At 49.7% G+C, this 137,394-nt stretch overlaps 31 protein-coding genes across 31 annotated transcripts in view; 12 read left to right on the forward strand and 19 right to left on the reverse strand.

Annotated features, from left to right (window-relative positions):
* Positions 1 to 690, reverse strand: part of CDEST_15469 (uncharacterized protein) — a gene marked incomplete at its 5' end in the record, with an annotated part of 1,590 nt that extends 900 nt beyond the window's left edge. Inside the window, one exon of the mRNA XM_062931625.1 lies at positions 1 to 690. This exon is cut by the window's left edge and continues 900 nt beyond it. Within this exon, the coding sequence (XP_062787676.1) occupies positions 1 to 690 (690 nt within the window).
* Positions 691 to 1,219: 529 nt separating this feature from the next.
* Positions 1,220 to 2,023, reverse strand: CDEST_15470 (Putative zn(2)Cys(6) fungal-type DNA-binding domain-containing protein; the record flags this gene model as incomplete). Its single annotated transcript, XM_062931626.1, has 3 exons — positions 1,772 to 2,023; positions 1,290 to 1,577; positions 1,220 to 1,225 (listed from the first exon to the last, which is right to left on the reverse strand). The coding sequence occupies exons 1-3, from the start codon at positions 1,889 to 1,891 to the stop codon at positions 1,220 to 1,222; spliced, it is 414 nt and encodes a 137-aa protein (XP_062787677.1). The 5' UTR covers positions 1,892 to 2,023.
* Positions 2,024 to 5,030: 3,007 nt separating this feature from the next.
* CDEST_15471 (uncharacterized protein) lies at positions 5,031 to 7,097 on the reverse strand. The gene is made up of 2 exons (XM_062931627.1): positions 6,598 to 7,097; positions 5,031 to 6,520 (listed from the first exon to the last, which is right to left on the reverse strand). The coding sequence occupies exons 1-2, from the start codon at positions 6,812 to 6,814 to the stop codon at positions 6,312 to 6,314; spliced, it is 426 nt and encodes a 141-aa protein (XP_062787678.1). The 5' UTR covers positions 6,815 to 7,097; the 3' UTR covers positions 5,031 to 6,311.
* A 3,660-nt stretch (positions 7,098 to 10,757) lies between these two features.
* CDEST_15472 (uncharacterized protein) lies at positions 10,758 to 11,561 on the reverse strand. Its single transcript, XM_062931628.1, has 2 exons — positions 11,283 to 11,561; positions 10,758 to 11,214 (listed from the first exon to the last, which is right to left on the reverse strand). Exons 1-2 carry the CDS (start codon positions 11,439 to 11,441, stop codon positions 11,191 to 11,193), a joined length of 183 nt encoding a protein of 60 aa, XP_062787679.1. The 5' UTR covers positions 11,442 to 11,561; the 3' UTR covers positions 10,758 to 11,190.
* A 3,278-nt stretch (positions 11,562 to 14,839) lies between these two features.
* CDEST_15473 (uncharacterized protein) lies at positions 14,840 to 15,069 on the reverse strand. Its single transcript, XM_062931629.1, has one exon. The coding sequence runs from the start codon at positions 15,043 to 15,045 to the stop codon at positions 14,860 to 14,862; it is 186 nt and encodes a 61-aa protein (XP_062787680.1). The 5' UTR covers positions 15,046 to 15,069; the 3' UTR covers positions 14,840 to 14,859.
* Positions 15,070 to 21,570: 6,501 nt separating this feature from the next.
* On the forward strand, positions 21,571 to 22,876 carry CDEST_15474 (uncharacterized protein). The gene is made up of 2 exons (XM_062931630.1): positions 21,571 to 21,935; positions 21,988 to 22,876. The coding sequence occupies exons 1-2, from the start codon at positions 21,601 to 21,603 to the stop codon at positions 22,421 to 22,423; spliced, it is 771 nt and encodes a 256-aa protein (XP_062787681.1). The 5' UTR covers positions 21,571 to 21,600; the 3' UTR covers positions 22,424 to 22,876.
* A 4,478-nt stretch (positions 22,877 to 27,354) lies between these two features.
* CDEST_15475 (uncharacterized protein) lies at positions 27,355 to 29,096 on the forward strand. The gene is made up of 3 exons (XM_062931631.1): positions 27,355 to 27,842; positions 27,891 to 28,719; positions 28,780 to 29,096. The coding sequence occupies exon 1, from the start codon at positions 27,431 to 27,433 to the stop codon at positions 27,809 to 27,811; it is 381 nt and encodes a 126-aa protein (XP_062787682.1). The 5' UTR covers positions 27,355 to 27,430; the 3' UTR covers positions 27,812 to 27,842; positions 27,891 to 28,719; positions 28,780 to 29,096.
* A 12,639-nt stretch (positions 29,097 to 41,735) lies between these two features.
* Positions 41,736 to 42,137, reverse strand: CDEST_15476 (uncharacterized protein). Its single transcript, XM_062931632.1, has 2 exons — positions 42,111 to 42,137; positions 41,736 to 42,064 (listed from the first exon to the last, which is right to left on the reverse strand). The coding sequence occupies exon 2, from the start codon at positions 42,001 to 42,003 to the stop codon at positions 41,821 to 41,823; it is 183 nt and encodes a 60-aa protein (XP_062787683.1). The 5' UTR covers positions 42,004 to 42,064; positions 42,111 to 42,137; the 3' UTR covers positions 41,736 to 41,820.
* A 6,034-nt stretch (positions 42,138 to 48,171) lies between these two features.
* On the reverse strand, positions 48,172 to 49,239 carry CDEST_15477 (uncharacterized protein; the record flags this gene model as incomplete). The annotated part of the gene is made up of 1 exon (XM_062931633.1): positions 48,172 to 49,239. One exon carries the CDS (start codon positions 49,237 to 49,239, stop codon positions 48,421 to 48,423), a length of 819 nt encoding a protein of 272 aa, XP_062787684.1. The 3' UTR covers positions 48,172 to 48,420.
* A 5,230-nt stretch (positions 49,240 to 54,469) lies between these two features.
* Positions 54,470 to 55,381, reverse strand: CDEST_15478 (uncharacterized protein; the record flags this gene model as incomplete). Its single annotated transcript, XM_062931634.1, has 1 exon — positions 54,470 to 55,381. One exon carries the CDS (start codon positions 55,379 to 55,381, stop codon positions 54,470 to 54,472), a length of 912 nt encoding a protein of 303 aa, XP_062787685.1.
* A 1,860-nt stretch (positions 55,382 to 57,241) lies between these two features.
* Positions 57,242 to 57,547, reverse strand: CDEST_15479 (uncharacterized protein; the record flags this gene model as incomplete). Its single annotated transcript, XM_062931635.1, has 1 exon — positions 57,242 to 57,547. One exon carries the CDS (start codon positions 57,545 to 57,547, stop codon positions 57,242 to 57,244), a length of 306 nt encoding a protein of 101 aa, XP_062787686.1.
* A 62-nt stretch (positions 57,548 to 57,609) lies between these two features.
* Positions 57,610 to 59,814, reverse strand: CDEST_15480 (Putative patatin-like phospholipase domain, Acyl transferase/acyl hydrolase/lysophospholipase; the record flags this gene model as incomplete). The annotated part of the gene is made up of 4 exons (XM_062931636.1): positions 57,610 to 58,069; positions 58,125 to 58,151; positions 58,210 to 59,182; positions 59,235 to 59,814. 4 exons carry the CDS (start codon positions 59,812 to 59,814, stop codon positions 57,610 to 57,612), a joined length of 2,040 nt encoding a protein of 679 aa, XP_062787687.1.
* Positions 59,815 to 64,318: 4,504 nt separating this feature from the next.
* On the forward strand, positions 64,319 to 65,393 carry CDEST_15481 (Putative serine/threonine-protein kinase, active; the record flags this gene model as incomplete). The annotated part of the gene is made up of 4 exons (XM_062931637.1): positions 64,319 to 64,810; positions 64,868 to 65,082; positions 65,133 to 65,259; positions 65,313 to 65,393. 4 exons carry the CDS (start codon positions 64,319 to 64,321, stop codon positions 65,391 to 65,393), a joined length of 915 nt encoding a protein of 304 aa, XP_062787688.1.
* A 9,476-nt stretch (positions 65,394 to 74,869) lies between these two features.
* On the forward strand, positions 74,870 to 75,478 carry CDEST_15482 (uncharacterized protein; the record flags this gene model as incomplete). Its single annotated transcript, XM_062931638.1, has 1 exon — positions 74,870 to 75,478. The coding sequence occupies one exon, from the start codon at positions 74,870 to 74,872 to the stop codon at positions 75,476 to 75,478; it is 609 nt and encodes a 202-aa protein (XP_062787689.1).
* Positions 75,479 to 76,497: 1,019 nt separating this feature from the next.
* Positions 76,498 to 77,279, reverse strand: CDEST_15483 (Putative transcription factor E; the record flags this gene model as incomplete). Its single annotated transcript, XM_062931639.1, has 4 exons — positions 76,498 to 76,821; positions 76,864 to 76,921; positions 77,032 to 77,130; positions 77,185 to 77,279. The coding sequence occupies 4 exons, from the start codon at positions 77,277 to 77,279 to the stop codon at positions 76,498 to 76,500; spliced, it is 576 nt and encodes a 191-aa protein (XP_062787690.1).
* A 415-nt stretch (positions 77,280 to 77,694) lies between these two features.
* On the forward strand, positions 77,695 to 78,240 carry CDEST_15484 (uncharacterized protein; the record flags this gene model as incomplete). Its single annotated transcript, XM_062931640.1, has 1 exon — positions 77,695 to 78,240. The coding sequence occupies one exon, from the start codon at positions 77,695 to 77,697 to the stop codon at positions 78,238 to 78,240; it is 546 nt and encodes a 181-aa protein (XP_062787691.1).
* Positions 78,241 to 85,701: 7,461 nt separating this feature from the next.
* CDEST_15485 (uncharacterized protein) lies at positions 85,702 to 86,232 on the reverse strand (the record flags this gene model as incomplete). Its single annotated transcript, XM_062931641.1, has 2 exons — positions 85,702 to 86,156; positions 86,214 to 86,232. 2 exons carry the CDS (start codon positions 86,230 to 86,232, stop codon positions 85,702 to 85,704), a joined length of 474 nt encoding a protein of 157 aa, XP_062787692.1.
* Positions 86,233 to 88,220: 1,988 nt separating this feature from the next.
* On the reverse strand, positions 88,221 to 89,018 carry CDEST_15486 (uncharacterized protein; the record flags this gene model as incomplete). Its single annotated transcript, XM_062931642.1, has 1 exon — positions 88,221 to 89,018. The coding sequence occupies one exon, from the start codon at positions 89,016 to 89,018 to the stop codon at positions 88,221 to 88,223; it is 798 nt and encodes a 265-aa protein (XP_062787693.1).
* A 2,345-nt stretch (positions 89,019 to 91,363) lies between these two features.
* CDEST_15487 (uncharacterized protein) lies at positions 91,364 to 92,110 on the reverse strand. Its single transcript, XM_062931643.1, has one exon. The coding sequence runs from the start codon at positions 92,058 to 92,060 to the stop codon at positions 91,788 to 91,790; it is 273 nt and encodes a 90-aa protein (XP_062787694.1). The 5' UTR covers positions 92,061 to 92,110; the 3' UTR covers positions 91,364 to 91,787.
* Positions 92,111 to 92,113: 3 nt separating this feature from the next.
* CDEST_15488 (uncharacterized protein) lies at positions 92,114 to 92,342 on the reverse strand (the record flags this gene model as incomplete). Its single annotated transcript, XM_062931644.1, has 1 exon — positions 92,114 to 92,342. The coding sequence occupies one exon, from the start codon at positions 92,340 to 92,342 to the stop codon at positions 92,166 to 92,168; it is 177 nt and encodes a 58-aa protein (XP_062787695.1). The 3' UTR covers positions 92,114 to 92,165.
* A 1,737-nt stretch (positions 92,343 to 94,079) lies between these two features.
* CDEST_15489 (uncharacterized protein) lies at positions 94,080 to 95,267 on the forward strand (the record flags this gene model as incomplete). The annotated part of the gene is made up of 1 exon (XM_062931645.1): positions 94,080 to 95,267. One exon carries the CDS (start codon positions 94,080 to 94,082, stop codon positions 95,265 to 95,267), a length of 1,188 nt encoding a protein of 395 aa, XP_062787696.1.
* Positions 95,268 to 95,859: 592 nt separating this feature from the next.
* Positions 95,860 to 96,471, forward strand: CDEST_15490 (uncharacterized protein; the record flags this gene model as incomplete). The annotated part of the gene is made up of 1 exon (XM_062931646.1): positions 95,860 to 96,471. The coding sequence occupies one exon, from the start codon at positions 95,860 to 95,862 to the stop codon at positions 96,469 to 96,471; it is 612 nt and encodes a 203-aa protein (XP_062787697.1).
* A 1,792-nt stretch (positions 96,472 to 98,263) lies between these two features.
* Positions 98,264 to 99,226, forward strand: CDEST_15491 (Putative glycoside hydrolase superfamily, asl1-like, glycosyl hydrolase catalytic; the record flags this gene model as incomplete). The annotated part of the gene is made up of 1 exon (XM_062931647.1): positions 98,264 to 99,226. The coding sequence occupies one exon, from the start codon at positions 98,264 to 98,266 to the stop codon at positions 99,224 to 99,226; it is 963 nt and encodes a 320-aa protein (XP_062787698.1).
* Positions 99,227 to 99,791: 565 nt separating this feature from the next.
* Positions 99,792 to 100,346, reverse strand: CDEST_15492 (uncharacterized protein; the record flags this gene model as incomplete). Its single annotated transcript, XM_062931648.1, has 1 exon — positions 99,792 to 100,346. One exon carries the CDS (start codon positions 100,344 to 100,346, stop codon positions 99,792 to 99,794), a length of 555 nt encoding a protein of 184 aa, XP_062787699.1.
* A 1,240-nt stretch (positions 100,347 to 101,586) lies between these two features.
* Positions 101,587 to 102,948, forward strand: CDEST_15493 (Putative F-box domain, leucine-rich repeat domain superfamily, F-box-like domain superfamily; the record flags this gene model as incomplete). Its single annotated transcript, XM_062931649.1, has 2 exons — positions 101,587 to 102,621; positions 102,745 to 102,948. 2 exons carry the CDS (start codon positions 101,587 to 101,589, stop codon positions 102,946 to 102,948), a joined length of 1,239 nt encoding a protein of 412 aa, XP_062787700.1.
* A 622-nt stretch (positions 102,949 to 103,570) lies between these two features.
* Positions 103,571 to 104,909, forward strand: CDEST_15494 (uncharacterized protein). Its single transcript, XM_062931650.1, has one exon. The coding sequence runs from the start codon at positions 103,573 to 103,575 to the stop codon at positions 104,884 to 104,886; it is 1,314 nt and encodes a 437-aa protein (XP_062787701.1). The 5' UTR covers positions 103,571 to 103,572; the 3' UTR covers positions 104,887 to 104,909.
* Position 104,910: 1 nt separating this feature from the next.
* On the reverse strand, positions 104,911 to 106,687 carry CDEST_15495 (uncharacterized protein; the record flags this gene model as incomplete). Its single annotated transcript, XM_062931651.1, has 2 exons — positions 104,911 to 106,519; positions 106,577 to 106,687. The coding sequence occupies 2 exons, from the start codon at positions 106,685 to 106,687 to the stop codon at positions 105,725 to 105,727; spliced, it is 906 nt and encodes a 301-aa protein (XP_062787702.1). The 3' UTR covers positions 104,911 to 105,724.
* Positions 106,688 to 108,375: 1,688 nt separating this feature from the next.
* Positions 108,376 to 109,810, reverse strand: CDEST_15496 (Putative glycoside hydrolase family 18, catalytic domain, glycosyl hydrolase family 18 (GH18) active; the record flags this gene model as incomplete). The annotated part of the gene is made up of 5 exons (XM_062931652.1): positions 108,376 to 108,692; positions 108,753 to 109,373; positions 109,444 to 109,493; positions 109,552 to 109,650; positions 109,704 to 109,810. 5 exons carry the CDS (start codon positions 109,808 to 109,810, stop codon positions 108,376 to 108,378), a joined length of 1,194 nt encoding a protein of 397 aa, XP_062787703.1.
* Positions 109,811 to 122,378: 12,568 nt separating this feature from the next.
* CDEST_15497 (uncharacterized protein) lies at positions 122,379 to 123,263 on the reverse strand (the record flags this gene model as incomplete). Its single annotated transcript, XM_062931653.1, has 1 exon — positions 122,379 to 123,263. One exon carries the CDS (start codon positions 123,261 to 123,263, stop codon positions 122,379 to 122,381), a length of 885 nt encoding a protein of 294 aa, XP_062787704.1.
* A 2,336-nt stretch (positions 123,264 to 125,599) lies between these two features.
* Positions 125,600 to 126,621, forward strand: CDEST_15498 (Putative Chromo-like domain superfamily protein; the record flags this gene model as incomplete). Its single annotated transcript, XM_062931654.1, has 2 exons — positions 125,600 to 125,777; positions 125,834 to 126,621. The coding sequence occupies 2 exons, from the start codon at positions 125,600 to 125,602 to the stop codon at positions 126,619 to 126,621; spliced, it is 966 nt and encodes a 321-aa protein (XP_062787705.1).
* Positions 126,622 to 136,840: 10,219 nt separating this feature from the next.
* Positions 136,841 to 137,394, forward strand: part of CDEST_15499 (uncharacterized protein) — a gene marked incomplete at both ends in the record, with an annotated part of 879 nt that continues 325 nt past the window's right edge. Inside the window, one exon of the mRNA XM_062931655.1 lies at positions 136,841 to 137,394. This exon is cut by the window's right edge and continues 325 nt beyond it. Coding sequence (XP_062787706.1) covers positions 136,841 to 137,394 — 554 coding nt within the window.

Consider the following 137,394-nt stretch of genomic DNA (forward strand, 5'->3'; position numbering starts at 1 on the left):
CGACCTGTACGCATTGATGTTGTGTTCCGTGGTCATCACAGACCACTTGAAGAGATTGTCTTTCGGCGTCAAAATCTCTGTGCCCCATTCTGGCTGTTCCTGCGGAGGACAAGTGGACTCCTTAACCTTCTGAAGTACAAGGGACTTTAAGAGACCCGCAAACTCATGTACCGGGCCGGCAGAAGGGTCGGAGTTTTTCTCAATAACGCTGTTTAGTCGATGCTCGAGAGTCTTGATAAAGCCATTAATATGAGCCGATTGCATTTTGGTTCTTCTACCGGAACTCAGGGTACTCAGTTCGCTGTGGAGCATGAGGGACTCGAGGTCCTGTTGTTGATAGAGGCAGAAGCCAATCTGATAGACCAATAGTGGAATCACCATTTCGGTCGGGCCTTCGCGTTCTTGATATGGCTCCGTCGCACCGGTGTGGAGATCCGCGTCGTTCAAATTCTTGGGCAGTTTGCAGTCGCTCGGTCGAGGGAGCAGCGATTGGCTCAGGCCCGATATCATGGAGAATTTCGAGTCCAGCATGAATATTTGCCACCAAATTCGGCGCCGCATTTCGGTTTCGAAGTGTGGAAGACCAAGGAGCTCCCCGTCTCTATGAAGGCCCATTTTCTGCGCAATACGAACACAGATGCCATTGAGAATCCAAGCTCCATGGATATTGCACCTACCCTGGATTGACATCTTCCATAAAGTTAGCAGATAATACAATTGAACGGAGGTTTAGTGCGGTTCAGCCTCACAATATGCAGAACCAGGGCTTGAAGGGTGGTGAGATCGTGAGACTTGAGGAATTCTGCTCGGAACAGGCTGGTCCTCACGCCGGAGGAAAACCGCCGGAAGGCAGTCTTGCATGTAGAGCCCAGCATAGTCATGCATTCTTCCTCTGTCATTGTGATAACAGACAGGCTGTAGACCGCAAAGAGAAGGGCCTCGGCATTGTGTGGCAATGTTCCCCGGCTACTGGCGGCCTCGACCACAAGCGGTTGCAACGTTGGCGCGTGGATAATCTTGGTGAGGGAATTGACCCGATCAAGGAACGTTTGCCACAGGCGAAATATCTGACCAGCACGTGGATATAGGTCTCCGGGATCGTCGTATGCTGCATCTCCACCAACAAGCAGATACTCGCTGTAGTCGGGCATCGATGCTCCGGGGTCCCAATCGTGTGGCCCTGCTTCAACTACCTCGTCTTCTTGTTCAACGAGCTCTCTCATGCCTCGCAACTGTAGGGCTTTTGTCAGCAAGATGCCCCCAAGTCTGTTTGGTTCTAGAAAACGCACCTCCTCGTAAACTGTAGCCCAGAGGAAGTTGTCCATGAACCGCACAGCTCCACCTTCCACTACGAGTTTTCCGGCAGGTTTCCAATTGAATTCGTTGTTCTGATATTGCGGGATGCTCGAGGACTGTCGCGGAGCGTCCATATTGTCAAAATCCAGAGGCTCCTTGCTGGCTGCCACATACTTGGCCAAAAGCTTTTCGCATCGGGCGAGTCTGGCCTTTAGCTCTGCATTGGGTTGCCTTCGCTTCCGCGCCGGTGCTGGGATATTGGGACTGCATCTTTCTTTGGACTATCCCAATGCCATATTAGCGATAATCCGATGTAGATTTGAAAGTAACGCTAGCATATATCGGAGACGTGGATATGAACAGGCTGGTTGGGATGTTGGGACGCTCATCAGCGCCCGTCTCAGTGAGAAGAGGCAAAGCAGATGAAAGAAGGGATAGATGGCATCATGCCAAGTCTCATGGTGAGTTTTCGTACCTTGACGCAGTTTGCACACGGATATTTCCGATCGCACTTCACCTTCCGGCGCTGGCACAGCACGCAGGCTAGAGGCCGTGGCTGATTTGATGAGTGAACTTCCTTAGGAGAGGCTGACATGTTGTTGTTAGAGAGACAGGTCGCGTCAAATGTAGGATGGGAAGGTTGAAGCAGTCCGCTTAGTCGGCCGCGAGGAAGGGTATGTTAAATAGAGCGATCGGGTTCGGCCAGAGACAGACCGACTTGCGGTACTTGCCGTAGTGGATGCTCTTATTGCCTCCTAAGCTATGCTTGTAGTACCTCACCCCCCACCCACTGTTAACCAGGAGCAAGGTCTGTGATGAATCAGGGCCTGGACGTCGTTTGAGACATAAAAGGGGTGCCGAAGCTTAAAATGAAATCCGAGCCCACATGAAACTGCGGGCTTGGCTTCAACCCCTATATTGAGCACATGCCAATGAAGTGAAACTCTGGTCTGATGTGAATAAATGTTGAATAAGATGGTGCCCTACTGTCGTATTTTGTATTTCTGTGGCAAAGCACAAGGCTGTTGTCTGTGCATTCATCTAGGTTACACAGATGAATGAGCTGGTAAGGTGTGTTTCATGCCACCGCACTTATGCAGGTGCGAGATAATTTAAAGACCAGGGTATATTTGACCAAGCCGGAGGTCGACCGGATATACTGCCTTTCCGATGCCGGAACCAATCAGAACTTTTGAAAGAGTTTACAGAAATATGAAATCGGGATGATGAGGCTTGACAGAATCCTTGCATGCTTCTATGCGAGTCATGGACATAACCCATCCAGAATGGTCTGACTGTACTTAAACAGGCCAGCCTGTCATTTCCACCTGGCCCTAGCTCTGTAACACTTATTAGGATAGCATTAGGCCCACAAGCCTGTGGTAAGACCATCCACTCTTTAGTACGAATAGACACTCTTTTCTGCTCACTCATATATGCATATTCCGCTGGCCACCCTGACAAACCGTCAAGGCTCTGCGGGTAAAGGTGGATCTTCCGCCCTGTGGGTTGCCTCGGCTGAAGGAACGCGTTTTCGGCCTCTGACGCGCCTGTGCCAATATACAGCATTTAGCTAACATCAACCCATACTGCCCATACTACCCACAACGCCTTCCCGTCACTTACGACGTTAATGACGCTTGTTTCAATTTAATTGTACGCTTTTACATGTATGGAGAACTTCCTGCCAGCCCTCAGGCGCACGCGCACGGCGCCGACGCCTCGTTCGATCAATGCCCAGCTCCTTGCTGCGTCTGCTGCAAGTGACGCCTCGACCCTCGATCTCAACACCCGAGATACCTTCGACTCCCTTCCTGTTGCTGTATGGAGTGGCCGCCGCTTTGTCAACGCTGAGGCTGTGTCGAGGAAGGGGGCCAGGGGCCGCACAAGCTGGATCAAAGCTGAGGGCATCTTCGTCTTTGAAATCCTTACTAATAATACGTTGGGTAGGTCTCCTCTTGCCTACAACGTTGCCAACATGCTAACCAGCACCCAGGCGATGCTTACTGGATCTGCCGTCACTGTGACGAAAGTGGTATGCTGAAGAAGCTGTTTGTAGCCTCAGCGACTACTGGTGCCAGCACCCACCTCAGGCTTGTTCATCGTATTACGTCAAGTTCCGAAGCCGAATCCGAGACCCCCCAAGACTCCGAAGACTCCGAACCGCCGTAGAAGCGTCAACGATTTTGCTTAGTTGCCATACCCAAAACCAAGGTCTCCAATATCCAAGAACTGGCTATTGGATACCTCGTTGATGCCAGCAACCCCCTCACTACCTTTCAAAACCCATACCTACAGGCCCTGCTTCGTCAATTTGATTATGACCTTTTTCAGCAAGTCAACTGGTCAGATAAGAGCCAGGCGCGCGAACTCCATCAACTCTATGAAGCCAAAAGGGTTATAGTGAAGGAGGAGATGAGGCAGGCTCTCACTAAGGTCCATCTGTCCTTCGACCTATGGACCTCGCCCAATCGCTTGGCGATTATTGCAGTCTTTGGCCACTTTATCAGCCCTGCAGGCAATGACTCACGATACCTCCTCGCCTTGCGCCGCCAGCCTGGTGCTCATTCTGGTGAAAACATTGCTTCGACAATCTGTCAGGTAATTAGAGATTGGGATCTTGTTGACTCCGTGGGTGCTGTCGTCAGTGACAACGCCAGCAACAACGATAATTGCCTGCAGAACTTCTACCCACAACTCTCGCCTTCATACACCTCCGAGGACGCGATCCATCGAAGACTGCGTTGCTACGGGCATATCCTCAACCTCGTGGGCCGGGCCTTTTTACATGGCGTTGATCGAGAGGCTCTTGAACAAGAATCTGATGCCCTACTTGACGCCGGTAGGTTGAGTGATGACTTGGCACTCTGGAGGGCGAGGGGACCAGTCGGCAAGCTTCGCAACATTGTCAGATATGTCAGGTCATCGCCACAACGCTCTGAACGCTTCCTAGCCATCAGCAACGAGGCTGACGATACTATCGACGACGAAGAGGCTGGTGGCGACCCCTCTCATGGGTTTACCTTGTACCAGGAGTCCTCACAAGAGTTGAATCTTATCCTCAGTAATGATGCGAGGTGGAACTCCACGTATTTAATGCTGAGGCGAGCTCTACTCAAGCGGACCCAAATCGACGGCTTTATACTTAACGATAAGACTCTCGGTAACCCATCGCAACGCCTGCCCGACGACGATACCCTCACCAATGAAGACTGGAACATCCTTATTGAGTTTAAGGATATACTCGAGCCTCTATACCAACAAACTAAGCGCTGTGAGGGTTGGGGTAAGAAGGGTGCGCATGGTCGACTGTGGGAAGTCCTTTCTGGAATGGAATACCTTCTGGATCGTCTTGAGGAGTGGAAGAAGTTATTCGACTTGCCCACCGACAAAGAAATCGACCTCACCGCCTCACAACTATCGCAGAGTCAATCTAATCGTTCGATAAGGCGGTCAAGGACATCACAGCAAGCCTCACAGTCTTCACAGTCTTCAGTGAGACCTCCAGCCTCCATCACGAACATCCCTACCCATGCCCGCAACGACTACTTGCCTGCTCAACGTCTAGCCTTCCTTCGTCAACTTCATGGTGGTGACTTTGACTCTCGTGGATGCCTTCGTCTATCGATCACCAACGCTTGACAAGTCTTGGATAAATATTATACCAAACTTGCAGAATCACCCCTGTACGCCGCCTCGGTGATCCTTCACCCTGGCCTTGGCCTGCCTTGGCTGGAGAAGCGATGGAATACGCTACAGTCACGAACTTGGATCCTTGAAGCAAAAGAAGGTCTTTACGAGTACTGGCAGCGATGGTACGTCAACAGGACTATGCCTTCGCCTGCGGCGACGAGTTCCCAAGGCACGTTTACGTCAATCTCGACCACGCCAAGTGTCGAAGACTCTGGGTAGACTCAATGGCTCAATAATCGAGCCCATCAGGTTGCTGCTAACGAGGCCTCTGAGTTGGATCAATATTATCGTCAGACTATCGCCCAGCCAGTCGATAACCCAGTCCAATGGTGGATTTCACATCGCAAGACCTTTCCAACTCTTAGTCGACTTGCCCTCGATATATTCGCTATCCCTGCGATGGCAACAGACTGTGAGAGGGCATTTAGCCTCGCTAAGCTTACGTTGACGTCACAGAGGCTGTCGATGAAGTCACAAACGTTAGAGGAGGCACAGTGCCTTCAGAACTGGCTGCGTGGGGGCTCAATTACAATAGGGGGGCAGTTTTACGCCAGAAGGTAATGGAGGGCCAACTACATTCACTCAACTTCAGTATATGTAAGTATAGGCCATTAGGAAACATCGCGATAACTTCACTGATTTCCCGATTAGGTAATTAGATCAAATCAAGCAATCAGAAGCCAAACAGCCAAACCAAGCGCGTTAAGGCCGTCAAACAGTCAAGCGAGGGGACCGGATTTGATCTGCTTGAATTGATTCGAGCGCTGACCCATACTATTCGTCACCTATCTAGAAAAGTGCAAAAGGGGTTTGATAACCAGGCATTTCAATTGACTAACGTGGTTGATAAGCGAGTCGATCAGACAAGCGAGTCGATCACCCAACTGCGATCATACCATCTTCCCACTTTCAACACACGTCCATCGACCATAAAGAATGTCGTCATCAAACAAAGAAGCGCAATTGATCCTAGCGGTCCAAGCGATCAAAAACAGCCCAAATCTTAGTATTCGAGCTGCAGCACGGATCTATTCAAAACCCTTTACGACATTACGCGACCGACTTGATGGAAAACCTTCGCGACGCGACATCATACCAAAATCACGGAATTTAACGCTGCTTGAAGAGGAGAAGCTAGTTGAATACATTCTCGACCTGGAGTCCCGATCATTTCCTCCCCGGATCAGTGGTGTTGAAGAAATGGCCAATCGACTGCTTGCCGACCGCGATGCGTCTCCGGTTGGGAAGCGCTGGGCCCCAAACTTCGTGAAGCGACAACCACAGCTTCGGACGCGTTTTTTTCGTAAGTATGTGTCGGAACATTAGCTGTCCGGCCGCCGGCCGGATGACTCGTGTGCCCGGAAGGCTACATATCGGCCTCTAACGGCCGTGGCAATAACCTCCCTTTGCTGGATGAGCCTCTCCGAGACGAGTCGTTTGGAGCCATCAGCAGGGCGGCGGGTAAGTATGTCGACTGATTTTGTCGACGAGTAGTATTTCCATCCGGTTAGTTCATCCGAATCAAGATAGTCTACCGATGGTGAGCTATTGCGTAGGGAGGGAGTTGGACAAGGTGAAAACAGCGATAAGAATCGTGGGGTTCCGAACCTTGCGACCTTGGTACCCCTGCGATTGCCAAGTTCCTGATTTTAGTGTCGGCTTTGGGTGCTGTCTTGTTCCCGATCCTGGGTTTGGATTGAGCTGGTCCTTCCGGGTTGTTTAGGGTCTTCGTGGCTGTTGTTTGCCTCGAGGCCATTCTGGTGCTGACTCGACGCGGAGGGGCCGTCGTGATATTCCGCCGGCGTACGTACTTCACTGAAGCCATCTTTCCCACTTCGCTTGAAATAGGTCTCTGTGATGTATGTGATGCTCAACACGTTGACCGGGTCGCAGTTGTGGTGCTGACAGTCTTGACTTCTGGTGTTCATGGTACTTAATGTGACGCATGGATGACAGGACGCGACGCGACGACGAACCCCTGACACTGGAAATGACAGATCTTCAGTATGGTCAGCAGTGGCATGATGAATGGGGATAAGTGTGTTAGATGATCGATGTCGATTCGATGCAATACACCTGGGTTTATTGATCAAAGAGTGGTTGTTGTGCTTGATTGAGAGGGATTCTCCCCATCCCGGTCGAAGCGGGGTTCTGTCTTGTATCTACCCGTTTTCACCGGTTCTTGCATATTACATTATGCGAGTATTGTAGTTTTGACAGCCTTTAATCCGGACACAGGCGTCAATCTAACAAAGTGCGGTTGTATTGCTTAGAGTGATCTGCTGGGCCTGCAGGAGATCTATATAAACGAGTGGTATCTATCCCTTGTAGGGCAATCCTGGCCCGACTATGCCGTTTGGCGAGTAATGAATGTATCGGGTCGGTTTTACTAAAGCGAGGGTATCCCAGGTTCTGTCACCCCATTTGTTTTCGCCACATAATGCGTTGTGCAATTACAACGAGAGCCGAACCGCCCACCATGTGGGGACGTCGTCCAAAGATTTTTGCTAGGTCAGAGGATTATAACCATTACACGCAATGAACTCAACAAATGGTCCATTGTCTCATCGCTGCATATCCCAACGGCCAGCCAATCCAATGGGAACTTGAGCGGCACTACCCGGCGGACGGGGGAAAACAATATGAGCAGATGGATAAGCGGTCTGATTCTCGACTACGATTCCTTGAAACCAAAAGGGACGAATCAAAGGGGTTGTCATGCGAGCTAGGTGAGGCTGCTGACTCAGCCGCACGAGGGGCAACCACACTGACAGAACCTGGGATACCCTCGCTTTAGTAAAACCGACCCGATACATTCATTACTCGCCAAACGGCATAGTCGGGCCAGGATTGCCCTACAAGGGACAGATACCACTCGTTTATATAGATCTCCTGCAGGCCCAGCAGATCACTCTAAGCAATACAACCGCACTTATCCCCACTCATTATGCCACTGCTGACCATACTGAAGATCTGTCATCTGGTTAGTCTGGGGAGGACCCTCGGCATCCTCGGGCTCATCCTCACTCGTGCTGCTACTATCGGTGTCCCTGTCCCCGAGGCACATAATTGAGCTCTCGGAAGGTGTCCTTGTGCGTGGCCGCTTGGAGCCGGGCGGTTGGTCCTGGTCGGAGGGAGGGAGGTCCCCAGGCTGTTGGGTGCTGCTCCGAGAGGCGCTTAGACTGGCCTCATAGAGGGCGTCACAGGCCTTCTGTCCAACCTTGCGGATCCGGGCCCGCTCCTTCCGGTCTGGGAGGGCAGGGATGCCGTTCATCGTCATAGGCCTAGCTGGACAATTCTTGTGGCTAGCCTGGAACGGGCCGCAACAGTTCGCACACTGAGGTTTGGCTGTACAGGGCCCAGTCTCGTGCGAGTCTGAAGGTCTGCTGCAGTTGTTGCAGAGCGGCTGTCGGTTACAGTAGCTGTTTGAGTGGTAGCCCTGGCAGCCGGGGTCGTGTCTGATGAGCGTCTTCCTCTTTTGAATGAGTTGGGACCTGCTGCTTTGGTTGAACAGTCTGAAGGGCTGTACCTCTGTTAGGAATGAGATGACCCAAGAGACTTCGTTCGTAATGGGGTTCGGCCCAAGGCGGGATTGCCGGGCCCGGGTGGGCTTCAGTCTTGTCTGGGCAAAGACCTCGTCTTCGATCAAGGTGGCTGGGTCCAGGGCGTCCCCATCAACGCTCCACAGTTTGGCTGGGCAGCGCGGGACGACGTAGGTAAACCACTTTATAGGGGTCTCTATCTTGTAAGCCCCTAAGCAGCCCGCTAGTTTTTGCTTGTCTGCCAGGAGGCCTTGCTGGATCTGCTTGTTTGATGGCCTTAGTGAGTATCCGGTCGCAATGTGGTAGATATGAGGGATATCTGCCAGTTGGAGGCCAAAGGTCCGGCAAACTGTCTGGCGGAGGGCAAAAGGGGCGTTCTTTCGGGCAGCCGACAGGCCCTCCTCCGAGATGCGGGCGAAGACCCTGAGGTCCTCTTTCGGCTGGGGTTGGGGCTGGGGTGGGGCCTGGGATTTTGTCTGGGGTCTGGCCTGCGGGCGGGTCGGAGCCCGGTGGGGGTCTGGAGCTGTACCTGGTGCCGAGGCCGTGACGGCGGCCCAGCTCCGGGTCAGTGTCGGAGCATGTTCCTTGTCAATGAGCTTCTTTAGGGCTTGGATCACATAGGCCGTAGTGACAGAATCCATGCATGCTTCTATGCGAGTCATGGACATAATCCATCCAAAATGGTCTGACTGTACTTAAACAGGCCAGCCTGTCATTTCCACCTGGCCCTAGCTCTGTAACAGTTATTAGGATAGCATTAGGCCCACAAGCCTGTGGTGATACCATCCACTCTTTAGCACGAATAAGACACTCTTTTCTGCTCACTCATATATGCATATTCCGCTGGCCACCCTGACTAACCGTCACTGAACACCAACTGGCCAACTTAAATGGATTCCTAGGGGGTTTTTCCCCCCCGCTCTACTCCGCACGAAGGCTTTGCTGACGTTCAGCAGCAGTCAATGAGATAATGACAGCGTCAGCGGCTTCGCCTTAGCGGCGGAAAGAGCAAACAGGGAAAGAAAAAATTCGAGATACGGTTGAACTCAGGATTTTCTCGGCTGCTGCGTTGCAGAAAACTGTCAAAGTACGTCAATTGATAGGACATCCTTGTTGTGACTATGGGTCTATCCCATTGCGTGCCAACTAGCCCCATTCTCACTGAGGTCGCACAACCCCGCTTTTCCCACTCACTTGGAGCAATACTTGACAGTTACACATCCACCCCTATGTTTTTGTTGGGCAGCGATCGTCAGGTAGGGGGTCAATAGGATGAATTGATGAGTATGAAGAACGAATGACTATGGGAATATCCCGACTATCTATATAGTGAGTGGAAGACCCCTTATGCTGGCATATCCTAGGCAAACTTAGTCATGCTTGTGTAAGACCATATTGTCCCATAAGCATAGTGTGACAATCGTTGTAACGAGTGAACTGGGATGGGCCTGACAGTTTTTAAACGCCAGAGGTGTTGCTCCAGGAAATCATGAATTCTGACTCGCCGAACACCTAATGGCCATGTGAGGCATGTATTACAAGACGTCTATCACTATTACCTAGCCCAGTGCTAAATAAGCGGGGGCAATGGACTGATGCTAGAGCTCGCAAATCCAGCGGGTACTGATGTATTCCTGATTGGCTCCGAGCGAAAGTAGGCAAGGAGCCAAACTGATTGCGGTGGCAAAGTGCGCACGTTCAGGGACACTGAAGCCCTCGGTCTCGCCGGCGATGTCCCCGTTGCTTAAAGTTGAGGTAAGGTTTCCGACTTTACAGAGTGGTTCATTGCAATCCCTCTTTCGTACCTATTTGTATGTCAAGCTCCTTGGGAAATAAAAGGTGCTGATGAGCACGAACAGAGTCCCTAGGAGATAGGTGACCCACTAGTCTAGCGCCGGGGATAAGCTGTGGAAGCACCGAAATATTGGGGTTGGCATGACAGAGCATGGGTGTAAGGCCAGGTGACCTGGCAGGAAAAAAACTTTCGGCCTGGTGCCATAGTAGTCGATGTATTTGATAGAAATTCCCTGCCCTTGGAAAGAATGGGGCCTTATAGCACTCAATGAGAAATAAGCAAAAGGTTCTGGACCCCCATATTTGCAAGGCGTATGCAATTGCAGCACGCGAGTGGAACGGCGCAGGATACGAATACCAAGCGCACGCATGGGCATGTCAAAGTGTCAAGACCGGTCCAATGGCTGGATCTGAAACCGGCATGGAAGAATATGTGAATGGCATGGAAGTCCTACGGGATGGGGGTTAGAAAGCATTGGTCTTGGAGATACAGCGCGCATTCCTAGGCAAAGCCATCACGTACTTCACAAAGCCTTATGTGACGAAACGACAGTGTTTGAGTTTACTACTGTTGAGCCAGCGGGCAAAAAGGCACAATATTCGGTCGAAAGACCGAATCCCAAGCAACTACATGACTGACCCGTGACACCTTAGCATGATAAGATTGTTACAATCGGCCCAATTGGTCACTGTGCATTGTACTTGTGCAGAACAGTGATAATGATGCAGGTGCGCATCATTCCCGTTTACGAGTATATCGACGAATAAGCACCAATACCCCAGGCTTCTTTCCGGCATGTGCCCTTGATACGATGATGACATTGCTGTAAGGATCGCTCATCCATCCCATGGCTACTGTGATGCTTTACTGAGGACATCCGATAGGGCACTGCGTATTTGATTTATCAGCTATAGTGTCTTTAGCTACCACTTGAATACAACTTGAATGTCACCTACGCAAGAAGCCTGGCAAACTCCGGGAACCGATGAACAGCAGCTGGGACCAGATCCAGGGATGGGTCCCTTGGAACGGCCGTAGATCTTGGGTTGATCAACAACCGGGACGGCTAAGACCATGGAGGCGAAGAGGGTGGCGAGGACGAGCTTGAGCTGCATTTTGGATAGTGACGGTGGATGTTGTGTTAGAAGTATCGGAACAGTGATGGCTTTGTTATTACCCAACTGCCAAGACAGCTCAACGAAGCGGCTTTTATAGTTTTGACGTCGGTTGTCTCGGAATTATTCATTGGATGTGACACTGTTATTTGTTTCTTCTACAGTTTCCTTGTGCCTAATTGCAAGGTCTCAGTGAAGATCTCACGGACTCCTCGCACCTCCGGCCCACCAACACGAGGAAAGCGAAGTCCACGGTATCACCCCGTGACGCAGTTAATATATTTGAGTTCCAGTTGTTTTTGCTTCTCGTTCGATCAGTCCGTTTTGCTCTTCCGCACAACACAGTACCAAGTTTCTGTGAAACTTTTGTCTTCGACACAAACCGCTCAACCCGAGCCGTGGTTCAAAGTAGGTTGAGGTCTCATCAAGAACTCAGTCTTCACAGGATTCGCTGGACAAACCAAGAAGAGATAGTGTCGGAACATTAGCTGTCCGGCCGGCGGCCGGATGACTCGTGTGCCCGGAAGGCTACATATCGGCCTCCAACGGCCATGACAACAACCTCCCTTTGTATTCCACTCACTAAGCAATATCATAAGTAGACCAATATAACGAGTCTTCGTTGCTTCACCTCGCCGTATATACGGATACCTGGTATAGTTACCAACAGTTACTGCTATGTACAAGTCCAGTGATCTCCTTGATCTCTTGAGTGCCTTGGGTAGTCCCATTGTGCAAGAAACGTAAGTATCGACTCCCAGCGGTCCACAAATTTCCATGCCCCCTTATTTGGCTATGGAATCTTTTCAACTCGCCATCTGTAAACGACAGGGATTTCCCTAGGTCAGCTTGACCGACAGCTAGAAAGCAGAGCAGCCCTACAAAAGGCCCGACGATTCTTTGCAACTTGCGGCCAAGCTGGATTTGATTGCGAAGTTTGTTCCGATTATAGTCGTTGTTTTCACGTTTTCTGTGCTCTAGGATCTTGTCCAGCTCAGCAGAGTCTACTCTTTGCCTACCTGACTCCTCCTTGGTCCGGTCAAGAAGCTGAGCCATTTGCATAAGCGCATAGTACTGGCACATTTTTGTGAGACCGACCCCACGCTCGCACTTCTCTACATATCGGCTGATCAGGGACAACGATCGGTATGTACCCTGGCTCGCATGTCGTATTTCTTGAAGTTGCAGCCGGTCAAATGAATGATTACTGGACGTCACTACCTCGACGAAGCCCCTCACTGTTTCCTTGCGTGTGACATCCTTCAGCAAATCGTCCAGTCCGTTTGTTTGGGCAACGGAATTCCTAGGCGTTTTGCGGTAGGGCACTCTTGACCCGAGGGAATGCGCCGGAGTCCTCTTGCATCCACTCTGTTGTCGACCCGACCGCCTCAGGCTATTGTCATCATCCGCGCCTCTATTCGAGTAACATTTCTCGGTAGTACGGAATGGGGAACCCTCTCCAGGCTCATCAGAGGACAAAGGCTGTTCTGTCCTGACAGATGAGAGAGGTACGCCTTGGGTCTGGGGTGGTTGTGCACGCTCCGGGGAAACAACTCCTCGATGGTTCAGAGCGGTGACCTGGCTCTCAACACGGAGGGCTTTCTGAATGTACTCTGCAGCCTGCTGCAATTGCACTTTTGAACGAGGTCCAAGAGCTGCTAGTTGCTGAAGCTTATCGTTGAAGACGGATAGTTGGTGGTGAATCGGGGCCGCTTCTTCCTGATGTCTTTGAATATGCGACGAAATGTCCTTCGACAATGACGGACAGAAAGAGCAACTCGTGTAGCCATGCTCTTCGATCTGATGCGACCGCATTTGGCCTTCGGAAATCACTTGATCACAGTGCCAGCAAGGGTGCACGTCGTGTACATTTTCCTCGTGGCTGGTCCGTAGCCCTATGTCAGGGCAAATCTCATCGCAGAAACGGCAGTGAAGCCACCCGTGCGATTCGATGACATGGTGGTTGAGGTCGTCCTTGGTCCCTGTAAAGTGGCAGTCTGGGCACAATTCTGTCTGGTTGTGAACCATTTGAAAATGCCGAGGTAAGCCTGCCGGGGAGAACGCTTTGTCGCACAGAGGGCAACATATCAGTCCGTGCCTGTCCTTGAGATGTCTCTGGAATATTTCCTGAGCGACCCGTTCGTTGCAGATGTCGCAGATTGGGTGTTGTTCTTGGTGTTCTCCGAGAACTCGTAGGTTGGGGCTCGTCAGGCCACAAACATCACACAGAAGCCATTTGTGCTGAGCGATGAGATGCGCCCTAACACGGTCCGACTGGATGCTGGTATTGCACTCCGTACATTGTTCTGCGCCGTGTTGGTCGAGGACGTGTTCCATGTCGAAAGATCGTCCTGGGGGACAGGAAACGCATGGTCGGATATCGTGGATTTGAACCAGATGAGCGTCCAAACCGCCTTCCGCGAACGAAGCCATGCAAAGGAGACAGCGGTCGAGCCCATGGTTAGTGAAGACATGGCTCCAGAGCTCGGTGACCGTCTCCCAAACGTGGCAGGTACGACACAGCGTCAGCCCATAGTCTTTCCGCAGGTGGTCCAGTATAGAATCATCAAATATCATTTGATCACACCCTTTGCACTCCGTTGCAGGATGTACGGTGATGATGTGAGTTACCGGATTGTCGCCCCCGCAATCATCGCATTTGTCAAGTTGATGGGCCTCCACTAGATGGTCGATAATGAAAGGCTCATCCACATCGCACAGTGGGCATTGGTGGTAGTTCACAATGTGATCCTGGTGCTCGGAGGGCTCCCTGTGTGTTCCACAATGGTGGCATGTCCGGTATCCGTGAAGCCTCGTAACGTGGTCGCCAATATCATCTAGCGGTACTCTCTTGTCGCATACCGAACAGATCGTCTGCTGGTGTTCTCTCAGATGCTCGTTAAACTCCTTCAAAAGAACAACAACTTCACAGATTTCACAATGTCCCAAGTGATCTGGCAGTGGCTGCGGGACCCGGAAATATGGAAGCTCGTCTTTGTGTGAAAAGAATGTTTGTGGAAATCCCTTGAACTTCTCGAGCGCTTCCGCTCTGGCGTGTAAGAGATAGTCCCTGGCTTGTTCTAAATGCCACATCTGGGGCCAACGATGTGGTCTAATGTCATTCTGATTTCGTTTGTCCGGATGACATACGAGAGCTGCTCGTTTGTACGCCAGTTTAATCTGTCTGGAATCGTACGCTCCCCACGATAGACCGAGTGCATCAAAGGGACTAAACAGCATGATTGGGCTCCTGTCATGTGTCAATCTCGCCGCCTTACAGAATGTGAAAACAGAAGAGTGCGTACACTGATAAGATCATTCGTGGATGCAAGGACCGACAAACTGGAATTAGAGCACTTGGGGGCTGACTGACTTGATGTTAAACCCGGACAATGCATGTCCAAGTCATGCGTTCAATTCATGCTTGATTCTCTAGTGTAATAAGGGACACCGGCATTGTGGCCATGTACCTTGGTCTGTTTCGTTTTTTTGCGTTAAACAGACGTGTCGACAGCACACCACTCGTTGTAGGCAATAGACCAATATGCCTAGTATTGCTGGCTGCTACGCTGTTGGCCTGACACTTTGTTACGTAGACTAACATCCTCTCCCTGCACGGGCCACAAGGATTCCCGGACTCCTTACGGCTCGTGCCATGTGTTGGTAGATGGGAGTATGGCCCACCCGGGATTGCGTTGGCAAGCACGCACCACTGAGGGGCAAAAGAGCCTAGGGTCCTGAACCTTGCCCGTACAGGCCCGGGATTCACTTCAACCCCAAAATCCCAAGGCGACAAAATTCTCACCAGGGATGGCAGGGCCAGAAAATCCCCAATGGCGCAGGCGCCGAGAAGGTTAGGTTTGAAGAAAAGGTTGCTGAGACCGCGTTTTCCATGTTGTAACGACATGCAGCAAGGCATGGTAACGGGAACATACAAGACAAAGCCCCGAGAGCGACTGGAAAGAAAGGGAAGCATCCCTGAATCGAGCACAACAAACACTCTTTGATCAATTAACCTGTCGAGTTGCGTGAAGTGCTTATCTTGTGCTTGTAGGTGTATCCGTTCAGTGCACTCACAGGTACAATGTCAGGAGGAATACCCTTTTACGGGCTAATCGTCTGGAACCGTCTAGCCGAGTCAGAGCCAACTACGTACGTGGTAATACAGCGTAGAAACTCGGTTACTTGGCACGGACATCCTCATTCCCGTGCCACTTCATTCTGACAGAACCCCAGTCGTATTGCATCGAATTGACGTCGATTGTCTAACAAAGCTAGTACAGGTCGTGGCGAGGCAGTTTCCTCTTTAGGGTGAATCAGGCAACCAGTCCGGCTTAGAGCAGTTGTTGCCAACCAAAGTTCCATCACAACAAATTTCACCAAAGTCTACTGTAGCAAGGCATGCTTTCTTTTCGAAGTGTTTGAAACCATACCTATCACTCGCAGCCAGTCCTTTTGCGGCAACAACAAGTCAAGTTGCGCGCTGTCCCTCACGGTTCTGGTGGAATTAATACTGAATTCAAGTCCGTCACATTGACAGCCGGCGAATTCGAAACACCTTCCTGGAGAGATGTGCGCCAGAAGAGGGATGATGAGATTACTCGGCCACGCTGCCTTCCGCGCAACCCTACATGTCAACTTTTAGGGCCATGTAGATGGCAAATGCGAAAGAGCACATATGGGTGGATAATGGCACCCATCAAGCCGTATGTGTGGCTGGGCAAGACTTGGCCCACTTTGCCCCTACTGACCAGGTGAAGGATATGACCGGGGTCATCAACCGCGTAAACACAAAAATTCTCCTATGCACAACTGAACCACGACAACAGGGTTAACAGCGCCCATACAACCCCATTGGACAGGAGAAGATACGCAAAGCGATGTTTCTCGAGTATGTTCCACGGCAATGCAATTGCATGAGTACCAATGGTCTGACAAATGGTGGATTGCGCTTTGGTCCGCGGCAATTCAACCATTGCCGCTGCTTCGACTTGATTATCACAAATAAACACATGAAAGTTAGGCCATATTGACCACCCTACAGATTCCAGGTGCACATGCGGCATTAAATTTGCGAAGAGAACGCGCGTCAATTTTCTTGCCGGACGCAAACGAGTAGATTCTAGAGAAAGCCGGCGGGAATTTCCTTTTGCAAAACCAATAAGTAAAAACACACAGATTTGAGAATGAACGTGTGCGAACTTCCTATCGCGATGAAAATAAGTAAAAAGTAACAGAACTCAGCGCTAACGCGTGTTAGTTTCTTCCCGCGATGCGGATTGGTGAAAGCTAAAGGGCGCAGGCTAGCGGAGTTTGAACTGATAACATCACTCAATCTTCCCCTCTCGCCTCTTGGCAATTGATATTTCTCTTCACGATATTGACATGCACTTGTGTCTGTTAAAAAACCTTGCTAAACTGCTCCTGCGGGGAGGCAAAAGACGTAGATCATCTGGTCTACTGCCCAGCGACCTTGGCGAGGAGGCAGCAGTGGCCCACCCTCTACCCAACTGGTCCGCTCGACCCCATCGGACCTATGGGATCCCTTGAACGATACTTCAAGGGACTAATGACTGACCCAAAAGGCTTTGAGGCCTTCCTGCGCGTGACAGACTTCTTCCGGAAGATCTGTCCACGCTACTAGGGAACGGGCTTCGGCACGGGATCTAGACAGCCAACTTAACCTCGCAGGGACTAGATGGGAAGCAATGAAACTGGGGAACCAGCGGAAACCAGGGACAGACAGAACACATAGTAGCCATCAGGCAGGATTTGGAGGACGAAAGGAAAGGCGATGTATGAAGTACATAGTCCTAGCCCACGGCTCTCCACGCCACATACCCTTCGGGAGGTCTGCGACAAAGGTTCCACCCTTGCCGCCATGGCGTTAAATACAACAACAACAACATCTCGAAGTTCAGCCAAATCCTCCTGCATTAAGGTCTGTTGGTGCACCATCATCATCATTCCTTTCTTTAGCTGCTGTATACTTGAAAGAATTGATGTTGGAGAGCTATTCTAGTGTCGTATGATGCGAATACGGATATAATCAGATTGCGAAGTAATTTCAATCGGGTTGTTTGGCGTCTTTGGGACCCAAGCTGGTGGTAAGCCAGCAGAAGAACCTGGCGGTGTTGGCATACGAAGCTTGATATCTAGCAGAGAAATCACATTATCAGGGTCGTACGGCACAAGGCCAGTTGCTCTAAAGCCTGCTTGAATCTTCGCCTTGGTCATTGCAGCGTCGTACGCCTTATAGAAGGCTGGGAGGAAGTCCTCCTTTGCAATGTGTGTTATATGCGCCCGCATAAGACCCTCGATTTCTTTGCCGTACGCCCGGTTTAAGGGACTAAAGCACCCAACATCAAGAGGCTGGAGCTTATGAGATGAGTGAGCAGGCATACAGAGCGTAATAATCTTGTGCTACTTGCAGTGTAGCTCGAAATCGACAGAATGGTGGCTTTTGTGGCCGTCGAGGATGAGGAGGCGGTAAGCACCCTTCGTACGACTCCGTGCATGGAAATCAAAGTGCTTTACCCATTCTAGGCCTTTCTCATTTGTCGTCCAACCGTTTTCTGTAAGTGTAATCACCCAGCTGGGCGGGAGGGGGCTGTCGCACGTCCAGGAGTCAAGATGGACTTTGCCTGCAAAGATGATGTACGGCGGAATAGAATAGCCGTACGACCCAATGCCCAGGATAACTGTAACCCATTCTTGATTTCCTTGTTGTACCGCCCTTGGCTTCCCACGTTGGTCGGAGGTTGTAACAACCATTTCAGAGGAGATTTTGCCCATCGCAAACCCAGTCTCATCGAAGTTAGAGATGTCGTCATTGTGTATCCCGTACTTCGCGATTGTGTTTCTTACGAGGGAAATCCACGCGCGATACGCGTCCAGATCTTCGCAGAGGACTCTCTGATAGTCGATTCTTCGATTAAAACGTGTTCGGAGCTCGGCCATCGTCGTGCGAGGTTTGCAGCCCAGTTCTTCCCGACGCGTCGTGCGGCGCGTTCACGAAGGAGTCGATCCGCCATTTCTCGAACACCACTCAAGCGCGGTGGAAATGATCGTGAATCCAGGTCGATTATGTATCGTACAACGCTATCCTCTTCGTACGAGGTCAAATTCTGGCAGGGTGGTCGGATGTCGCGTCGTGCAGATTGGTCGCGTTGTCGTCGATAGAGGGTTGTATGGGATACATTGTAGACTAATGCAGCCTTTCGTACGCTTAGTTTTGGGTTAGATCTAAGCGTATTTAGCGCTAGAGTTAGATCACCTTCGTTTGATTGTCGTACCATAACTGTTGGTAGAAAAAAGTAGGAAAAAAGGGTGTGTGTTCTAAGTTATGCGAAAATGGACCGTTCACTTGTGGACTACGTTACGTTATGTGTTTTTTTACTTTTTCTGTAGGTGTCCTTCCTTAACTGCATGCCTTCAATCTAGCAGTCTAAATACCCTTATGTGAATGCGGACTAACTGTAAGGAAAAGCGTGAAAACCCCTAGGCTGCAAAGTGTTGAACCCTGCCCCTCTCCACTAGAGACACACGTGACTGCCGAGCCTCAGAGCTACCCCACAAATGTTGTAAGTCAGTGGGTGGCATTTGGTAGAAGACTCTCCATCAGTCTCTCAAATCTTGACTTCGAGAGCGCTGAATCCCCCTGGCACATCTTGTCAGCACATTTTGCTATAAAGCTGACTTGGCGATCACTTACGCGAAACCCTCCTGCTTATTGTCACGCTTATCGACCGGGTCGTGACCATGTTCTGCTCCCCCGCCCCCGCCTCCCCCACCGCCTCTTCCTGCCCCAGCCATTCCAGCCATTCCAGCCATTGCTGCCGGTTGCATCCAGTAACCCTGTCCAGGTGGTGGAAGCATAAGCTGAGGCGGGTTCATGTTCACATTTCCGGCATTTGGACCTCCCATTACGCCGCCATGAACATGAATATGAGGGTTCCCCGTAAGCGCGAGAGCAGCTGATGACAGCAATGATAAAATAAAGATGTGCATTGTTGAAAGATGTATTTTATAATTCGTTGTAAGCTAAATTGTTGGCATTAAATTTGTTAAATTAATTACTAAAATGTAGTGAGGCATTGTTGCTCTTTAAGTACTTTGCATTCCGTAATGATTCTAAAGCACATATTACAAGCAGGTTAGGGTGGTAAAGTTTAGCATAAAACAAAAGCATTAGGAATTATGCACCTAACTTATTACCCCTGTTCTGCATAATACAGTTACGCTGGCCAGCACTTAACTGGTTAGAATGTGAAACTATGACTCTATACCTTGTAAGAGTATTTTAGTGTTGTTGATGTTTGTCAGAACTTGGAACATGTACCGTTAAGCCATATGTACAAAAGAGAGGACCCCTCATTTGTATAAGGCTATTCTATGTACTTATGTAGTTCCGTCAATGTTGCTGTTGTATCCAACGCCATAGCGGAAAGGGTAAAACCCTACTGCGGACCTCCCGAGGGTTATGTGGCATGTAGGGCCGTAGGCTAGAACGGTAGAGCCCTGTACTCTACAGCTCAGTATCCTTGCTTTCGTCCTCCAAGTCATACCCGATGGCCAGTGCGTGTTAGTAAAAAGAGCAGGATACAGCCACTAAGATCCATTGCCTGAAGTTACTTAGAAAGCTCTGCTTAAATAGATACGTAAGAGATCCGTGTTTCTGGAGTTTAACCTAAACATTAGAACAGACACCCCGGTCTTGGCAAAGATGTCGTGAGCTGGCACCGGATGAGACGTGTGTTGCTACTTACCTGACCAATTAACTTTAGCTTGTAGCACTAATATTCCAGACTGTGGTTTGTTGCTTCACTTCCCTATTAGGCAAGTCTTGGAAAAGCAATGCTAGCTACATAACCTTTAATCAGGCAACTTTAATTCGGAAGGATTACGCGAAATATTAGTGTATTAGTAGAGGTTAGGTAAAGATAGGACTTAGTGTGTATATCAGGCTTAAAGATCCTGTTAGAGAGATGTTGCAGTATTAAAGCTTAACTATAAGCATGTAAGCCTTGGTTTTACATAGTCTGCAGTAGGGATGAGGCTAGGAACTTTGTTTAGTAAAGTACTAGATTAAGGAGGAAGATATTCTGCTATTAGACTTGCCTGATTCAGACTTGCCTGATTCAGACTTGCCTGATTCAGACTTGCCTGATCCAGACTTGCCTGATCCAGACTGCCTGATCCAGACTTGCCTAATGGGAGAAATGCTTGATTCAACTTTAATACCCTGCCGATGTTTTGCACACAAAAGGAGGGACCAACTTTGGAGGCGAATCGGCTTGCGGTTGCACTTGGGTTCAGAAACTTTGCCAAGACCTACATGGGACCCTGACTAATGAATGATCTGAAGAAGCAACGTGGCCTGCCTCGCTTCATTATCAACACCAGCAAATGTTAGGTCCCTCCTACTATGTTTGCTGTGACAGCTATCTGAATGAGTTATGCACAGTTTTCTGTCTTCTATACTGTGACGCAAGAGACGACCGATAGAGAACAGAGTTAAAAACTTATTGAATTGCCCATCTACGCATGCCAATTGTTCATCAAAGCTGTCACTTCGGACGCTTGGTAGTAGCCTGTTCCCAATCCTCTGTGGATAAGCCTCGGGAGGTGACGCGTCTGATCACCTGCATGAGCATCCTCGATGACCTTTGAACTCGTGCCTCCAACCAGCCCCTTCCATGGTCGACACTTGTAGGCGAAGACCTTGGGAATGGGATCAGGATCTAAAGCTTCTGGTGGCCTGAAGCCCCTGGTTTACTTGACGGATTTGTTCATTTGTTCAGCGTAGGTTTAGCTAAATGTTGCTATACCTTTGTATCCCTTGCCGTTTGCCGGACAGAACACGACATAAAACCCTAAATCGGAGCTTATAGAGCTTGCCCTGAAACAACACTATGAAAGCTTAACTTTGTTCTGCTAAAATCATTATTAGAGTCATTTGAAGCGCTGCGAATTGAGTTTGATGTTAAGTAATAGGTTAGCTGCAATAGTAGTCGAAGACTAGAATATTGGTCCTGTTGCTCAGATCGATTTATGACGTATTTCAATGAGACACAACTACTTATATAGCTTTGTGATATCCCAGGAGAATTACAGTGATGAAGGATCTTTCACTCTCCAATTTGTCTTCTAAATCAAAATGGCGCTTTACAACAGTTTTGCTATTAGTGAAGAAGAGATGCCCCTTGCAGGGCTTACATTGCCTTATGCTTTGAACGAAGATGACGAAGCTGTGGTTGCTACTGAAAAGCAATACGCGAGCCGCAGCAAGCTGCGTTGTGTTGTCACTTCACCTCACTTTCTCTACTCAACTATAATCATCGTCACTCTCAGCCTTTACATCATCCAACCCAGTGCCCAAGAGAATCTCCGGTCTCACATGCCTCCTCTCCGGATTGATGGAATCAAACCTATGTGCGGTGCGTCGCAAGCAGAAGCTCGCTCAATGGGTTGTGTTTTCGACGTATATGTGAAGTACATTATACTATCTTGCAGAACGTGAAATTTGACTGATATGTTTTTTTAGTGAATGGCTCCCAGCGGCATGCTTCGATCGCGCAGTTGCGGAGGTATCTGAGTCCAACTCGAGCGACCTGTATCCTGCCGCGGCAGGGCGTACTTCGTTTCCCTTATTTTGGGATAAGGCGATGGCTAGGCCGGCAACGTTAGAAGACGTTATGTTGGCTGCGTTTGAAAACGTTGCAAACGGCTTTAAAATTAATTTTTACACCGCATGGGACTTTCACAGGGCTCACTGCTTGCACCTCTGGAGGCTTACCGTCAGTGCCGTGCAGCGGCTAGATCGAGGAGAAAAGGACGTTGGCGTATACTACAAATCTGCCAGCCCTGAACACGCCTGGCATTGCAACAAGCTCATTGTAGAGTGGGATACCAGAGACCCTGATAAGATATCTACTCTTAATCCTGGGATTGGTGACTGCGTTATACTAAATAGGTTTTAGCATGATATAGAAAAGTAAGCTGTATGCTTCAAAATTTGTAACTAAATACTATCACTTACAAAGCAACTGCAATAATTGCCCTCATGTCCCGAGGCTCTCCCAACGAGGGCGGCAGCAGACGAAGCTCCAACGGACTGCAGACCTTGCACCAAAATGCCCGAGACCAGCACTCATCCAACCGCAGTACCTCCCAGGCTCACAGGACCTGATAGTCCTGCAGACTAAGAAAGAGGCAGCCAAAGCCTTCCAGGCCTGGCTAAAGACCGTACCAGACAGCCACATGGTTGTCTTTTCAGATGGCTCCAAAGCGACAAACGGAGCCACAGGATATGGGTTTGTTATCTACCGCAGCAACAGGCGCGTGGCCCAGGGCTGCGGCCGACTCGGTCTAGCAGAGGTGTTCGACGCCGAGGCTGAAGGGGCGAGGATAGGACTCCGGCGGGCCCTCTTAACCTCCCAAGGCCAGCCTATACACATCTGCATCGACAACACCAGTGTCATCCAAGGAATACGGGGCGAGGCCCCAGACACCTCGCAAGCAGCGGTTCTCGAGATCCAAGCTGCTGCTAGGATATACAACATCCACACCCACTGGGCGCCAGGGCACCAGGGGATTAAGGGCAACGAAGAGGCGGACCGGCTAGCCAAGGAGGGCACAGCGCTGCCGGTCCCGCTAGGCCAACTAGCTACGCTCTCCGGGATCAAACGGCTTGGCAGAGAGCGATTGCGAAACCAGTACAGACAGTGGTGGGGTAAAGAGGCGACCGAACGGTACACCCAGCTTGGACTGAGGCTACACTTCTCCTGCCCTCCCGAACTCGCCCTACCACGGAGCACCCTTCATCACCTCTTAGCGGCCCGGTCGGGCCACGGGGACTTTGAACACTATCACCGACGCTTTAACCACACCGAAGCTTTGCTAACCTGCTCCTGCGGGGAGGCAAAAGACGTAGATCATCTGGTCTACTGCCCAGCGACCTTGGCGAGGAGGCAGCAGTGGCCCACCCTCTACCCATCTGGTCCGCTCGACCCCATAGGACCTATGGGGTCTCTTGAACGATACTTCAAGGGACTAATGACTGACCCAAAAGGCTTTGAGGCCTTCCTCCGCGTGACACACTTCTTCCGGAAGATCTGTCCACGCTACTAGGGAACGGGCTTCGGCACGGGATCTAGACAGCCAACTGAACCCTCATAGGGAATAGACGGGAAGCAATGAAACTGGGGAACCAGCGGGAACCAGGGACAGATAGAAGGCATAGTAGCCATCAGGCAGGATTTGGAGGACGAAAGGAAGGGCGATGTATGAAGTACATAGTCCTAGCCCACGGCTCTCCACGCCACATACCCTTCGGGAGGTCTGCGACAAGGGTTCCACCCTTGCCGCCATGGCGTTAAATACAACAACAACAACAACAACATTTCCAGGCCTCCAAAGCAGCAAAACTGCAGCAGATCCAGTTCGTTTCATTTCCAGTGTGAGTTTCTCAGTTGACTGACATGGTGAGTTAGCCAGCGGTGCAAGCGATCGTTCGGTGTCTGGCTTCTTTGCGGCTGCCGAAGCTGATAACGCCCGGTCAGCTGCAATCTCATTGATAGTACGTAACAGTAATGAATTGTGAATGCAAATAAGTGGGGCATGACAAGGGAATGCACATGGTCCATTAATATTTCGGATTCAGAGGTGTGTCGGTGTGGGTTTTTAGGTGACATGCATTAGCTGACATTGGATGGTGGGCCGTGCAAAGTCTGTCCAGGCCCCAACCAAGAACGGGCATTTCCTAGGAAACCTGCCAATAAACCTAATTTCGACGTCGAATGTGGAAATTGTCGCCTGCGACTTTCCGTATTCGCAGACGCGTCACACTCTAATTGCACAGTCAATGATTGCTTGGGAGGTCATCCCGCTAGTTATCCTCCTCCATGTTCCCTGTCCAACCCCCATGCCCACATGTCCCTAAGCGTATCTATTTACTGTATGAACATCTTAGAGTCGGTCTTGTTTATTTGCCAGTCGCCGTAAACTGCGGGTTTTGCCTCGATTAGGAAAGCGTTCGATAAGGTGTCGGCACTAGACATATGCCGAGTCTTCCACCCCCGCCCGGGTCCCACAAGTAAAGACAGTAGTTGGACATAATTTTGCTCTACTGCGACGACCCGCGTGACCAGTATGGCTAATAAAGCGACCGACCTAGACCGGCCCCTTCGGTTTGTCGGTTTGGGTTGGTCAAGGCTCCCAGTCGGTCGGTCTTGGTCTGTCTGGGTGCGCTGCCAGTCGGTCTAGGTCGGTCTGATAGTCCCATACCGAGGTTCAACCGGTGCAATTGAAATGATTCCCTGAATAGTTTAATTACTGGATACAATGAAACCCTTTCTGCTGTTCTACGGAGGCACTACTAACGGACTTCGACTACCAGCCTGTTACTGTCAGATATTCGACAATGGTGTTTCTGCTAACAGGTAGCGAATGACACAGATGAGTCCAGCAGGTCTGATTTACCTAGCGAGCCAGAAATCTGCGTCTGGGTAGGTGGTAGGGTGGAAGAATAACTGATAGGAATAGTGGCATGGGTGGGATTGATGTGGTGAGTGATGTGGTTCAAATGCGGGGGTGGTTCAAATGAGGGGGGTCCTTGAGTTACCTCCGTGCGGAGTTGTATCTTCATTTGAGTTGATATTAGAATAGACATCCAAGTCTTAGCAAAGATGCTGCAAGTTAGCACCTAATAGGGAGTATGTGGTGCTGCTCATTCTCACTTGACCAATTGATGTGTTACGGCCTAACCAGTTGGATGCTGGCCGGTGTAACTCTATAGTGAAGAACAGGGGATAACGATGCAGGTGCATCACTACCGAAGCTTTTGCTTTTTGCTTTGTGCCACAGTTGGTAGCTCTGACCTGCTTGTAACATGATGTTGGCTTGTGGCACTAGAAGTTTAATAGCGTGTTTTGTCACAGAACTACTTCTGTATTAGGCAAGTCTAAAAAAGGCAACACTGAGCTACATGAATTTCAGCTTGGTAACTCTAATTCAAAAGAGTCTTCAGCAATCATTCGCGTGGTCGTGGGGGCCAGGCAAACGCGTGCCTAGATTAAGAATAGGCCGGTCGTTGATTGGCCTAGCGTGCATATAAGATTTAAAGCTCCTGTCAGACTACTTCCAGATTGACTGAGTTCGAACATAAAGCATGCGAGCCTGGCTTCAGGTGATTCACAGCCTGTATGAGACCAGGAACCTTACTAGAGTAAAGAATTACTTTAGAAAGGGACCTAATTAACCAGGAAGCTTTTATGATGTGAGAGTTGCCTGATTGAGACTTTCCTTTTAGGGAATCCTGGATATAACGAAACACAACCTTGGAAATTTAGTGCCACAAATTCCATGCTGTCAAGGTGTATTCTAGACCAGATATCGCCAACCATGAGAGACAACTCAAGCTTCTAGAACCGCTAACAAAGACAACTACTAGCCAGCTTCTACGTAACTATACAGTTACCACAATGTTACGAGCAGTCCAGGGCAACCGTGGTACAAAGCAAAAGCTTCGATAATAAGTAATGCGCATGCACCATTATCCCCTGTTATGCACTATATAGTTACTCTGGCCAGCACCTAACTGGTTAGGCCATAACACACAACTGCTAATCATGCTATCCTTCATCTCCTTGGAAAGAAGATATCAAGAACCTACGTACTGTGTTATAGATTGTAAAGGAGATATTATTAACAAAGGGGTAGCAGACTGTAGCTTGATAGCTACCACAGACCCTTCTTAGAACAGTGGTATTATTAAGTAGGTCTAAAAATCGCACAGCGACCTTAGGCTACATACTGCATTTTGATGTTTTTAATATTGTGAGGTTCTCTTTAATGGGTTCTTGGAAGCATACTTACTTAGCGAGTGCGAGGTAGAAATGACTGTCATGCTAGTTCCAAGCTCGTCAAACAGTTTCTTCCCAAAAAAAACCAACGATGCATGTTTATACAGCCAGTACCTTGATCCTCTTTGGGTAATGCTGCTGCGAGATAAGGACAGATAGCATTTCGTGCGAGCGTCTCCATCAGGTATGGTATCGATCAGGGCCAAGCAGTGTTCAAAGGTTATACCGAGAACTTCAGCCTGTCAGACTCAGCTTTGGCCACGTCGTACATGAATCTCCGCCCGTCTTGATTCATCATTTTCTGCCAAAGACCTTGCCCGGTCACTTTTCTCTGAATCATTGCCCGCTTCGATGTTCCTAAGCAGAGGCGTTTGTTCGCCTTGCGAGGAAATAGGAGGGTAATTACTTAATAGGCAAGATATGTGTTCGAGAGTTACCTATTTTTCCAAGACAACCTAAACCACATATTTCCGTCCAAAGCTGCCCTCAGCTAACGTCAGCGCTAACGAGAAGGTTCGCAAATCAGCCGGTTTTGCGAGCCAAGGCTGACCCTAGACGGACCAATACTCACTCAACCGGCCGTCTCCGAATCATAAATGAAACACATCCCAGCCTATAGGGGTGTGGGGGGTGGGGGGGGTTGCTTTTTCACAAACCCGCCTGGCTTGTTCTACACACCCTTGGTACCTAGATCCATTCCATAACGCTAGATTAACCTCAAAAATGTTGTCTTCAACTCAAGCCACTGGCTGGACGCCCGAAAGCTTAACTCAGTGAACGCGTCAGCCAGACAGCATTGCAGTATTTTAATCTTGCATGGGTTATAGAGTCAAACCAACAGAAGACAATCTTTTTGTCCAGTAGAGTAATACTGTAGCATAAGCATTTTTATAAGCCGCGGAGGTCAGCGGGGTCGGAGATATGTTAAGGGTTGTACGACCTTGATGGATATATAAAGCCTTAATTGGTTCCTCGGTATCAGTAGGATTATCCTGTCGTCATCAGCCAGCAATAAACTTCAATCCTTAGCATCAAGCTCTCCCAGTCCTTCTTGGAGCTCTCCCTCAGCTCAGATTTTCCATATAAAGGCGCTTCTCTTGCTCACATCAGATTAAAATCATTAAAATGCGCTTCTTCAACGCCCTCATTCTCTCCACCCTCTCTATTGGCGGCGTTGTCACCGCGCTTCCTACCGTGAAGAGCAGCGATGTTGCCACTGTCTCTGTTGCCGCTGCCGCTGTCGAGCCGGCCTCCGGGATGAAGACTGACATCCAAGCCAGAGCGGGAGTCAATGACGCGGCGGCGAAAGCGAAGCACGAAGCAAACCACAAGAAGGAGGACGCAGGCAAGTGCGGCACAGGCTGCGAGAACTCGATTAATTCGTACCACTCCCAAAACTCCCAGGCGTCCAAGAACTCCCAGGCGTCCAAGAACTCCCAGGCGTCCAAGAACTCTCAGAAGAAGAAGGGTGGACGGAGTCTTAAGAAGGAGAAGGTAAAAGCGTAGAGACAATTGTCACACCATGTGTCAGGCAGAGGTAAGATTTATCCTTGTATCAGTGCATTACTAAGCTAAAGCAGGATAGATGTCACATCTGGCTACGTTGGCAGTATCACATTCGTTTTATCTCCTTAGGTCAATATGTACAGCATTGCTTTGCTAGCCTAACACGATGCTTAAAGAAAATATAGTCTTACGCAGGCTTAACTAAGTTTGCAAAGAATATGCTAGTATATGGGGTCTTTCGCTACCTAGACAGTCGGGATATTCCCCTAGTCTCTCGTTCTTCATACTGAACACACCATGTTAACCCCCTGCCTAACGACCGCTGTCCAACAACATCATTGCTTTTAGTTTCATCTCTATCACACTTTCTGTCTAGCTCTCCGACCCCGTGCGGCAACTACCTGCTGCCATCCGGCCTGCGCGGGAACTCTGGCTACGACCTCCATTGAGGACTCCCTCAACTCGTAGCTCTGTAGCCAAGACCATAACTCAAAGGAAAGACACATGTCCGAGTCCGGCGCAGAGGACAATGAAACCACTTCCGTATCAAGAAGCCTCTCTCCCAGTTCCCTATAACTAACCTACTTCGCTTGAGAACCAGTGCCAAACACTTCAAGCCGCATCACAGGTACGCCGGCAAATGACAGCGCATCATCAGTCGCCCAATTCTGAGTTAAAAAAGCACATGTCCCATAACAGCCAATATCAGTTCCGAGCGATCCCTGGTCTTTGCATCAATGCCCAGCCCTGCACACAACCGCTCCGCGGCTTGAACCAGACGACCGTCCTAAATGAGTCCAAACTCAACAGTCATCCTGAAACAACTTCGTTCTCCCGCCCGTAATGAAGGATCCTGCTCCATGCTTCTCAAAAAACTCGAGATACCCCATGACACCAGCCATCATGCGGTCTGCACCCCCTTCAGCTCTGGCTCCGCGAACACCACAGTGTAGACAACGCTTACCTAGTTCGACAAACTCGCAACCCGTCATCCTACATTCGAGAATCTCTTGCCATCCACTCTTCAGTACGAACAAGACACTCTTTTCTGCTCACTCATGAATGCATGTTTAGCTGGCCACCCTGACGAACCGTCACACATCAAAGACTAGTGTAAGGTTGAATTTGGAAAGGGGCTTATGTAAGGGCTAAGAGAGCTGTGTAATAAAGCGGTTGTAGAAAATTTTGTTTGATAATCGATGTGTATTCGATGCAATACACCTGGGGCTCATTGATCAAAGAGTGGCTGTTATGCTTGATTGAGGGATTCTTCCCATCCCGGTCGAAGCGAGTTCTGTCTTGTATCTACTCGTTCTTACAGGTTCTTGCATAGATTAGCAAGGTTTTGCTGCCTTTTATCCGGACGCCGGCGTCAATCCAACAAAGTTCACAGGTACCCGTTAAATGTATCACGCGCAGGAAGAAATAAACGCGCGTTAGTGCTGAAAACCGTCACTTTTTACTTATTCTCATCGCAATAGGAAATTAGCACACGTTCGTTATCTCATCATCCCTCCAGAAAGGTATTTCGGACTCGCCGGCTGTTAATGTGACGGACTTGAGTTCAGGCTACAGTAGAGTTTGGTGAAATTTGGTGTGATGGAAATTGACAGAATCCATGCATGCTTCTATGCGAGTCATGGACATAACCCATCCAGGATGGTCTGACTGTACTTAAACAGGCCAGCCTGTCATTTCCACCTGGCCCTAGCTCTGGAACAGTTATTAGGATAGCATTAGGCCCACAAGCCCGTGGTGATACCATCCACTCTTTAGTACGAATAAGACACTCTTTTCTGCTCACTCATATATGCATATTCCGCTGGCCACCCTGACTAACCGTCAGAAATCTGGCTGGAACAACTGCTCTAAGCCGGACTAGTTACCCGATTTGTCCTAAATAGGAAATTGCCTCGCTACAAACTCTACTAGTTTGGTTAGACAATCGACGTCAATTCAATGCAATACAACTAGGGTTCTATCAGATTGCAGGGGTACGGACGTGAGGATATCCGTGCCCAGTAACTGAGTTTCTACGTTGTATTACCACGTACACAGTGGGCTCTGACTCGGCTAGACGGTTCCAGACAATTCGCCGTAAAAGGGTAATCCTCCTGACATTGTGCCTGTGAGTACACTGAGCAGATACACCTACAAGCACAACATAAGCACTTCACGCAACTTGACAGGTTAATTGATCAAAGAGTGCTCGTTCTGCTCGATTCAGGGATGCTTCCCTTTCTTTCCAGTCGCCTCGGGACTTTGTCTTGTACGTTCCCGTTCCCATGCTTTCCTGCATGTCGTTACAACATGGGAAACGCGGTCTCAGCAACCTTTTCTTCAAACCTAACATTCTCGGCGCCTGCACCATTGGGAAAATTCTGGCCCTGCCATCCATGGCGAACATTTCGTCGCCTATGGATATTGGGTTTGAAGTGAGTCCCGCGACTGTACGGACAAGGTATAGGACCCTAGGCTCTTTTGCCCCTCAGTGGTGCATGTTTGCCAACGCAATCCCGTGTGGGCCATGCTCCCGTCTACCAACAAGGCACGAGCCACAAGGACTCCGGGAATCCTTGTGGTCCGTGCAGAGAGAGGATGTTGGTCTAAGTAATAAAGAGTCAGGCCAACAGCTTGGCAGTCAGCAATACTGGGCATATTGGTCGATTGCCTACAACGAGTGGTGTGCTGTCGACACGTCTGCTTGACGCAAAAAAAGAAACAGAATAAGGCACATGGCCACAATGCCGGTATCCCTTATTACACTAACGTACCTGCATAGCGAGCGAGCCAACATAGCGAGCGAGCCACTTTTCCTACCTCTCTACCTTTCATTTAAGTCAATTAAACCACAACGTACGAAATCAATTAAAACTACTTATCATCCTCTTCCTCATCACTATCCCAAACTACTTCACAGGTTCGTGCGTTATGTCCAGACTTTCCGCAATTGCCACAGCGTCGCGCGCGTGGTTCAGCACCTTCCGTACAACCCTCCTTCTGAGGGTTATTCTCTCCTCCAGCATTAACCACATCCTTTTCTCCCTGTAGTGCCTCTACTTCAGCAGTATTAAGTGACCCTCCAAGACGTAGTCGGGTCTTTTTTGTCTTCCGGCGCTTACTTAATACCTCATTTGCCATACGAAGCCCACGGTTCTCAGCTTCAACAAGAGCCAGTCGGTGGGCTAACTTGCTAATACCTTTTGCCTGTAGGTCAACTACCTCGTACAAAGGTGTTGGTGAGCTACCTTGATGTGCCTGGATCTTCTTTTTAAGGGAGGAAGCACTTCGTACGCCCTCTAGTGCTGTGGTTGGTGTCTTTGCGTCCCAGGAGCCTTGGCTGCTTGGCCGTGAGTTTGATGATGATGATGATGATGATGATGATATATTTAACGTCCAAAATGATAAGGGACGTGCCGGGCAATACCGACATGGTCTATCCTAATCTAAACTATTCTACAGGTCACCGTCTTCACCTAACGTTCCTGTTCATCGTTCAATGACTCGGGCAGATTTCCGAGAAGAAATTGGTCGCCTCCATCCATTCGCATAGAACGGAGGCTCCCTGTGCAGAGCCTAGCAGAAAATCAATGCTTGCTTTCGCCATACGTTGGCGGAGATGGTGTGGCGTGGCCTTCCGGCCACGCTTGCAGAAGTAAAAGTGTACTGGGCTTTTGCGTCTTCCGCAGCTGCAGTTGAGCAGTGCGTCCTGATGAGCAAATCTTTCGTGATATGCTGCGAAGTCTCCATGGTGGGATCTTGCTGCATACAGCCTTCCCAGCAGATGCCGAGGAAGGCAAAGCTCGGGGGGCTTGGGATGAGGGCTTATCCCAAGGTCGGCATACTGCCGAGGGCAGATTGACGGCCATCTCCTAGCGAAAGCTTGGAAAGCGACTGCTTTGGCCTGTCGTTTCAAGTGCGCCAGTGTGGGCTGTGGCTGTGATTCTGGGGTTTGTTTGCAGGCCTCCTTGGCAAGAGCGTCTGCTTCCTCGTTTCCTGCTATTCCCGTGTGTCCAGGGCACCACCATATGTATACCTTGCCGGGGATCGTCCAGCTTGTCCGCTCTCTCTGTGTCCAAGAGAAGGAGAGCCTACTAAAGGACCTAAACCTAGCCTGGCTGCTTCCAGCGCTCTGGGTATAGAGTCTAGCTGCGACTGCGAGGTTATCGAGGCAGATATGGACATTATCCGCAATGCGGGCCGTGGGAGACCTTATGGCTTCCGACAAAGCCCGATGTACGGCCTGTGCCTCTGCGTCAAAGACCTCCGTCTGGTGACCGAGCGGCTCTGATCCTCGGAAGATCTGCCGTGTGGCCTGGTACCCAACCCAGCCTGCTCCGGCGGCGGTTCTGCTACCGTCCACCATTTGGGAACCGTCAGTATAGACAACGATGTCCCGCTTTGAGAATGTTCCCAATCTGTCTGTAAAGGCGATGGCCAGTTCTTCTTTGGTCTTCCTAGGTTCATAGCCGACCATGCTCAGGGCTGTGTGCCAGTCAGCTAAGCGCTCCCAAGGTGGTAGTTCTAGCGGGTCGATGTATTCAGCATTGCTATTGGTAAGGTTTGCCATTCGTCGTAGTCTTGAGTCTGGTCCTGGCTTGTCTCTGAGTCTCGTCCGGAGGGGGTGTCGTTCGTCAAGGCGATGAATCCTTACGGAGGCTTTGTGGCGCTTCGCGTCTAGCATCACCTCTGCCGGGGGCAGCGCAGCTTCACGCTGTAGGATCGGTACAGGAGTCGTTCTATACACAGGAATTGCAGCTCGAATAGCCTTGGCTTGCGTAATGTCAAGTTGGTTGAGTAGACCGTTGACTCCGTTCGAGGTGGTGTGCCCGTTCTTGATCCGATTCCTGCCCGGCCACCATGCCTCTGATGCATAGTACTGGATGGGTAGTACGCAGGAGGCAATAGCGCGGCAAAGCAGGTGCGCCGGCGCGCCCCAGACGGTGTTCCCTAGCCCTCGCAGTCCGTCGACTACTCGGCATGCTCTGGCACAGAGGTCTCTCACATGGTTCTTGAACGTGAGTCTTCTGTCGAAGTGGACGCCAAGCCATCGCAGGGAGGCCCTTTGGCCAACGGCCTGAACTGTGTACTGTCTCCCGTCCAGCAACCTGACGGTGATTGGCGGGTTTCCATCTTTGCGTCTCTTGGTGAAGTGGACGAGTTCGGACTTATCGAGGTCGAAGGTAATTCCCTCCGACGCGCCCCATTCTAGGGCTTCTTCCCATTCTTTGACTAGCAGGCCACAGTTGTCCTCTAGTGAAGTCGAGCTCGCCAGGATAGCAATGTCGTCGGCATAGCCAAATCGAGACCGCCTCCTTCCTGGACGAGCAGTGCCCAGCTTGAAGAGGGGTTCGATGTAGAGCATGAAGAGGATGGGGGACACGGGCGAGCCCTGTGGTAGCCCACACTCGAGGTCGAAGACGTCTCCCATCTCGCCGTCTAGCCTTATTCTTGCTCTTCTCCCGAGGACGAAGCTTGAGGCCCACTGCACGAGGTTCTCCGGCCATCCTTGGAGTCGGAGGCGTCGGATCAGCCTTCCTGGCAGCACAGCGTTGAAGGCCCCTTTTATGTCAAGTGTGAGCATGGAGGTGACAAGACCTCTTTGCCAGGCGCACTCGATGTCGTGAATGGCAGCGGCGGTGAGGTCGCTACACGAGCGGAGGGGGAGGGCCCCGAACTGTTGGTCGTGCAGTACCCGGTGCTTGACTGTGATCCAGGCGAGCCTTCTCGCGACAAGTCTCTCCAAGCCTTTTCCGAGCACAGACAAGAGCGCGATTGGCCTATAAGAGTGCGGAAGCGCCTTGTCTCTCTTGCCCGGCTTAGACAGGATCACTAGGATGGCCTCCTTGAAACAGGTGGGGTGCCAGCCCTCGCGTACGCATCCGCTATAGAGCGAGAAGACGATGTCCTCGATGACCGGCCACGCTGTCTTGAGAGCGGCCGTAGTGATGCCGTCAGACCCAGGGGTAGTGCTTCCCGCAGAGAGAACCGAAGTCCGTACCTCCTCTTTTGTGACCTGCGGGAAAGGGAGTTTGGCCTCCGGGCGAGGTCCTGGGCTCTCTGCTGGTATGTCTGCAGAGATGGCAGCACTTCTGAGGAGAACGCGGGCAAGAAGGTCGCGCTTCTCCTTCGGTTGTGAGATGAGCCTAGTTGGGTTGTTCCCATCTCGGAGTGGCGGGGTCTGGAAGGATCCCGTGGCCTTGTGCCACCCGACCATTTCAAATACGTCTTTGCCTGTGGAGGCTCCGGCGATCTTCCCTCTCCAGTAGGTGTCCTTGGAGCGGCGTAGCTCTCGGAGGAAATCCTGTTTAAGAGCTTCTTCCTCATCTCGCTCCCATTGGCAGTCTATCCCCAGAGCGCGAAGTCTAAGTACAGTTGCTCTCTTGGTCGTATAGGCTTGGTGTTTGCGCGAACAGCTTCCGTTCCAGTATGATCTCCCAGGCCCTCTGCCCAATGTGCGCCTTGTAGAGGCCGTAAGCGCTTCTACAAGGCAGTCTGTGAGCTGCTGCGCTACAAGGTCCAACGCCTGTGGTTCTCTTGCGTTGCTTGCCGTATGGCGCATAGGTTGTACGTTTCGCTTAAGCATATCAAGGAAGAGCTTCTCATCCATCGTGTCGAGCCGGAACCTCCCCGGAGTTGGGTCAGGTGAATCGGTTAAGGCCAAGGGGACCCGGGTAAGCAGACTTTCGTGGTCCGACGTTGTGTGTAGGGACGTTTCTATGCTGGCGGACGCTCCGTAGAGGTTGCTGGACGCCCAGCATAGATCTAGTGTGTTGCCGTCCTTGTGTGTGGCTTCGCCTATCGGCGACAGCAGGACAAGGCTGGCGGCTTCTGCCCATTCTACCAACTTATCAGCGTCAGAGGAGCTTGTAGCCCCGGGCTGCCAGGTCCAATGGTGTAGGTTGAAATCACCCGCGATCAGTACCCGTTCCTCAGGTTTGGGTTGCCAGGCTGCTATGATGTCCCTGACAGCCTGGCCGGGTCGCAGCGAGCCACAAGGGGCGTTGTACACGTTGATGACTGTGAGGACTTCCCGCGTTCCCGACAGGAGCCGTAGGAAGAGCAGGTCTGTGGATGGATCGGGTAGAGGCCGTATTTGTACGCCCCGTAGCCCCGTCCCTCTGCGGAGGTAAGTGAGCACCCTGGGCCTGTCTTCGGCCCAGTTGTCCGCCGGCGTAAAAGTCTCAAAACCTGGATGGTATCTTGTGAGTCTCCTCTCTTCCGAGCGGACAGAGGGCTCTTGTACTAGGAGTACGTCGACATGGGCTGCGTGCGCCAGATTCAGTGCTGTTTCGTGTGCAGATGGTCGTCTGGCCACGTTCGCTTGCATGATTTGCAGCGTTTTAGAGGGCTGCCTTCTCCTGCTGAGTCTCATTTGCCGGCGTACAGTCCATCGCTTGTCCTTCTTCACGGGATTGTCGATGCGACTGCTGGGTCGCAATCCTCCACGATCTCTCTCCCTCAGCCCGGATGGCCCGTAGCTGTGCCTTGTTTCTCCTCTGGACTACGCCCTTCACCACTTTGGGTTTGGCAGGGCAAGTCGCGTCAAAGGCGGCATGGGGCCCGTTACACGATGGGCATTTATATGGGCAGTCACAGCCATCGTGACTCTCGGTGCCGCCGCAAGGTGCCCGGTGCTGATCGGTTGTGTGGGAAGGAGAGCTGCACTTGAGGCATCTCTTCCTTCTGGTACACGTTCGTTCGTTATGAAAGCCGCCGCAGCGGTGGCACTGGAGGGAACGCTTCTCCTTCGGAAACTGCAGGTTCACAAAGACGCTGGCCCCCATCAGACGGAGGCGTCTTGGTAGTTGTCTCACGGCTTCCGCCGTAAACCAGGCCGTCACCGTGCCTAGCTTTTCGACTTCGTCTTTCCTGGAAAAGTAAGCTTTTTCCGGCTTGAGTTTCGTCGTGAACTGGATCTCTTCGAGCAGCTCCTCGGACGAGATTTCCAGCTCAGTGTTCGTTAGCAGGCAATGCCTGGTGTAAGGGACGTTTGCGATATAGGCCCGGATCCAGGTATCGCGCTGCTCGACCGCCTGCGCCTGGAGAAGGGCAGCAATCTGTTCTCTGTTATCTAGCAGGGATTTGGCCCCATCCGCTGACGATGGTAGGAGTGCTAATCCTGTCTTGACGTGGTCGATCCCCTTCAGGGCTCCTCGAACCTGAGGACTGAGCTTTTCTCGAACGAAGGCATATATGTCGTAGGCTTTCTCGTTGCGAAGCGGGCTTTCAGGTGGCAGACGCGCAAAAACACGCAGGTCTTTCAAGGCCGCCCGCTTTGCAGCTTGCTTTGCGGCTTGTTTTGCTGGCATTGGTTTATCCCGTTTTCCGGTCAGTGGCTGGCTCGCCACCGCCGCGTATGTGCGGACTGGTACTGGCTGGTTCTGAGCTGTGTGTAGGGAATGCCCTTGGGGGCTTTGGGCGGTCTCCCTGGGTTCTGCGCCGATAGCATGCATGGACCTTGCTAGACCACGTTGATGCTGGGCTGAACGCTGTTTCTCCTCCTGAAGCTCTCTCTCCAAGGATTCGATCTTCTTCAAACAGTCTTTCAGGAACTGTTCCCTTTCGGCGTCCCGTCGTAGGAGATCCTGGACGAGGTTTGAGAGCTTGTTGATCTCGTCTTTAAGCTCCGCATTGTCTTGGTAGCTGACTTGCTCAACCACTCTGACCTTTGCGGTCGGTTTCCGGACACGTCCAGACCGTCGAGATGTACTGGCGTCCCCGTGAACCGTGATCGATGGCCCTGCGTCTAGAGAGACGGCCATGATGGTGAAATTCAGCTCGCGTGGGCTGATGATGAGAAATGATAGTGCGGTGGGCCGGAGCCCTCTATGATCTTAACAGCTACTAACAGTGGATACCTTGTGAAGAGAAAGTTCGCGGCTAAAAATGGCTGTGAGTTTGATGGTGTTGGCGTCTTTGGCTTGAAATCCAAGCGAGAAAGAACCACTTCAGGGTTAAAAGGTACAATACCTGCCTGTCTAAAACCAGCTCGTACGTTGTTTTCGCCCATTGAGGCAAAGAATGCTGCTTTAAGGGCAGGAAAGAAGTCATCCTTAGTAATATGCGAAATCTGCATCCGCATCATCTTCTCGATTTCCTTGCCGTACGAGTACTTTAACGGGCTAAAGCACCCAACATCAAGAGGCTGGAGCTCGTGCGATGAATGGGGAGGCATGCATAAAGCAATAATGCTTTGTTCCTTGCAGTATTCGTCGAAGTCGGTTGATTTATGGCTGTTGTGACCATCAAGGATCAAGAGGCGATGAGAGCCCTTCGTACGAGTCCTTGTGCACTGATTAAAGTGCTTTAGCCAATCTAGGCCAATATCATTTGTTGTCCATCCATTTTCGCTTGGATGGATACGCCATGTGGCTGGGAATTGGCCGTTGGTGTACCAGGAGAGGAGGTGATATTTGCCCTTCACGATGACGTACGGAGGCATCGCCCAGCCATCTGCACACACACCCTGAATGACAGAAACCCATTCTCGATTGCCAGGCTGCTTCGTACGAGGCCTTCCCTTACGGTCAGACGTTGTAAAAACCTTTGCGTGCGACAGCATTCCCATCAGGAACCCAGTCTCATCAAAATTGTAGATATCATCATCAAGTATTCCGTACTTCGCAATTGTGTTTCGCACGAGTGCAAACCAGCCTTGTATAATCGTAGGATCCTCAGCTAAGGCCCTCTGATAGTCGATTCGACGTTGAAATCGCATTTTCAATTGGGGGATGCGTCGTACGAAGTTCTCTGCCCATCGGGGTCCCGTACGCGTCCCGTCGCGCGCGTTTAGGAGTTGGTCGGCCATTTCTTGTACGTCTTCTTGTCGCGGAGGGAACCCTCGATCGATTAGGTCAATAACTCGTTCAAGAATCACCTCCTCTTCAGTTATAGTCATCTTCATTGAATTTGGTCGTCTTTCGGGTCGTGCGACGCGTCCGGCGCGTCGATGTTGAAGTGTTGTTCGAGGGACCTCATAGGTTAGGGCAGCCTTTCGTACAGACATTTTTGGGTCTTTTTCGATAGCTTGGAGGGCAAGGGTGATGCGACATTCAATTGAGGAGGATTGCATATTCGTACGTGGAGGAAAGCTGGTGTAAAGGTAAAAGAGGTAGAGAGGTAGGAAAAGTGGCTCGCTCGCTATGTTGGCTCGCTCGCTATGCAGGTACGTTATTTATTATAACTAACGTGATTGATAAGCTCGGCGATCAGACAAGCTCGGCGATCACCCAACCGCAACCACAGCACATTTCCAACTAATAAGCAACACCCAGGAAATCAATTGAATTCAAACTAATGGAGATCCTCTTCCTCAGATATTTCTTCGACAAATTGACATGTTCGCGCATTATGACCGGTGTTCCCACAGACGCCACACCGCCGTTGGCCCGTCTCAGTCCTCGGTCGGCGACCACTAATCCGGCGCGTTTCCTCCTCAATCTGAGCTGTCGCCTCTCTCTGTGATTGAAGGTCCTCTGCCTCAGCTATAGTAAGACTTCCTCCTTGTTTGAGACGGGTTTTCTTAGCCCTCCTGCGTCGGCTAAGCAGGTTATTCTCCTCTCGAAGGATCTGGACCTCCGACCTTAATAAGGCAATCTGGTGCATAAATCCTCGCGCTCCCTTTGATAAATGCTCTACAGCTTCAATAATTGAAGTTGGGGAGCTATTCTGATGGCGGGATATCCTCCTTTTAATGAGTTCAGACTGAGAAGATGCTTCTGTTGGGTTGTTTGGCGTCTGAGAAGTCCACGCAGGGGGTGTTGTTGGGAGGGACCCTGGAGGTGTTGGAGTGTGTAACTTGACATCAAGCTTTGAAAGCACACTTTCTGCGCTTAGAGGGACAAGCCCTGCTCCTCTGAATCCTCCCTGAATGTTATTTTCCGTGATAGCTTGCGTGAAAGCCTTACGAAACGCAGGGAAGAAGTCTTCTTTCGCAATATGCGTATTACCCCGGCGTATCTTATCCTCAATTTGTCGACCGTATGCCGTCTTTAGTGGCCCAAAACACCCAACGTCCAAGGGCTGAAGCAAGTGAGACGAATGAGCCGGCATGCAGAGTGTGACGATCTTGTTTTTCTTGCAATATATCTCAAAGTCGGCGGCGTGGTGACTTTCGTGCCCATCGACGATAAGGAGGCGATAACTACCACTTGCACGCAGTTTTGAATGCCGATCAAAGTGCCGTAGCCAATCTAGGCCTCTTTCGTTTGTTGTCCACCCATTTTCAGACGTTGCAATGACCCAGTCGCGTGGGAGACCGGTTTCAGTATACCAGGTGGAGAGGTGATATTGGCCTGCAACTATGATGTACGGCGGAACGCTGTAGCCTGACGAACTAATGGCCTGAATGACTGTAACCCATTCACGATTGCCAGGCTGCATCATTCTCGTATTTGACCGCCTTTCAGCACTAGTGACGACCATTCCGGATGCAATCTGGCCCATCATAAAACCAGTCTCGTCAAAGTTGTAGATGTCGGAGTCCACGATGCCGTATTTCGCGATTGTGTTCGCCACAAGGCGAAACCACGCGTTTATCGCGCCCGCATCTTCGCATTGGGCCCTCTTATAGTCGTACTTACGAAAAAAGCGCGTCCGAAGCTGTGGTTGTCGCTTGACGAAGTTTGAAGCCCAGCGCTTCCCAACTGGGTGTGCGTCGCGGTCGGCAAGCAGTCGATTAGCCATATCTTCCACACCACTGAGGCGAGGAGGAAACGATCGGGAATCCAGGTCTAGAATGTACTCAACTAGCTTCTCCTCTTCAAGCGCAGTCAAATTTCGTAAGCTAGGCAATACGTCGCGTCGTGACAGCTTTCCCTTAATTCGGTCGCGTAACGTTGAGTAGGGTACTGAGTAGATCCGGCATGCGGCTCTTATACTAAGATTTTTAGTTTGTTTGATTGCCTGGATAGCTAAGTTCAATTGAGCTTCTTAATTCATAAGGGACATTGCTGAGTATGGTGTGATGTGTATGTAAAGGTGAAAGATTAGTTTGTCCGGTCGGGTGATCGCCGAGCTTGTCTGATCGCCGAGCTTATCAACCACGTTAATTGATTAGGGAAAATAGTATTAAAGTATCTGAGAAAGTTCTACCTCAAGCTATGAATTTGTGTCCTTAGAAGTACCTTTACTAAGAAGCTTTCCCTAACTGCAGGGAACGGAAAAACAACAGGTACACAGTACAACGCCTTTTGTTGATTGGATTTGAAATGGAAATCTTTATACTGGAACTAATCTAAGTATAACTAAGTGAAAGCCAACCCTTGAAAGGTTCCAGTGCTCGGCGGGTAATGACGCCGAAACAAGTTAGCCCAGACATCTGCAAGCCCCTGCTAGCTTCCGTCACGCTGTAGAGATAGAGTTTCTTACTCGGACTAGGATAATTAATCCGGAGCTGACAAGCACATCTGCCACTGGAAATTTTACAGAGTAGTGAAACTCTTTACTATGATGCCTTGGTGTGTATTTTGATAGCTCAATGTTACGAGCTAGTCAGGGCAACTAACTGTGGCACAAAGCAAGAGCTTCGGTAATGATGCACCTGCACCATTACCCCCTGTTCTGCACTATATAGTTACGCCGGCCAGCACCCAACTGGTTGGGCCGTAACACTCAATTAGTTGAGTGTCACACATTAGCAACCCATCTCATCACAATGCGCTCTAACACTCTCTTCCCTTTCCTCCTGTTAATTGCTGTCCACATTTGTCAATCAATGCCGTTGTACAACAAGATCAGATCCTTCTCGTCCACCATGTCAAGCGTCGATGTCAGACGTGCGCGGGCCACAAGGCTCCCGCCTGGGTCTTGTGGCCCGTGCTTGCGAAACCTCACTTCTGATGCACTTCGCAGAGGCTAGACCGATCAAGAGAACGCAGCGCACCGCGATCCAAGATCAAATAGCAGACACAGGTGAGGTTAGTGGACAGAGTGCAAGTAGCTGCGCTGGCGTGGCAGTTACTCTGCGCCTCTGAACTGCGACTCTGATCTGCGAGACATGGTCGGCTGCGGGTTGGAGACGAATCAATCGAGCCTGGAGGCATCGCACGGTCGGTGGGAGCAAATTCAGGTCCCAAACCAAGATCGTCCTGTTCTCGGCCCTTGTCAAAAGGGCTTCAGTGACTGCATAATGTGTTGGTGATCATGGCGACGGTCACTTATACTGGCCGCTCTGTTTGATTTGTGCGAGTAGCAATGGGGCTTCCATGCTGGACACACCACCCACGTCGACCGTTAGACTGAGTCCGTGACAGAATCCTTGCATGCTTATATGCGAGTCATGGACATAACCCATTCAGAATGGCCTGACTGCACTAAAACAGGCCAGCCTGTCATTTCCACCTGGCCCTAGCTCTGCACAACTCATTAGGATAGCATCAGGCCCAAAAGCCTGTGGTGATCCCATCCACTCTTTAGTACGAATAAGACACTCTTTTCTACTCACTCACATATGCATATTCCGCTGGCCACTCTGACAAACCGTCAGTCCGCTTGAGCCGAACCAATGGGGCGCCTTTCGCACGCCGCGCAAGCACCACCGGCTTGAATCCGCTTCACCCGCCTTTCGACCTTTCCGGCCGTTATTGATCTGTTATACGACGGCGGGTACCATCGAACATGGGTCCATTGTTGGGCATTACTTGGTGACGCCAAGGCTTACATCCTGATAGAGCCTGGGATACCATCGCTTAAGTGAAACTCACCGCATACAGTCATTACTCGCCAAAATGCACAACCGGGCCTGGATTGCCCTACAAGGGATAGATGCCACTATTTTATAGATCCACTGCAGGTCCAGCAGATCACTCTAAGCAATACAACCACACTTAAATCCCCATTTTGTTATGCCGCTGCTGATCATAACTAGCCCTACATTTGATGGATGGATTTGATTGATTGAACTTGATAAAATATTTGCTTTGGCGGCTGTGACACAGTGTCACGGCCCTACTTGCTCATCTGATCAGGAATCGGGTAGCAATCTGATCTTCGGGAAAAGCTTTTGTTTAATTACAACCAAAAGTCCCAGGATTGTCACAGCACTCTCTTTTGTCAATATAACCAGCACAACATGTGGCAATCTTGATATTGCTGCAAGCCCCAACATTGATGGGTACTGGATCAGGACTAGCCGCGACGAAGTTTGAGGCTAAGACCGTCACAAAGACCCAAAATTGGCGTTTCTGCATTTTGAGTGGCGTTATCCGCTCGGAGTGAAGAACGTATGACGGAGATTGTAGGAGTTAAGACCTAGAAGGTAAGCAACTGAAACCAGCAGTGACAAAACATAACGTACCAGTGGATTAAAAACAGATGAGAAGAGATAATTGCAGATGATAAATATGATCAGGTACAAGCAGGGTATTTAAAGATAGAACATCACAGAGTAAAGACACAGATTGCTCCGGGCTAAAGCTATACTGAAAAGGTGTACGTGTTCAAAGTCAATATCGGTGAGAACTTAAACTTTATGATAGAGTTTCTTTACAAATTTATTCTTAAGTATGTTTCAAATGATGCTTAAGCAAGGCTTGTATTACACTGGCACTGGAAATCGTGTCGTCGCTGTACTCAAAGTAATGGTAGATGTCGGAACACTGGCTGTCCGGCCACCGGCCGGATGACTCGCGTGCACGGAAGGCTACATATCGGCCTCTAACGGCCGTGGCAGCAATATTCCTTTTCCTTCCCCTCGTTAAGCAATACCATCAGTAGACCAATATAACGAGTCTTCGTTGCTTCACACCGCCGTATATACGAATACCTGGTGTCCTACCTTACCATCCTAGAAGGGGTGACCCGCCCACAACAAATAGGGGCTCTACTTGGCAGGTCAGCGGTTGACCTAACCACATGTCTCGCCCACGACATCGAAATGGCTCTCGACAAAGGGCTCACAGCGACATTGGTAACGATGGACGTCCAAGGGGCTTTTGACTCTGTCCTCCGGAACCGTCTGATTGTCTGGCTACGCCAACAAGGCTGGCCTCACAGCCTGATCAGACTGATATTCCACTTTCCTTCGAACAGAAGTGCCAGAGTCAGGCTGGAGGACGCAACAACAGAGGACTTCCCGCTGGCTTGCGGGCTGCCCCAGGGCTCCCCACCGTCTCCTATTCTTTTCCTGCTTTACATCGCAGACATCTTAGCAGAAGACCCGAAGCTTCGGTTCGGGTACGCAGACGACATCGGCCTTCTGGCCATGGGCCCCTCACTTGAGAGTAATGCTGCGAGCCTCGGCCGAGAGATCACACGTATCCTCGACTGGGGAACGGAGAACAAGGTCGCTTTTGACCCAAAGAAGTCCGAGGCTATCCACTTCACAAGGAAACATAATCAGCAAAGAGATCTGCCAGAGATCAAGGCGAGACACCTTAGAATCGTAGCATCAACGAAGCCCATCCGTTGGCTAGGGGTCTGGTTCGACAAGAGGCTTTCTTTCCGACACCATGTTGAAACAAAGCTGGCTGCGGCGACGAAGGCGGCCCAACATCTTAGACACCTGACAAACATAAAAGGCGGGCTCCCGGCCGCTGCTGTACGCAAGGCTGTGATCTCCTGCGTCCTGCCAATCGCCCTGTACGGGGCCGAGACCTGGTATGGAGGCATGACCAAGCCAGCCCTTGGCAGAGCCATCGATACCGGCCGCAATGTTTCTCTCCCGATAGATGAAGTCAGTACAGGCCAGAAGGGTCTTGCAATCAAGCTCGAAAGGGTCATCACAACGGCAGCAAGGGCTATCCTGCCGGCCTGGAAAACAACTCCAACACGCAGCCTCCTTAGGGATGCTGGACTGCCACCAAGCAAGGTGGCTCTGGAAGGAGTCCGCCACCGCTTCGCAGCACGTCTAAAGAAGGTTGATCTACAACACCCTCTTGTCGCGAGGCTCTCCCAACGAGGGCGGCAGCAGACGAAGCTCCAACGGACTGCAGACCTTGCACCAAAATGCCCGAGACCAGCACTCATCCAACCGCAGTACCTCCCAGGCTCACAAGACCTGATAGTCCTGCAGACTAAGAAAGAAGCAGCCAAAGCCTTCCAGGCCTGGCTAAAGACCGTACCAGACAGCCACATGGTTGTCTTTTCAGATGGCTCCAAAGCGACAAACGGAGCCACAGGATATGGGTTTGTTATCTACCGCAGCAACAGGCGCGTGGCCCAGGGCTGCGGCCGACTCGGTCTAGCAGAGGTGTTCGACGCTGAGGCTGAAGGGGCGAGGATAGGACTCCGGCGGGCCCTCTTAACCTCCCAAGGCCAGCCGATACACATCTGCATCGACAACACCAGTGTCATCCAAGGAATACGGGGCGAGGCACCAGACTCCTCGCAAGCAGCGGTGCTCGAGATCCAAGCTGCTGCTAGGATATACGACATCCACACCCACTGGGCGCCAGGGCACCAGGGGATTAAGGGCAACGAAGAGGCGGACCGGCTAGCCAAGGAGGGCGCAGCGCTGCCGGTCCCGCTAGGCCAACTGGCTACGCTCTCCGGGATCAAACGGCTTGGTAGAGAGAGATTGCGAAACCAGTACAGACAGTGGTGGGGTAAAGAGGCGACCGAACGGTACACCCAGCTTGGACTGAGGCTACACTTCTCCTGCCCTCCCGAACTCGCCCTACCACGGAGCACCCTTCACCATCTTTTAGCGGCCCGGTCGGGTCACGGGGACTTTGAACATTATCACCGACGCTTTAACCACACCGGAGCCTTGCTAACCTGCTCCTGCGGGGAGGCAAAGGAGGTAGATCACCTGGTCTACTGCCCAGCGACCCTGGCGAGGAGGCAGCAGTGGCCCACCCTCTACCCAACTGGTCCGCTCGACCCCATAGGACCTATGGGATCCCTTGAACGATACTTCAAGGGACTAATGACTGACCCAAAAGGCTTTGAGGCCTTCCTCCGCGTGACACACTTCTTCCGGAAGATCTGCCCACGCTACTAGGGAACGGGCTTCGGCACGGGATCTAGACAGCCTACTGAACCCTCATAGGGAATAGACGGGAAGCAATGAATCTGGGGAACCAGCGGGAACCAGGGACAGATAGAAGGCATAGTAGCCATCAGGCAGGATTTGGAGGACGAAAGGAAGGGCGATGTATGAAGTACATAGTCCTAGCCCACGGCTCTCCACGCCACATACCCCTCGGGAGGTCTGCGACAAGGATTCCTCCCTTGCCGCCATGGCGTTAAATACAACAACAACAACAACTAGGCAAGCTTCACAACATCGTGAAGTTCATCAGATCTCACCCCAACGTACTCAACGCTTCAAGAAGATCTCACGAGAAGAGGCTGGCCACCACTCTGAAGATTTCCTATTATCCCAGGAGACACCACGGGAAGTTGAGCTTATCCTAGACAACGCAACAAGGTGGAATTCTACCTATCTCATGATCGAACGAGCAATTCGTCTTCAGGATGAAGTTGATGCTTTTTGTGGCTCTCAGAATAACCCTGATCCTATCCCTAATGACGACATACTGTCCACAGATGATTGGAGACAGTTGGCAGAGATCATGACTATTCTACGGCCTATATGGAAGATGACGCTAAGAACACAGGGCTTTGGTCAAGATGGTACCCATGGTCGTCTGTGGGAGGTAATCGCTGCAATGGTGTATCTCCTGAGCCACTTCGAAGGCTGGAAGACGTTTTATAACGATCCTAGCCAAAATGCTGAAGTTGAAGCATCACAAACATCATCGATTGCCTTCTCCCAACCAGGCTCACAACCACCTACCCATGGCCGAGGTCGCCGTACCCGTCAGGTCCGCCTCCCTTCACCTCAACCATTACAAAAAAGTCGGTATACTGAGGCTGCCTTGCCTTTCCACGCTTGTCAAGAGTACATATCCACAATCTCTGGTTTTCAGAATATGGGCCCTGACTGTCGTCAGTTGATGCGAGTCGCTATCAACAATGGCTGGAAGAAGCTTGACGAGTACTATAGTCTGACTGCGGAATCTCCTTTATACGCCTCTACCCTTCTTCTCCACCCTGCCTTCAACTTGAAATACCTCAAGAGGAATTGGAGATTCTGATCGGCAAGTCCTTTGGGTGTCAGACACAGTGGTGGCTCTCGCAGCGTACTTCAGCCGACGGCATCCATCAGAGGAGAGGGCGATGAGGCTATTCCCAGCCCAGACTCGTGAACCACCACAGGAACCAGACAGCCTTGAAGAATGGGTACATGCTGAAGCAACCATGGTTGAGGACAGCGATAACGAGGAGTCTGATGAGCTGGAGAGATATCTACAGCTTCAGAGGCAGCCTGGTTGTGAGCCTATTGAGTGGTGGTTTGAGCATCAGAGTCAGTTTCCTCGCCTTAGTCAGATGGCTCTTGATCTTCTGGCCATACCCTCACAGTCAGCAGACTGCGAGAGAGCATTCAGCGCATCGAAGCTCACCCTCACTTCGCAGAGGCAGACTATGGATCCAGCTCTCCTCGAGAAGATTCAGTGCTTGAGACAGTGGCTAAAGGGGGGGGCAGTCAGCCTTGGTGACAGTTGCGGATAGGCTCACCAGTCAAATGAGTCAAATAAACACAATGTTTACCAATCAATCAAATGCAGGTGGCCAATGAACCAAACAAATCAAATACGAGACCATATTTGCTTTGATTGCTTTGACGGCAGCGCTGGTGCCACAAGCCAACATCATGTTACAAGCAGGTCAGAGCTACCAACTGTGGCACAAAGCAAAAAGCAAAAGCTTCGGTAGTGATGCACCTGCATCGTTATCCCCTGTTCTTCACTATAGAGTTACACCGGCCAGCATCCAACTGGTTAGGCCGTAACACATCAATTGGTCAAGTGAGAATGAGCAGCACCACATACTCCCTATTAGGTGCTAACTTGCAGCATCTTTGCTAAGACTTGGATGTCTATTCTAATATCAACTCAAATGAAGATACAACTCCGCACGGAGGTAACTCAAGGACCCCCCTCATTTGAACCACCCCCGCATTTGAACCACATCACTCACCACATCAATCCCACCCATGCCACTATTCCTATCAGTTATTCTTCCACCCTACCACCTACCCAGACGCAGATTTCTGGCTCGCTAGGTAAATCAGACCTGCTGGACTCATCTGTGTCATTCGCTACCTGTTAGCAGAAACACCATTGTCGAATATCTGACAGTAACAGGCTGGTAGTCGAAGTCCGTTAGTAGTGCCTCCGTAGAACAGCAGAAAGGGTTTCATTGTATCCAGTAATTAAACTATTCAGGGAATCATTTCAATTGCACCGGTTGAACCTCGGTATGGGACTATCAGACCGACCTAGACCGACTGGCAGCGCACCCAGACAGACCAAGACCGACCGACTGGGAGCCTTGACCAACCCAAACCGACAAACCGAAGGGGCCGGTCTAGGTCGGTCGCTTTATTAGCCATACTGGTCACGCGGGTCGTCGCAGTAGAGCAAAATTATGTCCAACTACTGTCTTTACTTGTGGGACCCGGGCGGGGGTGGAAGACTCGGCATATGTCTAGTGCCGACACCTTATCGAACGCTTTCCTAATCGAGGCAAAACCCGCAGTTTACGGCGACTGGCAAATAAACAAGACCGACTCTAAGATGTTCATACAGTAAATAGATACGCTTAGGGACATGTGGGCATGGGGGTTGGACAGGGAACATGGAGGAGGATAACTAGCGGGATGACCTCCCAAGCAATCATTGACTGTGCAATTAGAGTGTGACGCGTCTGCGAATACGGAAAGTCGCAGGCGACAATTTCCACATTCGACGTCGAAATTAGGTTTATTGGCAGGTTTCCTAGGAAATGCCCGTTCTTGGTTGGGGCCTGGACAGACTTTGCACGGCCCACCATCCAATGTCAGCTAATGCATGTCACCTAAAAACCCACACCGACACACCTCTGAATCCGAAATATTAATGGACCATGTGCATTCCCTTGTCATGCCCCACTTATTTGCATTCACAATTCATTACTGTTACGTACTATCAATGAGATTGCAGCTGACCGGGCGTTATCAGCTTCGGCAGCCGCAAAGAAGCCAGATGACGGTTAGTCAGGGTGGCCAGCGGAATATGCATATATGAGTGAGCAGAAAAGAGTGTCTTATTCGTACTAAAGAGTGGATGGTATCACCACGGGCTTGTGGGCCTAATGCTATCCTAATAACTGTTCCAGAGCTAGGGCCAGGTGGAAATGACAGGCTGGCCTGTTTAAGTACAGTCAGACCATCCTGGATGGGTTATGTCCATGACTCGCATAGAAGCATGCAAGAATTCTGTCATCTTCCAACTTAGCCAAACTACTACTACCATCTATAAGGCCGGTGATTTCTCTGATTTCTTGAGCGCCCGGAACTACTCCAGTGCGCCAAAGTCTTAATTACTGCTCCCCAGCGACCCACAAGTTTCATGCTTTCTCATGCCAACATGGAAACGCGTTATATCGTCATCTGTAAATGCCAAACTCTTTCCGATATCCACCTGGCCAACAGCTAGAAAACAGAGCAGCCCTATAGAAGGACCAATAACCCTTTGCAACTTGCGGCCAAGCTGAAGTTGATTACGACGCTTGTTCCGATTATAGTCGTTGGTTTTGCATTGTTCCAGGATCTTGTGCAACTACGCAGAATCCACTCTCTGCCTGCCTGCGTCCTTCATGGTACGGTCAACTAGCTGAGACATTTTCAAAAGAGCATAGTAGTACCTTAATTTTGCGCGACCAACTAGACGCTCGCACTTTTCCGCGAATTGACTGATCCGGGATAGCGATCCGTAATCACTCTGGCTCGCATGGCGTCGCTCTTTATCTTGCAGTTGCAGCGGATCAAGTGGATTGTTGGACCTCACTGCCTCGACGAAGTCCTTCACTGTTTCCTGGCTTGTGGCCGTCTTCAGGATGTCGTTCGATCTGATTTTTCCGGCAACGGAAGTTCTGGGCTTTTTGCGCTGCGTGTTTACTGGCCCGAAGGATTTTAGGAGAGTCCTTTTGCTTCCACTCTGCTGTCGACCCGACCGCCTTAGACTATTGTCGTCACCGGTGTCCCTGTTCGAAGATCTTTCGGCAGGAGAGGATCGAGACTCCACTTTTTCGCTACGAAACAAAGGCTCTTGTACCCGCGCAGATGTAGAATATGCGCCTTGGGCTTGGGTGTGCTGTGTGTCCTCCAGGGCAGTGAATCCATGATTGGTTCCAGGGAGACCCTGATTCTCAACGAAAATGGCTTGCTTGATGCACTCTGCAGCCTGGTCCAAGAGTGCTTTTGAAGACGGTTTAAGAGCTGCGAAGCGCTGAAGCTTGTTGTAGATCACGGATAGTTGGTGGTACATTGAGTCTGGCTCCTGTTTGTGGCTCTGGAAGTGCGACGATAGATCTTTCGAAAATGACGGGCAGATAGAGCAGCTCTTGTAACCGTGCTCCTGGATCTGGTGCGAGCGCATCTGGCTTTCGGGAATCACTTGGTCGCAGTGCTAACGCGGCTTAGTATTGTGTGCTTGTTCCTCTTGGTTGGCCCTTCGATCTTCGTCAGGGAAAACATCGTCGCAAAAATGGCATTGAAGCCACCCGTGCAATTCGATGGCGTGGCGTTTGAAGCCACCCTTAGTCACAGTATACTGGCACGCCGGACACAATTCGGTCTGGTCGTGGGCTGTCTGGAAAGGATGAAGTAATCCTGCCGGAGACAAGGCTTTGTTGCACAGAGGGCAGCATAGTAGTTCATGCCTATCTCGTACATGATCCTGAAGGGTTTCCTGCGTGACACGTTCGTCACAGACTTCACAAACTGGGTGGTGCTCTCGATGTTCTCGGAGAACTTGTAAGTTGGGGCTCGTCAGGCTACACACATCACACAAAATCCATTCGTGATGAGCAATCAGATGGGTTTGAAGACCTTCCGACTGGATACTGATTTTACATTCCGGGCAGATTTCTAGGGCGTGTCAATTGACGACGTGGTCCATGTAAAATCATCTTCCATGGGGGCAGGATTTGCAGGTTCGGATATCGTAAACACGAGCCAGGGGCGCGTCTAATAAGTAGTCTCCGGTGAATGAGTCCGTGCAAAGTGAATAGTCATCGAACCCATCATCAGTTTGAACATGGTTCGAGAGCTCGGCAGCTGTTTCCCAGGCGAGACAGAGGTAACAAGGCGTCAGCCCATGATCTTCCTGTAGGTGATCGAGAAAAACATCATTGAATGTGACAGTTGCCGTCACAGTCTTTTCAGCCACGGTTTGTTACTGCATGACTTCCTGACAAGGCCAATATATGCTCATGTCTAGGTCTCTCTCTGGCTACTGGAGATTCATGTAGGCTTCGTGAGGGCTTGGGTTGCATTGGTTGCAGTTGTGCGAATCGAAGCTTTCTGCCGCGTAGAGTGAGTACGTCTTAAGAACCGTCGTGGCGAATGCAGTAGCGATGGCGTTGTTGACTTTCGGCCAATCTCCAATAGTCCGAGGACATGGGACAAGCATTGAAAGGTTGCAGTCGTCGGGCTTCACCTTCTTTGGGGGCCGCGAGTCGGTGATGGTGGGAATTTCCTTCAGTTGGTGCTTGATGGGTCTAGCTCTCGTGGCCATGTTCGTCCGTTTGAACCCATTGTTTTCGGCGTGCGTTGACAGCGAGAATGCAATGTTTCCCTCTCGAAGCGGGCAGAAGTCTGTGCGGTGCATTTGGGAGCCTTGACGTTGGCTGGCGATGGATTTAAGGTGAAGTTTTGTGTTCCGGATGCCAGCACGTTTTTTCGGCTATTGCGCCAAGTGACCAGCTCGGGGACACTGATAAGGCAGGTAATATGGATGGCTACCTACCCGGGGCCGTAGGCCAAGCCAGCGAAAAGTTTGCTGTTTGAGATTAGCGGCAGATGATGAATATTAACGAGGGGTGTATAGGCTTCGCTGTGGCGGCCGACCACGGTGTACCGCAATCACGTCTTAGATTGGCCACTTTAAGAATGGCTGGGCTTAGGCAAAGCCAAAGTAATGTTGTCAATGGATGAAGAACTTAAGAGGTGCTGTGAGGGTTACGTGGTTTGATTGACATGCTACTTACTTATGGTGTCGGTTGTTGGCGCCAGGCGTCACTCTATGGTCCTCGTGTGATCGTTGGGCGAGGAGGACCTGGAGAAGGAGAAGAAGCGCGCACGGATGGGGAACCGCGCGAATCGCCGTATTGCAAATGCACCTCTCAGACACACAGATTCCGTCGACATTCACCCTCTCGATATATCCAGGGCTTCGTTTTGTCGGATCTGTTTCGTAACGTTTCAGCCGTTTCTGCCATTTTCGCGACTACTCTGTGGTTCCGAACATAGCTGCAGTTATCGAGTCATGGAATGTGCTGTAGATGCACAGCTCCATTGAATCAGAGGCAGAGGCAGTCAGAGGCGGCGGCAGTCAGAGGCGGCTGTTCACGTAAGACCTTTCTCAGTGGGTACCCCACGAGCACCTTTCGCCAAGGTTTCGAAATTCTCCGGCTACTTTCAAAATATATTGTCGGTTACAACTAGGATGGCAAGGCGTAACGTCAACAACCCCTTATTCGTCCACCCCCCTTATTCGTCACCCCCCTTATCCGTCACCCCGCATCATAAGCATCACAACATAACTATTAATCGCTGAAATTAACACAACTAATTATCAGCTACTACAATACAGCTGCCAACACTTCCACTAGGGCTTCTACTACCGCCGGTTTCATCTAGACCATCGCTGACTTCGCCAGCCTCAATTTGAGCCCTGTGGATGTCTTTGATCCTTGCAAACTTAGTGTTGGGGTCTATCTTAACTGCCTTACGTTTCCTCTTCCTTATGCTGTCCATCTGGGACTCCATCATGCTGATCTTCAGCTGGGCAGCTCCCAGCTGATAATCCTTATCATAAAAGGCCTTTTGGACCTTTCTGAATAACAGCCGTTGGGTGCTGTTGTTGCTATTGCTGCTGTTATCCAACTTGCTGTATAAGTCCAGGTGATCCTTGAGCTCAGCTGGCTTCCTTGGTGTATTCCACGTGACTATAGTCGTATGAGAGTCCCAGTCATCAGCAGACCTACTCTGAGGCTGCTGATTTAGTGCTGAAGGGCTGTTGTCAGGCACCAAAGGATTCCTAAGGGGATAACTGGCAGAGACAGGCCATAACCCTGTCCGCTTCCACCCACTAGTGATATTCTGCCCTGTCAGAGCTGCCAGACGTGCCTTTCCATAGCAGCCAAGGAAGTTTCTCTTGCCCACAACAGTTGAATCGTTCCAGAGGTCCAAGTACCCTAGTTGCTTCCTATAGGCAGCCTTCAGAGGCCCAAAGACTGACTGATCAAGAGGCTGGAGGACGTGTGAGGTGTGAGGTGGCAGAAAAAGTAGGTAGATGTTGTTTTGATAGCATAGCCACATGAAGTCTGTTGAAACGTGGCTGCTGTGGCCATCCAGGATCATCAGCCTTGCCTCCGCCTTGCCCCCTGCCCCTGTCAATGGAATAAACACCTCCTTCAGCCACGTGACTGCTGTCTCGTCTGTTGTCCAGCCATTCTCAGTTGCTGTGAAGGTCCAGGTGGTATAAGGGCCAAGATCAAGAGGAAACCACTGCTGTTGGACTGATTTACCCTTGAATATAACAAGGGGCGGCAGAGCATGCCCATCAGCAGAGATACACTCGATCATAGAGGTCCAGGCTCGCGATCCAGGCTGTTTCCGCTGGACTGCCTTCACTTCAGCACATCCAAGGACTAGGCCGTTAGATCCCTTGCCCTCAAGGATTCCAGTCTCGTCGATATTATATCGATTACGTGGCTTTATAGCCCTGACTTCTGGTATGGCGAGATGCTGAAACCATGGTCTGATGATATCAGCAGTTGCTCCATTAACACGGTTGGAATCGATAGATCGGCTTCTTTTAACCTTGATAGATGGGTTCCTTTTGATAAAGGCCTGGATCCAGTTCTTTCCAATAGGCTGGCTATCGCCACTGATCTGAAGGATCCTTTCTGCAAAGTCCTTCAGCTGGCGATGGGTTGGTGGAAGGCGTAGGGCATGCTGGATTCGCACCCATTCACTTAGATGATGCTCTTGATCAGTCGATAATCGCTGGCGATAGTTATTGCCTATAGATCTGGTTTGGCAGCCTCGCATGCGATACTCCAGTGTTGATCGAGGAATCCCCCATTCAATTGCAGCCCTCCTGACAGACTTGCCATCAGTAACAGCAATAAGGGCCTGTTGGATCTGATTTTCGGTATATTGACTCATAATGATAAGAGTAGTCTGTAGTGAAAGATTGATGTTGTTTGAGTAATAATTGCAATTGTTATAATAGTTTGAAATGAGGGGGTAGAAATCATGATCATAGGATTACGCGTCGTGCGGGGTGACGAATAAGGGGGGTGGACGAATAAGGGGTTGTTGACGTTACTGCACCATCGAGGGCCGAAGACGTGCGCGGCAGTATGGGCTGTGTCAAACAGCCAAAACCGTGGACTGATAGTAGAATTGCCACAATTGGCGCAGCCCTCATGCAGGCGCGCAAAGCTTGGTGCAGTGTTGGGCGTTCTGACTTTACAGTGCCTCCTAGTTTAAAGCGCGCGCATGTAGGCACGATTGGTCTTTTCAAGTACAGCTTTTACAAAACCCGGGCGTCGGCATCAATAGTAATCAATCGATTGTTTCTCTGGACCGCTTTCCGTGCTAGGGCGCTATCACGATCAATTCACATGCGTCTTCGTCAATGACACGAAGCCTAAACTGATGAGGGGCAGTCTCAAGTAGTTCTTTCTTAGCAATAACAGTTAGTACGCTCTCTACTTGTATCTGTTGATGATCGCCATGTGTTCACGAAGTATCTATGCCCTTTCATCTTGTTCATCTTTGTCAAAAGACTTGACGGCCAGGTAGTCCTGATCTGGCAAGCCTTCTCACGACTAATTGTTCTTTGGAAGTTCTCAAAGCATTCAATTTGAATAAAATCCCGTTTCACTGTTATCATGTAAAACAGAGGACAAAGTCAACAACTGTCATATAGAATCCCTCACTTTTGACTCTATCACAGACCCGGCAGCCGCTATAGGATTATTATACCGGACCAGGCATATGTTGAGATCCATGTTGCAGAAGAAAAGGCTCAAAAACACGTTCCCTTGACTACAGGAGGTTGATACAGAAATGGGGGAAGCATTTGGTAGGTCTATGTAACCCGGTACGAGAATTGAACGCGAAGTCCCCCGGGATATCCTTCAGCCTCGACGAACTCCACTAGCAATCACTTGGTCCGTAGCGTAAGCCACGCATTTTGATTTCAAAAAGCCAGTCATTCTTTGCACCCTACATCATTATTGGCTTAGAGTTACCCTGCACAATGCGCAAGTGGTATTCCAATCTAGTAGGATAAGCGCTGCCTTGATGGACGGCGGATTCTATTCCATGCGCTATAGAGTCCAACCAGTAGTACGGCACCAAGTCACGGTGTTTCAGACAGCCGCCAAATCAGCTTGGGAAATACCGCTGCTGTGTCCACATCGCTTCGTATGGCAATAAACATATTTTGGTGGGGAGATTTTAACGCCTCGCCAAGCAATATTGACCGCTTCAGCAAGGTTCGGGCCCATGTTGACGACTTGATGATATGCGCCAGGCATCGTCACGATAAGCTCACCCGGCTTACAGAAGACAATGTTAAAGCGTACGTTCTAATTCTCGAGCGTTGTTGTTGTGAATAAAGTATTCTGATGACGCACGAACTGGGAACACCAGGCAGTTGTCTCCGGACGAAGCGTCTGGGCTTCGGGGTTGCTCACACGTTGTCTCATACACTCCTTGACACGTTTCTCGAATAGCTTCATGTTGGTCGGTTCTGGGTCGAGAACCAGCCATGCCTTGGGGGCTCCCCAGCGAAGCAAATTTACTGATGGTACGAAAAGATCTTCAAGATGCATACCGCTGCAAGTCAAGGCATCTTTCGCGTAATAGAGATAAGAAGTGGTAATTCCGGGCTTGGGGTTGCGCCCAAAAGCCGTTTCGAGCTGGGGACCGCATGTAAGTACTGGTCCATGCAAACTTTTGGTACAAACCCAGTCGCCCACATAATAGTGAGTTTGATGAGAAGCACCCAGACTGTCGTCAACAGCCCTCAAGTCGGATGAGAATACATCGCTTTCCGCCGTCATGGGCGTCTCTGCAGAAAGATGAACGGTCATTTCTCCCTCGACAACGTCAATGGCATCGTAGAGGATGACAAAGTTTCCGTCATCCTTTTGTAGCGTGGACTTTCTCATGGCGTATTCGTTGACTTCTCTTTTGGATTTGTTGCCGCCTGAAGAAAGAAATTTGATTTGCCGGCCGATATGTGGCTTGTAATCGGTCACTATAATTTTGGCAAATCCTTTGGCGATGACATCCGAATGCTCGCAAATACTACGTAGCGTCTCGCTGGTGTTATCGCCTAAATCATGAATGGTGCATTCGAAGCTCTGGTTCGGTGATTTGTTGACATTTGTATCGCGGTGACCAGATTTTCTACAGTTGGAGGAAACGGGAGACCGAGTTTCTTGGTGTCCCGGCTCCGTATCATTTGTTTGGCATGTTCTGCTGTTTCCATTCATTTCAGTGGTTTCAAACTTGTGTTGGCTTAATTGGTGACTTGAATGTGGCTTTAAGGTTGAATACCATGATCCGCGTGTATTTATAGTAGGTTCGAAAAACTTAGAGTATCAACGAAGATAGAGCAAGTTACAGATATTTGTCATATCTAAGCAGGGCAATTCTTATCTGGGTTTCGTACGTATGTTAGGACGGTTACCTAAACTGAGGAAGCCAAAAAAAAAAGTAAAAGGGTGTTGCAAGTGTTTCTATCTTTCAGTAGAATATGGACAACGTTTTTATGAGCTCAAGGTTAAAAAGATTCTAGTGGGACGCTTCTGATGGTTACCTTGTTCTCAACGGTCCCTCCTCGACTGCGCGGGAGAGTTGGCACTTGCGCCACAACCGAGGCCGCTCTCGTAAAAAACGCCGGTAACGGTTTGTGTGACATCAACGCATAGTATTTGCAAAATTTAGGTAAATCAACACATAATAGGTAGCATCGCCTTACTTGGTCAATCATTGTAAGCGCCCAGGGTTATGCGATGAGAAAAACAACACATGTCAAAACGCAAGCGAGACGTTGAGATACATCGAGGTATTGACGTCATCGAAATTTTCGAAAATATGACTCGCACAAAAGCACTTGTTAGGTAGCAAGATTGCTACGGCACGAGGCTCCTCGTTGGAGTCCTCCAATGCTCGCCCCAAGGAAGGGGATGCCCGGCCCGAAGGTGGTTGTGCCAACTAATTAATTCAATTTCCATTTGAGGAAAGAAAAGAGAAAAAGTGCGCCGCTCGCTATGCATGTACGTTAGTATTTCGTACGTGCGACCTTTTCTCTTGGTTTATCTCCACTTACAACTAGGGGACGGCATTCAATTGAAAGCGATTAGTTCTAGCGCTGAATGAGCTCCAGTCCGACCCCAGATTAAGCGTACAAAAGCCTGCATCAATCAACCATGTATCCAGCGCAACTCACCAACGACGACGTGACGGCCGATCTACGATACACAGTACACGACCACCCTGCCAGAATTTAACCTCGTACAAAGAAGATAGCGTTGTACGATAAATAATCGACATACATTCGCGATCTTTCCCACCGCGCTTGAGTCGTGTTCGAGAAATGGCGGATCGACTCCCTCGTGAACGCGACGCACGACGCGTCGGGACGAACTGGGCTGCAAACTTCTTACGACGACGACCTGAGCTCCGAAAGTCTTTTAATCGAAGAACTGAGTATTAGGGAGTCCTCTGCGAAGATCCAGACGCGTATCGATCGTGGTTTTCCCTCGTAGGAAACACAATCGCGAAGTATTGGATACACCATGACGTACAGCAAGGAGGGACACTTACAATTGACGAGGCAAAGGATTTAAAGTCTCAAATGGATGCAAAGGAGCAGTTAATGGCAGCAACAAGTCAGAATAGTGGTCGTACGAGGAGTCTAGACACACACGCGCGACGATGTGGTATCTGTGGAGAGCCCGGCCATAACGCTCGTACGTGTCAGAAAGCTGAGTCTACCTCTGAAGAAGAGGATTCTATATAGTTTAAGTTAGTTCAAGGCGTTATAGTTGATTTCTCTTACACGTTGTTGTATAGGTGTTAGAAAAGTGGCTCACTCACTTGTGGGCTACGTTGTACTATTATTGTAAGCTTATATGTACTATTTTCTCTTCCGTGTTTATTAACTTATAATATAGATAAATATCTACAAGACCTAGATTCTACTTTTCTTATAACCCTCATAGTTAATTTTATGGGTAGGATGGAAAGTAGCACTTTCAGTATAAATAGGTGGTAAGTGGGGTGCCCAGATCTGGGAGGACCCATAAGGAGGTGCATTTCTTGATAATCATCTCGTCTAATTATTCTTATTACAAAAACAGTCTTCTCTTCTTTGGTAGGCGAGGGCTGTATGTACTTCTTACTCTGGATCGTTTCGTAGTTGGCCTCAGCAGGTTTCCACCATGAAGTTGCAACTCTACCAATCCGTCGGCCGATTGTGGGAATCCGGTAATGGAAGAGGACTTTCCACTATGCTTTAGTCTGATGTCAAACGGAAGGCTCCATGAAGGCAAAGTGAAATCGACGCTAGTGCGTCGGTCTGCAGTCACACTGTACTCGTTACCAGCTACTATGACCGAAAGCCCTTTGTAACTCGCCGCCAGCGCTCTTGTCATGTTCGAGTCGTCCTCGTATCGGCAGGTAATAAACCCTTGGCAAACCACTTCGCCCCGTCGATTTATCCACGGCATCGTTTGAAACTGAAATAGAACAAGGAAGCAACCATTACTAGCGATAACTGTTTTATGCGCTGGCGAAGCTCTGAATTGACAACGAATTGCCGGTTCAGCTGTTGGACCAGCTTGCCTATGGCATCCGCGTCGTCTAGCGCCACCGCCTCCATGTCAAGAACAGGGTCGATCCGGAACTCATTGAACGCCTCGCCCACCGACCCACCAAGCTTTTCATACTGACGGTGCCCCCACAAAGACTCGAGGCTGAAGTGTGCAAACCGCGATAGAGAGTTCATTAAAGTATTCGGGGTCGTCCTCATGATGCCGTTACCTACCGAAAGGATATAATCAGGCACCTTACGGGGAGATAGGCGCAGCGCTTCGTCTCGCGCATGTAACAGCGGGATCTCCAGCCCGTCATAATACGCTACCTTCGGAGACCCCAGGGATATGGGGGGGAAATATCTGATACGTGTCAGCTTATCCACTGCTCTTTTTCGTTCCGATGATAAACACTCACACAGGAGCGGCCGAGGTTATCCCAGCCCTGTTTGTCACAAAGGTTAGCGTGAGAACTGTACACCACTAAGCCTGCAAATGCTTACACCACTCGGACTAGGTTGGTTGGAGCGTTATGGTCTGTGTACGTGGTAAATAGCTTCGACGTACTCGTTCTCGACTCGATTGACGTTACGGCTACCTTCATCTGCTCGAAGGGTTTCCGATCGTAGAGCGACTTTCGTGGTCCTCTGAGTCTTGCCTCTCCTGTGATCGACCTTAAAATCGGCTCGCTGGGACTATAAATGCCATCTTTACACACAAGTCGAACACACTGCGACAGTTTCTGGCACCAGCGACCAAGTCTTGTCGAGGCTTTGGGAAATATCTTGCGAGCCAGCTCCACGAAATCCTTCTCACAAGTGTCTAGCGATGATCCTAGGACACCAATCGATAACGCATTGATGCCTCCTAGAGACACATCAGTTCTGAACGTACTTCTCTTTCTCGTGTGGAATAAAGGCAGCCTACCGACGCTGGTCCCGATGGCCAAGTCAAAAAAGATTTGTATAGGTAGTCCGGTCAAGTTTTGTATCTCATGTAGAACACGCAGCTGAACGATGCCCTTAACTCCGCCGCCATCGAGGGCCAGGACGCGGCATCCCGCCGTGGGCGGCTTCAGACGTACGGCGCACCCAGAGGCGAACACTGTTGAGCATAAAACACATCTATCGAACATGATCACGGTTCCGGCCAACTCACCGTTGCCGTATCCGCGGTAGCAAATCTCACACAATGCGCATTCACATGGGAGGAATACCTCGGCAGGCTGCACAAAGCACACAAGACATAGGCGGGAGGACTTGGTCACCGCGAGACCGGCGCGGTGCTGGCTTAGAAATCTCACCCGCATTTCTCGCCGGCCTTTTGGGGTCGCCAGGCGCAGTTCGCCCAACATTGCCTTCACCATAGAGGTTACAATTGCAATTGCATCAGTCACCGGTATGAATTGTTGGTGAATGAGCGCTGCAGACAGAGCGTCGTGATACAATTCTCCAAAGACTTTCTCTTCACAAAACGCTGCTCGGTTCGGTCAGTCGCGGTTGCCAGAGAGAAGAAAATCGCCACGCACCATCGTACGATACCACTGTATCCATTGAAAGGGCATTGGCGACAATGGGCAATCTCGTTCGTCGTAGATCGTCCACCGACACAACCTGCTGGATCCACTCACCCCAGACATCTTTCAGCCAAGGGCTCACCTTCTTCAGAGGCTGGGGCAACCGGCTCATGTCGAACGCTGACACATAGCTCACGGCCAGATTAGTCCTCTGTGCCGGCTCTGGCGCACTTGCCAATTGCTGCAGAATTCCGCGAGACACGCGAAAGAGTGTATGCCAATCCCAAAGCGTCCGTTCCGCCTGCCTTCTCTTTCTCACGCATCGGACCTCGGAGAAGACATCATTGGGAATCTTCCCAGTAGATGGTCCAGCCCGGTACACTTTTATGCTGCTAAAACAGCAGGAAGGCTGATCGTCGAAAACCACACGGGTCAGGTCCACCGGCTCGTCGACATCCCCGATCTTCTCGACTAGGACACTTACCGCTGGGCGATGGCTTGGGGGTAGGTCACTGCACTCTGAGGCCCACGACTGAAGCAGACGACGCGCAGACGGAATGTCTCTGGCGACAAAAAGAAGAACATCGCTCATCAGAGCGGACCATCGGCAAATTATCCCACGCGTACTGTTGCATCGCACGGGATATTTCTCACAGCCATGGGCACTCTTCGGCTGGTTCTGCAAAAAGGCATTGCACTGGAGACTGACTTTATTCATGACGACGTGCCTCCTGGCCCGAATCACCTCCACCCCTTGATGATCTGCCGGCAGCTCCTCGTCAACTATACTAACCACGGACGGTCTTTGTGAACGGTGAAGGGGTGCTGGCAGACTAATGGCGGCTGACGGCGGGTTCCCCTCGATGATTTGAACCCATGGATACGGCATGCTGTTTGGATATTGATTTAGCTTTGCTCCCTTTAAATACGTCAAGACGCAAATCTCACGATGTACATGATATATTTTGTTGTGTAACGTATTTGGTAACAGGATAGACGTTTGCGTAACGAATAGTACAACGGTCCTCGGAAAGTCATTGCGAGTTGATTAACGTGTTATCATAACCGCAACAAACGGTTTCACCGGGTCTCGAGGTGGGCAGCAAGAGCTCTTGAGGCACTTCCAAGGCAAACATGGATTATATCGTAACTTTATCAGTGCTAGCTCTATATGCACACAAGGCAGCTTTGTCTTCCGGTCTGTTCAACTGATGATTCAGTGTTTGGAAGTAATGTCCTGGCTACATCAATCAAGTCATTGTCACAGGCATTCTTTGAATTTCCGCACCGTACCCGAGAACGTTTGAGGCTGTTATTAGGAATATATCCAGTTTCGTAGAAGTGAAAAATCGAAGGCCAATCCTGGATCTATAAGTGCCGTGTTGATGCGTGAGTGCAGGGTCGCAAGCGAGCGCAGCTTGAAGACTGGTGGTGCAGCGTCTATGATCGATGGTCTGAGGTCCGCATTGAGATACTGAGAGGTTTTTAGACGTCCAGATGGCTGTTTCTGACGAGATGATCATGTCCTGGACCGAATAGGTGGAGAAGCTTGTTTTCATGGTCTCGGTATCCGGTTGAGAGGTTGAGGCTACCTGCCAATGCTAGCCCAGTGGGGGATGATAACGTGGTCGGTCCCCTGGTTCATCGCGTAAACGCGAACGTTGACTTGAACTGGTTGGTAGCTTACTCAAAGCAAGTTGCAATGAAAATCTCAGCGACGGCAACAATGAATTTTCAATACAAGCCATTTATAAGTGCTTACGTCAATCCCCTGCAGAGCGTCGCGAAGGGAAAAGGAACGCATTGATACCACGGTAAGACAAATGTGTGTGTCTAGTCACTTCCAGCAATGAGAAGCAGTCCCAGGTCCTTGCTTCTCCAGCCCTCAGGCAATAATTCCGTGCACTTTTTCAGCTTCCCGACTATGTTCTCATATTTGTGCAGTCAGTATCTCAGACTGTCTACAGCAAGACGCAGCCTTGCATCGGTCTCATCAGTCTGGCTCCTTGCTCGTACCATTTGCCGGCCTGCCAGCATCGACACATCGAGTGACTCGCCGCAACGATCAGCTCATTCTGCTAAGGACTCCTCTCTCACCGCCCTCAACGCCTCCCACACCTCGTCAGACTTCCCCACGATGTTTTCGGTGCGCTTTTCGAGGGCGGTAGTAGTATTGTGGCCGCATGCTATGGGGGGTTTTTTTTTTTGATGGTGTCATCGTGTCGCAGCATTAGGCGCATGTTGCCTCAGAACATCGAGGCTATTCACAAACGGTCTCGCTATCTCTTCACGACTTGTGGGTGCTAGTGCGGCTTGAGTTATACAATATAACTATTGTATGGTCTATCGTGGCTATCGTGCTCTTCAGTGTCAGGTCGACCCCCAGTCAATTGCACTGGGCTCCCTTTTTGTTGTCGTCCCACAACCAAGGAGTACAGCAACGCTGTGCCGCCAGGTGTGCGACGCGAGGGCCTCCTAGAAGCCTAATTTCGCGATAATGCAGAATAGGCTCGCGCTGATGGCGATTCCGCTGTCGCATGCATTCGTATGATGCGCACATGCTTCTGGTTTGGTGCTCTATGGTCCCCCAGCAGACCCCGACTTACGAAATAATTACAGCGTCGTGTAACTCTAGGGCATGGACAACCATATTCTAGACAGGCTGGGAATGTATTCGCGGGTTTCAAACCGAAGTAGCTCCGCCCTGAATCCATGCATTGATCGGGTTTCAATGGGAAGTTCTGCTTTGGATGGAAATGAGTAGCGATGAAGCCACCACATGCGCGGCGCCAGGCGTAGAAGCGACTGCCCAGTCACCGCTTGGGTAACGTATCCTGGCCTTTGGCCCACGCCCGTTTCGCCCGTTTACAAGAACTGTAATCATAGCTTCGTTGTTCAAGTCTGCCGTCACTTCATTGAGCAATTCGGCGGGGCAGTCTGGCCATTTACATTCCTCTTGGACTGCGACCTGGGGATGGGTGTCTTTGCCGCCATGAAGTCACTTGAAAGGTGTTGGAGACGCCCCATCTGCGATACTGGAAACGCTCCGCACTTGCGCAATTTAGGAAGCATCTTGCCTGTTCCCAGTCGGCATGTTGAAGAGATATGTAGATCAATAAAGAGACTTTCGAGGCGGCCTGGAAGCGCCCGAAAACGCAGCCCGGGCGCTGTTTTCGCCAGACAGCAGCGAGTAAAACCAGGTCAAAGGCGCGCTGCATCAGGAACTCTGGCGACTTTTGGCTCTCAATGAGCGACAGCTAGTGTGGTAGGTACCTCTTTACACCGTTGCGGTAGCAGTCAGACCCAACAACGGGAGGCACCACATGGAATTGTTAGTGCAAAGTAATCATTTTTGCTTGTTGAACCAAAAACAAAGCTGTAAGGCTATCCCGCTAGGATCAGCCTTTGCCAAAGCATACATCAAAAAGTCTCAGTACCCTGAATTCCAATGCATGAAGTCGACTGAGCGCACGGTCTCACCTGAATCGACTCTATTACGTCTGAGACGTGTCAGCGTTTGGTCTCAACCCAAGAAATTCCTGTTTCTCAAAACGTTTGTGGCTGACCGGTTCTGGGAGGGATGCTATGGGGCGGCATTTGGCGCACAGAACAGCACGCGAATCTGGTTGTTGCATATGCTCTTCAATTCCCATCAATGTTGGGGGAAGAGCACCAACGTTCGGCTGGCCAACGGACATCCCTGAAACCGTGGGAGAGCAAACTTGGGAGTATGCACGCCGCGTTTAAAAATTCCAACGGGGCCACTTATTTACTATGGAAACGACGCTTGGTTCATAGACATGTGCAAGAAGCAAGATTACCCTTCGGTGACAGCAGAAAACCAAGCACAGAGTGACAGTTAGCCGCCCTGTAAAGCTTCGTCACAGAACAACGCGCGGGTGGCTCAGTTGTGATGAATGGTCGTTCTACTATGCAGTCCATCATCCTTTTTGACTGGTCAGACGCGGAGGATCTTCGATATACAACACAGATGAAGTCAAGGGATAAGGAAAGCAACAGTAGAGCCCTATTTGGACATAATACTAATTAACCTGTCGTTTGCCCTACCGATGTTACAACCCTTGAGTTCAAGGCAAGGAGAACAGCCAGATGCCTTGCCTAGGGTCAGATGGCTAGATGAAGTGATTGACTGATTCCTGCTTGGCTTTTGTCCCTTCAATGAGCAGTCATGCCCAGGAAGCTGGGTTTGGCTATCACCTTAGCGTCGAGGGTGAACCACGTGCCCACTTCACGCTGTTGTTGGGATCAATGCCAGCTGTTCCGAAACTCACCACTGTGATCTGATAACTAAGCTGTGTTTTCGCGTCATCTCCTCAAGGGTTGTGTTTTGCTGTCTGCTTTGTTGCTTATGTGTTGCCTTCCCAGCTTCTTCTTATCGCGACTCGTCTCCCTGTTCCGGCCGACCAAGTCTCGCAGGTCAAAGACGTAAAGCAGCTGCTATACCGACACAACTGCACGCAGGTTAACTGCTGGAGGTACAAGCTTTGCAGAATGGAATTTTGTGTATGTTGGTTCAAAGTCGTTTTGGCAGTAGTCGACAAAGACTGAATTGATTAGACCCCTCTAGGTAAAAAGAGAATGTAAATCACGCGACTTCCTACTTTGTACGTCGGCTCAACATATGTGGGTTTGGTTTGGTGCGTGTCCTGCAAGAGCGCCGGAGCAAGTGATCTTGCCCGATCACTGTTCTAGCGACAGTCACGTATTCTATAAGCATGACAAATGATTGACTAAGCGCTATAGGCACCACGGGTTCCAAACGGGCAGACACTATTCTGAAGCAGAGAAACGTCGAGTCACCGCACCGAAACCCATCAAATGGCCGAAAGCAGATTGCTGCCAATAACTCAATGTACGACGTAATGCGCCTGAACAAAATAATAATCCTGTATCACTCGCCACTGTCACAAGTTTCAAGGGTACAATGTATGTTTCAAGCGGTCTCATTTATCTCATTGCAGTATAAGTCGATTCAGCAACAGATACTCGGGGGGCAAACACTAAAGCAAGATGCATATATATGTACATCAGAGACCTTAGGCTCTGTGCCTGTCTCTGTGTGCGAAAGGTTCCCGATGATTGTAAGAACGTCAAACCCGCAAGAAGAGTTGCTTGGATCAGGATCCTTTGGTACCGTGTTCAGGCTCCAAGGTCTTCCTATCGCCCGGAAATACATACGGCTTCCCCAATCAGGTGGCGGATTGCCGCCCGAAGGCATAAGAGAAATTGCCTGTTTGCGACGGTTGAGAAACTACTCTCCCAGCGATAGAAGAAATTGCATTGATGTTCTCCACATTGAGATATCGAAGACGAACATAATGCTTGACTTGGAGTTGATGACCGGCGGAACTCTCGGTGAGCTTCTAAGCGAGACGAGGCTGGGTCCTGAACTCGTATTATCGTACTCTGTACAGATCCTTCGAGGCCTTCAATTTCTTCACGACGTCGGAATTACTCATCGTGATCTTAAGCCCAATAACATCTTGCTTTCTTCTCCCAACGGGTTGAAAATAGCAGACTTTGGGCTCTCTCATGTTATAAGCGGCTGTGAACCACGAACACCGTTGGTGCGTGGCTCCTTCACAACGTCTATCGCGATCGCACTTGTCTAACCCCATGCGCAGGTGTGCACGCTGTATTATAGACCACCAGAGCTCCTCCGAGCAAATGTGTTCCTAAATAAGGTTCGTGGTCTGACGTACACCTCCGCCATCGACAATTGGTCTGCCGGCTGCATCCTTCGGGAAATGATTGTGGGGCTGGGCCCGGTGTTCCGACCGGCGAGGACAATTTACTCGTCGACTACGAGTTCGATCGAGCAGCTCGACGCAATCATCAAGTAAGTAAGTGACCGGGCTCTTTTTTTCTATCGACGTTAACGATGCGAAGGAAGTTCTATTTATCCTCCGGCTTCATTAACGAAAAGCTTGCTACAAGCTTCTGTAACTCAACCTTGAAGCTTCCCGAGATTACGATTTCACCTCCATTGATGAACCAGATCCTTGAGGTCACACAAGTAAACGATTTCATACCATGAGATTGAGATTTCTGTTGCTAATCGTATTGTAGCTTCTGTTGATCCCGAATCCGGAGTTCCGCTGCGCCGCAGGGACAGCGCTGAAGACTCTCGAGCAACTAGACTCAACTTGATGTGAGTGTCGAATACGGGCGTGGCAGGCCAAGTTTCATCAGGAGAACAGGCATTGGAAAGTAGAAGCGGTAGGATCAGTCGGTTTCTGCTTGTGATTCGTCCCATAATTCGGCCTAGTGGATGTCGACTCTGGCTGTCAGATTGCTATGCGTCGTCTTGCTAGGTCGTACGTATGCCACCCTCTGAGGCGCTTGACACCTCAGAACAAAGGATTTTACCAATCGGCGACACTATCAGGAACATAAATTCCACGCCCAAATTACACTTCAGGCCTCCACATCAATGGACGACTTCCGCTACCACACCCTTGAATGGCGGTCTTGTTCATCGGACCCATACATGCCAAACCTGGAACCTTGTACACGAGCCAGCAATCTCTGAACTGGGCTAGCACAAAGAGTTATAAGGACACCGGCGCAGAACCTGGTAATAATGTCGGTATTAGAGACTCCGATCAATGAGACCATAATGACATGTGAAATGTCGTACAAATAGGCCAGCAAGGTGCTTCTTTACACCACCTAGACTCCAGAGCGGCTCTAATGGCAAGCACTGGACGTCGTACACCCTCTACTTCTCAACAAAAGATCGAGTGCGAGGCTACTATTTTAAAGCCGTTTTGACAGTGGTTTGCGTGCATTGGTTCCCATGTAACACAACAGGCGGCCTCCTAATCTAAGGTGACCTTCAAGGTTGAAGAATCATGGAGTAGCGAGTTGAGTGTTCACGAGCATCATCGGACGTGATTCGATTAGCATGAACTAAGCCACAATAACATATTACGCGTCATCGTGTGATTTCTATTTGAAGGTTTTCCTACATCACATGACGCGCACCAGACACAGCGTTTTTGTTGCCCAGCCGAGTCGCCAGGGTAGTTCTTTAACCTCGAGTTCTGTCCGCCCCATTATTACTTGAAACGTTGGTCAAGTTCTTTTTGTCGCTCGGTGTTTTGATGATGCTAACAACAACACAGATCTACCTCCGTAACGGACGCAAACGGATGCACACACAAACGAGGTGCCGGGACCGCACTTATCCGGCAACTACTCCAACGCAAACAAAAGTCGGACCATCACTAGTACTGCCGTTGAATGGATACAGATCACAGAGGTAAGTTTCGCCTAAGAAACGTCCTTGGTAGATCTAGGCTAAACGAAAGTAGAGACCCAGTTGGTTCAGCACAGGAGATGCTATAGAGTGCGACAGAACTTGTGCTTGCTTTGGGGGTAATTCGTCAATTTTTGGAGTCTACAGAGTCCTCCCCCGAGACAACTTTTGACGGTTGACTATCTACCAAGACCACGCTGGAGGGGAGGTTATGGCACAGTGAGACTGAAGTGTTGCCTCAATTGCATGATTCGACCACTGTCTCTTACGATATCCCCGGTTACGTCTCTTCGCCCTATATTTCTGTCTCACACTGACCTCCTTTCGTGTGCTCGAATCGTTTTCATTTCTATTTTCATTTCTATTTTCAATGACTTTCTGTTCATCTCTAAGCAACAGAACCTTGGAGTTACTGATTCGACAGACTCTGCCCATGGCGCCCCCATTCCTCACATACACCTCTCATCGTAGTCTTCCATAGACACGCTTTCCTGTAATTTCCCAGCAAGCCACCTTCCATAGCCAAGCCTGGGCAGTCTCTACCCACAAGGGTATGACGTTCTTAGAGCCACTATATAGGCAAAGCAAGGCGAAACAGGGCAGAGCAGAGACCTAGAATGGTGTGATACGAAGCGAAGCTGTCACTCCCATGGTATGCCTCGCTTAGGCCAAATTTAAAAGAAGTCTTTGACCAGATTCAACTAACGCTTGCCGATCCTCGCTTTCTTCTGGTTTCCATTCTTGTTCTTAGGCTCCAGTTTTTGTCTATAGATTCCCCCGGTTCCCTTTCTCCGGACCATTATGTATTCTAACTTGCAAGCAGTGGCCTGCTTCACATCAAATATTTTGTTGTCTCGCGTCGACCATCCCATGGACAACCACAATCGTTAGTTGTCTTCTTCGACATGTCATATCAAAATAACCTACATGACTAGTGCCTCTTGGCAAGCCAACAGTAAATAACCATTGCTTTGGCATTTCTGTCAAGCCTTATGAGAACTGAGCCGAGATTCTTGACCTTGCGAAGCGCCGCGAACCCGGAACTGTGTTGCACAGCGCATCCACCGAAGACCAAGCCAAGTCATTGAAACATTCGGTAGCTCATCTAGCGTATTGACCTCGTCATGCAGGCAATATAATGCTGAAGAGATTTCTCAGGGGCTCGAGTGACTTGAAGAGCATAAAGAGAACCAGAAGTTCCGATTGCCGCGCGGGGCTACAAGACAAACAGCGTGAACCTCAGTCGGGTCTTCAAACCAGAAAAGGCTAGGCTCTCTAATTTATCTTGCAACAACCCTGTAAAGGTGGCTGTGGATGACTAAACCTATCCAATCGAGTTAAATCCGGGTTGTCGTGAGGCCGCAGTTCCGGTGACGCTACTCCGAGTATATTACTTCAACGACGGATTTAAACCGCAACACTATGTCAGCAACAATGTTCTCTCCCTTGCAACATCAACGATAACTATGTCTTCAAAATGCGATGAAGGTAGTTTCAGTGACTGAGACATATGGAATCTTACAGGTAGTGGCTGTTAGGATCTTGGTTTCTTTATTAGATGCGGCCAACAGCGCGCAAGCCTTTGATTGGTATCCATCACTAAGACCAACAAAGCGCCTTTCAAAACCACCCAAGATAATCAAACATAACTAGTTTCTTTAACTCCTTTCTTTTTGTTTACTGATTTCCGCGTGATAAGTTTCCTCCGTCCTCAGTGTTATTCTCAGTGTGCTGGGACGTATCTACCACGACTGAAGATCGGGACTCTAACGAGTCACAAGAATGGTTTAGTAGATTCTGTCCAGAGCTCAGCACGTCTTCCAATGGACAATAACGACATTCGGACTCATTGACAGTTAAAGATTTACTGATTGTTTCTTTCCTTGTCCCTTGAAAATAATCAAGCGCCCCAATACCTCAACCCCGTCACCTGCCTATCGAGTCATTCTTAAAACCGTTGGTAGTCATTTCAATGACGCATTAGTTATAATACACTTTTCTCAGTGTATTTACTTCTTATCTTCTTTCCCTTTTCTTTTCTTTCTCTCTTTCTTTTTTTTTTTTTTCGTATTCGACATAAACCACACTGCTAGATCACTTGCTGCTGTTACTTCCAAGTACCACAAATCCCCGAATACGGATAGAAAAGGTGATGAAATCGTCTTTCCCTGTTGTTGAGCATCTTACAGACTGCCCCTTGTAGGTCTGTTGGATATTTACTTAACGAGTGGATGAGTTCGATATCTTTCAGAAGGATCTCAGGACAGCCCCGATACTTGTATTCATCCGATAGCGGTTGCCCGTTGGCATCATATTCCTGGACTCGGCAGCTAAAGTGCCCTCTTCCCTCAAATCGTCCAAGTACAATGGGTCGCTTCACAGACCGCTTGATGCAAGCGGCAGACTTTGGCCAACCTAGACGTATGGAGTAGGCCGTCAGCCGGTTGGAGGCCCGAGGGCGGCGAGGGCGGCGAGGAGGGGACCACATGGAGAAGTGAGGCGAATCAGGGGCATTCGGAAAGGCGTCCAAGTCAAAGACCTTAGGGTTGGAGATCTCAAGATCTGGATTGAATGGTCTAGTTTGCTGACTAGCCTGTTTCTCCACCGCCCACTGATACCTCTCTGAAGCGATTTCTTGTCTTTGATCGTCAACAAGGAAGTCCTTCGCTTGTGCTAGCTGCTCCCATGTAGGGAAAGCGAGAGCACAACCTTGGGCCCGCCAACGCATCTTATCTGGGTGGCAGTGCCGAGATGCTTTTCTGTACTGTTGCATGACGTCTTTGAACTGGAGTTTGATTGGTTCACCAGTGGGCGGAACAGCGTCCATTCCCAGCGCATCGAAAACGTTAAAGTCTGGGCATTGCGTAGGCGGCATTTTGATGCATCAGGTACAGAGGCGATTGCATAGAACCAAACGGAAAACCCGCAGCCGATATGATTTTCTTATATTAAACAGGCACATACTGACCCAATTGGTCTTAGGTACCGGAATGCTTGTGTCAATTTCCAGACTTAGTGACAGTGCTCAACAGTATTGCACGGCTGACGTGAAAGCGCATCGGAATGCGTAAATTTATTGATTCCAAGCCTCTGGGTCCCATGGGGCCAATGCTGATGGTGAGAACTGGGCATGCACAGAATGAACATGGCCCAACGGACTCGGGCTTCGCGCTGTTCGATTTTGCTTGATCAGCCACGTAAGCTCACCAGTTGCGGTTATGTCTGTTATGTCTTTGTTATGTCTCTGTTATAGCTGTTATATGACCCATGTCAGCATCGCTCTTGTGGCTCCTGATGGGCCAGCTACTCAATCACGCCCTTTTGCGGTTATGATTGTGCTTGGTCTTTGGTGACGCAACTAGCCAGGAACAGACTCTTCACAAAGAACATAAGAGCCCATCGTATTTCCATGCTATTCCCGACCCACTCTCTTCCCAATTAGCCTTATTGTTTCGTGCACAATCCCTCAGATCATTTGCCAACCGGACTGATTTGATATCTACGTTCACAATGATCATACCACTGAGAGCCCTCTATGATTCTGAGCCCACGGCAAAGTGGCCAGCACACCGCCATAGGATGTTCTGGGCCGAAAAGCTCCGAAGAGTTACCAAGAAGAGTGGGGATCATTTCTACCAGTCTCGTTGAAGTAGACTGACAGTTTTCCAGCGTCTTCTCCATTGGCCAAGAAAAAGGTGTTGCTTTCAAACCAGGAAACCTGGCCAACAGAGACTTTCATTTATCCGACTCGTTCTGGGCGCCGCAGGATGTTTTACAAAGACACTGAGACGCCTGCTAGCAACATCCACGGCCCTGCGGGTTTTGCCCTTCTGCAGCTGCGGATTTTGGAGAAGTACGGCGTCGAAGGATGGGAGCGGCACACGCAGTATCAAAAGGGCCAAGCTGCTGGCGTGGTCACGCGATCACGTCGAATGTGGATTTTTGAGGATATAGTGGACGTTGAGCTGAATAACAGTGGGGAAGCGATATGCACCATCAGTTGGGGTCGATCTCGTGACTTGCCTGGGTAATAATGACTTAATAGACAGGTCTGTTGGCATTGAAGATTAACAGATCAGCAGCACAGTTCGTAACCTTTTTCAAATTTTTCTTTGGGTCTTTTATAGGGGTTTATTCTCGTCATCGAGGTTTGCGCACGTTAAAGGATTCCTCAACACGCCTCATCGATTTGCTTCGAAGCGTTCTCTGATCTTTATGGCTGAAAAGCGGCTCATTTGGACGCAGAGAGACGCAAGATAACGAAGAATGGTTTGAACCTCACGTGTAGAGGCATCAATCAGAGATAACTTAACGGATCGTCGTCCAGTACCCCTGACTCACACTGGGCATGTTTCCGTCCGTGACTTCGGCGGGCTCAGCGCCCAACGCCATATAAACGTCATTGTTAATAACATTAGGCGATCAGTAGACCATGCCACTATACGCCTACTAGCCCATTGTAGCAGCATGAAGCGCATCTCTGCGGGTGTTTAATAGCTACCATCAACTTCTGGAAAATGTCGTCCACAACGCAGAAAGACATTGCGATAACACAAAGCGCAAAACGATCACCTTGCTAGACGTTATACGCGTAATGAAGCTTCATCGGAGTTTACTGTATGTTTGCGGCTAAGAATACAGCAGTAGTCTTATAAGATGTTGTGTTTGTGAATATTATGAACAGAAACCGACGGAAAAGCCTCTCTTAACTGACATCTCTCCTGCGACTGTGGACACCCCAAAACAACAAGTTTTTCGCCATCAAATGCCTAGGGCCACAGAGCGCGACCAAAGAACGTTGGCGAATGGCTCTACACACCCTATTTAGAATATAAATCAGCCGACCTGTATGCTTTTTCTTTTTGGCGTGTATTTGCTGCAATACGCATCGACCTTCTTGTCCCACGTTTCGGATCGCTCTTCTTTCGATTCCGCACACTACGTGAAGATTGCGGCGCACGGCATGAGGGCCGAGGAGGAGTATCTACACACTTGGTCGCGTCTGACAAGTTCTGTGTGTGTTGTTCGATCGCAATACTGAATCGGTCGAAGCTTCCCATCAGGATTTCAAGCTTGTCGAAACTTTCGATCAAGAGTTCAAGCCTCCCAAAGCTTTCGGTCAGAAGCCCAAGCTTGTCGCTTATAGTATCCAAGGCCAATCTGACCCCACGATTCTCTTCTTTTCCTGATTCTTCTTGTGTCCTGCATCCTTCGATCTGCGCTCTAAGCAGACTCACTGCATCATTGTCGTGTAACACGTCATTGAACGCTTGCGTGCCCCCGTGTCGGGCCTCTTGCCTAATCACTTTGACAACCTCCTTGATCAGGTATAGCATGTTCTTCTGTTGTTCTGCGTGAAACTGTTGCTGCTGACGGAAAGCGTGCTCGCGTTGTTGTTGTTGTTCGCGAGCCGATTGGTGGTGGAATGTCTCAGGACGGGTCCGTTGCTGGGTTTGTTGATGGGTCCACCACTCAGGTGCGTTGTTCTTCCATTCAAATTTAGTCTGGTGCTGATCGGGATTTTGGCCTGCCATGTTGACCTTTGTCCATTATTCAAACAACGATAAGATTCAAGACTAATTTAGGTTTGAGGGCATTTACTTACTATATATAACCTGGTCAATGTGAGAATTTTGTTGAAACAATTTTTTTCTGGTCGTTTTGTTACGGGCTTGTTATGTTGTGGAGCTTGTTGTTAAGATATTGTTAAAGTCGGCGTAGTTTGTGTTAAGTGTCAAGTGATTTGAGCCTTTCATTCTTCCGTTAACCAACTTGTTTGTTATTTGAGTATAATATGTTGGTTATTAAAGATTCTAACTGCGCATTGGGTCCAACTGACTCTTAGACGGTATTAGCATCGGCCCGCCCCGGAAAATAGAGCCAAGAAATCAGGGCACCACACGTATAACGATCATCTGTGAAGCAAAAAAATACGCCAGTATTATCACAATAACCGAAAGCCGGTCTAGGTTCACCGGCTTCTCGCACCATCTCGATTCCCTTCCACAAGTACATGTCAACAGAGAGCCCTGATCTTGCGTCCTCTCCTATCCTTCTGGCTTGTTGACGGCATTTAGAATCGCCTCTTCTTTGACCGCGAGGCCAAGCTTGACGAGTATAGTGTTCCGAACAAATGCCCATTCAATGTTGTTAAGGCCATAACCGAGCTGTGTCGGATGGTGGAGTCTGGTACCTGGCGGCAGACCGTCGCGGTCGTGGATTGGCGTCAGCAAGCTGCATTCTGATTGGCCGTCAACGAACGGGCAGCAAAACCGCAATCCTATTCGTCGTCAGAAATAGGACGGTGGGAAGCACCAATCACATGTACGTACTTTGGCCAATGCCTTCCCCACCAACTGGGTCCTCAGCAGCACCCCACGTGATCGATTTCCCATTGGTTCCCTTATTTTGACCGCAAGAGGACCTGTTCGTGAGACCTGATGATTGGCCCCCTTTCTGTGCCACATGCAAGTATTAAAGCGGCGCAGCCCATGGCAGCGAGGACCCTCTCCAGCACACGCGACTCCAAAGCGCATCTCTAAAGACCTGTCCCCGCCCAGGACTAACGGATAAGGTTATCACGGCTGCATATTTCGGCGAAACGGAGGTGTTTGACCTGGCGACGGAACGCGATGGATTTGTCTCTCATTGCGAGCTATGCATCAAGTCATGGAAGTCTATTCAAACAACGCCTAATGCCTAATCCAGAATAGATCTTCACAAGTATTCTGCATCCCCTCCGGACAGTACGGCGCCCAGACGCATCCAGCTGCGTATGTTTTCATATGCTGAGACTCCTAAACATCCGCCGGGATATTTTCTGTACGCCTCCTATGTTGGACTGAGAGCCAGCGGGTGAAACATTGTTCTGAGTGCTGCGCTGCTGAGGCTCACTTGTCGAGCTTCTCGGCCGTACCGCGTTTCCGGCGCCGCCCTTTTCAGTGTAACAAGTCCGCATTTTCGCGCTCGGCGAGGTTGAGTTTTTCATTTTAAGGTCGAGGAAGAGAGCAGGTTGCTGGGTGAAGTCGGTGTCTAAACGCATAATATCGGAGAAAATAAAGGGAATTAGCTCAATTTGTAGATGTCGATGGGCGTGACCTGGCTTTTTCCGAGCCTGTGGCTAATGTTTCGAATCCACCACATCGGGGTGATTCCTCGGACTTTTCAATCAATCTGTTACCGCCTAATCCCTTTTCAACCTGAAACAAACGGGTGTTAATATTTTGAACCGCAAGCGATGTAACAGTTGTGTGTTAACAATGGTGGGTTAGTCTCCATCGTGACGGTATATAACCAAACACGCTATGAAGTTCATGTAGTCTCGTCATATGTTGCCTTTCAATATTATCTCGTCAAGAACTTCCGAAGACTGCCATGAAAAGAGGCTTGCAGGATGTCTTATCAATCTGTTGCGCCGGCTGCTCCCTCGGATAACAGAATACTTCTGCATATAACGATCTTGTTGTTAGGTTAATGTGTTGCAACAGAACACAAGCATCAGTGTTATCATTGTGGAAATAATACATAACAGTAACAGTCACGTTTTTTGGGACACTACTTGGGACCAAGATACGTAATACTATACACTCTCTCTCTGTCTGCCAAACACCCCTCATCCGAGGCGTACTTTTCTGTGAGATAAGGAATCAAGGCACAATCGCAAACGAGCACTCGACAAGTGCTGGCATTCATGTTATCTTCTTGGTAGCTGTCTTCGTAAACAACAATTGAACCTTAGTTTATATGACACTGATATGCATCATTCAGGCAGCGTAACGACGGATAAGTAGAGCTTTCTGGTTTCAAAACTTGCAGGGTCGGAGATGATGTCCAGTCTTCGGCGACACCGGCCTCGCCGATTGGATGCCTAGAACTGCACCAGGGACAGGTTAGCAATACCTACAAAGGGTACCTTAACGATTCTTCTGTGGTTGCATATCAGGCTACCCGGCTGCTCCGCCATAAAGGGAAAGGCAAGGGATCAAGGTATTTCGGTCATCACTGCCAGCCGCAAGGCCCAAAAGCAATAATTTCACAACGTCTGACAGAACACGCTGAGAGGACACAATTATGGACAAGGACTGGGCACATGGTTCATCAGGCCTATCCACATTTTGGTGGGGGAGATGCACTCTGGGATCGACGATGGCCGAGGTGTTTGCTATCTCTATGATTTAATACCCCCGCCCAAGACACTATGGTACATGCAGGGTAAAGGAGGATTGAGTTGTTTAGATAGGCCTTAGTACGGATATTATGAAAGCTCTTTGGCTACAAACCAAAGGATAAAAGACAGTATCTTGATACTTTGCTCACCCTCTCTCTTTTCCTCTGTTTCTCTGTCTCTATCTCTCAAACTCGGCCTATGTCAGTCTCTACTGGCAACTACGTTGAGCCTTCCTCTCAGCTGAATCAGGCGGACCAGTCAAGATCCTTGAAAAACTTATCAGCTCCCTTGCCGAGTGCTTATGAACAGATGGATCGAGAGGGGGCTTTTGAAACTCTGGTCAATGTCGCCTGTTCAGACTCTCAGATGTCGGGCTCACAAGATCAGCCTCGCGGAACACCCTCAGGAAACCAGAGTCCTCAGGACAGATTCAACCACCCTAATGACTATGCGCCAACACAGCTCTCCGATTTGAACCCACAACAGATGCCTCCAGACGGTTCACAGGACGAAAGAGACTCCTCTTTCTATTGCGATAGTTATAAGGAAAACACAGCACCTGAGACACCATACCAGATTGAGGTGTTCGTCGATGGGTATCAAATGAGCTTCAAAGGCTCCATCGATTGCACTGGCAGACCTGTCGATTCGACGCTCACTCTGTCGACGCGTACCAAATTGTTAAGCGTCAAACTATGCATCACTGCCGACCCTTTCAGGAGTTATTCCAAGCCACGGAGCGCCAGGCATCACGGTAGACCGAAGTGGCCTTTACATCCTCGCGAGCCGAACGCAATGCCCTTATAAAACTGGCCCAAAAGCAATATGACGAACGAGGGAGGTCATCCATAAAGAGGGACAGATGTTATTAGTGTTGAGGTCTAGTTGACGCGAATGGTATGATGGCTTGGCTGTTTTCGGTTACACGATTCAACGTTTCCTGGTGCCATTTGATCGTGGTTTTCTCCTCATTCGTATCATGTCGTACATGCCACGCGGTATTTGTCCTGGCCGACTTCATGTTGGATCCCTCGCAGGGTTGTATCTACCGACCCTATCTAGTTCCCGTTCTATCCAGACAGCAACAACAAACGCATATTGTCAATGCTTACTCCGTTTGAATTTTGGTTTTCACAGTGTGTTTTAGTTCTCGACTAAGGGTTTGGAGACCAACATCCACTTCGGGCTTGCAGTACGCGCATAATAAACTGGAGTGGGGTTGGGGCGATCAGTCCTATGGGCTCAGTTTTGGACTTTTCGATCGGAATTGGAGATTATGCAAGCTAAGCCTGATCGCCAAGAGGATATAAGGGAGCAGGGTCGATCAGACTTAGAGAACAGAACCAGAAGGAATCAACTCACTTTTCACCAATATTTTTCATATATCTCTTGGAGCGAACTGGAGCCTTTCCGATGATCTATTTTCGAACGTGATCACACAAGACGAGCGGGAGAGTCTACTCCTCTGATCGGCCTCTAAAACAAGCCCGAGTTGGACCTCAATTCCTCTGATCAGGACAGTTTTGAGCCGATTGAGGAGGCATCTTGTGTTGCCTTAGTGGGTAGTGGTGTCTATTCTTAGATCACCGCACCGCTTTGGTATTCTCTACGCTGCACTCTTCCAATACCACAGACGTAGGCATTCTATAGCTCGACTCCGGAAAAAGTTGATATTTTACAACCTACTGACTCGTATAACTGCACAAGATATCCTGCTTCGTCGACCGCCGGTCAACGACCAGGCATCTCCAACGATGAAACAACGGTCTATCGCCTTGAACACGCGGTCAACTATGCGTGAAACGATGTCTGAAATATAATGATAACTACAAGCACTGCCGTTTAGAAGCGCCATCGCCGTCGGGGAATTTCTGCGCATAGAGACCTTCAAAAGTCACTCTTGGAATGCTGCTGCTGTCGAGACGCTGAAGTACATGTAAAAAAGGCGCGAATTGGTCGTTGAAGCGTGGCAGCAGGTCTGGTTTGACCGGTTCTTCGAATAGAATGCTTGGAGTCACACATCGCTTACATAGAAAGCTACCGTCGCAGTCTACATTGTCGATAACATCGATCAAATCACACTTGGTGGTGCAAATGGGACAAATGTAGCGCCTCACAATCTCCGCTGTTGACTCGCGCACGTTCGCTTCCTAAATCTGGCGCCCTATTTCGTAGATCATGTAATGAATCACATGGACAGCTTGATAATAGTCGATAAAGACGTATGACTCATCCTCGCTCAACTGTCGCCTGTGAAGTTGTTACTGTGGTTCGTAGAGGTGTAGAGCCCCGTAACCGTGTGCGAGGAGGTCGGAGGAGATGTCGAAAGGAAAAGCTTAGCTCTGGGTGGGTGCACTCACGTACACACGATCCTGTCACGCTCAAGCTCAGCGCAGGATTTTCTCAGAGATCTGTGATCGTCTGTAATAGACAGCGAGCGCAGTTGAGTCATTGAAAGGCTGTATCCCAAGGTCTGGTGAGCTGACTAATTTCTCAATGCTTCGAGAACCTACATTTCGTGGCGCGACAAGGTGTCAACTATGACAACTTGTTCGGGGCTGTAAATTGCACGCACGGCTTGTCTGACTATTGTTCTGGCGTTCTCCATGCTTCGAGAGGTCTCTGCAGAGAAACCATTCACCTCCGAAGCGTAAAGTGGGCACGTGGCTTTATAATAAGTGTTTTAGCATACCTAGTTCGCGTTTACATGCATGTTCACAGTCACAATTACCAACTGAACTGGTTTGCTAAAAATGGAAATCTCCAACATAACTTGTTGCAATGCACAGTATCCCGGACAGGCACGTATTAGAAAGTACATCTAGATATGCGAGGTTTCCGATACTACTTCTAACTAAATCAGGCTGGATCAGATAACCGATTCGTATGGTTCTGAAGTGGTTGGACGTAACGAAACAGCTGTACGTAATGCATCCGATATCAACTGTATCTAGGTCGTCGGATCAACCAGCCACAACTTCTACATAAATGAATACATGCCGTAGAATTCTTTTTGCCACAAAATGGAACTTGACCTTGATGGAAGTTTGAATAGATTAATTGCGAGAATAGAGACCGAGGTCATAGCCAGTGCGCCAACCGAGCGGGGGGCGCTGAGAGAAGCGAAAAACGAGTTCCGGCGCTGTTTGGGCTCCATTGTCCTGCCCGAAGTTGCCAGTATTGCGCTCACCGAAGTGACGGCACTGTCCCAATGGTTGGATAGCTACGAAGAGCTACGGACGTCTTCCACCAATATGGCTGGCCCGCTGATTACACCTTGCGCCGTACACGATCGCCATGATGATATGCTTCGCAAGTGGGCATCTGAGCTCTGCGAAGGCGCGCGAGGGGTGGCGTTCATCCTGAATGTTGGCGTTGAAGATGACGAGTGGGAGTTGGTGTCGCGCACGCAGCCTAAAGTGGAGGCAGGAGTGGGACCTGACACAACTGATTATGGGCAAAACAAATTAGCCATGTCAGACAACGAAAGTGAGCAGGCAGGTGGAGATACCGTGCACAATGATTGGATGGGAAAGTTTGACCCCATGTATCGCGAGTGGTACCATTAATGACTGGGAACTGCAGAGGGCTTAAAATTGGTACCAACGTCCAAACCCACCAATCAGTTACAGTGGCTGGATAGTTAACAAGCAACAAAAAGATAACAACTGGAACAAGAATAATTGGCTTAAACTGGAGCGTGGCGTTTTGGTGCAACACATGGCGCTGTATTTCCATGGATGATGTGCACAAAGATGCGAGCGGTGGAAATTTGAACGGTTGGCTCACATAACCGACAATCTGCACAGTTCGAAACGAAACCGTCGGCGACCTGATCAGAACAAAACACTAACTGATTTTTGTTTTCATTTCCACATTCTGATATCTGCACGGCCGTACAGAAGCATCTGCACAAATTCCGTTGTAAAGGCTTTAAGATGCTGCAAGGAGAAGGGTCGCGTCCCATCTACCCTGCGTCGGCGTCCGTATCCACAATGAGTGGCACTGACACTGTCGTATTTTGTGTTTCTGTAAAGATTGCTTGACCTGATGATGTGGCTGTTAGCTTCCAGGTTTAACATAACTAAATGGTCTGATACTGACATGGAGTAACACGGATTTATACCCAAGTCCTAGGTTTAGTATGTCTCTTAGATCCACATATGCTAAACGATGCCTTTAATGTAACATAACAGCTAGGTTGTTGGGACGTTTTACACCGTAACGAAACCCTCCAAGCATCAATACCAGTCGCCAAGCAGGCGGCATAATTACGTGTCACCCAACAAAATAAACAGGAAAGAAAAGAAAAGCAACATGCGTAGTTAACGGCTAACCTATAGGTTTTCTTGTTAGACAGGTATTAGGTCTCTCCATATTCCATTATGTTTTCTTACCTCACCGAAGCACAAGAGATTCTTAACGGGGGGAAAGACACTTAAGGTAAGACACGTAACCATTGATGAGAATCCGTTGGACTTTGACATTGGGTGTCCGGCTTGTACACTCAATACATCACGTTTGTTTGAAACGCATCAAACTTTATAACAAATAGGTATTTGCGGCAAACTGTTTCAAATTATGTACTGCATCCACGCTGCGTAGTGGCGATGTGAGAATGTTGCTTTTTGTAGGGCTTCCTGGACACTCATCATGACGAAACTCGACAGGCGGCGCGCCGTGAGTCCGATCGATCATCTCAACGAAACCAGCAAACTGGAGCCAATCTGAATAACAAACACTAATGGTACACTCTCCTCTGACAAGTCGACCAGGCTATCTTGAGACGCTTACAAGCTGGTGTCCATGTTCGCCGTCCCGCCAAGGCAGTTTCAATCAGCACAAATGACACTTTAGCTTCATCATATTCATTAAAACCCCTCTTCAGAGAGCAGCTGTGCTCTAGATGCTCTACAGGGAGCGGTTGAATGCTAGCTTTGTACATGGTTGAAACATGCTATTTTGATCTACATAGGGAACGATCTTCCATTTCGCGCTGCGGTTCGAGACCATCACTCGAGTCGGCAAAGCCAACACTGGATTGAAACTCGAGGAATGAACCTTACGAGAAGATCCGGGCAACCAACTGCACAGCAAAACAAAGCTTTGGTAACGTTGCACCTGTATTTCTATCCCCTGTTCTGCACTATATAGTTACGCCAGCAAGCACCCCCACCAATCGCGTCGAAAACAATAGAGTCTGAATCGGAGCTCCTTTAACAAAGTGAGAAAGTAGCCATTGACACGTTTTACTCGTTACAACTTGTATTTTACGCAGAAATTCCGATCTGGGTTGGCCGTAACTTACGGAACAGCCACGACATTAATATTTTTCCTAAAAAGCCATACTGAGTGTGGATCACCATAACAAGCCTAAGTACTGCTGTTATTTGTCCCTTGTTTGGTAACGGTTTTCTTGCTTGTAACCGGGCTTTCGATCTAACGAGAGCAAGATGGATCTACAGCGTCTACATCTCCTTCCAAATAATACAGAACCCCAGGGCAGTCCTTTCTTTTATACTCAAGCTGTCGGCACAGCCTGTTATACTCCGCAGCCTATCTAACATGATTTCGAACCTTGTACGATCCTGATCATGAAACAGTGCTGATTTCCAAACCACATCAAAAAGAGAAATACTAGCGTACGGACCCCCCACCACTACCACAGAAAGCCAGCTAGCCCCAAGATGTAGCAGCGCTCGATGTGATCCAGGGTTCAAATCCACGACACTCCACGACACATTCGTGAATATGGCGTGGATATGGATGCTGACTAATAACTTCGATGTGGAATGGGTGGAAATGGATCCATTATGGAAATGGATCCATATTGTGGAATGGGTGGAATGGAAACCTACTTTGTCTAACAATGGTAATTAGTGGGCCGCATCCATGCCTTGGTGACGTCGATGTTATTGTCACTCGTCCATCAGAATCCTATCTAGCGACCCGATCAAACCGGCACGCAACCAACTCCGTAGTGTCTGACAAAGCCCAATTGTGCTGGCATCTAGCCTATTGCGGCTCTTGGTCACCATGCGGCCAGTGGTCGAGAATAACCTCTCGCACTCGGCTGACATTGGTGGCACAGTAAGCAGATCCAAGGCCATCCTAGACAACCGGGGGTATTTAAGCCGCCTCATGTGCCAGTATTCGTAGGGATCTGTGACAGAAGCATCAGCATCCTCGATATCACGCTGCCACTGCCCGTATTCATCAAGATCCAGACCGCCAACTGAGGACCTAGGCGATTGAGCAGGGGATTGAATTGGCGACTCGGTAACAGAAACCCCCCCGGCCGTCAGTCCTCGCTTCTTTGTGCGCCACGCTGTGAACTTGTTTCTTGAGGTCTTCAGCCGCTTATTGGCAGGCAACTCAATCTCTGGGTCATCGACCTCCAGGTCCCTATACTCTCTCTCCCAGAGATCCTGGACCATCTCCTTCGCCTTGGTAATCCATAACTGTCTTTCGTCGTCGTCTCCCCACAAATCGTCAAACAGTGCCCACCGGTAGGCAGGATGAAGAACTGCGGCGCCATAGATCAAGGGGCTATCGTTCAGATGCTCGTAGTATTCGTTCAATTTGAGCCAGCCCAGATTGATGTTGACAGCGAGGTGATGGCCGTCCGGAAAATTGGCGACTGCTCTTTTCGCGGATTCGAGGGTTTCGAGAAGAAATTCATACGCGTGAATAAGATCCCAGCTTGTTCCTGTACAAATCAGCTGTTAGAATAAGAATCGGGCCGCTTTTGAGAAGTATAATTAAGGCTTACCAGACAGTGGAGGGTCGATCTCGTTTTCCTCGACCTTTCTCCGGTGTTTTCCCTGCCCATCACCCTCAAGGCCTCTCACAACCAGCTGGAAGTCAAGCAAAATGTCGTAAAGAGTCCCGAGCACATGCCAATCATCAGGTGTCATGTGATTCTCTTCCTTCAGGAAGAAGGGCAGCTTGGAGCCCTTTTTGATGTGGCCAGCTCTCGTCAAGTTGACCTTCTCCCACTCGTTTGACGCTCTCTGGACAAAAGAATTATAAAATGGCCTTAAGACGAGAGCGCGCTCAATCATCGAGAATTGAGAAAGCCACCGGGTAGCATTGTCGACCACAACTCCAACTGGACGGTGTTTCTTGAGCTGAGCGTCATCAGAGAGTTGGCTCTCGATAGCCTGTACCTTCTTGAGCATATCGGTCCACGTGTCCGATCTGCTCACCTCCTAGGTATTCGTGAGTATAACAAATAAAGCCGGGGATTCAGCCACCTACAACAGCAAAGTTATGCCATTTTCCAACAGAGCCTCGCCTCCTCCAGACTTCATGCTCCTTCGCTGCCGTATGAAGTCCTTCGAAGACCTCTTTCTCGAAAGCATCCGGGTTCTTGCCATACAGCATCTGTTTCACTACTATGTTGACAACGTGACCAACGCAGCGAACCCATCGCTTCTCCCACTCGAAGCCGAATTCTAATCCAAGCTCCCCCATCGAAGTTTTATTGTTACCGGCATTATCCAGTGTGAAATATCCGACTTTATCGCTGATCTCGTACTCTCGAATGATCTCGATGATCTGCCCGGCGATATTCTCGCCTGTGTGCCTCTCTGTAAGCTCAGGCAGTCCGAGGACACACTTCTGTGGCCGATTGTTTGAATCCCGAAAAACACATGTGATGCCGTATAAGGCGTGTCGGTTACCAGACTTCCAGCCATCGTACTGGATATGGATCTGTCCCGGACTCTTTCGCAAAGCGTCCTTCACTCTTTCCATGTTGTTAGTAAATTCTCGCTCTGCGATGGCACGCACGGTCACGTCAGTAATGTTGGCTTTTGTGATCTCCACCGATGGATTGAGGTAGTTGAAGATGTCTCGAAGATCTTGATCGTTAACGATCGAGAAGGATTGGTTAGAATTGACAATCCAGTTGACAAGTTTCTGCTGGAATACAGTTTTGTCAAAACGTTTGATCAAGGTATTGATCAAATCTTGTTCCTTCGGCTCCTTCGGGTTCAACTGTAGAATTGTTGCAATGGACTGATGTGCTTTCTCAGATGCCTTGGCAGGCTTTTGCCTCTTGCCTGTCGGATCCATAATGCCATTGTGGTCCGCGTACAGGTGACCCTCCGCATTCTGCAACCCTTTGATGGCATAACTCTTTGGCCTCGGCCGCTTTTGCTTGATGCAAAGGCAACACACCCATCGGCGTTCCCCTTTCTGGGCATGCTGGATATCGTAGCCGAACTGATATACCCATTGACGCACTTGGCCGTCTCTCTCCGTCAAGGTCCAGCCTTTGTAGAGCTGAAAGAGTCGTTGATTGTCTTCTTCTGTACGTTCTGGAACGGGTGTGGTTGACTTGGTAGGATGGAGGGCGGCCATTTCGATTTGGGGAAATAAGGGCGTGAGTAGTAGTAACCCCCCTAGAATAGACTTGTTTGAACTTCGTGTACGGGTAAAACGGGGTGGAAAATTGTTGCTATTGCGTTGTCGTTGGCGATAGAAAGTACTTGGGGTATGCGCTATTTCACAAGGAAATCCAGGTTTTTTCAGCCCCCACCTAAATCTTCAATCCTTTCCACAATTTCCACATATGGAACATATGGAAGGGGTTCTGTGGCGTGAATATGGAAAGGCTGAAGCCTACGTGGAATGGAATGGAATGGACATGGATCCATATTGTGGATCCATATGTGGATTTCGTGGTATGGATTTGAACCCTGATTTACAGCAACAGAAAATGGCTGGACAACAGATGCTACTGCAGTTGAATGGCTGCAGAAGGTCTTCATCCCTCAGACTGTCCCTCAGGGCAAGGATGACAAGAAGGAGGCTAGACTGTTGATCCTGGATGGGCATGGGAGCCATACAACGACTGAATTTATGTGGTTATGCTATATAAACAACATCCATCTACTATTCTTACCACCACACACCTCCCATGTCCTCCAGCCACTTGATCAAGCAGTCTTTAGCCCTCTAAAGGCAGCCTATAGGAAGGAGCTTGGATACCTTGGTCAATGGAATGACTCTACTATTGTAGGCAAGAGGAACTTCTTGGGCTGTTATTATAAGGCTGCCCTTGCAGGTATGACGATCAAGAACATCAGAAGTGGTTGGAAATGGACAGGGTTATGGCCTGTCTCTATGGCAAAGCCTCTGATGAGCTCCCTTCTACTCCCAACAACACCAAAGCCATCAGCATCATCAGATCAGGTCAGCAAAGGGCAGTCTGGAGGAAAGGAAGGCAGGGAAGCTGAAGGATGGGCATCTGCGTCGTCTGCAGTGGTGTGGTCGACGCCAAGGAAGATGAAGGATCTGGCTGGCCAACTGAAGCTATTCACAGAGCTGGACAATGACGCCAGTACTCAACGCCTCCTTTTTATGAAGGTGAAAAAAGGCTTCAGCAAGCAGGCCTATGAGCTGGCTACTGCCCAGCACAAGCTGGAGCTTCTGCAGGCCCAAGTGACTAATACTGCAGTCAGAAAGAGGAAGGCAGTCCAGCTGGATTCTAACACCAAGTTTGCTACTATCTCAGACGTGCAGAAGGCGCAGGTTGAGGCTGGTGAAAAAGAAGATACTGCAGGTGAATCCAACGAGTCTGATTTACCTAGTGAAGCTGAAGACTGTATTGTAGTGGCATCTAGAAGAGGGCAGTAATTAAGTGAAAATAGTGGTGATGTTGGAGATGGCTTCATTTTTGGGTGTCCGCATGTGGGGGGTGTCCGAAAGTGGGTATGTTGACTTAATTCATTATCTGGCGTCCTATGAACTATTAAATAGAAGCTCCAGGTGTTCTCCTGACCTAGTGCAACGACTTCCACCCTTAGATTTATGTTGCCTCTACTACTATCAAAACGGATAGCTTGGATAGTAGTAATCATTCTTAACCACTCTAAATTGTAGAATTTCTTGGTCCAGCTGTGCTTACCTCGGCTTCGTTATTGAAAGCTAACAAGCCCAAAACCTCGCTACGCTCGAACATCGTTGTAGCCGCAAACATTGCGGCCTTTTTGAAAAACCTGTACACCAAGTTAAAACTTTTCTTGTTCCATTGATAAGTCGATTTGTCTAGACGTAACATTTCTTAAAGGTTTCACAGTAGGGGTTGAAATGTTACGTAAAATACGATCAGTGGAACTGTCATTACACTCGTACCAGTGATTAAGGAAGTCCTCAGGGCTGTGTAGAACTACCACATCAAATAGGTATATACGTATGCGTCCGGCGAAATTTAGTCCAGCGACATTGGAGCATTGTAGTGTAAGGATAGCAATAACGCTACTAACAAAAAATATCTCAACAATGCACCCTTCTACATGAGCACGAAAGAGCCAACCATGCCGAGGTAGCAAGCCCTTATCACTCAATACTCTGTTTGAATTGGTAGCTGAGAAAGCCAGCATCCACAGGTCAATATGATGCGTTTGACGGCCAACCAGCAGAGGGTGATTATCAAAAACAGCCGATTGGGAGCCATTCGTACCTTGTCAAAGGTCGCTCACATTGCACTATTCCATTGGCAAGATACAAAAGCAGTCAGGGAGTATCCGCGGTGCTAAAATGGAACGATAAGATTAGATTTAAGGTGACGGTGATGTCGCCAAAGGTAGGCGGGCCTTGCATCATGGATGTGGCGTTATCTGAAGGAATGGAGCTTGTGTGTACAGAATCCACAGTAGAAATTTGAACTACACTTTGAAAGGCGCTTTTCCTGCGGAGGTAAAAACTCTTGTTCATGTGTAATCCTTATATATCTACTACCGCTGGTCTATCTCTGAAAAACCCGCTACCTATATGTCAATCTGATCTGGCCTAATGCTCGTACAATTCACAGCGCCTCTAAAAGTGGCTTGGGAATGTCTCTCTGAAGTTGAAATGAGTTTACAGTATTGATATGAGACAGGTAACGGTTGTGTGCGCCCAGTCTATTCAATCTGGAGGCCATAAGTATCCGTAGGTTCTTTAACATCCATAAGCCTATCTGATAGTAGACTGGGACAGCAAAGTTGATATAGAGTGAAGTTCTGGCAATACATTAAGAATTATATTTGATCATCATTCCTGGCCTGAAGTTCAATATTCTTTTTCGAAGTCCTGATCCAGAGCGTGATTTCTGCCATGATGAGAATCAAGACCCCTAGATGCACGCCAACAAACAGCAAAGACCACCAACTGTGCCGAGGAATGAACCAAAGTAGGAGCCCGATGACGAACTCGACTAGTGCGAAATCAGCCATTGCAATGGGTGCCCATGCTACAGCGAAGTCTTCCGAGGTAGGCGTCTGATAGTCTCGAAACTGAAATGATAGCATGGTAGTGATGGCAACTGTAAAAAACGCGACAATAACCGAGCTTGCTAGGAAAGAAGCCGCAAGAGGCCCTGATGAGAGAGTGTCACCGGGGAATTCGTGGATAAGTAGCACAAGAGCACTAGTGCCGAGAGCAGCCGCAAGGAAGCTCAAACTCAGGTATGAACTTCTCAAACGATGGAAAACCGCTTGGTATGGCCGGGGTCAGCCACGTAGATCAGAGATGAAGGGAATCTATGTCTTACATGGGAGAGGATGCGGCATGGTGCTGCCCAAGAGATATCCTTATTCTTTTTCAAGATATGTCAAGTTACAAGATCTTACTTCTTCTTTGTTGAAAGTTCAGTCGAGAGCCTTCAAGATAAGCACTGACGAACTCTGACCTCGGGTCACCTTATATATCTAAAGTCAGGAAGTACAACTTTGGTTTGTCTCCTAAACACTAGGCGACATCGGCCCTTACCATACCAGGGACGATCCTCAGGCATTACCCCGATTCTTACTTGAGAGATGACCTGGACTATAGAGAATTTTAGCAACATTGTGATGATTGCATGTTACAGCCAGTTGAAACAATCTCATTAATATAACGTCTAACTAATCAATATTATGCGGCTGTTATGATCTACGTGAAATGAAATGATAACAAGGGCTATCCTCTCCTTGAACACAGGGTCACTGGACTGGGGTAGAAGCAGCAGCCGTCTAACAAAGCTAAACCAAAATGTTTCTCTGGACAGCCGCGTAAGCATGTGGTGCCTGTGTCAGCTGGCGCAGTTGGATGCTGTGCATCGTGACTAAATAATGCAAACAGAATAATGGTAAGACAGGGTTCTTGTTACTTAAATTTCGCTTCGCGGCGCAGTTAGCTGCCCAGGCCCGCTCGTGAAAACAACATAAAACGTGATTCCTTAGCATTAGCTCTTTTGGAATGGGGAGGGGGGATCAGGTCTACCAGCGATTTGTTTGGTTTTCTTTAAACACCTTGCCACCGCGATCTGATAAGCAGCCCTTTTCGGGCTAACGAATAGTCAGAGCGTCGCACAGACTTGTTCTGATCAAGTGACAAACACTTATGTTAGTATTATTCACAAGTGACAGTGGTCGATCTCGTTCGTTCCATCGGATTTGGGTGCAGTTATTTTGTTGTTATTGTTCTTGTTAGCACAGTTGTCGTGATGCCCCCAGCCCGTCCGGGCCCGTCCGGTCTGTCCGGTCTGTCCGGTCTGTCCGGTCTGTCCGGGTCTTCCCGGCCTCCATCGGGGCATTTTGGTTACATCAGTGTTCCAGCCTGACTCATGATACCTTTATATCTTTATTCACCTGGGTATATAGATCCTAGGAGACCCTTTCTTTGTATAGTTAGTCCTAGAGACTAGGGTCACTTATAGATACGATCCTGTGTCCCATGCTCACGACAAATCATGATATCCATGATGCGCCCGGCACCTCTGGGTACTGTGCGTTGTAGTAATGCCATGTAGAACAGGAGATAATAAGACTGCTTCTTTGCCCCAGCCCGCCCAGCCCGCCCAGGCTCGTCCGGGCACTCCCGGCCGCGTCCGGCAAGGCCAGACCATCCCAGCCCTCATCGGGCACATCTGGCTGCACCAATGTTGCAGACCGAGTTATGATAGCTCCATTCGCCTGTTTATATAGATCCTAGCGGACCTTTCCCGTTGCATAAATGGTTCCAGGGAGGGGAGGTCACTAATAGATACAACCCCTAAGTCCTCTTCTCACGACATTTTTACTACCAACACTTCCGCTTTATTTCGAAATTCGATACAACTACCCTTGGCGACAAGACTATCAGCGCAAAGCCCTTTCTGCTGTAGCACAGGTCCACCATTAGGTAATGTCTATAGGTGACTTCGGCTTTGACTGTGCAGAAGATACGCAAAGTAAGTCTAAGACCTGGGAAGATGAGAGAGAACTGATGCAAGATGGACAAGTCGCCTTTTTCTTCTCTTCGATTTTGGGGGAAAGAAAAGAATTGGCAAACCCCGTTCCGCCGTATGCCGGGCGTGGCGGCATCGGGGGTAGGGGTGATTGATATCAATGGCCATGTGCGCGCTCAGATGAAGTTCGATTACTCACTCTAGGCCGTGCCAAGTACGGGGTTGCTTGCAACTTTCTAATAATGAAGTTGTTTTATCACTGTACATTATCTATGTCCTTCCGGGGCTGATTATGACAAACACAACAGTATCGGTAATCTAATGTCATAAACTTTATTTACGAGTCATCAGCTACCCTTGGCCAAGTCCAAGTTGGCTTCGAAGCCGGCTCTTGATTCTGACAAGCGCCATACAGTCATCCGGGCTCACTATATGCTCAACATCCGGGTGCACAAGGAAACTGAGCAGTTTCTCCGTGGCCAGGACTGCATCCGTCGATGATACTTCTTGTGAATGATCATGGGGATCCGTATCTTCATCCTCTGCTCGTTCATCTTTGTTATCCTCCTCTATCATGGTAAACGTATGCAATTTACCTGCCTGTCGACTTCTCCTGTCTTGGGGAGCTGTTGCTTTTTTCGCTTCCTTGACAACTGGGGAGACATTACCTCCCCCGGCTCGCAGCTCCGGGTGCATTTTCTTGAGGCGAGACGATCTCATCACCAGGGCTTGTGGTGTCGAGGCGTTCGACACCTCAAAACAATCTTGGTACGTCTTTGAGATAGATTTCCATGGTAGTTTCTCCGCGCGAGCTTCGATGATGAATCGATCCCTATCTTCGAACTCGGTACATGCTGAGGTCGGATGATCTGGTGGTAGCTCTTCAATACGATAGGGCTCCTCGCAAGAAGAAAGCAAGCTCAGGCCATTCTGAAAAGAGAGTTCCGTTGAATCGAAGGTATTTGGTGGTAATTGATACCCATTAGTGGGATTCGACTGATATTCATCACAGAAATTGAGGGGAAACAACGGAAAGTGTTGAAGGTGCCGTGACGTGGAGAAGTGCGTTTGCGTGGCCTTAACCGGGTCCGAATGCAAATCAAGTCGCGGTATATCCTGCCACGTTTGGATCTCTTCTTGCCGGTCCATTACCACGTTCACGAGGGCTTATTGAGTTACCTGGTCACTTCCGACTTCTGGTCTTGGACTTGGTCCCATTTTGTACGCTACTAGGAGAACATCAAAGCCCATGGCAAACTCATGGCGAACCAGCCGTCGCAAGGGGTTAAGTCACAATGCTGCTGTTTGTTACAATCGGTGATGTCACGAACCGTATTATCAGAAGTCACTGGTCAAGCAGCATGTGTGAAGTATACTTAAGGAGTCAGGTGAGCAAGCGACTTTTGTTATGTCCGGTGCTGTTCTCGTCCATGCTGCCAAGAATCATCGCGAAACACGGAGTGGCGTTGATGGACGCTGCAGCAAAGCAGTTCGAAATGATGGTTACAATCTGTTGATTCAACAATAACGATACTACTGGAACGAAGCGTGTCACTTTAGCTGTCGAAGTGGCAGAGATGTAACTCGTAAACGAAGTCCACCGCTTTGGCACCTATTGCTGGATGGTAATCCATGTGGATTCGAGGGGTTGCACCTACACCTATCGGCCGCTTTACCATCTCTCCGGTGAACGGTCAAGTTAAAAATTGGCAAACCTAAGGTTGCAAGGAGTCCCATGATCAACAAGGTCGTTCCACATTGCAGAGCAACTGCAAACAGAGGCTAGTTAATGAACAAGGGTGGGCGGGAATCGTAGAGCAAAACGAACCATTCATCCTTCAAGTTAGGTCGACCCTTGGAACCCTGACAGTACGATCACACCTGGAAGTTGTGATATCCCCATTTAGTATGTCAGGATATTAAATCTCAAAAGCAACTGCGCAGTAGCCTAGCGTGGACGGGGCAAGGGAACTTTTCCGCACTCCCCCTCTTTCGCTCAAATGACAGGAATAATAGGAGCCAGCTAAGGCGAATCGAATCCCGTTGAAGATGCTTCCGATTTCATTTTCCTGTCCCTTTCTTTTGGATACTGCCCGCATCAAGTGCTGGGCCTGCTAGATGCCGGCCCTACAAGATCCGAAGAAGGTGATGCTGTGGGTAACTCCCCGTCGAAATGCACCTAGCACCCGGGAAGCATGTTGGGTCGATCATCGCATTGGCAGACTTGGAGAGGAGGCTTTATTTTGATGCTGAAGGACCCTCTTATTATATCACTCACTAACCAACCTTGGTAAAACACAAGTTTCGATTTCTGCTCACAGCCATGCAATGAATCGCAGCATTCAGCATGGCCTACAAGGCACAACTCTCCAGGCAGACCAAGGCAGAATTTAGGATATGTCTTGTTCGGATCGCACGCTTGCGTCAATAACTCAGGGCCGATACGAGAGTTATGTCTTCAACTTGGCGAGAATGTGAACCGCATCTAGAGCGCTCGTCAGCCAGGACCACGATCCAAGAGGACTTGCGACCACGAAAAGCAATTTTAGAATGGCCCGAGGAAACCATGAGGAAGCCCCTGATCTTAATCGAAATCGGCAGTTTCCTGATAGAACGGAGACAGGGCACCCCTGGCATGGCTATCATGTTATCAAGATGTGGGCGGTATCTTGATTGCGCTGTTTGATCCGTCAGGTCACCAGGTACTCGAGTACTGACAATTTACCAAGTTCGGCAATGAGACAAACAGAAGAGCCCCGCCCCTGCGGGGGTCAACGACGACGATTCGCTGGCTGCCAAGCGGTCGTAGCGACAAACCGCCAATCATTATTAGGTGCAACCGAAGCCATCTGCAGCCAAAAGGCGCAGGCGAAATGACGTACACATGGCTAACTGTGAGATGCGGACACAGCCATCCGGATATGACAAGGAAACGAAAACAAGGAAAGAGAGAAGTGCCATCGCAAGAGATCGGGCGATCTCAGCGAAATGACTCCCGGCAGCAACACGACGAGCTGCGTCGACGAAGTTGCTGTTGCAATAGCAGGACCAATCTGGTAGCAATGCCATGATGATGTTATGGCTGGGTTCGCGCAGGCTTCCTGCTTCGTGAGTGCCCTGCCCGAGCCAACGGTGCCGGATTCCACTCCGCCTTCACCATTAAGGGAATAGATGGGCTGGCTTTCTCAGCGTCCTCTGTATGGTGACGCTGTCACCTCACCCAGATGTTGACAAGCCTGGACACAGTCTGATGTAAGGTATGGAGCGCTCTCCTGCTATGAACTCTGATGTGAAATGTGCGCTGTTTCCCTGTTTGGCTTGCTGGAGAGAAGGGGGACAGGCTTGGCAAGGGTTCCTTGATTAGTCGCCAACTTGGTTGAGGTGCGTGACGGTTCGGCCGTACACATCGATTTGTCATTCAAACCTTGACATTTGTCCACCTTGGAGGGCCAACAGCAAGCGCGTCGAAATCTGCCTTGCGCGCGTCCTCCGCCAGTACCATGTCATCAGCAAACGACCGAGGGGGCCTGGGCCTCGCCAGCAGCCTGGATAATACCCACCCCGTGCGCAGACGCCCGTCACGACCGTCGCATCAATTTACGTGCGCAGAATCCGCAAAGAAAGCCGGGCTCACGCACCTGTTCGATCATGACCTTCGAGGCCGACAACCCTTGTTACGATCGACGGGATTCGCGAAGCGACATCTGTCTCGAAAGGTCGAAAGCGAACGAGGTAGTGGTTGGGGGCCGCCGCTTCAACCACGTTTGTTAACTTATTAACCTTGTTAGGTAGTCGCGTTGCCGCCACCCAACAACGGCTACCGATGACTGGCCCACATTCGATAACACCCACTGGCGCATCAACGGATGGAAAGATCAAAACACAACCTGGTGCTCGCTCCGTATGCGAAAGGTACACCTAAAAGGATCCGATCGAACGATCGACGTGGGCGGCGAGCCCGTCGCCGAGGAAGCCCAGGACACCGCCGACCATGATCGATCTTGCTCCCCATTCGCCAGCCGCCCCGAATATGGCGAGCAGCCTGCAACACTTGTATTTCATTGCCCGGCGGATGATAGTTTTCGTGGTTGCCGTGAATGTCCGTGCATGCTTCGGCTCCGGCGGCGGTGCGGCGTGTGCGTCCGCGTTGGGGCTGAAGCCGGCGGCTTCTTTGGCTGCTTGATCCGCCATTTCGTTGCCTTGCACACCGACATGCGCCGGGATCCAGCGAAATTGGACTTCCCATCCTCGGCTACGGACTCCTTCGAGTGCTCGTATCGCATCGATGAGGATGTGTTATTCTGACGGGCACTTGGGGTTTTGTAACGCTTGGATGGCGACTTGGTTGTCGGTGAACATGGCGCATTTGACAGGGCGGTTGGACGATTTGTGTATGTCGGAAACCATTTGTAGCGCTAATACTAGCCCCTTGAGCTCTGTTGCGTATCCAGTGGAGGATGCGGATGTATCCATGCACTCTAATCGCTTTGAGTCGATGTCATCCACCGGTGGGTTTGTGATTACCGCGGCTGCGCCGACGTGGCCGTTGATGCCGCTTCCGTCGGTGTAGATGCGGACCACCCCCGGTTCTTTGGCGTCGTGCTCCTTGATTGCCCCGAAAAACCCACTCCGTCCGGGAAGCCACCCGTCCGGCCGTGGCTACGTCTTAACGACCCAGTTGGCCTATTGCTCCGCTTGGAGATCTTCCCACAGGAGCGCGCCTGTTGCTGCGGTAGATGACAAACCCTTATCCTTAGGCTCCGTTCGTCACTCTGGAGCCATCTGAGAAAACCACCATGTGGTTGTCTGGTACGGTCTTTAGCCAGGCCTGGAAAGCTTTGGCTGCTTCGTTCTTAGTCTGCAGGACTATGAGGTCTTGTGACCCTGAGAGGTAATTAGGTTGGATGAGTGCGGGTCTCGGGCATTTTGGTGCAAGGTCTGCAGTCCTTTGGAGTTTCGTCTGCTGCCGCCCTCGTTGGGAGAGCCTCGGGACAAGAGGGTGTTGTAGATCGACCTTCCCTAGGCGCGCTGCGAAGCGTAGGCGGACTCCTTCCAGGGCCACTTTGCTTGGTGGTAGTCCAGCATCCCTAAGGAGGCTGCGTGTCGGACTTGTTTCCCAGGCCGGCAGGATAGCCCTTGCCGCTGTCGTGATGACGCTTTCGACTTTACACGCAAAGCTCTTCTGGCCTGTGCTGACTGCGCTTGTCTGGGAGGAAAAATTGCGGTCGGTATTGGTGGCTCGGGCAGGGGCTGGCTTTGTCATGCCTCCATACCAGGTCTCGGCCCCGTTAAGGGCAATTGGCTCGTCGCAGGAAACCACAGCCTTGCGTATAGCAGCGGCCGGGAGTCCGCGTTTGGCCGAAATGCCTTGCCATCCCAGTTGTAAACGAGATGTTTGGACAGTGAGCAGGGAAATTTGAAACCCCTGGCTGAAGGTGCTCGAGGGACACCCAGTAAGAAAGGCCGTACGTGAACAGTGGCCTCTGACTACCGCCGCCTCTGACTGCCTCTGCCTCTGACTCAATGGAGCTGTGCATCTTTAGCACATTCCATGACTCGATAACTGCAGCTATGTTTGGGACCACAGAGTAGTCGCGAAAATGGCAGAAACGGCTGAAACGTTACGAAACAGATCCGACAAAACGAAGCCCTGGATATATCAAGATGGTGAATGTAGACGGAATCTGTGTGCTTGAGAGGTCCTTTTGCAATACGGTCATTCGCGCGGTTCCCCATCCGTGCGCGCTTCTTCTCCTTCTCCAGGTCCTCCTCGCCCAAGGATCACACGACGACCATAGAGTGACGCCTGGCGCCAACAACCGACACCATAAGTAAATAGCATGCCAATAAATCCACATAACCCTCACAGCACCTCTTAATTTCTTCATCCATTAACAACATTACTTTGGATTTGCCTAAGCCCAGCCATTCTTAAAGTGGTCAATCTAACACGTGGTTGCAGTACACCGTGATCGGCCGCCGCAGCGAAGCCTATACACCCCTCGTTAATATTCATCATCTGCCGCTAATCTCAAACAGCAAACTTTTCGCTGGCTTGGCCTACGGCCCCGGGTAGGTAGCCATCCATATTACCTGCCTTATCAGTGTCCCCGAGCTGGTCACTTGGCGCAATAGCCGAAAAAACGTGCTGGCATCCGGAACACAAAACTTCACCTCGAATCCATCGCCAGCCAACGTCAAGGCTCCCAAATGCACCGCACAGACTTCTGCCCGCTTCGAGAGGGAAACATTGCATTCTCGCTGTCAACGCACGCCGAAAACAATGGGTTCAAACGGACGAACATGGCCACGAGATCTAGACCCATCAAGCACCAACTAAAGGAGATTCCCACCATCACCGACTCGCGGCCCCCAAAGAAGGTGAAGTCCGACGACTGCAACCTTTCAATGCTTGTCACATGTCCTCGGACTATTGGAGATTGGCCGAAAGTCAGCAACGCCATCGCTACTGCATTCGCCACGACGGTTCCTAAGACGTACTCACTCTACGCGGCAGAAAGCTTCGATTCGCACAACTGCAACCAATGCAACCCAAGCCCTCACGAAGCCTACATGAATCTCCAGCAGCCAGAGAGAGACCTAGACATGAGCATATACTGGCCTTGTCAGGAAGTCATGCAGCAACAAACCGTGGCTGAAGAGTCTGCGACGGCAACTGTCATAACTCCTGACAACGTGTTGCACGTGTCGAGCGAAACAACGCCGAATGGGCCAGCTACTGTCTATTTTCGGGAGCTGAACTCTTTTCTGTTCTTTTCAAACGATAAAGACACGCTCTGGTCATTCCCTACGGCTTTGGTCACTGTTGCCGCTGAACCCTCAACCGATGCGACAGTTCCAGATTTCAAGGTTGCCGATACCGAAGGTGAAGAAAGATCGACTCAGGCATACAACGTTTCTTCCCCACCTTCTATGTTACCCAGCGGCGTAGAATCTTTGTCAACTACGCAGCGTCATGACCAAATTCTCGGCCCAGAACATCCTATTTACATCAATCCGTCCGTTCTATTTCAACCCAACAACAGCGCTCTGGAGCCAAAAACCAGCTATCCCAGTACGGAAGTACACCCTGGCAGCGCCGAGTATGCAATCGCGCTCTCTCAAAGGCGTTCCAGGGGCAGTGGGCAGTCTAGCGGGCTCAATGAGACGCCATGGTTGCCGTTGGCTCCGCCAACAAATCCGGGGCGATCTGCTAAGACATCATCTTCCACGTCAACCGAAGACAGCCTACTTACTCACCGCCAACATATTGCCCGCATGTTCCCGCCTTCGTTGGAAAGCGAAGAAGATCCTGATGATGAAGTGCCGAGCAGCCCGGCCTTCTGTGTGGATTTTGACGACCTAACATCAGATCTACTGTTAGGGCATGCTAATTGAGAAGCGGTGAGTTGACTCCATCACATCAGCTTACGATCGTATGGCCGTCCCTCCAATACCCTGTCTATGAGATGTCTACGTTCTTAACTGATATTTTGAAGATTCTATCGGTGTGGAAATTTGTCGAATTGATGGTGCTGGACTCTCCTTTTACACTGAGAGCAGTTTTGGTACCGTGTCCTGCTACTAAAGGCGAAGGCTAGGCCCAGAAAAATGCTTCAGATTCCGGCGGGCACTGTTGCCTGCTCCATCACGAAATACCTAGAAGGTCTACGGCCATTTATTTGTGAACCCCATTGACGACTCGGACTAGGATAGTATCAAGGCAATGATTCTGTAAAAGAGGCGCAATAGTAGGATCTCAACAGGTACCAAGGACGAGTTTCTCAAAAGACACACGATCCCTAGTCAACGCCCAATGCAAGACCGAGTAGCTCAAACTATTGTTTGACATAAGCCATGATCAACAACAAAGATCTTACATATACAGGGAGATGATAATGTAGGGGGCACCCATGCGGCAAGTCTTACAGGTACAATACTCTAGTCAAAACTACTTAAGTGAGTGGGAATGCAACGACTTCCATTGACAATGTGGATTGTGGGCACCATAGCTTTGACCCTTTTCAAGCAACTCCTATTATGCTCCCCCTATCAATATAATCAAGTTTCCCTGGTCCGCGCCCTGAGCTACTTGAAACTTATCGAGCGAAACCAGACCAAGATTACTGAGGATTTGATTAAAGCGGCACTTTCAGTGTCCATCAAGCTCATGGGTCATAGAGAAGAAACGGTTGAAGTCACCCAAGCGATATTCAATTGCGGGAACAGAACGTCCACACCCGGTCTACCCCTCGAAGAGATCGTTTGGGCGAACGAAGTGTACTTGTTGCGCGCATTGGATTATGACCTCTTTCTGGACGATGGCTGGGACCAATGCTTGATGTATGAATCCCTCTTGGATTCCTCGATCGTCACGAACCTATGCTTGTATGGCATGACGCAGCTTGACATAGACTGGACCGCCACAGCAGTCGTGGCTGCGAGTGAGGCTTGGTGCCGATCAAAGCCTTTGTCAGATACCCAGTCGCAGGACATCGGCCACGCTCGAAAGCATGCGCGTCTTTTGTTTGTGCAGTATCGTATACAGGAGGCATTGGTCTGTCAGATGATGGTCGCAGCCATGTTGTTTTCTCGCCCTTAGACTTGCACTTTTCAACAAGAACTCTCTCTCTGACCAAATTTCCGGTCAAGCTACTGTTTGCCTCTGATGCGTCATAACGGTGGCCGTGTCTAGCATATCACCTTGACCAGTGAAAGGTGATGACTGAAATTCTTGGTCGAGGCAATCCATCTCCACGAATAGGCCGGGATTCAGGTTCAGTTTTGTTTGCTGGTTCTGCCTGTTTGATCCTGAAACAGGGGTCAACTATCAATCCTGATGGAACAACACTAGTTTACGAGCGGCTGAATATAGGTCGCGCCAGACTGGTCAAAGGCGATACTGTCTAGGACAAATGTTCCATCTCGCTGTGACGAGGACCAACACTTTCATAGCAACCCCTTTGACCCGTACCCAAACCCCTTATTGTAGGCAGCTGCGGGAGTATGAGTTATCTAGACCGCGTACCAGTCAAGTCAGCGTAATTGTTAGCTGTTCACTGAGGATTATGTCATGATGACGAGTTATTTAAATCCTTTCAACTTGTGACCAACAAGTAGTAACCAACAATTTCAGCTAGGGATGTATTCGGGCCCCGCAAGCAGAGCAGCCCCACAGGCTAGCAAACATCACAAATCTTTTTTTCTTCTTTTTTTTTTTGGCTTTTTCAAATCGGTCGTGGTCCTGCTGGCACTGATCGTTCCCACGAAACGTTGATCTGTGAATGCGCCTTGTTGGCCTATATCAAAATCCACTTTTACACCGCGTCGTTCTCCTATTCTCATCCAGCCACATTATCACTTTGACCATAGGAGCGATCTGCCGGTAGCCCACTGGCACAGAAAATTGCGAGCCCTGCCACGGCCATTCTGTGACACCCCCCGTCTTACTACGGAGTGTGAGTCTTGGTGTGAACGCAGCGGAGTGCGAGGAGGCCAGATCGTGGAAAACCACGTTATTCAGAGAGGAGCGGATTCGGGTTGTCGCTCTGGGCCAGGTCTCTCAGGCGACATGATGCGCAAACGTCTACATTTGCGCTAGTCTCGCACGTCTCGTACGTCTCATCTTGGGAGTGTGGGAAGATAAAGCTCATGGTGCTTTGGAGAATAGTATGTGCTAGGACGGGAAAAGACTTGGTGCGGAGATCGTGTCTGTCAGGCTCAAGGGACAGCGACAAATTCTTGCCCTGGATAGCTGCATTGAGTCTGAATGTGGAGAATCAGGCGCATAGTAGATTGGACTTGGAGGTTGGCGGCAGCGGCCGTAACGACCATTGTACATGACTCAGTTACATCCGTTGGCTTTCGGAACACATTGGCTATCGCCTCGTAGAGGAAATGACGTGACAAACAAAGGCAAAGGAGACCTCGGTGGCATTTGTTTGGTATTTTGTCTGGTCCGGGCTATCCCTGCCATGGACAGCCGTCGTAGCCGAATGTTCGTGATTTACTAACGCATGGACCAGTATATCAAACAGTTCAAAAACTGTCAGAACACAGATCCTAATCATCCATCACTGGCTAGAGAGATAATGAGCTGTTAACAACATGTTGCAGACCTCTTAACTTCAGGTTCCTCATCTAAACAACACTAGGAACAATAAAACAGCATCACTCATATAGCTAGGCAACATGACAAGTTACAAAACAAGTGTGATCGTCATGTTTTCCTCGTTATGTCGAGTAGAAGCTAACCATGAGCTTACAGGGAGCTTTTCAGTCCCATCACTGACATCAATCCCCCCAGTTCGAGGTCTGCATCATATAATGTGAGATGCATCAATGTCCAGCGCGTCTATCTATGGTCTCCTCGACCTCTTCGTCCCAACGCTCAAATGTCCGTGGCACGTGCTCTTATTTTCTTTACCCTACTTAGCTTGGCCAAGGGCGCACTCGCCTTTGACGGAAAGATATGCTTCACCTCCGCATTCCCAAGTGAGAATTCTAACGATGGCCAATGCTCATGTGCCAGGTCACGAGGGCCGCTTACTACCGTGTCCACATCGGCAGAGGACACCGTCCAGGCCAGCTCTGAACTGGCCCAACCAACTAGCCTCGCACCTTCCCGACTCAGTTTCGGCGCCCTGGGAACCAAACGCGGTTTCGCCTATAACGATGCCAACCTCGTCAACAAGTTCACCGACAGCAAGCAGTGCACAAAATGTTCATGGGCATACAACTGGGACTCCACAGACAACGGACTTATCCGACATTCGCTCGATTTTGTGCCGATGATATGGAGTCCCAAAGAAGAACACACGCGCCGCTGGCCGCAGAATGCGGATGCAATGCTGTTGAGTGGATCAACACACATCCTCAGCTTCAACGAGTGCGACAGACCCGACCAGTGCAACCTTGACGCTGCATCTGCAGCCGCCGCCCACGTAGAGTACGTCAATAAGTACGCCGGGAGGGCCAGGATCGGGTCGCCAGCGATCAGTAACAGCGCTGCTGCTGGCCAGGGCCTTAACTGGCTGGAGTTGTGGGTGTGGACGTGCGACGGCCTGGGCTGCGAGTATGACTTTTGCGTTACCCATTGGTATGGTAACTCAGTGGAAGAGCTACTGAAGCACGTGGCGTCGGTTCATAAGATATGTCGCGGCAAGCCTGTTTGGCTTACTGAGTTTGCCATCGACGTCGGCAGCGACGAGCAGCACGCCGCGTTCATCACGGCCGTTGTTCCTCAGTTGGAAGGCGTTGCTTACCTTGAGAGGTACGCGTATTTCATGATCCAAGAGGGTCGCTTCATTTCCGGGTCCACAATCACGTCGTCGGGTCGAGCATATGCTGAGGCGTAGGATACGGGCCTCTCGGTAGACCCCGGGAGAATGGCATAACGTGCTTCAGTCTGCTCTAACAGAGGCTACATTACTTGAGAATAGTCAACAAGTTGATTCAGTTTATTCAGCGCATCATAAGTGCCGGCGTATAAGTTCAATGTCGTTACTGGCCTCAGATCTGCATCCTCCCGTGTTATTGCAACAACAGCTGGGACGGGGCATCGTGATAACACAAAGCACTACAATCTCATAGCGAACATAGCTTCCCTGTATTTAAACTATCTAGTGGACGCTGACTAGGACCTAGGGAAGTATAGTCGATCCATGTTATAGCCTGAGATAGCAGTAAAATGAAACAAACAGCTTCCTGGTTCCTATTCTTGCAACGTTCGACTGTCGAACGTTATGACCGGTTTCTGTATTAAGATGAGCAAGGCACTGAATGATCGCAAGAATGAGAAAACAGTTGCTTACGCTGCTGTTGGTTGTGGACTGGTCAGGACAACAGATGGGGTATCTATAATCTTAACGGAAGCAAAAGAAAGAACGACACACGCAAAGGGCTGTCCGAACCCCAGACACATCAAAGGATTTTAAGATGCTTAATCCACGATGAGGAAGTTGAAGCGTGGGCCTCCTTCGGAAGTAGCGGGAGTTCCTTCATACACGCTTCTTGTGTAAACGAATTTAGTGGCGGCTTGGGCTCTGCTGTTCTCGGCGCGATGTCGTCCTTAAAGATGGCGATACAGCGACGAAAGTCTGCTGGCGTCGGCGCCGGCATTCCTTTAACGTATTCGGGGGATCGTGACGTATGAAGACGGTCTACTTTTGGCCAAAGTTGAGGATCGACAGGACACGCTGAACGGGGGACCACAATGAGAGTATAAGGAAACAAATAGTCGTGAGGGATCCTGGACGGATGAACAGGACGCGTCCACCCGTTTTTTTGCTTATATTTTTGGTACCGCTTGACGCTGGTCGAATGACTGATATCGTACGGTTTGAAGAATTCGATACACGTGAGGCAGAAGCCTTGTTTGTCAGAACATCCCCCTTTCTGTTTGTGATATAGACCATGATTTCTTTTCTCGTGTGGACATGTATCCGTCTTTGCTTGCTTGGCCCGTTGGCATACCATGATGAGTTCTTCCACATGGCCGCAAACGATAAAGGTAGATTTGAACACTATACACATGTCGAAATATAACGATTTTTCCCGTTAGACTCAATGAGGGAGTAGTAAAAAGGTTGGATTTAAGTAATTTATGTAGTTGGAACTCATCACGGGCTCAGCGCATTTCCTTGGGGCCTCTATGTGAGGTCTTGTGTTACCCTTATGGGCTAAGGGCTAAGGTCTAAATCTTTCATTAGCATAATCCCATCGTCTCCTTCTACTCAAACTAGCCTTTAATGTTTATCAAGTGCCTTGGGCAAGACTCTGCTAAAGTGAAAGATCAGGAGGGCCTGTAACGCTGCCAGTGCGTCAACACCCTAATAGAAACCAGAAAGGACGAATGAACCAATGGCTTCTACGGTCAGCACATGTCAAGTTTCAGACAACCACCCGTGTCTCCATAAGCCACCTGTCTCTAGTTCATCGGGGTTTTACCTAAGTAACAGAATGCCTGGATTGTTTAGTTATTGCAATAAGAGGACTTTTAGTCTTGGGTAAGTCACCAAGTACAAACACCCCAGAAAGCGGGCTTCCAGTTCTTCTATTCTCACCCTTTAAGGTCGTTTATGTAAGTGAATAGATATCTGTTCCAAAGTTGCGATAATGCATAAAATCATCTTACTAAATGGAGACACGCACCATGAATGTTTACTAAACCGCACGTCTTGGCCAGTCCACCTTTCTTCGGAAGTCCAATGGTGTCATCTAACACACGAAATGGACTCACCAGAGAGCATCATGGGACATGCGTAGGACACAACCATGCCACACAACCAAGGCTGTCTTCCTATACATGCCGTTTTCCAGTACGACGATTTCAAAGTCACAGCATAGATATCTTTCCCAAGTTGCTTCACGATTACATGATCCCTCTAGGCAAGGAAGCAAGGAGTAGGTAGCCCGAACCGGTCTCAAACCGTTTGTTTTCGAACTAGCCAAGTAATAAGGGGCATGTTACAAACAGTCGTCAATCTCAGCATCGATATGGGTAGGACGTGGGTGTATGTGTGAGAATGATGACGACTGGTATGTATTCATCTGTCCCGAGATTGTGAGAACCAAGCATCCAAGGGTTAGAAGCTGCTGTGTATATAGATGCTTCTTGTTTCCAGCCATAAGTAGGGATTGATCGAAGCTCAAAAACTTTTGGCTCTTGTATCGTGTTTGTTGGCGCTGGTTCTCGTCACCGTTATATCCGCTCACCATGCACAAACTACCTACAGAAATACTTCTGCTCATATTCAGGAGTTTGAGGTTGTCAGACCTGAGCAGGGCATCGAGATGCTGCCGATTTTTCCACGCTCTTGCCACGCCCGAGCTTTTCGGAACCTTGCGAATCCGGATGAAGTCCCATACCTCGGACCGGCAGATAATCAAGCTTCTCAGCACCTTCATGCAGCCCTCGTATTTGCATCGATTACTACAGCGCATTGAAGTAGTGGTCGATGACGACCGCCTATGGACGCGCGAGAACTCGTTGTTTTTGGGCATCTCGCTGAGGCACATCTTGGACCGATCAGGTGTTCCGGAAGGCATTCGGTCGTACAGATGGAGTGCCGCCTACCCCTTCACCGGAGTCGTCTTCCCCAATTTGCAGCGGCTCGACTGTGGAGCTGTCGGCCCACAAAGCATCGAGTGGGTGCGATGGCACTTGAACCACTGCGCCTCGCTGGCGGAAGTCCAGTTATCGTTTACGCTGTCATGCAACCTAACCCAGTCGAGGGCCTCGGCGCTTCTTAATCGCGCTAACTTCAGCGGACTCAAACGACTCAGTTTGACGTTTATCAACGTGGCCCTGTTCGATCCAAAGAAGGCACATGCGCTGACAACACTCGACCTAAGATACTGTCCCGGGGCCGAATCCTTCTGCCAAAGACTTGCCGTCGCTTTGCCGCCCGACTTGAGGGAGTTGCGAATCTTGGCGTATGCGGAATCAGGGCGGCCGGATAACTTCACTGCGTGGCTAAGATCAGCACGTAACGTCCAGCACGTCGCCCTCTGCATCGGTGGCCTATCGGATATCATCCCATTCGAGCAAGTGAGGGGCCACAGGTCGACGCTTCGGACCCTAGTCCTAGACCCCCGGCGGAATCTGTTGGACCCCTCCTCGGTTCTCAAATACAGACCTGCCGATCTCCGAGAAATCGTCGAACAATGCACCTCACTCCGAACGTTAGGCCTGCCTCTGGATTTGCGCGACTATCAGTTCCAGTTCCGATACACCCGGTCGCACCAGATCGTAAGAGCTCCGCAAGATGTGCAATCGCCACAGAGTCTGCAACTAACCTGAAGACCTCGTGTGACAGAAGTGTATAATACCGAATTGCGCGCTCGAAACGTTGCATCTCCGCGGCCGGGACAGTGCGCCGCAGCGCAGTCGTATCGATGCCAAACACCTCGCTCGGCGCTTCCTCCTCAAACAGTGCAGCGTAAGGGTTTTGATAGGGCACGGAAGAGGGATCAATGCGTTTACCACGACGGACGGCCGGACGATTGTTTCTACCAGATTGTCGAGGAAAGAGCAATTCCAGCTTTGTGCAGAATAAGGCCTGCCGAGGGTTTTTGACTCCGGCATCGCATTCACTACCAGAGGCTTCGGCCGACACTTGGCGTGACCCGGTTGGGACATCAAACGTACGTTGGCTGCTGCCGGGGCCATTTCGCGATAGTCATAAGAAACGCATTGCAGTAATTAAGTGGTATTGTGTATGGAGTTTTGAGGCCGTCTTCTCCGCTGAGCCTTTGGCTTCCTGCACGCACTCTCCTACGTTGATTAGTCTACGCATGATACGCGCCAACCAACAGGCGTGGGGTGGGTCCAGGAAACAATGCCCCATCAGCCATCAGCGGGGCTACCTACTACGTCTTTCGCCTTCGCTTGATTAGAGTGATTTATCTAGTATAACAATGACTTCCCTTTGTTTCTGCACAGCGAGACCTCAAAGCATGACTCATAGACGCGGTATCAAAATCTCCTTGCTTTTTTTCCCCTTCCAGTTTTGCTCTGACAGCAGGGCACCCGCCAAGCGACCTTCTAGATCACATGTCATCTAATGGGGGTTGTAGGTACATGTGAGGGAGTGGTTTCCCATTGGTCGCTGCGAGTACACTAAAATATATATTGAACCATCAACCCCTTTCCATCGCCTTCCTGTCCTTTGCATCACCTTCATTTCGGACGTCCTGGCCAATGTCGCTAACAGTATACCCGCACCGTCGACAATGTCATCAGCAGAGTACACCATCACAATGGCCCCAACCTGCAGCCAAATCTCCGCCATGCCTTTCGAGAAGGGAGAAGGACGTCGCGTTCGCCAGCCCCGATGAAGGCTCGCTTCGTGATCTCATAGTGAAAAACCCTAGGCTTCGTCTCTTTGTCAAACCCAAATGCTGGACTCACTTCCACCTCGACTATCTTGGTGTAAGATTCAATGACCTTACTCCATGCGACAATCCGGCCCCCCCTACATCATCACAAGACACGTCTTCCAGTTACCACAGGGTACCAACCAAATCGGCGCTAGATCTGAGCAACGCTCTCACCAACATGCTGGGGGGGGAAACAGAAGAACAACGCACAAAATGGATTCGGACCGCCATGTCCCAACTCTACCGTGGTCAGCTTTCCTGCTCCAAGAATACTGGCCTCCATCACTACTTTGGCCATCGTGCCTATCTCAATTCCTGTCAGGCGCAGGTGATTTGGGAGGCAACACCATCGCGCAGCCATTGCATCACCTCGCGCGAATCGACACCAGCAAGGACCGTGGGGACTTTCGGTGTTCTTACAGGTCCCAAAGCTGACAGAGTCATTACAAGCAGCCGGCCAATCCTCGCCTATGTCGACACAAGAACAGTTGACGCAGCACGGCGCAACACGTCCAGGGTCGAGAGACACTACACGTCAGTCCAGGAACTGAACGAGCGATGCTGCAAGACTTACGCCCCTCTCAACGCACTCCAAGGCCCGTTTCTGGCTGGCGTCATTCTCGCTCTAGCGCAGAGGCCCTTTTATGACGAGCCCATGCCGCCCGCTACCAAGTCACCTAACTCGATAACCGTGTCCTCTTTAGTTAAGGCCGCATTTCACGACGTAGCGGTGCATGTTCTGACTGTCGACGACGAAAGCCTTTGCTCACCGTGTTTCATTGTCTTTAGAGGCGTGGTAACGGAGGCGCTGCTGCGCAAGTTTTACCACCCGACCGAGAACCCCCAGCCGACGGGAGAGGCTGACGGAATGCGTATTGAGTACACAAGAGTGCCTATCTGGCCGATTTTGGGACTCGAAGAGCGCTTGGGCAAAGCTCTCGGCAGGGACATCACAGGGAATTTTAGCAAAGACAACATGAAGACGTGGTTTGTGGATGTTGAATCAAACAACGGCCGGAACAAGCGACCAAACGATGGCGACGTGCAAAACTGGAGAGATGACGGAAGCCACCGCCGCAAGAAGCAGGCGAAAAGTACCAAAGCCCTGTTTGCTAACGAACGTCCTGTTATTTGAGGTTAACAGCGTAGTAACCATTTGAGACAGAGCGATGGTGGTCGTAGGTTGAGTAATAGACTAGGTGATGGAACAGCATTGGCATAGCCGTACGCAACAGGTCATTGAGGACATCGGGCATGGCGTACGGACTCTACGCATGCACGCTCAAATCAGACTCCTCACGTGACAATACTGACCTCTTATGATAACGTGGCTAGAAGAGGGTTTTACGTACGTATCTAGATCTTAGGACGATCATTACCGAAGAATAGAATCATTGATCACCCCCACGTACTCGAATACGCCAGAGCCTATTCAACACTAAGTTTGCATTCGAAAATTCCCCAGCCACCAGCCAGAAACCTGCCAAAGCAGTCCTAATCGGCAGAGGGATCAGGACAAATATGATGTTACCTGGTAGACTGCTGGCTTTAGGTTCTCAAGGAACACAGTTGCTCGTTATAATCATGTAGACATACGGAACATGGCGCGCGGAAGGACTTTGTAGGCCTGATTCGTGCTCTAAGTGGAACGGTGAAGACAAATTGTATGCTTTGCTACTGAGATGTTTCAGATAGAATGGAGAAAACGATGGCATCATAGGGAGAAAGATGTTTTCATTTCATGAAATACTAGAAAAGGCAAATTATTCAAGGATCAAGAGACAGACTAGACAGCGTTCATTGAAAAAAATTGAAAAATTGGGAAATTGGGAAATTGGAAAAAGACATCTACATAGATTGTTGTTTCTTGCCACCAATCTCGAGTCTCGCAAATCAGTACCAAACGATTATAGCTAGGTCTTGTTACCGTTATGCTTGCATTCGCCGAACCCCTCCTCGGATTCACAAACTCTTCAAAGGCAGATGGACTTAAGAAAGTTGAGAACAAACCACAGCGAAAGCCAAACCGCAGCAGCCACGGAGAGCCACAGCGTCGTCCCAGCTTGCGAGGTGATGCCTAGATCCAAAATAGAGAGAAGTCCGCTCGAAACGTGGGTTACGGCCAAAGAAACGCTCATACAAGCCAGAGCCATGAACCAAAGCAGAAAGAGAAGCAAGTTTATTGCCATTCTAGGAATGCAACAAAACAAACCGGTCTGCGGTAGGAATATGGAGACAACGATTGTGACAAAGGTCCCGACGATGAGAGCCAAAAGCAGCCCGTATATTGCGGCAACGATCCTGTCGACAACGCCGAAGTCAACATTGCCAAGGTCACTAGCTAAGCTATCTGGCAGCCCTGGAACGATCTTATGTGCAGCGCTGAATAACTCGCTGAGTTCCTTGATTTGGAAGGCTTCCACCATGTTGAAGTCCTGGGACGGAACGAGCTTGGTGGTCGAGTCGGTGTACCCAAGCTGCCACACGCCCCGCGTTTGGAGACAACAGTAGACGGGGACCGTGTTTCTCCACCGAGTCAAATCGTCGAGGAACTTTGGTCGGATTTCCTTCCAAACATTGGTCAGTGGCGTGCTGATGGCTTGTTTTGCGGAGGCCACGGCCGTTGCTACATGTCCCTCAACCTTCGTAGCAACCGACTTGAGCGGTTCCGAGATTTGGCTAGGGACTGTGATACGCCGCTGGGCCTGATCTTTTTCGAGTATCTCGAATGTGTCACTGATATTCTTTGCTATTTCTGCGGTGGTAATCTACACTACCGTTAGCTGACGTAAAGGGGGGGTTGGGTCAGAAATGGGGGGGGCTACATTCAGCATAGAACAGTTCTGCCCAGTGTCCCAACCGGGGTTGACAGAGGAAAGAAAGAAAGCGAGGAAGCCGCACCAAATTATGGCGTTAAACACGTTAAGAAACTGCATATTTGTTATACTCTAGGCTAGCTTCCTTGTCTTTATATACTCAACACTGTCTACAACACCCACTCTCCTCAAAAGTCTCGTGATTGGAAGCTCGGTTTTACAAGAGGATAACGGCTAAATCACATGAGATTCCATAGGATAACTAGACGCCGTAGTATTCAATGGTGATTAATAAGATACACTGCAGGGCGACAATGAGTAGTATGTTTAGTGTGACACTGGACAAAAAGGCCAATTTCCAAAACTCTTGCTTGCCCTCAACAGCCTGCAATGCTTCCTGCAGTAGCTGATTGGAAGCAAGTTCGCCGTTGATCATCTCTTCAAAGATGTCCTGCGTAGATCTACTCATGGCTATTGATCTGGAGATAGTGATATCCGGGTCGAGGTACAGTTCTAACCATAAATGATGAGAGTGTAGATGATTCAGCCTGTTTTATGTCTACTGTCTCTACCATCTGCTAGCGGATGGAGTAGATGACAACATAATTACAGGGTCTTTGCAACTGGGAACTAAAACACATCAACCTGATGCTGAGTCTGCTGGTATTATGTGATATCGTCTCGTGTGACTCGCCGCTTATGCGTACAACTGGCCCCACTTTCTGATCCTCCTGAAGTTGTTTCACGATTCCAAACACACCGTTGCTCTCCACGTTGGGTCTGCGCCAGATGGTCTTTCAACACCGACATTCGAGAGGCTTGCATCGGGAGGGTGTCATATAGAGCAGCTCTGCAAAGGGATGACCAATCGCAGCTCGTCGAAACCCAATCACCAACAGCCTTGAAGACAGCGACAAGGATCCGCCTGTCTACTTCCTGTTATTCCTGGTATGCATTGAATTAATGTAAAGCATGCATAACCTAGAGAAACCTCTGGATTCGTTATTACATGCGGTTCTCGAGCGGCATGAGGTAACAGTTTGTCCATGCTTTTTCTTGTAGCTTGTTAGATGAGCCTGGCCTGCAATTGCCCAAGTTCACAACAGCATTTGTGGCTGTCTGTGAAGGCTCTCCATTGGTTAGTTGTAGAATTAAGGAATTCGCAACATTAGTCTAGTTTCAGTAGGTTGGCTCTTTTGTGATGTTCATTCTTTGCTCCCCTGGTCGAGTATCCCCTTTTGTTTTCGCCACATAATGCGTTGTGCAATTACGAGAGCCGAACCGCCCACCATGTGGGGACGTCGTCCAAGGATTTTTGCTAGATCAGAGGATTATAACTATTACAGGCAATGAACTCAACAAATGGTCCATTGTCTCATCGCTGCATACCCCAACGGCCAGCCAATCCAATGGGAACTTGAGCGGCACTACCTGGCGGACGGGGGAGACAATATGAGCAGATGGATAAGCGGTCTGATACTCGACTGCGATTCCTTGAAACCAAAAGGGACGAATCAAAGGGGTTGTCATGCGAGCTAGGTGAGGCCGCTGACTCAGCCGCAACGAGGGGCAACCACACCCACTTCAACTCCCTATAGTTATATCCATTATATCAAAGCATATCAAAGCAAACATAACAAGCAAAACACGAGATCTTCCTCGAATGGGTCCAAGCAACGGAGACTCACTTGTTTTGAATCGCATCCAGATTGCAAGCGATACTTAACCGACATAAATACTAAAGCTCTAAACATAAAACAAGATCAGACAGTTCACGCTGTGGCTATAATGAATCATCTATTGTGCGCTCAGCCGGTTACCATTCCGCCTGCAAGGTTGTTATATCGACTATCCGCGTAATTTACTAGATTTTCACGTGAGCCGATGCCAATCTCTTTAGCGAGACAGTCATAGCTCGTTTCAATCAGGCTTGCGTTACCCGTCCTGTCTGCACTGGCTTCCCAAAACATTGCCCCACCCAAGCCCTTTGCTTTGATGAAGGCAACTTTGTCTCGTACCGATGATGGACTGTCGTAACTAACCAGCTCACGGGTAGCGGGGTCCCAACTATGTACTGCTCCCACCGACCCATCGTAAACCTCCTTGGCCCCGGGTAACGGCAAAGCTTTGTAGTCTCACGCTCCAGCTTCCCATGACCCGCCTCCCACCCCTGAAAATGGATGACCGAAACCGTTGGTGTTATCGAAGCTTCGGCCATACAGTGGCATGCCCAATATGATCTTGTGACTCGGAACACCAGCGGCTATGTAGTCCGTTACTGCGTTACCTGTCGAAAAAGGCGTCGACTCTGGAGCTGAGGTGCTAGGATGAAGATTCGCCTGGTGGCCAGTGACGGTACTCCATGACCCAGAGTAATCGTACCCCATTAAATAAAAACAGTCCACTATATCTGATACAGATTTGAGGTCAAGCCTTCCGTATTTTTCGCTTCCTGCTGACGATGCAATGCTGAGCTGGAAGTGGTAGGAAGGAGCATGCTCTGCAGCATATGCGTCAAGGCGGCGTCGTACCGCTTGGAGCAAGAGAACATAATCCGCGGCTTCTACTTTGCTCTGAGGAAACTCCCAGTCGATATCGATGCCGTCAAATCCCCAGTCCTTCATCAAAGTCACGGATGAATCAGCAAAGAGCTCTCGACTCTGTTGAGAGCTAGCAACAGTTGCGAAGTGGCTCGACCAGGATGCTCCCCCAATGCTCAACACGACCTTAAGTTGACGGTTTTCTAGTTTCAAAAGAAAAAGCTGCTTGATGCAGCCGTAGACGTTGCTACCCATCTCATCCCATGCTGAAGCAACAGTCAGTGCTCACAGCAGAAGAAAGCAAATGCTCAGTAAGGGAAACCGGAATCTTCGTACAGTCAGTTGCGTAATGCTTCTCTAGGTCTGCGTAAGTGTCCGCGGAGAATCTGCAGAAACAAAACAACAATGGTGAGTAAACGCTGCCAACTGGAGGTGATCACTCACGCTTCTCCGGAGGGTTGAACATTGACGAATGCGTACAATATGTGCGTTATCTTGGAGGCTGGGAGCATTCCGGGATGAAAGGCGCGACCATATATGCTCCTGTGTACAAAAGTCAACGTCAGGATGGACACAAGTTTCCAGTGAGCACATACCAGTTGGTGAAATAGACAGCATTTTGTTGTTGTCCTATTGAAGCAGCAACGCCTACAAAGGCTACCAGAGCCGTGAGTGTTCTTAGCGGCCATTCGGAGTAATACATCTTTATTTGATCGCCCCACAGCACGGGAAGTGAATTGAGCAGGTTTATATATTTACAGGTTCTTAAAGAAAGTCAAATACAATACTATGACGAGCGTTAGATAGTCTGATTATTTCCGACTTGCGTAATTGAGGCGTTGAACAAGAAATTGAAAGCCAACATCAAGTAAGCCTGATCTCCTACTCGCTCTACATTCATGCCGTTGACATTCTTACTTCAAGCGTGACTCACGTCGGAAACAAGAGTTTGGAAATGGGAAATCAAGATGTGATTTCATTATCCAACATTGACTTCCAGCAGTGCACAACAGAGAAGTATGTTGCTAAAGCTATTGGGACAGATAACAATGAAATGTAAAAGCACATTTGCGCATTGCTTATATTACTATTTGTTGCTTTGTTGTCGTATAAGACGGTAGCAAACAATCTATCTCTTCTGTCTTCTGAAAGCTCGCACGCTTCTCCTTTACTTGTACCAATTTCCGTCGGGAATAACCAACACTTTGTCTCTTTGACCAACCTTTCTTCTCGTTTGGCAGTTTAAGCTTTTCGTTACTGTTTGGGAGTGAATAGGAATGGTGGCTAGACTGTACCTAGCAAAAAGTCGGACTAAACACCAGTGTGGCTAACCAACATGCTTAAGCAGCCGATTGACCATCTCCATGACGTCTACACTAGACTACACCTCATGTAGAAGTAGAATATAGATGGGAAATCCGAAACATGTTACTTAAATGATGTCCTAGCATCAATCCCCGTGATATTCGCGGCCCCTATCACCGGACTCTGTCTGCTAGTGTTTCGATCCCTCGCTACAGCAGTGTATTAAGGGGGGTTCAAACGTAATCATCTGTCTTCTTGGTGTTTATGGCGGGTTTCTAGAGCTAGAAATTCCTCGTGTCAAAGTGAAAGCACGTAATATATAGCAAGTCTTATTGGGTGGGACCTTTTACTCTGATAATTACAATGACGGGATACCGGATTGCTACAGAATGCCAGCCACCACACGCGTCCTTGGAGAAGAGGCTCACCTAAAGTGTATTGTAGAGGGTCTCGCGGATAAGCAACTGTTATTGTTGAGTTACTTCTAACATTATTTATGTAATCCTGATCAATTGAGTTGTCGTTTTTTGATTCTTCAAACTACGCACAGTTCGGGCCGGCTAAGTGTCACAAATACAGCTGCGCAAGAAACAAACTAGGTCCACACACTCCCTTCCCAACAGAACTCATTTAGCCCACCCTTTGTCTTGACCAATAGGCTAGAATGGATACGTCTGCTGCTTTCAAGCTACTTTAAACCATACAATCCAATGCCATTGGTGTCATCTGGCTATCTTAAGCCTCACTGATGCCGTGCTTCTCGTGCGAGAGGTGCGCGGGCGGATAACAACGACTCGACTCCGGAGCATTGGTGTTACTACTCGTGAGTCTCCGATATAAAGCATGCGGAATCCTACCAAGTGACTTTGTGGGGAGGATTGCAGCTTGCTTCACTCTCAATGCTTGTGTAGCAAGAGTCTCCAAGCCCTTGGGTCCCTCTGATTGGTCAAGAAAGCAATGCTGTCGGCCAAGCAATCAGTCTATTGATCAAGAAGCCGTGCTCTTTTCGCTTTGACCCACTTACGCAGCGGTCCGGCAGCTCCCCGGGTACAGACATCGAGAAAAAATCCCAGGCACGATAACTCATAAGTGGAAGTCTTATTGCTTGCATCATTTCGGCGCAGAGCACCGTCCAGTAGTTGGAGTTTGCTTTGATGTCGTCGCAAGGTAGATAACGAATGTTTAACACTGCCCAGAGTGAGCTTGAAGAGTGCAGTAAAGAAGGAAAGGACGCATGGCACCTATTTTCAACCTCCCTGACATGGTGACTTGAATACAATCTGCGGGGAATATGATGTCGTTTCTGGCCAAGTGGTGAACTCCATCAAGTAGCTGCTCGAACCTTAGTGATGATCTCAACAAACCATTACTCCGCGGCCTTACTTGAGAAAACGCCGACGCTAGTTCGACTTCTGTGGTAAAGCAAAGGTCCAGTAAGTCCAGTTCGAGATGCTCATATGTAACGTAACTTTCGTCCCCGTTCAAAAAAATGTCATGGAGCTCGGCAACGTTAGGGTGGGATATGCAGCGAATAGAGTCGATATCTAGCAGTCGACTTATGCGCAAAACTGCAAGAGTTTTGCTTCGCCGGTGCTGTACAAGGCCCATGCGGCGAATGCCGACCTGGGTACTGATTATATCATAGTGGTCGTCCAGCAAGTCGTGGGTATGAATGACGATGACGCGATTTACACGGGAAACCATGCCGCCGTCAGAACAAGTACGATTGCCAGATGATATAGGTTCAAACGGCGGCGCGATTGCTTTCAAAAGTAATAGCAATCTTATAGGCATTGTGTGAGTGAGCCAATCTCAATCTTCGTTCATTGGAGAGTATCTGCACATATTATGGTCGCCACCAGTTCTCCCTTCTAAGCGATCTCTTTACCTAAACTCTGGCTTCATGTAGGCCTTTTTACATAACACGCTATCGGCCTCTCGTTATAAGTGGGCAGACAATCAAGATAACAGCGTCTATTCGTGCTGTCGGTGTGTGTTGGTTATTGTTGCGCCTGATTCCGATAACAACAGACTAACGGTAGCAGGAAGACAAGTAGAAACATCAAAGAGGCTAACGTCGGCCACCCACATCCGGCCCACCCTAAAATGTCTAAAATGTCTCAGCACCGCAGCTGCCCCTCTTCTTGTTACCATCGTCGTTTTTTCTATCCTACTTTAAAAGCTCTTGCTTTCTCTATGGCTTTTTCTATGCCTGTAAGGACAGTGCACCGAAGACCACATCTTTCTGGCGACTGAGGCCATCAGCAGAAGGCATAATTGGTCTGCGGCAAGGTGCTCTAGAATGGGGGATCTCACGAAGTACATTTTAACGCCGTATCCAAGTTGCGCCGCCGAAAATGATTGAACATGCAGACTATCAGCGGCTGTCCAAGATTAAGGAACATCATCTGGCTGAGTGGGTACGGATTCAGGTTGCCTATGGCTCAGCCCCAACCCATCAGCAGGTCAAGGAATTTGCTAAGTGTACCCTCCTTGACATTGGGATATCCGATTACTTGGATTTCTTCTTTTAAAGCCCTTTATCGAGTTTTTTCCATCTGTCGCAACTCATAGAAATCGAAAAATGCATTCTATGCATATCAACAGAGCCTCAGCGGTCATTCTGAAGGGCCGCTTCCAAACTCTGGATACTTGATATCAAACCCGCCAAAAGGTACAAGATGGATGAGACTTTTATTCTCTAGGGCAAAGGCTGGAATGTGCTAGTACCGGACTGTCTGAAAAAAGACAGTCCAGGAGAAATAGTCAAAGTCAAAGGCATGAAAATTACCATTTAGTGTATCTCTGGTGAGGGCCACTCGCTGCATCTCCTTATTCAACATTATATCAATTCAGTGCAGCGGCTGTGGTTCCCTAGAGACTTGGCCTGTGTGCTGGCTGAGAGCTCACAGCTACAGAAAATGACAAGACGACAGGGGAAGCTGCTTTTGAGAAGCTAGAAAGGGTCGTTATCCCTCTGACTCTCTCTACGGATAAGTCTGACCAGCCAGAAGCCAGACAGCTGATCCTAAATTTGCATGATAGCCATCATATAATTTACTTTATATATATGTGGCACATCGATAATATCTATCTGCTAATTTTGCCGCCACATAAATCCAACATTCTCCATCCACTAGATCAATCAGCAATTGGACCACGTAAAGCAGTCTATAGAAAGGAGCCAAGCATGTTTGTTCCATGCGACGATACTGCTGCTATTCGCAAAGTGAATTTTATTGGCCGCTACCGACAGGCGCACCCCGCTGCCCTTCCGGATAGGAACGTCGAAGGTGGCTGGAGGTAGGCTGGACTGTGACCTACGTTCATGCTCAGAAAGTATTGTGCCTTCCTCATCCAAGAGTAATCATTCTTAACAGTGCGTGCAGCAAACAAACTACACGAGCCCAAATAACAATTTCCTGTTGTATTACAAGAATGCTAGCAAGTAGTGATCTTAATGCGAACGTGTTGTGTAGAAGATGGTGGCCAGTATGCGGCTGATCAGTTACATCGCATCTCTCATGTTATCATTAACTGCGGATCCAGCCACTGTGATAATTGGAACGATCCGGGCATCACGATGTTGGGGAAAGTCGGAACCGAGTTCCAGGGTAGCACTTGATTGTAGCCTTCCGCCAATGATGCGTGGGATGTCGTGTCCGGATTCCAGAGGTTGTATTCCGTTAGGGGAAAGGTGTAATCGAATGGACTGTAGCTCGAAAATGGAGTACTGGCCGTGGTCGGGAAGGGAAATTCGGACGAGTCTGTTTCCTCAATCTTATCCATCGGTGTCCCTAGCTCAACTGACACGGATGCATCAAGCTGAGGTGTAGAAGACCCCGTCTCATCTTCCAAAAGACGCCTCACTCGCCGCATGTCGTTACATGCCACTGCTTCGCGGATGTCCTTTACCTTTTTCTGGAGTTGGTCCAATTCGGATTTCATGCGTCTTGCTGCTTCTATCTTTTTCTTCCGGTGCTTGGCCTGGGCTTCTCTGTTTTTTTCCTTTCTCATTTCTGGTGTTGTACGTGCCATTGCGGTGTAGGTTGAGGACACGCTGTGGATCGTTCTCTGACACAGGCCGAAGTAGGCATTGATATACAACTAGGCGTTAGGAGAAATGGCACTGGCATCGGAAAGCAACTTGGTCGTCCTATGATCTGAAACATTCTCTTTCGAGTTTCACAACTACGCCTTCAACCATAACCGTGTTTCAAGTATCTTACATAAAGTACTGAAGTAGGCGTTCTGGAAGCAAGGTCACTTGATGAATGTAAATAGCAAGGCGCCAGTGAATTAGCACATCTCGACGGCATGAACTCGAGAGATTCAGCCGAGGATGACACATTACGTACATCGGGCACAATAAAACAGTCGTTCAAGTGAACACTAGAATTAAGAAAAAATAGGAGTTGACAAGATTGCACTTCAATCTACGTCCTGAGGTTGCAATAGCTGACGATTTGGTGGCTATCGACTCCGGGTTCAATGAGTTGGTGGAGAGGTGAGCATCCGTCTTGCCCCTTGTCCACTCGCCATATGGCCTGTAGCTTCTGTGTTTCTGTGTGAAGGGCCAACGGACAAAGTTCGTACTTCCGGATTGATTGATCCCTTTTGGAGGCGGCACCTACGACAGCGACCTCTCTTGGTGCCTGTCGGCCATGACAGCCGCAACAAACAAAACACTTGGTACGTGCACCGCAAGCCATGCACTAATCAGGCGGCTTGGCATAACTGTGACTGAGTGCATGGACTTCATTAGCAGCACCCATTTTTAGGTCAGAGTGGCAAAGATTCAAAACACTATCCTTGCTGCACTCTGTTGTGTAACCGTCGTTACCCTTACGACTGACTCATTTAGTGCTTGGGTGATGCCATGGGCGTTGAATCGCAGCATGTCCTCAGTTGGGACCGGACAAAGCGTGATGATGTTGCAATAGCAATGCCAAGACGGGCGTGCTCAGACGAGCGTGTCAAAGGAGACGTGCCAAGACCGCGAGGCAAGACCAATCAGATATGCCCTGTTCGTTCGTGGCGGCGCCTGCTCTCATGGCGCGGTTGTTATTGTCGGGTGCTTCTTGTTACAGAACGTATCCATACAATCATGTTGTATCAACCGCGTGCTGCGAATCTACTAGCATCAAGCTGTGCCTCGACTTGGCTCAGTCAGTGGTATGGTTATTGAAATGAGTTGGAACACCCAGTGGGACCCAGGAGATCTCTGGTGATTTTGGCATCGATATCTTTGGATGGAACATGGGAAGAAGGGCTTTCGTCCATGCTGCACACGGTGCTGTTACAAAACATTGATATTCAAGAGTGATCGCAGTGGCATTCGGAATGGGCCAACCAGGCCGACTTGGTCGGATAACTTGACCTGCGAGTCCTACAATAATCCTAGTGCGGTGGAAGGAGAGAGGGACGGAACGGAGGGGAACACATATCGGCGCACGGCCCCCCCGTCCTTAACCTCATGTGTCGCTTCTCTGCCGTCTGGATGCTGCGGTGCTGACTCACCTCCGCGATCCATGTTTGGCCCTGCCCACATTGTCACGTGGTTTGGACACTTGGGGCACCCCTTATTACAAGTCATAGACGACCCCGTCGCCATCCCAGCCAGCGCCACTCGTGGCTTTGGCGGTCCGGAAGGGATGTCCAGGTTCGTCAGTCTCGCTGCGGTTGACGTGTGGCGCATTGCCTATGCTTGAGCCTGGTGCATCTCATCCACCACGGTTTACTCCATCTAATTCCGTCTGCATCTCTGCGCGAGGTTATCACCACATTCAATTGCATACTGCCTAATGGCTTTGGACTAGTTCGCTGCGCTCACGCGTGATAGGCTCCGCCTGTAACCGAATTCCAGAACTAGTACCATCTTCTTAAAACCCAATCCATTTAAGTCAAGCTACCTAATCCATCTGCAGTCACTTAATCAATCCATTCCACTTAACTTAATCCATCTCACATAAAATCATTACCGTGTCCACCAACCTACATCTGCACCAATTGTCACTAATCCATCACTCCAAGTCTAAGTCACATCAATTCAAGTCAAGTCTCAAGTCAAGTCAACAAGTCCATTTAACTCAGTCTGTTTAACTCACTACCATCCAAATCTAACCCATCATCATTTCTCATCGGCTACTGCTACTGGCCTCCGCGTCACATAACCCCAACACTCTCGTACCGACCTCTCCAACCAGAGTACCTCCTACTCCGCCCACAGGGGCTCCACAACAAGAACTGCACGCCCCTTCAAACAGCGCGTCTCCTGAAGCAAGATTCCACAGCTCAAAACTGACTCTAACACTAACACGAACACCTTCACAGGCCTTACAGTTGCTGTCCCAGCGAGCCACCGACCATTCACTGAATACAACTTCACCTCCGTTTCGTACCTCACCGCCTCTCGGCTGTTCAACTTGTCCTTCCAATACCTGTCTGTTCCCAGAACAAACAACACTAGGTCCCGCAGTCTCCTGCTAGAATGGGCCACCTTCACTACAGTGCCATCCGCCACTGAGATGCATCTCACGATGCCTTCAAGCACCTCCTCCGGTAGTGCTACCAAAGAACAAACCTGCTGCGTTCTTGCTTGGTTGCAGTCTCCTGCCATCGCCGCCTGCGACTATTCCACTTGGAAGTGCCAGCCTCTCGTCTGGTTCTTGAGCACTCCTCTTGTCGTTTATTGCTCCCGCCGTCAGTCGTTGTTGACCAGTGCAATGCGTTTACATCATGACTACCGCCTCCGGTTGCATGTTTGTAAAAGAATAAGACCCCCGAGTTTTGTTGCGGCTCTCCGTTGGGCCCCTTGTCCCTTTTAACCGTTCTCACCCTGGTTCGCTCAGTCTTCCTCTTTGTCGGTCATTGGGTCTTTCACCCCACCCACACTTCCACCCCTGTCAGTGCGGTACACAAGCATGACCTAATCATGCCATTACGCTCCATTCGTCATGCCAGTCGTCCTAGCCTGCGTCACTCGTGGCTTTGGCAGTCCGGAAGGGGTGTCTGGTGCCACTGCTTGGGGTTCAACTCGCCGCGTTCGTTAGGTTTTCTGATGCACTACGTTTCCCATCATGTTTTCGCTGGGGATCTAGCGACACCGACACTGTTTGAGGTTATCATCACTCCTGTTGTAGGTTACAGTTACCATCACACTTCAGTTTAAGTACAACTACCGTCACATCTCCACCTGAGTTTAGTCACACCATCACATTGTCAATCACGTATCTCTGTAGTCACGCATGTTTGAGGGCTTTTAGCATTCCATTTACATCTGTTTGCACCTAGTCTCGTTCCATAGTCAATCCGCTCTGTAGTCACGTTAACATTTTCGACCACACCGTGTCCAATATTCCCCCCCATCACTTGCATGTGAGGTGGGCCCCTTCTTTTCAGTTTTGGTCTATTTTTTCGAACTTGCGCTCGTAAGCTGTTACGCTAAAGACGCAGCGCTATGGCGCCCTTACTAGGCAACCAGGTTGAAACATTGATAGCGTGCTGCAGCCTCTTGGCATTGACGCAGATGAGTTTAGACAGGGCAACAACGACGTAGAGAACGTCGGCCGTATTGATTATGGAACTCCCCATTGCGTCATACACATCAATACCTCGTTATCAAAGAACTATTACGCTGCTCCTAGCACTCGCTACTTCTCCCCGCTGTCTGTTCAAAGTCACCAGACCGTTAGTACCACGAGTTTAGCCAAGATTCAATCAACCAAGCCAGAAAAAGCGCCAACCCAAGTTTAAGCCATCGGGCAGTTCACAAGCCCGGCAAGACACACAGAGAAGTTTGATATAGAGCCGCCGATCTTACCGTCGAGTTAACAGCTACAAATAGGCCGGAAAAGTACTGCAACTGCTGCTCTACGTCTCTCTGAAAGATAGTGCTGTGCGCAGTGACATCGTACTGCAGACCTTGCAAATGGTTTCCAGCGTCAGCAGAGGAGTTTTGTAATGATCGAGGCAATCACAACTTCTGTCTAGGGGCACCAATTGTGGAATGGAACAATTGCGGTTGTGATAGAAGTACAAAACGCGGATTATGTATGTTCTTTGTTGAATGGTCGAGCCGTGCAGCACATGACAGGTCCAAAATGCAGTCCAGCCAATCATATACGATAAGAACATAACCTGTTTGTCGGTGATGTCTGGAAAGCTATTGAAATATCAGGAGAAGAAGTCGAATGGTGATTGCATAGACGTCGATTGTCTCAGATACCCAGAGCTGAGGGTTATTTTTTTTGGATGGTGAAGCGTCTGGTTACGTTTCGTCTGAAGTTATGATTCTCGTGATCGTAACCAATTCAGCGCCATGTCCAAATGGATTGTTCCTAGAGAAGAGCAGATTGATATAAGAAGGCTTGTGGCTTAGTAGAGACGGCCTTCTGCCATTACTGATGCGTATCTGTACGAAGCCTTGAACGCAAGATGACCCATAACATTTCCAACACCGACTACAGCCATCAAGATGTGCCAGACCATCAGAGTCATCGACTTTACGCCACTCTGAGCGCTGTCAGAGACGAAATGAATTTGCTCCAGCAGAGGCTGGAGTCGGTTGAAAAACAGCGGAAATGCCAGGAAATATTGATATCCCTACAGAAGCAGTACATTGAAGTCTTGGAGAAGAGTTTGGAACCTATGCCGCCTATGAACCTGGCCGAGACAGAGATGAGTGGAAGCTATGAGACCATGTATACCGTCTAGTGTAGCCGATATCTCTTTCAGTGCACTCCTACGCCTCAAATCTTGATTCAAAAACAAATACATCCAGTCAGAGGATGTTGCATTAGGGCATTTAAGCACGTGTAGATGCGACTGAACTGTTTTGGCCTCTCCAAAAACAGGCAAAGAGAGGCAGAATCAGGGGTATTAGTAGTTTTGCCCCTTACCGCGCTGGTAACTGGTCCGATCATGATTTGACGTTCTGCCTATTAAAGCCTCCGAGCTCACAGCCATTCCATGACACCAACGACTGCCATAGAATCAACTGGGGATACCAGATTTCCTCTGCCCGACTGTCGAAGAAAGTTAAACAGGGCTTGTGCAGTCGTGACGGCGCTCACTCGCGATGTTTTTCGTACCATCTTCGTCCTCGCTTTAGATCTTCTTACTCTCTTCATTGTCTCTCCTCCCAATATCGACCGTATCTTTGGGCATTCTTCCATGGACGAGAAGGCCTCATGAGTAATGCCTGCTGCGTGGAAGAGCTTGAAGCGCCGACGGCCGCTTACTAATCATACTGAGTCTCGCGCCTTGCGTGTTTCTCAAATCGCGCCTGAACAATGAACTGTTCCTGCTTGCATAGAGACAGGGAGTCAGAGATCAACAGGTTACATTCTGGCTCCCCGAGATAGTCAGGGTCCTACACTAGACGGCGCGAGCTCTAGTTGTCCTGGGACCGGAGATCTGGTACCTCTATCACACGCGGAGGCGACTCGTAGTGGTAAATGGAGCTTGAAGGCTGTTAATTGCCGTGGGAATCGAAGAGGGGGAGAGCACGAGGGGGGCAAGACTAAGCAGAGGAGTTACTGTGAAGCCTCAGCTTGGCCCAACTGCCAGCCAAACATCAATATATCCCAGTAATCCTGTGGTCGAGCTTGTTAAAACATCTTCGGACGTCTGCTCATGCGCGGGACCAGGTCCCCATCATTGCCAATGTGGTTCTGCATCTTGTGTGCCATCCCGTGGAAGATCAAAGCGCAAACCAGACGTGCATCGATTTCGCCACCTCCGCTGCGGATGTTATCTCCTGGGGTATGGAAGTCATAGTCTGTGACTTTGTCCAATCTCACGAAACAAACAGCCGAGACTCGTCCGCGAAGGGGAGGCAAACCGTAAATCTGCGCGGTGTAGTCCAAAACAACATCCAAAAAAACATCAGCCATTGGGCTGTGAGTTGTGGATTGCTTGAGATGACATCAGACCTTGACTGGCATGACAAACAGTCATCATGTATATCTTATCATAACCATCCTAAACGGTTATGAAACCATGAGTTACGTTAATGTCAAGCCCGCCTAACCTTGAAGCGCTACTGCCGCCTCACTTGATGGATCAAGCAACTGTTGAGTCTGGGATCTTGACTTCTGCCTAAGGACGCCTTGTATGTTGGGTCCAATCAAGCCGAGACCATAGGCAAGGTGATTTGCAGTCATTTCATTCCCAGAACTGCAGGGCTACTCCTAGCTTCTTCCGCAGTAGCCCATGGCGGAACTCCGTTTCCTGTTCAAATTGAATGAGTGCGTATCGAACTCGACGCCAGGCGGAACTGCAAGGTACGGATGGCATGAGTTGCACATCATCTGCTCCTGGGCCGTACACGAGCCATGAACCCGGTAACCAACCTTGAAGACTTCAGCCGGTTGTTGGGAGAAGACCCTGGCCCCAAACCAACATCGTGGTCCTCTTGACCGGCAACAAGGGGCCTGCGGTGGCCGGAAAGAATCCGTCCTCAAATGAGTGGTCGCGGCATCTCTCGGTTGATTTAGTTGCAGGCTGCTCGCCATGGGAGCAAGGTCGACCATGGTCGGCAGTGTTCTGGGCTTCCTCGGCGACGGACCCGTCTCCCATGTCGATCATCCGACCGAGTCCTCTTGGTTGGACGAAGGGGGTACCTTTCGCATGCGGCGCGAGCACCAGGTTGATTTTTCTAACTTTCCAGGCGTTTGCGTGCCGGTGGGTGTCATCGAATACCGGTCAGTTATTGGTGGTCGTTTTTTGGTGGCGGCACCGAGCCGAATAAGGTAACAAACGTGGTTGAAGTGGCGGCTGCCAACCATTCCAGCCGGCGCAGCTGGCATACGCATCGTCTCGATCTCTTGAACAGACAACCTTTTCAAAATAGTCTTGTTTGCTTTGAGTCTTTTGAGGTAGATGTCGCTTTACCCATCCGTCGATCATAACAAGGATTGTCGGCCTCGAAGGCCGGTGTGGAACTGGTGTATCAATGCGGGTTTTTTTTTTTGGTTTTTCTTTTGCATATCCTACGGACGTAGGTTACTTGGTGCCGACAATCGTCAGAGCACGAGGTGGGTATCATCTAGGCTGCTGTAAAAGCCCCGCACCCCCGCCCCCCCCCCCCCCCTCCTCTGTTGTTTGCTAAAGACATGGTTTTGGCGGAGGACGCGCACAGGGTAAATTTGGATGCGTTTGCCGTTGGCGTCGTTCCAGGGAGGACAAGTGTGAGTGCTCGAATGACAAATCAATGTGTACGGCCGACCGGTCCTGGGCACACACACCTCTACCGGGTTGGCGGCTAATCTCAGATCCTTACCAAGCCCGTCTTTCCTCTTTCCAGGAAGCCGAAAAGGGAAACAGCACACATTTCACATCAGGGATTGATGATGGGATGGAGCTTGATGTTATGATGCCCTTGCATGAAGCTTTGGCCAGGTCTGTCCATGTCAGCGTGGGGTGACAGCTTCATAACACAGAGAATGCCAACAAGGCCAGCCCATTCATTTCCGTCGTGGTGAAGGCCGGCTCAGTTGCCGCGGCCCCAAACCGAGAATTCTGATAGCAAGAGCTTCGCATTGGTGGTTAGGTGAAGTCTAGCACTGTTGGCTCGGCCAAGCATGCACGGAGCAGAGACCACTTGCGGGTCCAGCCAGAACATCATCACGGCATTGCTACCGGACTGGTTCCTTGTTTTCGTTTCCTTGAACTCAGATGGTTGTGCCCGCACGTCACAGATCGCAATGTGTACGGCATTACGACTGCGTCTTTTGGCTGCAGATGAGCTTGGGTGCACCTAAAACAACAAACACACTAAAGCAGAAAGTCGAGTCACAGGAGCGGCAACGACACGGCCAGAACATCAAATGAGGCGACAAACATAGGCGCTTTGCGCACAAAGAAAATGATTAGGACACAGACACGCGCAGAAAAACCAGATGCCAATGGGTTTCCAATGCATTATGGATGGATGGGTGGGTATGCAGGCGCTTTGCCTTGCGTTATTTAGCATCTTTTGCGGTTGACACATGTTTGCGTCCCTTGAGGCTTCTAGAGGTTCTATCAAGTAGACCCACTATCCTAAGCAACGCCATACAATCACTCAGCGGCGCCAGGCCGTCATTCCCGGGCTGACCAAGAAAGTCGAGCACCGTTCGCCCAGCCTCGATCGCGTCCTCGTATGACAGTTGTTGCACACCTCTATCTCTCTTCTTGCCCGCCGGTTCATCGTCGTCTGCTCCGGATAATCGAGCCGTCCGGCGTTTTCCCCTCGTGGCTGGGCGTCCCATCTTTGTAGTTGGGATTCTCTTATTGAAGAGTTGTCGTATCTCCGGATGCTTCTTTTTGAGGCGACATACTTTCATGCTTAACGTATTGTACTTTGGTGGGGTTAAGTTGGGGAATTCCTTCTTGTAACTCTCTGTGATGGCTTTCCATGTCTCATTCCTCAGACGGGCCTCCAGAATGAATCGTTCGTCTTTTTTAAAGTAAGAATACTTGGAAGGAGTGAACTCCATCGTCGACTCTTCGGGATTGTCGGGTTCAACATGGCGAGGTGTCTCCGGCTGGTTTGAGGATCGCAGGCTTTTTGAGCTGAAGACAGCCGATGGCGGTGGGTGGTGTTCGGAAAGGGCTGGCTGGTGGTCGTCGCCGTAGTTGAAGGGGGCCAAATAACATGGTAGAGCTTCAGGATTCCATAGCTGCGTGGCATTGACTGTCCATGGAGACCATTCGATTGGCGATAGATCCTGCTGAATTTGGAACTGTGCTTGCTGGGCCATTTGCGCATTTCTCGACAGTGTGAAAAGGCTGCTGAACCTGGGCAGTCGACTGGCCACTCGGCACTCGGGCCCCGGTGGAAGATATAGACACACGTTCGGGCTCATTGTAAGCAGGCTGCCGCCACAAGGAGTACCTGGGGGTAGAAAGTGTTATACAAGGTATCATCACGGCCCACACAGTCAGGAGTCAGTGACGAGGATGAAGGACGAAGGACTTGGGGCGGCAAGCTGTTTGGTGTTCGGCCGTACTTGCAATGTCATCAACTATACCACTGAGAGTTGACTGCAGGGATATGTAGGCTTCGATCCAAGGATGATGATGGTGGTGATGTTGCATTTAACGTCCAGAATAACAACGGACGTGCCAGGCAACGCCAACATGGTCTATGCTAATCTCAGCTATATTACAGACCATCGTCGTCACCAAGCGTTTCTAGTCTACGAGTCGGACAGGTGTTGAAGAAGGCATTGATCGGCTCCATCTCGATCCAAGGATGCTTTCCAGTGGGGGAGACGATGTTTCTCTCGTTGATGCTGTTGGCGTCAGTAATCATCTGACCTCCGCGACCTGCAATCGCTCCGTACCACACCAAGTGGGAAGACTGACAAGGCCGGTGCACTGCCGCGACCTCGAAAGCGACAGTCGAGAAGGGGTCTGTGACAAGGATCATTCCTCAAACCAAGCCCAACACCCCACAACAAACCCTCTCGCCTGCCCCCACAGAGAGCCCAATTGCGATTGAGAACCTACGTAAAGTTGGTGTCTCTGTGGCCTTATGGAGAACCGGAGGGCGTCATGCATCTTTCACGTCCCGAAACGAAGGCTCTCAGTCGCTGGTTTGTGAGATAGACCCATAGCACGAGGACTGCTTTGCAGGGCAACTTATAGACACTTGGTGGCTGCTCTTGCTGTGCGCAATGACTTTCCCGGCCGTGCCGGCATATTTTCCGGGGGCTGCACTGCCCTCAGGGCTCCCCTCCTGCGTCGATTGGGCTCCTCAACGAAGCCTTCCATTGGACATTGGACGGATGGTCGTCTTTCTCGATATGGATGGAGTGTTTGCTCCCTCGGGGCCCTGATCTGTGACTGGGCTTGGGATCCTTCTTTTGTTGTTGCAGCGAACAATCAACCAATCGCACTACCAACTCGAGTTAAAGGGTGTCATTATCTCGGCGAGTTCTCCGTAGCTACGTTGTTGCCTACACAAGCAATTCATGGCGACCGAGTGACGTCCAATTCTAGTACCGATCCTGTCGTACGATGGAGCAGCTTGCATACACAAACAACTCGCTGCACTGCCGATTGTAATTTGATGCCGATCATTGATAGTCCGTTGCAGACGAGCTGAATGGGATGTCAGTCTGTCGGGTCTTTCCAAAGGTGTGGTAGAACCTCGTGTTTAGGTGAAACCTGAAAGCTCCTTGTCGCCGAGATCTCGCTGCGCAGGCTCGACCCGCTTGGCAGTCCCGCTGTTACGGCCGTTAAGCAGCTAGCTTCCCTCTTGGTGGTTCGTTCGCGCCACGGGCTGCAAATTCGTCGTCGTCGGGCCCGTAGGCCCGGGGCTTGTGTGTTTACCGCATCGCCGAGCATAAGCATGGAGGACGAGCTTTCAACAACAGCCTGTAGTGAGAGTACTGGCGTTCTGCACTTTGTGACGCACGCGTATGATGTTCGGCTTACGCTGCTGACATCTGGTGCACTTGCAGCGTGGCAGGGACTCAACAGCTCTCCCAAGAGCGGTTCAAAAGCATTGTTTGATCATGTACTAAATTTCCACATTGGTCCGGCCGTCAAGTCAGGTGATACCGGCGGCGAGCTTTCGTGCGCTTGTCAGGGTCTGGTTAAAGTCGCCGACCATTCATCACGGCCCCGGGCGTCGTCGGGTTTTGTCGGTCTCCTCAGACAGCGGCTCCATGCTTCTCCACAGCCGCTGCATACGCCGGGAACCTGGAAAATTAAAAGGTTCGTCCCGACAGTGTGGTAACTAGCGTCGAACCATAGCGTGCAAGCGGGCTTTGCGTCGCAAGGCGGGGTTGGACTGCTACCCAGGACAGTAGGTCACATCAGACGGGGTGACAGGTTGACCAGTCGGTCAGCAATACCGACTGGCATACCACGGACGCTGTTTCTATCCCAGTCAGGACTTTTATGCCCCGGCACATTCAGATATGAGCGGGCTTTTCATCAACACTGCGGATCACGCGCACGCGATGGAATACAACATAACAAGGCTGAGTTAACCAGTCAATAACATAACCAGTTGATAAACAATGAGGCGGAGAGCCAATGGTGTCAACGGTTGGGAACGACCGCAACACCCAACCCCTCTTCAGCCGCTGACCAACCACAGCCTGCCGCAGCTCCACACACTCTGTTTGATACATAGTAATGAGAGCACCCCCGCGCGACCGGCGGACCTCAAGCCCCCCGGCTTCTTTGCATGCTCGTTTTAATCCAGTCGGCGCGTGCCACCCACTCAAACCGCCCATTGATTAGTTCATTAGTGCAGAACGCCGTCGCGCCATTGACACCCATTGGCATCGTTGGCGCCCCAAATCAGCGTTCGCAACAACTCTGTTTCAACAGTTGCCGACACACTGCTCTTCTCAACGGCTGCCGTAAGTCTTCCCTGGGCCTGGGCCGTCCTTCGACATAGACTTAACGCTATGTAGAGATACTGGAGGCACCATCATGACCATAGTCGCCACGCCCACAGTTTTCGCAGTCACTTCTTATGTTGCGCTGATTGCAGATATGAGGTGTATGTGTTCTGACAACTGTCCAAACGACCAAACCGACAACTGCAACGGGGCGAGACCGAATGCCGACGATAGGAAGCATACTGCCTATGTCAACGAGTCTACAGGACGTGACCAGACTATAGAGATAGAGGACGACCCTAAGCATGGCCGACCCGTGATGGAATCCATTATCGGACATCGCAAGCATCAACAAGATGAGACACTGTTTCAGATGCAAATTCAATGGACGCACGGCGAGGTGACTTGGGAGCTCGAGAGCAAAGTTCAATTGGCCGCAGCAGAGGATCTTTTCAGGTACTGGAGCAGTTTGGAAGGTTGTCGGTCCGGTGCCATGACCAACAAGGACCTTTGGCACGTATTGGAGATCGAGGGGCACAAGAAAGATGGCAGAGGCTTCAAGCTGAAGGTTTCCTGGGTGGGATCGACAGCTCGATCTTGGGAGCCGGAGACAGCCATAAGGGAGGCTGATCCTCAGCTCGTCGACGACTATTGGAATTCCAAAAGGCGGCATCAAGTGAATCTTAAGACTGTTACTGTGTCCGCGAAGAAGGTCACTCGGTATGACCCTCAGCCGGTCAGAGGGGAAAGGTCTCTACGCGGTCCGAGATGGCGGAGGGGAACCAAGCCGGCAAGGCAATCACTGCGATTATTGAATAAGCTAGGGAGGCCCTCTGGAAGGCCACGTCCTTCGTACCATTAATGGTTTACTATCTATCTTTCGCGCCTCGACTTCGTTCTGTGGCGTAGAGCGACTGTGTTCAATATCAGTCTGAAGACACCAGGCAACGCCTGTCTCCTTATTGTGCCTAGGGAAGCCTATGTTTGATGTCCTCACTTGACTTGTGCTGAAGCATTGGAATTGAGCCTCCTCTCAATTGCCAAATCCCCATAGCCATGGGTAGGTCTCTTTTCGCCGTCCTTCATAATTTTGAACCCTTCTGTCGGCCGCTGTGCCCCCATACTAGGCTGAGCCAGGCAGGTTTGGCCGGATAGCTTTAGGGCCATGTTATCGACGTAATTTCCGTCTTAAGTCCGCTCATGATCGGCACGGCCAGGGCGACGGTCCGGGTTCGGTGCACAGCAAAGCAAAACCTCGAGAGCTAAGAAACATGGAACAAAAACCCCCAAAAACCCCGAAGGCCTACCAGCGGATTGGCTATTGAAGAGGTTTGGTTCGCATGTTGAGTGTCATTCTGACATAAAAATTCCATGGCTGAGTGGCATCCAGGGCTATAGCCAGACTGGGAAGGACGATGTTGAATCAGTAGTTTTTCACCAAGATAGGGTTATCCGCACCAGTGCACTCTTGCGAGTGCTCTTTTTCAATCAAAACGAACCAAGACATTTATCAACGCCCAAAGACAATGGAAATTCAAGGACTTGAATGCTTATGTCTGCTTTTGTGTTCGGTTGCAGTGCCTCACAACCCCTTCACCTCCACTTCGCCGCTGCTTTCACTTGATACAAATCTCAATGACCAATTAGCCATTCTTGTGCAAGGTGGGTTTCTGTTTACAATTTATTGTATTAAATTATAGGCTCTTCACAGAATTAACTCGTGCCCCGCATCGGCCAGCACGTATCATGACGAAGCATAAGCCCACTTTTTGGGTAGCTCTGTTGGTCCTCCAGCGATGCCAAGACTTCTCCAAGCCTAAGTCTCCTTTTCCAACCTCGGGTCCCTCCCCCAATTGTGCTCAGCATAGCCAAGTCTACCATCCAAGATATCGACGGCGATTCAATTCAAGCGCTCTGTGGTGGCACGCTTTACGCCATCGTCTGTGCGGCTGTGATTCCCCTGGAAGAAATCTTCAAGGGCCGTATTGGGCAACACAACATCCAGCGCAGCCGCCAAAGCAACGCCAACAACGCAAAGTCCAACTAAGTCAAGCAAATGAAGCTATTCAGACCACCCAAATAAGTAAGCCAACCCCCCCGATTTGGATTGATTGATTTGACTTCTGACTAAGGTGCTTTGACCAATGAGCGTGCTGGATTTCAGTCTCCCTCTGTCATATACCTCACCCTCCATACTTCACCCACCAGCCCCTTCATCCCTTTACTGATCGGTAATTTCTTTCCTTAACCTTCGCTGACGATATAAGGCGTTCGTTTTTCCCATTTGAATGGCTGTATTTCTATTATTAGCTTTATCCAACCTTACCTTCCCAGCTCCTACTTGATCCCCTTGTGGTCACTACCTGTTGCTGTTACCACCTCTGCCATACATACAAGGTAATGTTTTTTTCTGTCTATCGTACAGTCTACTGATAAGGCTATTCGTAGATGTCAGAACCTCTCACTGCGACTGCCCTTACCAGATTAGGACAGCCACCAACTAGGGTCTCAGCCCAAGTTGCTACCAGTCGCGCCGCCACCCTCCCTTCGAATCCCTCCATCTCCGACCTTCAACCTATCCTATGGGGGAATCGGCGATTCGTCATTGAGGAGCAGCTGGCCCGTAAGGGTGGAAGAGGCCGTACAACTTGGGTACGGGCTTATGGAGTCTTCCTTGTCGAACTCAGTCGCAACAACGAAGCTGGGCCAGCCTACTGGTGTTGCCAACGATGTGACGAAAAGGGGCGGCCCGAATTCTTCTCCGCAGTCGCCACCAGCTCTGCTCAAGAGCATCTACGTCGGTAAGTCTTTATTGTCGTGAAGCTATTCGCAACTTACTAATCTCATAAAGGGTCCATCATATTAGCCCTTGTGACCCCATTGATGGGCACAGGGATGACCCCTCTTCCGACGAGACAGCCACACCACCCCCCTCGCAACGTCCCCGCCTCACCACTTCGAGTATCCCTCGATCGAAGGTCGCTATTATTAGGGATCTCGCCCTTGCTACGATTGTTGGTCAAGACCTTCCTTTCAACCACTTCGACGATACCTTCCTCCAGCGCCTCCTTCGCTTCCACAACGTCGATCTATTCGCTCAGGTGCCATGGGGTAAAACCTCAATGGCTGACCACCTTGAGACTATATGGAGTCGAGGCAGAGCAACAGTCAAGGCTGAACTCCGCGAAGCCTCTACAAGGATTCATCTCTCTTTCGACCTATGGACATCGCCGAATATTTATGCTTTTATGGCTGTCACTTCTCACTTCCTTGACTCGAAGGGGAAGCACCAATCGCGCCTCCTCGCCTTCACTCAGCAACAAGGAAACCACTCTGGTGTCAACCTTGCGACCACCCTCGAAGATACTGTGAGGGATTGGGGCTTAGTCAGCCGTATGGGAGTAGTGATCTGCGACAACGCTACGAATAACGACACTTGCTTGGCCTCCTTCTACCCACGGATAAACCCCAGGATGACTTCACGTGACTGCAAAGCACATCGAATGCGTTGTTACGGTCACATCCTCAATCTTGTGGCCAAGTCCCTCCTCTTCGGCAGCGACTTCGAGACCTTTGAGGCTGAGTCGGAATTCTACCAGACAGTCCATCGCGATGAGGAAGATCTCAAACTTTGGAGGAAGACCGGGCCTGTGGGCAAGCTTCGGAACATCGTGAGATTCATCCGCGCCTCTCCACAACGGTCAGAACGCTTCAAGAAGGTCGCAAAGGAGGTTGATGGTGGTTCTGATTACTGTCTCTTCAACAGAAGCTCGTCAGAGCTACAGTTAATCCTCAACAATGATACCAGGTGGAATTCGACCTACTTAATGATCGAGAGGGCAGTCGAGAAGAGGCATGAGATCCGGGCTTACCTTTCAGGTCTCAACGACGACGAGGAATCCCTCCAAATTCCTATCTCTGATCACTTGACGGATGAGGATTGGCTTGTTCTCGTTGAGGTCAAGAGCCTCCTGGAGCCCCTCTTTTTCCAGACAAAACGAACGGAGGGATGGGGCAAGGGAGACGGTCATGGACGCCTTTGGGAGGTGATTACTGGCATGGAGTATATCCTTGAACACCTCGAGGAGTGGAAGAATTACTACAATCACGAGATTGCTCCTATTGTTGTACAGGAGGATGAGGAAGATGAGGAGGAGGAGGATCGGCAACTCCCTACTCGCAACAGTCGTAGTCTGAGGTCTTCAGCTCGGCGATCCTTCAACGAGAGCTCTCTTCCGGATCACGTGGAGGTTGACTGGGCCCGGCGAAGGGCTGAAGCCACTTCGCAGTTCCGTCGTCTTCGGAAGGGGTGCCAGGTGAATCTTCGGACCTCTATTGAGCTGGCTTGGCAGAAGCTGAACAAGTATTACTCAGCTCTTGCTGAGTCACCCCTCTTTGCTGCTTCAATTATTCTCCATCCCTACTTTGGCTTCAATTACCTCAAGGAAGTATGGGGTAGAGATGGCCAAGAGGCATGGGTACGGAGTGCGGAAAAGGGGCTGGAGCGCTTCTTCAATAAGTGGTATAAGGATGACGATGTGTCAGTCGTATCACTAGCGTCTTCGTCAGCCTCCTCATTGGCCCCATCTTCCCAAGAAGACAGCCACTTCAGACAGTGGCTGAGAAGTCGTCGTAGTCAGGAAGCAAGGGCGACGTCTGACGAGCTTCACTCGTACCTCAGGCAAGCCCCAGAGGAGACAGATGACCCTGCGCGATGGTGGCTAGACCGTCAGGCTCAGTACCCTCGGTTGAGTAAATTAGCCCTTGACGTCTTTGCGATCCCAGCCATGGCGTCAGACTGTGAGCGAGCCTTCAGTGCAGCGAAACTAACGCTGACGTCGCAGAGACTCTCGATGAAGGCAGAGAGTATAGAGCGACTGCAGCTGACGAAGAACTGGCTGAAGAGAGGGGTTCTACCAATGTCAGGGATCGATGGATTTGTAGTTCATCCGTGACATCTCTAGAGACCTGTGCTTAGCTTCAGTTGTTTCCTAATCAGGCAATACAAGCAGTCACGTGCCTTTAATTTGATGGATTTATCAACAGGGCCAAATAAGCAAGGATCTAGCGGCGATGAGGCAAATTAACAAATATGAGGGCCGATTTGCTTTATTTGCTTTGGCGGCTGCGCTGACAACATCTGATGTCTTGCATAGGGCTTTCCATCCTCATCGCAGCTCTCCACTGCCTTTAACAGCATTACGTTGAGTGATCGCTGGTCGTGTGCTTCAAGACGTCAGTGTTGGCGGGAAATTGATGTCTCCTAATTTTCACCTATATCGATCCTTTGCAAGTTCGTTTGTAGCTCCATGATTTGCCTCGTCTCACCTCAGTGTGCTGTGCTTGACATTTTCACTGTGGCGTTGCCGAGGAGCTAGCCCCTATGAACTTCTTTATCGGCCTGGTCTTCACGGAGGTTGGATTTTCATTCCTCGTTGGTGCTTTCTATGGAGAGAAGGAAATCAGTTCTCTCACCAAAACACACAGACCTTTGTGCCCATGGTTGTCGGCACTGGCGGGCAGCATGTCTATCACGACTGGATACGAGATCCGAGTCATTACGGACTTTTTCCTGGACATTTCCACTCGTAGCGGCCAAGTTTTATGGCATGTTGTCAAAAGTTGTCACAAGTCTAAGTCGTGACATGGTCTTCGCAACAAAGACAGAGTCGTGCTGTACGAGAGAAGCCAGTGTTGAATTAACGTGAGGCTAACGCATACGGCCTGCCACATAGGCAGATTATAGACTTGCCTGGCGAGAACCGGTGAATAACCACAGCAATAACAGGAAAGGCCATATTTTTGAATAATGAGCTTTGGTAAATGAATGATTCGAAATAAAAGGGGAAGCGACTGCTGATTAAATCCCACTTTGTTGGCGCAGACACATAAATACCGGCGTCACAATCGGTACGAAGAGGTAATCATTTCTGAGGAATAGTCTATCTGCTCCTAGGTCGGCAAATGATGCGCTGGCGGCACGAGGACACGCAGGATTCTCGTAATTTTTCAACAATCTGTATCCGGCGTACATTATTCACTGGAAACTAGCGAAAGCTACCAAATGAAATATGCGGCTTTGTTCTCGTATTGACGGCCGGCGGTGAATCGTCTGGTCCTGCCTGCGATGGCGCACGCCATGGAGCAGCCTGACTACCCTGCAACTCAAACGCCGCCGAAGGCATCAAAGAAGGGTTCTCAATATCACCTTTCCATCTTCTTTCCTCTGTTTCTTGTTTCGGGTAGTAATCATAATGGTGGTGATGGTGATGGTGGTGATGGTGGTGATGGTGGTGATGGTGGTGATGGTGGTGATGGTCGTCATGCGTGACCTCAACGGACCGACTCTTCTTCGAGCGACATTGCCTGCAAATATTACTCAGGGGCTTTGATCCGGGTTGAAATGGGTGTTTCTTGTGAAATGATTCGGACCGCGGATTATTACACACATCACATCTATGCTCTAGCGACTTGGTTTTGGTTGCCATCGTTGATAGGTAATGGTTCCGTGAATTGATCCTACACGCACCACAGGTAGGAATCTTAAATAGACGTTGCACAGCTTCCAAAACAAGGCGTTTCAGGCATTCTGAGAGCGTGTGAATGGCTTCTGTGAACAGGTCACGGCAATGACATAAGTGAAATTTGCTAAATCATGATTGACCTAGTCATATGATTAAGCTTCGCGTAAGCGGAACAAAAAAGATTGGTAAGAGAGACTGTTCATCGACATACTTAAGCACTCAAACCTAGCCTACGATAGAGTCTTTTCAGTTTCGAAAACAAAATGGAGAACAAAGCCCCATTCCATCCTGTGCTTACACTTCTGATTGTCACTGCAGGTCTTTACATTCTAGACGGCGTTCTACACCTTGTCCTTCCCATTTTGAACCTGGCGGCGATCTTTGTATTAGTATTGCTGGTGATAAGGCGGGAAAACTGGGATGGCTTGATTAGATTGGCTGCATCCTCTGGCCCGGCCCAGCAACTGCAGCCACTTTTGATTCCCTCTATCTCTTTCGGGGACGTGAAGGAACTTTTCATCGGGATCTTCCGCCAACGAATCGCCGGATTTCCATGGAAGACGCACAAAAGTGGAAATGTGGGTAGCTTAGAGCAAGTAGCCACGTAGCTTCGCACCAATGTCACAATGGATACTGGAGTGGTTTCTGAGTCCTTCTTGAATTTATGCTATACCGAATTCAAATGTTTCGAATTTGACAAACCTTTGATCTTTAGGATGGCGGCAAGCTCTTTTCCAGCTCTGGTCGGCACCGTTTCGCTCAGATCAACTCACCAATCCAGCGAAAGCAACGCAACAGCCGGTCGTTGTTTCCAATCAAACCAACCCAAAAAAGTATAGGACCAAGTTTTGCTACTTGTTTGACTAACTAGACCACACTCATCGGAACGTCCGGTGCCTCTTTCTCCGGCATCGCGTGTCTCCTGTAGCAATATCTGAATAACATAACGAATGCAACAATGCCCACTCCACTCTCTCGTTTTTGTACTGAGCCAGCCAGTCGTTGCCTTCGTATTGAGTCATACAGCCAAGTTCATCGCTATGATGAACTGTTGGCGCCGAGTGAACTGTTGCTAGCCAGTGACAAGCAATCACGAGCCAGAATAGACGGCCTAGCACCCAAGTATTTGCAGTCAGCCAGTTTGGCGTTACAGAATTTGGCTGCCAACTCCCTGACCCCGGTTTCATCGCCACAGTCGACCGCAAGAAGCCGGATGAAGCAGTGTGGAGTTGGGTGGTTAACACGCCACTTCAGTACGGTGAGAATGAACATCTCTAGTTGCAGGACCAGCCTTCTTTCTCGGTAATACCCTTCCGGCACGAAGCGCATTAGATCTTGGATACGTGGCACTCGGTTCTTCTTTTCTACGTATTTAGAAGCAATCCACAAAGCAACGCAGCCGACCAACTTGTAGTAGGATTCCCCGTAGAAACTTTGTTCACAGCAGAACCGATCTAGTAAGTTGACTGACAGATGCAATGTTTGAGGAAGCAAGCCAAGCTCTTCATGAGCCACTGTAAGACGTTGGATGACTTCGGGTCTCATGGTACGAATCTCAGCCGAAATACGACTAATATCAGGCGTCGTCTCGGCCTTGGCCATTGTTAGCATGCCACAAGTGACCCTATTGTTATGTTGTCCGAAATACATGCCTCTCTTTGTTCCATATTTCTGAGAATGTCCTCCGAATATTCATCACCAGGTTGACGCGTGCTGAGAGCAGTCTTCTGTCGTTTGGATATGGACACTTCGGTAGGGCTCCATATATCTGGAGCAGCTCTTTTTAGAATCCGAGGCATCGTTTCAGGTCAGCTCCTAGCCCCCGAATGAGGACAAAACGACACTACAAAGTAATCAGGCACCCGGGAAATTCAAGTTCAACGAAGCCCAAGTCAGCTCTTCATATGCATCCAGTCTGACCACCTGCTGTTTCTCCAGTGTTTACAGGTACCCCTCGTATGCTTCGGTGAACTCCAGCTTTGAGTGGGGCGTTAGTAACAAAGAGACCCAGTTTGAGGATGTATAACCATTCGTTATAAAGTTAACTTCTATGTCACTTCTAACCAGTCCAGCATCTTAACGATAACAAAAGTGACGTAGGGACGATTTACAAGCTGAGCTACTACTAGATAGTTACAGTGAGAAAGTAGTAGGTTATTGAAAGCCGTAGAAGCGTTAACGAGTGAGAATCTACTGTAGATAATGAAACAAGAGGCGAAGCTGTAGTAGGCCAGCAAGCTTTCACGCAATGATATTGCTTAGGTTTTTCTTATTTTTGTCAGAGCTTAACATAATTTACGTTTCAAAATTCTATCTACACCTACATGTGGTGGCCGATATTAATATCGATGTGCTTGCGGCTGTGTTCGGTCGAGTAATCGTCTACTCGGTTAAAGGAGGATATGTACGTTGACTAATATCGCCAATCGGCAAACAACGACTGTAGCACCAGCAGAGCGTGCCAAGCCGGAGATTGATTCCATGGTTGTCGTCACGTTTCAAAAAGTGCGAGTGCATCAGGAGATCTTGCCATGTTTGTAATATGCTTACCTCTGCCTAATGGACTTCACGACTTCTTGTGGAGCGATTCGTCATGCTGTCAGGCTACCCTAATGCTTTATCAGATTTAGCGACTGACGATCCTCCAAGCGACTTACATGGAACATTGCCATGTGTTGACATGTCATTAAATCTCACTCCTTACTTGGAACTAGCCGCCAGTGGATGTGTCATCTTTGGCATTGCGTCTAGGACTTCTGCTTCATACTTAAAGTTGAAGTAATCCCGCCATTGTATACATGCCGCAATGAATTCATGTAGTTCTTCAAATGTCGCCACAATAGCTGCAAGTAGGTCCCGCATTTACCAGACCATACATTTGGAAAAGCTCATTCTAAGATGCCAAGACAGCAGCGTGTTCCAGTCCAGAGGCTTATGCGCCAAACTTTGCGACAATTGGGCCTTTGCTATCTTGCAACAAACTGCGTGCTGGTGTTCCAATGAATCTGCTATTGTGGGGTTGACAGCAAATCGATTTTGTGACACACCATGCCCTGGCTATCCGTACGAGACTTGTGGTGGTAGGGACCTTTTCGGCTACATAACGCTTCGCAACAACATCTCGCCAGAGAACAGTATTGATTCAAGAACGGAAAACCCAACGCGAACATTGGTGGAGACTTTATTTCGGACGCGAATTGTCGAGCACGTGCTCACCCAGACACTAACACAAACGATCACCAACACCAGAAGCATGGTTTCCGCCTCATCAGAAGCTTCCAATGACTTCAAAACTACAGTCCCAGCAACAATTCCGTCATCGTCCAAGCCCGGTGGGACAGTGAGCCCGACAGAACTTGCCGCAATCATTGCGGGGACGCTCGCGGTCGCCTTGATAGTTGTGGCCATCGCCGTTTGGATGCTCCGCCGGCGCCGTCTGTCATTTGAGCAGGGCGAGTCGATGACAGGCTCCATTAGCGATCTACCGGTTTCTCTAGGCGCACTAAAGAGGCTTTATGTCGCTAACCCGGACTAGGGCCTTAGCTTACACAGCGCTGTTTAGTTAGCAAAACATTAGTAACACCTGCATGATAACTTACGCTATTGTGGTCATCTTAAAACTCGCCCTTCTTTTCGTTCCATCCGTCAGTACGGTCGATTTGCCTAGCACTCAACTTTGTTTTAGCGCGCTGAACGGCTAACCGATCTTCATATATAAGGGCGTGTATTTGCTATGACTGCGTTTCGATTGAAAACGATATTGGACGTACTACACTTAGCGACTGTTTCAAGAACCACTCATCGCTTTGAATCATAGGGGGATGGTTCTACGTTCATTCGCGTTGATGAGCGGAATAGACCCTCTGTAATGGTCCAACCATTTCGGTGTTGGCTGGCAGGCGTAACTCTATAGTGCATCTCAGATAAACGAAGCTTTTGCTTTATGCTGCAGTTGGTTGCCCTGACCTGGTCGTAACATCCATGGCTTAGACGTCCTGAGCCGAAAAGAATAGGCCGACCTTGTGTTAGCCGTTTGCTGTGGTCATACCTATTTAACTGTCAAGACATAACTCGTAACAAGAGACGATTTAGTTAGCGGATGTTAAACCTGCTTCGAGTAACGTTAGCAAATATGTTAGGCTGTGGAAGCAGCCAATCTCAGCCGGCCATCCATTATTTATTTCAAATGGTGGTAAGAATACAAAACAAGAACACGTGAAGTGTTAATGTACGGTGTTGTTGTCAGAGTTAAATGTTTCAGTAGAAAGACAGAACAAAATACTCTGGCCAAAGATCCAACAACTAATTATTACTTATCAATTAAATTTCGCAATCCTGCTATCGAGGCTGGTTTCAGGCTCTTCTTTTCTTCAAGTGAAGTAACCAAAACCTTGTTGTACCGGATATTGCCATTGTGAAACATTTATTCATTTCCCTATTTTCCTTGGTGAGCAGATCACAAGGCTCGATTGTATATCGAGTCGCATATCAAATAAGTCTCAGCCCCATTCTACGCTCGCAGGTCGGTCTCACTGCTGACTGCATACCACTAACAAAATGGGATCGATTGCCCAATTTCTCATACAGGGAAGGCTCCAGAAAGCACGCCTGTCCGAACATGCAAGCTACCAAAGGACGACGCGCTTTCCCCAACACCCTGGAGTACGTCCTGCGAAAACGATGATCGCGCGAGAGGAACCTCCAGGTCCGTTGCGAGACCTTGTGAGACATCGGAAGCAGGCAACTATCCAGAACAGTGGAGGGGATGAGGCTTTTCGTGTTCGATCCAGGTTTCACAGAGAGCCCGACACAACGGCGATGAGCACGACTAAGATTGCCATTGCCAGCCCAAGACACGTCATCGAATGTATGAGATACTGCGAGCCCAACATATCACTTGAATGCCCGGAAGTAGAGGAATTCTACAAGCTAGGGGACGAAGAAGTGATGGAAGATGAGATCTGGTTTGCTTTGACACCGATTGTCCACTTCTGGAATCCTAACGCAGCGGAGGAGGCGAACCGCATCGTAACAAACAATCGGTTCGACTGTTTATTGGTTATCGGAATCTGTCGTAACAATGCCGGCTTCAACCTTCATATGATTCAGAA

Source organism: Colletotrichum destructivum, chromosome 12 (genome assembly GCF_034447905.1).
Source record: "Colletotrichum destructivum chromosome 12, complete sequence".
Taxonomy (NCBI): Eukaryota; Fungi; Ascomycota; class Sordariomycetes; order Glomerellales; family Glomerellaceae; genus Colletotrichum; species Colletotrichum destructivum.

What these genes read in the sequence shown, in the direction of transcription:
- CDEST_15471 (XM_062931627.1), bottom strand. Translation starts at nt 6,814, where the DNA reads ATGGCTTCAGTGAAGTACGTACGCCGGCGGAATATCACGACGGCCCCT. An exon ending in AGGGGTACCAAGGTCGCAAG is followed by an intron (nt 6,521 to 6,597) that starts GTTCGGAACCCC and finishes CACCATCGGTAG; the next exon opens with ACTATCTTGATTCGGATGAA.
- CDEST_15472 (XM_062931628.1), bottom strand. Translation starts at nt 11,441, where the DNA reads ATGCAGCTCAAGCTCGTCCTCGCCACCCTCTTCGCCTCCATGGTCTTA. An exon ending in GAGTTTGCCAGGCTTCTTGC is followed by an intron (nt 11,215 to 11,282) that starts GTAGGTGACATT and finishes TCAAATACGCAG; the next exon opens with TGCCCTATCGGATGTCCTCA.
- CDEST_15473 (XM_062931629.1), bottom strand. Translation starts at nt 15,045, where the DNA reads ATGTTAGTCTACGTAACAAAGTGTCAGGCCAACAGCGTAGCAGCCAGC.
- CDEST_15474 (XM_062931630.1), top strand. Translation starts at nt 21,601, where the DNA reads ATGGCGCTTTACAACAGTTTTGCTATTAGTGAAGAAGAGATGCCCCTT. An exon ending in GTTTTCGACGTATATGTGAA is followed by an intron (nt 21,936 to 21,987) that starts GTACATTATACT and finishes ATGTTTTTTTAG; the next exon opens with TGAATGGCTCCCAGCGGCAT.
- CDEST_15475 (XM_062931631.1), top strand. Translation starts at nt 27,431, where the DNA reads ATGCGCTTCTTCAACGCCCTCATTCTCTCCACCCTCTCTATTGGCGGC.
- CDEST_15476 (XM_062931632.1), bottom strand. Translation starts at nt 42,003, where the DNA reads ATGCAGAAACGCCAATTTTGGGTCTTTGTGACGGTCTTAGCCTCAAAC.
- CDEST_15487 (XM_062931643.1), bottom strand. Translation starts at nt 92,060, where the DNA reads ATGGCGGATCAAGCAGCCAAAGAAGCCGCCGGCTTCAGCCCCAACGCG.
- CDEST_15494 (XM_062931650.1), top strand. Translation starts at nt 103,573, where the DNA reads ATGTCGCTAACAGTATACCCGCACCGTCGACAATGTCATCAGCAGAGT.